A 144179-nucleotide genomic window follows, 5' to 3' on the forward strand; every position below is an offset into this window, starting at 1 on the left:
TTAAATTGAAATTTAATCTTACACTTCAATCTATAATTTATCTTGATAAATTTGTTTGTTCTGTTGTTGGAGTCACAGCTCCAACATTGTTTTTTATGTGTTGGAGATGGAACTGAGGGTTTTTCTTTTTGTATTTATTTTTGTGGGTTTGTTTTTTTCCATATTGACCTTTAACTGCAATCCTCTCAATTTTACACACCTGAGTAGATAGGAATACAGGTGTGAATTGCTGCATCCAACCCTAGTAAGTGTTTTGCTGTGTGTGTGTGTGTGTGTGTGTGTGTGTGTGTGTGTGTGTGTGTTTGCGCACGCATGCCAGTCTCAGGACTTGAACTCAGGTCCTGGGTGTTTTTTCTGCTTAAGGCTAATGCTCTGCTACTTGAGCCATGACTCCATTTCTCGCTTTTTTTGGTGGTTATTGGAGATAAGAGTCTCAAAGACGTTCCTGCTCAAGCTGGCTTTGAACTATGATCCTAAGATCTCAGCCTTCTGAGTGGCTAGGATTACACACATGAGCAACTAGTGCCCAGTTCCTAAAAAGTTTTAAATACATCTTCCTTGTAGCCAAACTTAAGGAGTACAATATCTGTCCACATTAGCACTCATTGGCTCTTCTGTATTTGTTGTATCAGCCAAGTCAATTACAACTCTGATTATCATGGTGGTTATGATCTATTTTTAATCTGTATTTTTACACTGGGTATAATTCTCATTTACTGATTATTGCTCTTGACCTGAAGATTCTGTCAAGTTAGAAGCCAGAGGAAGCTACTTCCTTTCTCGACAATTTTTTGTAATCCCAAAGCATGCACTTTGATTTTATGACAGTCTTTCATTTTTAACATATCCCCTCTTCTCAACAGAATGGACCACAAACATTACAAATCATTCTAGGGAACTACCCAGAGACTTCTACAATGTCAGCAGCTATGAGCTACCTAACTAATCCCTTGTGCCAAGAAATGGGGACTCCAGTGTTAAAATAAATGCCAAGAAATGGGGACTCCAGAGTTAAAATAAACATTCACTATTTTTTATTCTAAACAGCTGCCAGTTGTTTAATGAGAGTCTTCAAAGTTGGAAAGTTAAATATACATTAGGAAATTGTTTTAGTAAACTGTTAAGAAATTCACCTTATTTTTCTTTTACTAGCTACATACACAGAGTCAAATTCATTTAGGGAGAAAATCCTTTCAAATCCAGTGAGCTACCCTCATCTCAATTGACTGTCAATATCCCAGACTAAATGGAAATGCTTTAAAGATTGCAGAAGAAACAAATCTAACACCAAATCAAATATAATAATAAAGGACAGTAAGTTTTCATTTGAATCAACCTGATTTTGAGCTAGTAAGCATTTCTACCTTTAATCCTGTATTGTTTGGTCAGTGACATGGTTGGGAGAAATGCCGGTGGCACAAATATAAAGTAATTGACATTTTGTTTGTCTCATATGTTTTCATTAAAACAGCAGCTGTTGTTATGACAATTTATCAAATACATAATGGTTTAACATTTTAGAATATAGTCTAAGCAATAACTCAAATAAAGTAGTCAATTAAAAGTGGTTCTGAATTGAGGCTATAGCCTAATCCATGATACAAGTAAACTATGCAATTAAAAGCTAGAGTGGAAACTTTTCAGGAAAAATTGCAGATACAGATAGAAATAAGAAATTTTATTGTTAACAAGATTCTGAGAATCAAAGAAAATAGCAGAAGTTTTTTTTATTTTTAACAATATATTTTGAGATAATTGTCCAGGAGGTACTAAAAATATTTTTAATAAAGGAACTTTCTAAAATCAGTTTAAAAAGGTAGAATCAAAAACTAGTTTGTTCTTTTTTATCTCTTTAATGATTCAACATAAAATTTTTATCTCTTTAATGATTCAACATAAAATTCATTTGAAATATAGTCATGTTTTATGTTTCTAACAACTTACAAAGTATAAAATATGATTACTACTCTTATTTATATCATCCTTTCCAAACATTCAAAAACTTGCATTATTTCCCTTATATAAATATTGAACATAAAGTAATTGAAAAGAAGCCAGAATACAAAGAGGAAAATAGTTGAGGTAGCAGGATGTCCTAATATCAAATCGTTAAACATGGTACTACATTTTTCAATTTTTTAATGCTTACTAATTTATTTTCTCATTGTGGAATTATCTAAATGCTGCTCCCAATAACCCCTATAATTTGACTTACATACATATAATTTTCATCTTAACTTTCTGAAAACGTGTATCTGAGTACATTTGGAGGACTAAGGTAAATTGGAAGCAGCATGATCCCACAAAGGAGCAGGTTTACCAAATGAACATGTTATGCTCTAAGTTCCAGTTATGCCAACATCCAGTTGCGAAAATGTACTGACTCTGCAGCCTTCACAGAGCTAAAGAAAATACATGATAGGTCAGATTTGCGGAAAATATTGTCAGTCATTAGTTACTTATTTGCCTCAATTTTCCCTAAAATAGAACAGAAACTCAATAGCATTATTAGATCCTTAAAGCATACAAGATGATATAATATAAATTGCATTTATTTTGTGCTTCCTTATAATTCAGACAGTAGTGTGTCTTCTGACTGAATATCTACAGACACAGTGAGAAATGATAAGGCTACAGTACACAAACAACTATGGTTAACCCTGTGAGCATTAACTAGTAATTTGTAGGAAGAGAGAAATATTTCTTCAGAGAAGCTTTTTGAAGTTGTTTCCTTGCCAAAATCCTCTCATTGCACCAAAAACAAATCATATTCTTAAAGCATGCTATAGATCACACGATATATAGATAGACACAAAATAAATATATATAATATGTATAATATAAATTCCTTTTCCTCATTTTCCAAGTCTTCCATTCTACATCCTCTAGTTAATGTCTAGTAGTCAAAGGACTTTAGGAAAATCCATATACAGCATTTGAATTAGTATTGTTTATCTGCAGCCCTCTGTAAGACACTTGGTGCCTCTCCCACATTCTCTATAATAAAGCAGGTGGCCTCATTCCTCAGTTGCTTGGAGAATCGTCCTCAATTTTCCTCAGTGGATGGTAGTCACTTCCCTAAGAAATAATGTTCCCTACTTCTGGAAGGGCCCATAGGAGTACAAACTAATAAGCAGAATTTAAAGACAAATTCCCTTATATAACAAGAAGACAAATTCAGAGATCCAGTTTATGTTCCAGAGCCCTGTCCCTGTGGGTTGGGTTAAATCCATATTTTTGCTGGGACTATACACTTGCTCTCTTATTATTCTTAATTCCAATTTATTCTCCCCTTTCTCTGTTTTTTCTGGTCTATAGTCCACAGAATTTCTTGCACAAAATTCTTCTCTCAAATATTGCTTCTGTAGGATTCTGCGAGAAACAGACTGTTAATTGGCCTTTGAGATTACTATGCAACTAGTATATTTAGAGATGCTTTTCTGCAGTAAGCATATTCTTTTGCAATAAGAACTGGACATTTTGTCTACTCAGACCTAATGGCTCTCAGCTATTAAGAGTATTCCAATATGATCAAGAAACAAGATGAGAAAAAAACTAAGTGCATTTCTCTAAATGGCTACCTGATGATAACAAAGAAATTCCTTGAGAATAGAGAATGTCCCTGTTGCTAAATTTTGTGTTCCTGATGCCTATCCAAAGGTTTAGCACAAAGTAGATGACTGACTCATTTGTATTTAGTTGCTGACCATAGTTTAAAAACCTTGATTTTTGGTGATGAAACTGTTTTTAGAGACAAATCTTAGAGATAATTAATATACACTACATACTGTCCAAAATGTGGTCTGTATTAAGCCAAACAAAAATTAATAACTGACTTTATTAAAGATAATTGTAATACCAATATTTTTCATAGTTGCATATAAAGTGGACCTTTATTTATAACCTATGAGAAACATTTACTATTCTGTTAAAAGTTTCTGAAGATCTCATCTTTATTTTGATCAGTCCTAGGATGATAGCCTTCAGAGATTTTTGGGAGAAAAATATGTGCATGCATGCATGCATGCACAGACAGACAGATAGACAGACAGACAGACACACACACACACACACACACACACATACTTCCAAACATATATAACATGTGCCAAAAGATGATATATCACTTTAATTAATATTTTAAGTTTATGTCATGTAACATTTAAGTTGTTAGGTTTTTAAAAAGAGGTGGCCGAGTAAGAACAGCACCATGCACGTGGTATTCAGGTAAGGGGTAGGTTTTTCGGTAGACCTGCTGGGACCAGGCAAGGTTGGCACTCCACATGGCTGGGAAAGGCCTGGGAAAGAGAGAGAGCTGGGAAAGAGAGGAAAGAGAGAGGGAAGAGCTAAAAAAGAGCAGAGAGAGCTAGAAAAGAGCTAGAAAAAAGCAGAGAGAGAGCATCTGGGCCTGGGCTAGGCCTTAGGGTATGGGCGGAGAAAGGTGTGGCCACATCAAATTCAGATGTGACCTCAGCGGATGCAGATGTGACCTCTTCCAGGTGTCCCAGTTGCCTAGGTAATGGAGGTACTGGGTGGAGACTTTGCTGCGAGGAGGGTGGAGTCTGCTCGCCATCCAGGTGCGGACCTTACATAAGTATTTTTTGTACTTATTATGAAGCATATATTCATTTCACTACATAAAAATTATAATTTAATGGTGAAATCTATAATAAGTATACCTATTATAACTCTATTAAGTGCTTCAGTATTCTTTCCCAGAGATATTCCTCAGTTGTTGAAGGAATTTAACTACTTTTTTTTTTTTTTTGCAGTTTGAAAATAGCTAACACTAGATGGCAGAATGAGACTACAGATACCAAACAACACTTATGAAAATGTCTTGAGTCCTGAATCAACTTCATTGAATTATTCTTTAATATATGTGATACATGATTTTTCACATTCATTTGTATTTGAAAAATCACATCGTATATACAGAGGGGTGGTAAATAATAAGTATGTGTTTCTTTTAAGAAAATGAGGAAAATACAAACTGCTAAATTTTTCGGTTATATGAATAATATAATAGTTGAATACAATCTGTATTGAAATAACCATTAAGGCTATTTGTCATCTTTTGATTAGATTATTTTAATAGATAAGTCTTGGTCATTTAATCAAATACTACTTATGTCAAAATGCTAAGCAAAACTTATTTTGCAAACAATGTTGGTATTCAGCAAAAAAGAAGCATCTGAGAACAAAATAACAAATTTAACCTGACAGATGAAAAAAGCATCTTTTCAATGTGAAATAAAACCTTTCTAAAAATAGGAAAGATTATTATAAGCTCTCCTAGGAAAAGAAATTAAGGTTTCCCAAATAACATATTCACTTGCTGTTAGCCTTTGTTTACCCTTTGCCAGTATGGTTTCCTATGGCAAGGGTCACCTTTCATAAGCTTTCCTCCAAACCAGATTGCTTCGAGTAGCCACAGAATAAACCAGGGCTGCCCCAGAAACTGAGAAACATGTTGATCTTAACAAAGAATGCTGCTTCATTTTATACCTCATTTAAACAGAATTTATAAGGTTACTGCATTTTAAATGCACTGTTGTTAACTTATACATTTCATTTGGCAGTAATAGCACTTTCCAACTAACAGTTAATCCTGAGTTCTCTGGAAGACCCAATTCCATAAGAACTGACCAAGAGCCAGGCTTTAAAAATAGGTAAATATTTAACAAGTGTTTTTCAATGCAATTTGACTCTTCCTGAGGAAACACATTTTAAAAATACTAAAAGATATTCTATTTATAGACTTGCAAAATAGGTTTCATTTATCTATATGTGGACCACATACAAACTATTTTATGTTTAGTCATCTGCACTTTTTATATTTTTCGTTTATAGTAAATCTTTTAAAACAATATTGTTTCCCCGAAATAAAAATTGTGCACATAACAATAGTGAAGATTAGCCCTTTAGTTGGTGTAATAGACATCAGTGTATTCACTCTCAGGACCCAGACATTTGTATACAGATTCTTCTTACCAACTGCAAACTCATTTTGCTGTGCTTTAAATAAATAATTAAATAAATATCAATTGCCAGGTAAAATTATAATATACCAGGTCAATTTATATCCTTGCTAGAATGTTTTTGATGTAAACATTGTAAGAATTATGTGTTTCTTCTCAAATTATTCATGAATTTTAATAAGGTAAGATGTACATAATTTTGGTAAGTACAAGTCACCCCAATATAAGAAATGAGTTTCAGATTATTACGAATATAGAAGACTTATTCATTCAGTACATAATAACTGAAAACATTAATTTTGTTTTTCTGGTTGAACTTGGGAATTAAACTCAGGTCATTGTGCTTAAGTGCTCTATCATTTGAGATATATTCTCAAGCCTCATGGTTTTACTTTTTTTTTCAGATAGGGTCTCATGCTTTTGCCCAGGGCCAGATAGGAACTGTGAGCCGTCTACTTCCACCCCCAGAATAGCTGAGATTACAAAGATAAACCATCATGCAATGCCCTTAAAAGTATTTTTAAAGTGCTTTCCTTAATTCCTTGTTTTTCCACTCTTTACCAGGGATGATCTATCAACATGCTTCATATGAGACATTGTTGTTTTAATTTTATTTTGTTAGGTTTTTGTAGTAGAATTTTGCTTCAAGGCATTCCCCACACAAATTCTTAATTAAATAAATGGTGAGCTTATTCAGCAGAAAAACTGTCAATCACCTTATTTTATTTGACTAATTAATACATTAAAACAAAGAAAGAAACAAACAAAACCCCCAAAACTAGAGTCTTTGAGTTGCCATCCTTCTCAAGGAAAAATTCACATAGTAACCTGAACTTGTGAGCCCAGGACCATACTACAAAGGTAGGAGTAGATGATGCCAGTAGGTAGATGTATTCTCAGTGGACAAACAAGGACAGATACTTATAAATGCCCCTCTTCACATGTCCTCCCTGCTTCACTTCCTCAGAAAATCCATTGACAGTGGCCATCCAGACCCTGTGCTGGCGGCTCCAGCTGCTAATTACAAAGAATTTGCCACTTGATTCCTCTTGCTCTGTGCTATAATTGACTAAAGAACAGGACACATCTTAGTTTTCCCTTGAAATACAGTCTGTGCATTGTTGAGCTCAAAATATGCTTTATTACTTCTTATTGAGTTACTGCAATTAGCTCTAGTATGAAGATTATAATAGATATAAATATTATATTTATGATAGCTTGTATTTTAAACACAATAATACAAAGAACATTGTATCTCCAGCTGATTTTATGTGGTTAAATAAAGTTAACATTGTGGCTCAAAATCAGTGAATTGATATGCAAACTAATTTATGTCTGTGACAGTTTTTCTAGTATTTGTGGTTATGTTTAAGGGGTATTGGAGAAGTTTCCTTCATCTATCTTTTTACTTGCCCTAAGTTCAGATTAGTCCTCCAGAAGGATAACTCTGCAATGATCCGGTTATTAGGATTCAGGTTTCCTGTTACTTTTAAGGAAGGCATAGAGATAGTATTCATCAAAATGACCTCAGAGTCTTCATAGATTACAACCATAGTCCTATGTGTTTAACCAATAATTTAAGAATAAATGTTCAATATTAGACTCAGCATGGTAGGTGTGAAGATGGGGACTTTGGCTCTTTTGATGGTAAAATCTAATATCTCATTTTGCTGTGAATTTTGAGATAGAACACCAAAATTCTGGTGTGAGAAGATCACACCAGAAATTCTGGGTCAAGAACTTCATATCCCTTTGCTAGGCCCAGTCTATTTCTTCCTTAGTAGGTTCTTGAAACAGTACTAAGTCCAGATCAGAATCCAACAATGCTTGCAACTAGGAATATCACCATGGCTTCCAGACTGAGAAGTCATCATTTGTCAATAATTGTAAATAATAATGTATAATGTTGTTTTTTCTTTCATAGATGGAATTTAAAAAAAAAGGTTATAAAGAAGCACAGCTCAACAATTCTTTTTCTCTACCTTGACAATTTAACTCGTAATTTCCCATCTCCCCAATATCACATTATTTCAGAAACATGAGGTTCTTTAACTTATGTGGCCTTTTGTTAGTCTACCAGAAACATAGGCTTTTCAACCTCAGGAATTCTGTCTCTGATCTGAATTCAGTAATCTTTGAATGACCACTATACCATCTTCACGATCTCTAAATGCTATGGAATGCATTTTGGATTTTAGATACAATTTTACATGTTTTCTAGTTTATACATGAAAGAAGCTATTGCCCACATGAAATGAGTTTCGGTGTTGCTCTGGTTTCAAGAGTTGTAATTGTCAATGTACGTTGCACTGTACCACATATAAAAACTGTTACATGTATTTCAACTTTAGAACTTTTTCACATTAAATGATTCATAAAATATATTCAAGATACAATTATATTTTGAGATAAAATAAAAAATAATATCACATACCTTATTTTATAACATGTTATAAAATATCCACATTTTAAAGTTTTTCTAAAACAAATATTGTTCATATTACAGTGACATAATTTCATAAAATATGAGATAAATGTAATAACTTAAAATAAGTTCTTCTGGGCTGGTCATTTTTAAATAAATATTAAATGCTTAGCAATGGAAATAATATGCTCTATGCATGCTTGCACTGTCTTTATGATACATAGACATATACTTAATTGTGAGCATGGATTAAAAAAACATTTAAAGGCTAGGAGATAGAGTTTCCTGATGCAATTGTGTAAAATTGATTGGAGTAAGAATGCTTATCACAGTTTCAAATTAATGAGTCAGATCACAGGAATAAATTGACTGATGTTTTTTCCATGCTCATTTATGAAGAAAAAAATGTTAGCTATTTTTTTGTTTGTTTTGTTTGTCTTCTGGATGCTTTGTAAACTCTAATTCAACGCCCACTCCCCCCACACCCACACACAACTCATTTGATTGTTTTATATTCAGATTTCCTTTAAATCACAAGCAGCTCTGGCAAGTTCCAACAGAACTAAGTTAAGGTGAAAGCCAGCCAGCTTTTGCTGCTAACAATGTATTCATACAGCAAATGATCTCTGTCTGTTCAGGCTGCTTCTTGCTCTTGTTTCAGAAGAAGAAAGGAGTGCTGCTGCTTTCCTGGGGTATGCTATTTGAGAAAGAAAGTAACCTAACACTAACTGCAGGCGGGGTCAGTGATGTAACAGGAAGCCCTGATGTTTCCCTTCTGCTGCTGATCACTTACAATCTGACAACACTTCCAATCTACCCAGAACAACCCTTGTCTCCAGCAGAGAGTGTCACCTCCTGCCTTGGGACCTTCAAGCTCTGCTTGACTGGAGTTCGCTCTGCTGGCAGGATCACATTGCAAGGCTTTGCCTCTTCTCCACCTTGCCTGGGGATAAATCTGTCTGCGGAATCTCAGAAAGTCAAATTCCATCCTGTCTCTTTCATCAGGAATTTTCTTAGGAGCTGTGCTGGGTAAGTGCATTATTCAAAAGAAAGAGATTTATTCGAGAAGTGTCTTTCATGTTGTTTGACAGTATTTCTAACAAGAGTTTAGTAAAGTGGCATTGAACAAATGATAAACAGCATTCCACATGTTAGGGAAACTACTACATGTTATCCGAAAGTGCAAATAAAATCTATTACTACTATGTAGCATACTTGATCATTTTTTTAAAAAAACAACTAAATGAATTAAAAGGTAAATTTCAGAACAAATGCCCTAATCACGGAACATGCTTTTAAAATTAGCTCTACTATTAACTAAGCTTGAGCTTGACAATTGGAAAACGTTCCTCGGTTCTCCTTCCCTCCCCTGTCCCCAGGAAGGGTCTTTAAACTATATTCTTAGTATTTTAAGAAAGTGATAAAATGTACTTCTGGGGGTATCATAGCTTCACTCTCTGGTTAAACACAATACAGAGTTAAAAAAGCAGTAATCAATTTGGATTTATTTCATTTGCCTTCTATCTACTTTCCACATCTAGTTACAAATATATATATATATATATAAAATTATTGAACTAATGGAATTTTTATTGTTTGTTGTTGCTAGCTGTATTTATATACCTTTCCCCCCTAAACCTGAAATGTTTGCATTGCATTTGAATCATAGAGTGTGTTACAAAGAAAACATAAAAACAGAGTTAAGAAAATGTACAGATTTCTATATTATTTCTTAAGATTCATAACTCTTTCAAGTCAAGAGAATTTGTTACTTCAACTTGACCAATATCCCTTTGCAAACTTCTTTTTGAGGGAACTAGGGAGTGGAGATATAATTAAGAGCTATCTATGGATAAAGAAGTGCAGCTGAGCTTTCCTGCAAGTGTGGACTAGGTTGTGAAACAGAAGTAAAATTATGTATTAAATGTAAGAGTTTCCAGGATAAAACATACAGAAGAGTTGTGATGAAGCATCTATTCGTGCTCCTTTCAACAGCTCAGATTGTTCTGGGCAATTTAAAAACTAATGTCTAATAATAGTTGTTGGTATAGATATATCAGAAATAGGTGCTAAAAATAGCATGTCCAATTTGCATTTAAATTTGTTGATTATTAATACGTTTTCTTGCACATATGAAATTATGCTCTGCAATGTCTCCTTTAATGGTTAATCCTGAGCTTAATCAACCATTGTCTGCCAACTGTAGACTTCAAACTCATCCTGAGTAACTAATTCCTGAGTAGTTTATGGCTCAGTGTTCTCACACATTTCTCAACCTAGTGGAAACCTTACTTAAAATTTACATTTATGATTCTTTAAAAGTATCATAGCTGATTTCTCTCTTTGATCCTACATTCTACTACTGAGTTGCTTCTTATGTGTAGAACTGGCAAATGTGCTTTTAAAATATGGCTTTGTAGTCACAGGTAATTAGAGAAGGAAGTGAAAACAACACAGAAAATTATCCAATGCCATGAGTTAGTTTACAGAAGTTAAAACAGCATTATTTTTAATCAGGTTATTTCCTTAAAATGAAGTATCATATATCAATATATTTTATATTGAATTAGGCCCCCATATTTTCTAATCTTTATTTAATTACTAACTCTCAACACATGATTCTCTTGTATCATTTAAATATTCGTGTCTATTAATAGCATGGTTTATAAACTTTCCACTTCCAGTATAAACTGGAGGTTTGAAATAAGAGATTTGTATTATAACTATTTTAATAGTTAAAAATTTAAATATCAGAATATCAAAGCATGCTTACTGAATTAAAGTTAATTTTTATGGGTGCTCATTATAATATTAAGAGCTCATTGCATAGACTCTTAAAACCATTTCTAAAAGTATAGAATAAAACATAGAATGAATAAATTGCATGAATAGTGAATGTAAGCTGAGATGTGTTTTACCTGGACATTCTATTTTTAAAGAGATATATTTTGGGCCATTATTTTGTTTTTCCTTCTACAACTTAGCTCACAGCAAATATTTTTCTGTTAATTAAAATATTAAGATTTTATAATATACAAAATTTTACTCATTTTGGAAAAAGTTGGAAAAACAGAAAAATGAAATAAATTGTAACTGAGTCTATGCTTTCACAACTTGTTTTGTTTCACAAAACAGTGACTTGGGTTTATATGATTTATTCATTGATAATTCTTAAACTATATTAAAATGGTATGAACAGTGACCATATTAAAGACCTTTATATATGCTATATTATTACTTTCGTGCATAATATAAATTCAGTAAAACTTTTAACAATACTAATAGAGCTATATTATTTTATATGCTTCATTTTTATGTAGAAAAATAATAAACATAAAGCTAACTGAATGTAATATTACTATACATTTCTAACAGGCAATATTTGGCACCATTAAAACTATTTTTTATTAATTTCTAACTCTAGGTTTAAATTTTGATGGTAACCATCTTTGGGGATTGTTTTTAGACTGTAGGAAAATTCACTCAATAAATTTTAAAGGATCAAAATTGGTATTTTCTAAACAAACATATTTCACCTTTTACATATGAGTGAATGGATCTTGGATAAATAATTGTTTTTACAGATATAGTCACTATGATGTCAACTTTTTAGAATAAAAATGAATTCAAATAGGTTTTTAGCTTTATTCCTTATCATTGTTTGGGATTCAGAAAAGCTTTTGACCGATGAACTACATTGTATCTCTCTAATTGTGTGGTACATCTTAGTTCTTAATCAGAATTCTAGAACACACACTGAAGGTGTGTCTGGTTTTGAAGTCCTTGGGTGAACCATAAAGGTTCATGATTTTTCAGAAGCATAAATTTATATGAAATACGGGGCAGGTCCTTCATTCCAACCAGGCCTCCCGGCCCTAACCTTCTTACTCACACCAAAACCATTCCTACCCAAATTCTTTCATTATTAGCCATTAATTTCATTATTAGCCATTAATATCGATTATGCAACTCAAAGTATCTGGATAATTTTTACACCTTAACTTCATCTAGCTTTAATTAGTATACAATTTTGAAGATATATAGCAAAAAAAACTGAAGAAATAACAGGTAGATTATAACTAATAGAAAAATTTGGAATATTAACATGAAATCAAAACCGTTAAGGATGAAAGCTCATGTAGATATGGAAAGCATATCACATATCTATCTGAGAGTTACATCAACAAGTAGGAAATGCACTTTTTTATATTCTACTGTAATTTTAATTTAAATGAAAAGTCCTCAGTATGGATGGTATTTTTTTCATATTTAACTGGGACTATAACAATTTTTGTTCTGCTATTTAAGTCAACTAAACATATTTGTATATTTGAGCAATGTTAAAATCAAATCCATTTACATTTTAGTTTAATAAGTAGTAAGATCTTTTTACCAAAAAAAGGAGAAAAGTAATGTATCTAATTATTAAGGATACAAAGTCATAGTCTTAATAACTGGGGACTAAGTCAAAGGTCTATGTTTCCTATAATTATTATCAGACACAAAATTATGAATATTTTTATAACATATTTCTTTAATTTTTTTCAGTTTTCTTGCATTATCAGAAAGAATAAAGCAAAAACAAAACACTAATATATTATTTGCAAAAATGGTCAAAACAATACATCTGAGTTCATAAAATGTGAAAAAAATTATCTTTTATCCTTCCATAAATTTCATCAAAGGTGAAAGTATTACATACTCCTCTTAAAAAACAAAAATACCAACCCAGTTCAACCAAATATAATCCAAAGTAAGTAAATAAATCAATAACCCCTATGCTAATGAAGTCATCACTCCCTACTTACTAAGATTGTTGGATGGAACCAAAAGTTTAGAGGTATCTTATTCCACTTCATATTGACATCATGTTTTTATTCTTTTTAATCACTACAGACCTTAAAATGATCATCCTTTACTATCCTATCACACATTCTGAAAAACAATATTTAGTCACTATTTTAATAGAATGCAAACACTACCTTCACATTATCTCTTTCAAAGATACAATGAACAGAAATTATTTTGTTTCTCTTTATTTTATTACACGTGAAACCTGATGGAAATACATGTCTGAAGTTAAACCATCACTGGCAAAACTCTGTGTTAACTACATCTACTAATACTGTGTCCTAATTATTTTGTCACAATTGTGTCTATTGTATCTTATTATATACTCAGTACAGATGCTACACAAAGTCACATGGGATGGATAATGATCTATCCAACCTAAACTGAATCTCTTCTAACACAAAATAGTAATAGTAAGCTCATTTATGGACATATGAATTTTGCATAGTTATAAAATATGGAAGTACATTTAATTTACTATCAAAAATGTGTTCTAATAGCCGTGGATGCTCAACATTAAAAGAATAGTAAGAATGATCCAATAAAATCAATTTTTAGGGTTTCAAATTTTTCTTGGATGTTTTGTTTTTGTAGAGATACCAATTGTGATAGGCAATTCTTCCCATCACATTCTACATATAATACATATTTTCTTAAGTTTTACACACACACACGCACAGTACAATTATAAACAAAGAGTACCTGTGCAAAAACACATTTAGGTTTTGGATATAATTTATTGTTTGTCTTTGAATATTTTCAAATACCTACATTGAGAATGCAATGAAAAGAAAAAGGAAACTATAAATTCTTTCTCCACAAACAGTCTCAAAGAGATTCATGCTTTTCGCAATTGCGAAAGTTACCTGGTATCTCTCTTTTTGATGGATCTCTCCGTGTATTGCATCCACATTCCATACAGCCTTTCACAATTGCTCTTCCTCTAACCACATTGAAATCTGCTCTCATTGTGTATGATAAGGAGGAAAACATTCTGATTTTGGTTCACCTCACAGTTTAACTGTACAGGAAACAACCATATGTTAATTCATATGTTCATTTGATTATTTCTGTTAAGGGGTGCTGAGATTCTACAGCATGAATTAAGTAAAAGGAAATCATTTCAAAGAGGTTAATGTCATATGAGATACAATAGAGAAGACATTTCAGATTATCTTAACCAAGGCACATGAAAGTGTAAGCGATTTAGAATTTGTTAGATTGTTCTTTCCTTTGGGGTACTTCTATAACGTAAATTTGCCAGACTAATAATATATGCAGATATAGAGTCAAAGACAATAACATGAGTTAAAAGTTCATATTTCCATTTCCACTCTCTTACTGTGGAATGGTTTAGGAAATGTTGAACGTAAGGGCCCTTCATGCTTACCTATAACAATAGGAATTAGGCTAAATAACATCATAAGGACTTGGTAAAGAGAATCATGTTATTAAATAGGCATATACATTAATTTTGTGACCAAAAAGACAATTTCTTCATTCATTTTCAAACTGAAAACATGGAGTACAGTAAATAGTATGTGCTCTTATAAAATATATAATTAAGGTAGATAATTTATTTAAATTAATTAAAATAAATATTTATAAGAAATATTTTATAGATTCCAATACTATCTGAGTGTACTACACCAAAATATTTGATTATGTATTCTCTTTAGGCCTCCTTGTACAAATAATAAAGTCAGACATTTTTCAAAACTTCATTCTTAATAAATATTGTCTTAAGAATTAACAATATTGTTCATGAAATTCTTATGGCCCTGTTTGATGAGCTAGATTTCACTTAGCCCATTTTCTTCAAGATGATTATGCTGAAATTAGCAGAGTTTATGTTTGAATGTTGACATAAACTAACATTCTATAAAAATATTCAATGTGTAATAATTTACATGAAATATAATAAACATGAAATATAATAAACATGAAATATAATAAACATGAAGCCAAGTTTTTCATCAAGGAACTCAATTGCCTCAGCCCCAATACGTTGAAAGAATCCTTATTCAAAATTTTTGATATTGCTTCTGAAGCTATAGACCTAATAAATCATTGTAAAATGTCTTTAATATACTCCTAAATATTAGACTCCAGCTCACTGTGTCCTTGAAGGTCTTCTTTAACACTAATTATGATAAAAGTCTTGAAATGGCCTGTGCTTTCATTTGGACCACACTTTGCTCCTAATTATCCAAACATGGTCCCATACATTCTGATCTACATTTCTCTATCCAGAAATAATGTTTTAATTTCAGAAAGGAAATACACTTTTAAATATAATAATAGAACTTTATTATGACACATATCACCATTCGTCTATTCCCATTTGGATAATTAGGTGAAAATTCATTCTTAATCATGGACAAAGGTCATCATGCATCATAGTACTTTACTGATATGGGATTCTAACAGAAATCAGCAGGAACTACTTATTTGAGTGAAGCAGTTGTTTAACATTATCCTGTTTGCTTTTTTTCCTGTTCATCACATAAACATGAATACAGCTTCTTAGTATAAACACAAAGTAATCTTGTTTATTTGTAGGCCTGTCATTCCTGGATTACAGACTCCCATAGGTCTTCTTCCTTTTGTCAAGTCTTTTAACTTTAAATAGTCAGTCCCTCATCTTGACAGTCTTAGTAATGACTTTTTAAAAATCAACCTGTCCGTGTATGACCACAAATCTTTTGCCTTTCCAATCTGCTATAGTTTATCTTAAAATTTTCTCCTGTTAACTATGAAGCAACAAACTACTATGATTTACATATTTGCCATATTATTATTAATTGTCTATTCCATTAATACAGAAGTCCCATAAATACAAGGAATTTTACCTGAAATATTCACAAATATATTCTAGATATGTATATAATAGACACTTAGAAGTCACTTAATAACTAAATGAAAGAATGAATATTTTTAATGCCTTCTCTTCAGTGAAAACTGGATATGAACTTCCTGCGGTTTTGTTTATATCATATAATAGATGTGAGAGCAGTACTCTACAACCCGACATGTTTCATACAATAAAATATTCAAAGATTAGCTATCACTATATCATTCTTACACCAACCTAGCATTTATTCCTGCACTATGTTTGTGACCAAAAATAAATTAGTAAAGATGCCTTCTTCATAGATTTAGTATTCAGGTTTTCACTAAGCCCTAAGGAGTAACTCACCACTTTTTAGAGTAAGATAAATTAGATTTTTGCTCAGTATTTTAACACAGAATGTATAAGCCTTTCCACAAATGGTCAAACAGTGGCTGAAATTGGCAGAATTTTTTGTTGAAACTGGTGAACTTGCCAGCTGCCACTAACAAAAGCCTTACTCCATTACTTACTGCCTTTTCTGGACAATAGCCCCGAAGAGTCTGTAGAAGGAAACAAACTACAATGGAGTGGAAAGAAAATAGACTGAACATTTTAGAAAGCATATACTTGTAGAAGAGAAATTCTATTTCAGGTCCAAAAATTATGTATCTGTTTGATAGGCATTGGATTACATGTTATATCTATAATTTATCAGGCTTGAAAATATTGAACAGTAAATATTTAAAGATAATTCAACATGTCAATGGCAGTTTTGGAAGTTTATACATGCTATTCTGTTGACATATGATTGTTATATAAATCTTTCTATAGCTATATATTTACATATACAATATATAAATACCTACAGGTAAGTTATCTCTCTGGAGATAGATCTGTGACTAAATTAAGTTATGACTTGACAGCCTCACAAATAACTTTCACAAAATACATTGTTTGAACTTATAAGGTGTAACAGCATAACTTTTAGATTCCAGTTTTTTTTAACAATCAGAGCTAACTTTACCATTTTTACACATAACAGAATATTACCCATTCACTCACATGGAAATAACCCCATTTCTTTAGTCCAGAGAGCTTAAAACAGTAAACAAAATGAAGAAAGAAATCTGGGGTCAATTTTTTTTCTTTTAAAGACCAAACTGACAATATTGAATTTTAATAAATTTGATTAGGACACTTAAAATAATTAAATGTAATTTTCAGTTCAAGTACTTTTCACTTAAAATTTGAGTGCATCTTCATGCTTTCTCAAGGTGGTACCAGTCCCTAGGATGACGAATGAGTACTTCCAGTAACCTCCGTCAGAGAAAAGTAATGCCAACACACTTACTTCCTCTCATCTAAATTCAGCAGAGGCAACAAATAGCCTTTGGAACCTTCTCTAAGAATACTATTTGTACATTCAAGAAAGTCTATTGTAACAGTCTAATACCAAATATGCTCTGAATTTCAAATAAATATACTAGTTGTTGCAATTTAGTTTTCATGGTATAAGGCATGTCTACTCCAGGAGATTGGCAATGCCACCAGAGACATGACCAGAAGACATAAAATAGTGCCTTAAATCAATTTTGCAATTCATGATATCACCTACAGACATGTTAGCGAAACTCTGATAAAACTTATTTTACTTCATTCCTATGGCTAATTACTTCCTCATCTCAGATGTTTCTAAAAATATCTTTGTCAAATATCATGTTTAGTCATATCTTTTAGTCAGATCTTTTCAAACAATTTAAACAGTTTATACATCCTAAAATCTGTTCCCTTTAAGGAAACTCAGTTCAGATTCTTTGTTTCATGTCTGTGGAGGTTAGTAGACTCATCTCCACATCAAAGGCATTAGAAAGGAAAGCAAGATTAGAAGTGAACTAGAGGGATAGGAAAGACTCAGGAGAAAAATTTCATTTAACAAATAGAAAGATATAATAAGAATAAGAACAGAGTTAACAGAAATTATTGCTGAGTGAAGTTACTGGTATGAAAGAAAGTTAGATGAAATTTGAAAGTAAAAGAAAGGAGGGAAAGGAAAAGGGATTGAGTAGGGGCCAAAAGTATAAAGAAGACTGTAAGAGAAACGAGGATGTATAAGACAAACCAGTTCAATAAAATGTATTTTATTTGCTGGAGTAGTTAGAAGATAAAACCCCAGTGCTCAATCACCAATCACATTATTTGGGATAGGGAGATTCTTTGGACTCATGGCCATAGATACAAGGGTTCTCCAATGAATACCACTTTTATCTCTTACAAAATGTATTTCAGATGCTTAGTCTAAACATGAGATGAAAATACTTTATCTGTTCATTTCTTTGAGGACTAGCCAAGGGTAAACCTAAGGATTACTCTCTGTGATGAGATCTGCAAAGTGTTTATTAGAAGCGAGGGTCATGTCTGACTTATTGACAAATTGCAGTCCCTTAGGACAGTTTCTCCATAACTGCACAGAAATAGGGAAAAATAAATCATAGCGCATTCAAAACACCAGGGCTGTTTGATAAAATGAAATACTTCATTGCAAACCTACCCAATCAGTCTGAAGTGGTTCAGCACACGCACAGCGTTCCACTGAAGCAATCAATATTTGCTTTAAAGTGATTTTCTCTTTATTAAACTTCAGATATGGTAAGAGTCAGGATAAATCATAATAACACATAGTTCAAATTTATTTACAATTGAAGGATGAACAGGCATATCAAGAGATTGTCTTAAAATAACTAAACATTAAGTATTTTTTTTACAATGTACTTACCTGTAACTAATAACACATGTAACCATACTTGCTCTTTTAATTCTCAGCTGAGAATTATTCCTTCTGTGATACAGGGGCACATAATTCATTCTAATCTCAAAGTCTTGAGAACATTGTACTAACCCATAATACAACTTCACAGACCCTTTCCACTTTGGCTAGAGTCAGAAGTAACACCCCCGCACCCCCCACAGACATATGGAAATGCACACAAGTACATATATGCATACACTGATTACAGGATGTGTCAAGATTGGTATATAAAAGTTCTTTTTTTTTTTTCTTGCCAGTCGTGGGGCCTGAACTCTGGGCCTGGGCGCTGTCCCTCAGCTCTTCAGCTCAAGGCTAGCACTCTACCACTGGAGCTGCAGCACCACTTCTGGCTTTTTCTGCTTATGTGGGGCTGAGGAATCAAACCCAGGGCCTCATGCATGCGAGGCAAGCACTCTACCACTGAGCCACCTTCCCAGCTCCCGGTATATAAAAGTTCTATGCTTATCACTAAAAAAGTAATCTGAGACTGTGGAATTCATGCACATAAATTATTTTTGTAGCATTCCAAGTGTATCATTTGTTCATATTGCAAAAACTGTGAAATCTCATAAGATTTCTAAGTTTAATATTCTGAAAAAGAAAGTAAAATTTCAAATTGGACCCGTGCTGTGTTGAAGCAGGTCCATGTCCCACCCACATCCCTCTACTTATCCATCCCCACTACATGTTATTTTCAGTGTGTAAGTGTGTGTGGGGGCGGGGTGGGGTGGTTACTGGGGCTTCAAATGAATGCACAAGGGCTAAAGACTGGCTCTCTACCACTTGAGCTATAGCTTCACTCTTCACTTCTGGCTTTTTGCTGGTTAATTAGAGATTACCATCTATGGACTTTTCCTGCCTGGTCTGGATTTGGCTGCAATCTTCGTATTTCACCCTCCTGAGGAGCTACTATTATAAGTACAAACCATAGTTGCTCATTTTTTGTATGTTTTGATTTACAGATTTAAAATATATAACTCTAGAATACACAACTATATTCACCCTTTTGTTCCATAAAACTCCAAAATTTAACTTTTTTTTTTTTATTTGTCGGTCATGGGGTTTGAACTCTGGGCCTAGGCGCTGTCCCTCAGCTCTTCAGCTCATGGCTAGTGTTCTACCACTTGAGCTACAGCACCACTTCTGGTTCTCTGGTGGTTTTTATTGGGGATAAGAGTTTCACGGACTTTCTTGCCCGGGCTGGCTTTGAACCACGATCCTCAGATCTCAGCCTCCTGAGTAGCTAGGGTTACAGTCGTGAGCCACCGGACAGATAGGTAGATTGATTAATTATGTATGGCATAAATGTACATATATGTATGTATATATTATATATACATATATACATAGTTTAATCAGTATCTGTTTGTCTGGAACCCAGTTTGTCACTTACATTCTTCCCTGAAAGATTCACATAGAAGCACAGAATTACTTCCACTACCTTAAACTTGTACAAATCATTCCCTTGTCTTACCTTCTGACTTTGCCATATGTACATGTGTTTCTAAGCAACACATCATGGAAGTTCTACTGGTTTTAATATTACTCTTATGAATGTGCAATTGGCTGAAACATTTTTTTTTTGGAGACTGGCTTCTTTTATGCAGCATTATTGTTTTTGTGATACATCATTTTTAAGTTTGTACTTGTGGTGCTTTTTATTTTACTGGTCCATTTTCCATTGTATGTATATATTAGATTTTATTATTTCTCTTGCTGAGGGACATTTGGATTTTTTTTTACCATTTGGTTATTAGATACATAGAATCCATAAATGGCTTTTTTTGTACATCTCCTGCCACATGTGTCTCTGAGTTTCTTCAGGGAATGTATTTACTACAAGGATTTCAGAACCCAGCAATCTGTGGTGCTTGTACCAATTTATGTTCTCACCAATACTACATGAGGTTTCCATTGTACCATATTCTTTCCAGTATTGTGTATTACTGTCAGACTTTCTAATTTTTGCCATTTAGGTGGGTGTAACATAGTATCTCATTGTGGTTTTAATTTGCATTTTCCTGATTATGAATCACAGTAAATTTACATGTAAAATGAATTAAAACATTTCTGCTAAAACATTTGTTTCTAATTGGGTAGCAGTGACTTGATGTTTCGGAATTATGGGTAAAGCCATTTAGTTCATAATTATTTAAAAGAACAACTGTCTCTCTTTTACTAAATCATCCATGAAAAGGAAAGAATGTTTTATTGTCCTGAAAACTGAGAATATAAGTAACATTCCTCATCATGAACATAAATGTAGATAATTTGTGACATACTCTATTTCTCTTCATTAAATATCAATGCAAATTCCTTTGAAAAATAAAAATAACTTACTGAATAATTCCTGTCAAATGTATCATTTAAAAATCAGCTAAATAGATTTTAAATAGCTTATGAAGCTTAAATCTCTTGACTATGATTGAGTTTCTTTTAGTATTGTAAGAAAAAGTATTTCTTACATATTAAAATACTATGAAGGTAATAGCATTTTATATTTCATCTAATCCTACTTTGTGTTCAGTGTTCTCAGGATTTAGTTGGTTTTGATTTTTTTTTCCTGTCCCATCACTTTAGGAACAACAATTAGTTCTTTTGTTTTTAGTTTATCTAAGTATCTTTATGACTTCTAATATGATTTTATATTTCTTTTGTTCCTCCTATTGAATATTAATATATTTTTACTTTATAATTTGATTTTATACATACTGATATTTTCATGAAAAGATAGTGGCTAGTATATATTGATGTATAGTACAACAAATATATATATATATATATATATATAAAACACATTGATAATCCAAATTAATACCCTGATAAGTTTGCTGATAGCAGAAGATGACCCTTTTCACATACCAACCACCCAAATGGTCGAAAGACTTTTCCATAACATTTTTGGCTGGGTTGAAAATGGAATTTCCAAAGTCATGAAGAAAACACCAAGAATGTGCATCCGTCAGTTCTATAAATGGGGAATTTTCTTGCAAGATGGAAAAAATCCACAAAATAAACTTCAACTTTGAAGTTACTGAATGCCATATATAAATATGCAAATTACACAGAATAAATGACAACTATGACCTTACTGAATGCCTGAGAATAAAAGGGTTGCTCCTCACATAGAGCTTGCAGAAAAATCCTGATTCTAAATATATACAGTTTCTACCAATTAAAAAACATGTTTCTCTTTAGTATGACCAGTTTGTAATCCTAATTATAACATATAATAGTTTATAAAGATAATAACATAATTATTAAAATATAACAAAGCATAAAATTTTACAATCTAATTTCAAAAAGTAATTCAATTTTTGTTTTACAAAGATTTTATTACAGAGCTTGGTTTTAATAATCTTTCTTAGTGCTTTTGAGTATGTACCTAAACATTTCTATTGACTTATAGAAAACCTTGACAACAACTCAGGTTCTTGTTAGGCATAGTGATAAATTGATGTTTTATGAGGTAAGACCAACAAAATATTCCAAATTATATTATAAAGTAATTGGAATAAGCTATTACTCAAACACAAATTTGACACTATTGAAGAGTTGTAAGTCCAAATGTTGTGCCCATGCAAAGCAATGTGATGTATGTAATAGCTTTATCTTGTGCTAAGTACTTTGATATTTTTTAATGGGGCCTAGAAAGATAAGTGCATTTGTATACAGCCAGTCTTTGTTTAGCAATTGGTTAATTGTTACTATCATCTTCTGTGTAAGGAGTATTAAAGATCATATCTAGCCTCTGTTTTCCTCTTTGATCATGTCTGGATCACCTTTACTCTGACCATGTCAACTCTCTAGCCATACTGGGAGTGAGTCAAGTTATCCCTGCCTCAGAATGATTCAAGTCCTTCTGGAACAAACTTTCTCCTGAACAATGTTAGCATACTTCCTCATCTGGGTCAATGCTCAACTCCACTTATTCAGAGAGATTTCCCATGATCATCATACCCTTCTCCCTAGACTATCTTAGCCTGCTTTATTTTCTTTCATAGCCTTTTTTTTTTTAACCATTGGACTTTTATATATTTATTTGTGTGTTGTTTTTTCCTTATAATACAATCTCAAAGAGGTCTCCCAGCCCTCAGGATAGAGGCTCAAGCCCTGCATATATCAATTCTATCTCTTCCCAGTACTAAAATCTTGAAAAGGAGAGACCAGCAGACCTCTTCTCTCCATGTTTGTGTCCCTCAGTGTGCCAATTACGAAGACATCTTTTATTACTTCCAGGATAACTTGTTGGTACCTAAATGTGTCTGGTTTAACTCCTCCTGTCTTCCTATTCAATGTACTATTTAAAGTATGTTTATGATTTGGGTTAAGAAAACCTAGATTTATAAATGTCATGGAAAGGAAGGAACTAACAATTTACGTGACAACCTCAGTATCTTTTATTTTGATTTCAGGATCCTCTACTTAGATTTATCGGCTTCTTAGAGGAGCCTAATAGTCTCTGTCAATGAAGCCTAATTATACTCAGCTCTTTTGTCCTCATTCAACTGTTCTGATACATAGTTGTAGGTGACTGGAGAGGGGAACTGAAAAATCTTTACCTTAAATGGCAATGTATTTCAGTTTCTGCCTTGTATAACTTGTGAATCCCAGTAGGACTCCATTTTTGTTTTTCTTTTCCTAGATGGGCAACAATCTAGAAGCAGAATCTCTTCGGGGCCTTTAAAAATGTATCATGTGGTTAGCTTTCGTCAACAGCTCCTAGCTGATTTTGGAAAATACAATTTATTCATACATATAACCAGATCTAAAGTTAAAAAATAAAATACAATGTCTATGGTTTTTAACAGAGAGATACTACGTGTAAATCCAATTCTGTTCAATCCTCTCAACTACTAAGAATATTACTGAGTTCACAAGAATCTTCTCTTATCATCCAGGAACCTACGATGATATACCAAGCCCTTGTGCTGCCACCTATCAACACTCTGGACGGGCATTCCTTCAGGTATTGCAGACACTACAAAAGCATATTCATGACCAGATAGATGTAACATGTTGGATTTCCAATCACATATTTCCAATAACACATTTCATTCAGGGATGTTCAGAGCACATTACCAATAGTGAGAAAGACTGCGAAGTATGTTTTATAATTAACTTTTAATTAGACAGAAATCTTGAAAGGCAATGGACAAATACTGTCAGATTTCAAGATCATGTCCTTGAGAATTATTACTGTATTCTTGTTGCTTTATCTAGATGATTGGATTTATTAAATTTATTTGAATGTGCTAGAACAAATTTAGTAACACTGGTAATTTAATAAGCCACAGATATCATATATATATATATATATATATTATTTATCAGGATCACAATTCCATATAGAAAAGACATCAGGTTAAATGTTGTAAGATAACAGGGATACATTATTCATTTGAATAGAATATCTTCTGTCTGTAGAGTTATTTAATTTTCAGATTCATAGTCATTATTAGACATCTGTCAATGGAGATAAAACTTTCTCATAACAGGAATATAAAAGGATAAGGGAAAAGGAAAATGGAAGGTGAATTGTTTTAAAATTTTAAACTGCTCTAAACACTATTTAAGGTTGCTTGGCAAAGCCATTTCAGTTTCAGTGCTGGTAGTCTTAGGGTATTGGTACTTCCAAAAAGACTGCTGTTACAGACAAATATGTCTTCTTGTGTGTATTTAGCATCATAGCAGCATGACAAATAATACATAAATTATGCAGTTGTTTTCACATCCTACAACCATCTTCCTTACAAAGTATCAAACTTCCTACCATAGCTGATTTTTAGACGAGAAGTATAGCCTTCTAATAAACTATAATACCATTAATGAAAATAATGGCTACTAAATTATCCCTAAGTTCAGAAGTATGTGATGTAGTTCTTTCTTATGTTATGACATTTAAGTTCCCAAGTCATACTGTAGACCCCAAAATAGTCACTCTGTAATTGTCCTTTGTCCTGCACCCTATCTCCAGGAACTCATCATTGTTCTGGCCTTTTATGTGTCAGCTTCCTTTGTACATTTCATTTCACATGACTCATAATTTCTAATAGCAAGATTTGGAGGCTCAAAATATCTCCTTATATCTGACAGCTGGACTTTTCTTCTTGAGCTCTTTTATATGATGTCGTGCCAGATCAAGTTTTATAAAGTCCCAATTTTAGTTAATGAAGAGACTTAGGGAAGTACACATAATGGGGGTGGGGGTAACATATACTAAGGAAGACCCAGTGTGAGTCAGCTACTGTATGTGCTAGCCATGTCTTCATGTGGACAAGAAGAGGGAGATAGCTACATATTTTAGAGTATCTTTCCAATTACAACTTGTAAAACATAATGGCAGTTCAAAAGAGATGAGGGGAAGTGGATTAAAAAGTGAATGGCCCAATTTTAAACTTTTTTTTCTCTCTATTGGCTATAATTCAAAGGCTTTCTGGAACATAGGTACTATTTTTCTTTTGTTCAAATTTAGTTTTGTTTTGTATGCTTTAACTTTCAATTCTAAGAAGTACAATTTAAAGTGTAAATTAATTTAAATTCTGGTCAGATAGAAGTTAAGAAAAATCATCTTTCAAGAAATGGAAAATAAAACAGAGACGCAGAACCAGTTTGACAGCATGTTAGTTTGAATCCTGCAAGGATTAACTCTAACCTAATAAAAGGAACACTGAACTGAGGTTGAGAAGAGAAGTTCCTATTCTTAGCTCATTGACCACTGCTGTAGAATTTAAGACCAAGACAGTTCACTAACTCCTCCCCAGCTTCTAGTTTCTAAGTCTGAAATTAGCAGATTCTGCTATCATTCTCCTATCAGGTCCATTCTAGATCAAAGTCTGGGTGATATGACTGAAGCTGCTCTAATCTAAAGACAGGACCTAGAAACCCAGTCACAAAGGATGTGATTTGGAATGGTTTAATTCTTCTAACTTCAAGTATTTTATATTGTTTTATTGACATAGTCATTTCTCAAGTTGTAAAACTGGAAAGATGAATTAGAGCTAGGAAAGAGAAAAAAATCAGAGAAATATCATTGGTAGATTGAATTTTTTTTAATGACAGAAGAATCTATTTCTAATTATCATTGAAGTTCAGTAACCTTATTGAAACTTTAACTCCAAGATAAGAAATTAACTTCCTCAGAAAGTATGTAACAATCATTGCAGGCTCCATTTTGTTGTTTGTTCACTTGAACTTTAGAACTATGTTTGTTTGGCTGTATTTCTGTATGATTTTGAAGGAAATAGCATCTTTACAAATTTTTGGTTTTTGTGTATGTCTAGAAATTCTGTATTTACTGAGAACTAAGTTCTGACTATAGAAGAATTATACTTGTCCTTCAAAGTATCTTGGTATGGTGTGAACAGTGCCTGTTCCTTGAAGATTCCGTAAGATTTTCACAGCAGGGCACAATGAAAGTTTTCCCACCAAACAACATGGATACATTAGAGAAGCAGGAGTGAATCTATTTGGGTTAGCTCAGTGGGAAGTACATTAAGGTAATAAAAAAAAGAAGGCAAAAGACTTTGACTTAATTGCAAACTCCCCTCAAGTCTGTACTTAATTTTGGCTTGTGGTTTTGTTCTGTATTTTTTTTAAGAGTACTCCTATGAGTGGGTTAGTTTTGGTCCAGTACTAGGCAGCAAAATACATCTCTCCATGATGTCAGTGACTTCCAACTGTCTACCCACTACAAGAGCCAGAGAAAACAAGAAACTGGGGGTATGAAATATAATGACCAACATAGGACTGGTTTGTATCACTTCTTTCGTTCTACCATGACACATAAATGGCCTGAAGTTTGCCTTGCCACATCTGTAAAATTAGAGATTGATCTAAATCTAGAAACATAAATAGAAGGCTGTCTTAAATAAACTATAAGGTCACTCATTCTACTGCTTTCTGCTCATTTTTTGACTCAAGGTTTTATTTCCATCATGTGAAAGTAAACATACCACACTCTATCTTCTGTTCTTGTAGCCATATGTTTTTGTCTTCTGTCTAAATAAAAAAAAGCATCTATAAAGAATTCCTTAATTTATTGTAAAGTTTTAGTAGTATAGTTTTTTTTTTTTAAATCTCATTAGAGGACATGTTTCATTAGGTGTGGTAGATTATTTTAGCCATCCCAGCTATCCCAGAAGTAAATACTGGGAAAATCACAGTTGCTACCCCGTCTGAGCAAAAAAGTTCATGAGCATTCACTTTCAACATAAAATGCTGGGCATGGTAGTGAGTGCTTATCATCCCGATATAACAGAAAGCCCAAATAGGATGGTTATGGTCCAGGAAAGCCCAGCAATAAATAGGACCCTACCTATCTGAAAAATAATCAGAGTAAACATGGCTTCAGGTCTGGTATGGCTGCAGTAGTAATCTCTATCTAGTGAGTAAAAACCCTGAGTTAAGATTTCACTACAACAAAAGCAGAATTGCATTGCTAATGATATTTTATTTGTGTTTTGGACAAACTTTGTCTAAAAATGAATAAAACATTTGTAACAATCTTATATTTTGCTATGGAATATAGACTCCCCAAACAAGTTGCCCAGTTTGCTTTCAAACTATTAACTTTTTAATAACTATTAACCTTTGAAACTTTCAATAACTATTAAATTTTTAAAGCAGTCCCTTGATTTCTTCACAGGTAAACTTTGGTAATCATAGTGCCCAACATACATTTTATAATTTGGTCATAATTCTTGAAAGTTAATATTGTAATATCAGTAACTTACTCTGTAATTTGTATTTCTAGGTTTGGTAGCAGCTGTATGAATAGGTTGATAGAGGTAGAAATATAATTAGTGCTTAGATTTAGTGTATCTTTCAAAAGTGCTGCTAAGGTTATTATCAATATCATCCTCATTTCTAACAAAAATTCTAATTAATTGACAGTCATTTTGACAGGAAATTTGAAGGTAAAATTTGATGAATGTACATGTTCCATGGAAGGTTTTAATCAGGTTGAAGATTTTTCTGAGAGCTAAGTTGGTGTGATAGCAATAGAAGCAATTGCAACAATCAGGGATTTAAAAACGTCTTCCTGCTTATTGGGTGATGTACTTTTCTCTATTTTTCTGGCTCCTTAATCCTTGCTTCTTATGCATCATGTAGTTTCCTCATTCTTTGAAGGATCATTTAAAATATCTTGTAATATTGTCTGGTATAGTGACATCTACCTGTAATCCCAGAACTTGAAAGGCAGAAGCAGAAGAGTTATAGCTTTGAAACCAGATGGGGCTACATAGTGAGACATTGTTGAAAAACAAAAAAATAAATAAATGAAGAGCAAAGGGAGGGAAAGGAAGGAAGGAAGGAAAGGAGAGAGGGAGGGAGGGAGGGAAGGAAAGCAAGCAAGCAAAGATACTTGATAAGAAATGTACTCATTACCTTGCTCATGTAACTGTAACCCCTCTGTACAGTATTTTTTTTTTTTTGGGTCCGGTCGTGGGGCCTGAACTCTGGGCCTGGGCGCTGTCCCTCAGCTCTTCAGCTCAAGGCTAGCACTCTACCACTTGAGCCACAGCACCACTTCTGGCTTTTTTTCTTATGTGGTGCTGAGGAATCGAACCCAGGGCCTCGAGCATGCAAGGCAAGTGCTCTATCACTGAGCCACCTTCCCAGCCCATGTACAGTATTTTCACAATAAAAAAACTTATTAAACTAAAAAGAAAGAGAGAGAGGAAGAGAGAGGGAGGGAGGGAGGGAAAGCTACAAGAAAAGAAAGAAGAAAAACCTTGTAATAAAAAAATCTGTTTTGACAGCATAAATTTCTAGGGCAAGAGTGGGAAGTAAAACAGAATATACTTTTGAGGATGGGGAGTATAATTTCCCACTGCTAGGAAGAGCACATTCATTTATTTGTTAATGGAAGTGTCAGGCATTAAACTGTTCATGTATTTGTATTTCTCCAGGAACACTTAAAAGAATGATATAACAGTTAGAACTGTAAATGTTTAAAATGTATATTGTACAATTGTATATTGCATAATTGAGCTGTGAGTTGACATGAGATCTTTCAAAATTAGTTTTCAAAGGTTATCTAGGAAGAAAATGGAAAAATCCTGCTTTATACTAGTATTCCATCCATCTTTGCACTTTTTCCTCAAGAACACAATGAAAATAAGTTCCTCAAGTAACTCTCTCTCTCTCTCTCTCTCTCTCTCTCTCTCTCTCACACACACACACACACACACACACAAAAGCACACACATGTAACAATACTCCCCCCCCTTTTTTGTCCCAGTACTGGGGCTTGAACTCAGGGTTTGTCTCTTAGTTTTATTACTCAAGGCTAATGTTCTGTCACTTGAGCCACAGCTCCACTTCTGGCTTTTTTGGGTAGTTTATTTGAGATAAGAGTCTCAAGACCTTTCCTGCCCAGGCTGGCTTTGAACCACTATCCTTCTATCTCATTCTCTGGAGCAGCTAGGATTAGAGGTGTGAGCCACTAGTGCCTAGCTACAGTACATTTTTTTTAACAGAAAAACTGAAGTTATCTTCCAAACTGGACTCAACTACAAAGAAACATTGGATCTACAATAATATGAATCAATAGTACATGTAGTAAATGGAAATATGTTCTCCATCTTCTTAATAAATGAATGTGGCTTTGTAGGCACATTTGATTGAAGATACCAAAGGACTTCTCATTTATTATTAAGGATAATAAATTGTAATGAAGTCTGTTATAATGAAAACTTCATTGCATTTAGTGTTATGCAATTCCACATGTCATAATTATATTTAGGCTATGACCATTAGCAAATAGTTAGTTCATTTATATTTTATAATGAAGATTATTACATATCTTCCAAAACATGTGACATGTCATTCTTTATGTTATCATAAAATATGACAAACTTCACAAACTTTTTCAAGATAGATTGTTATAAAGCAATGAAGAGAGATTTTATCTAAAAAGCAAGTCTTATCAGAGTCCAGAATTATAATTTATAGATCTGATTCAAACCTATTACAAGTCTTATTCTGAATGTGGTATAACATACCTATAATCCTGAATCAGGAGCTAAAGTGGGAACATCACAAATTCTACTTCAGTCTTGTCTATATAGCAAAAACCTGTCTTAGAGACATGATAGAGATAATACAATACTGGACTTTAAATTATACTACAGAGCTATAGTAACAAAAATACATCATGGTACTGGTGAAAGCAGAAACATAGACCAATGGAAAAGAGTAGAAGACACAGAAATAAAATCATACAGCTGCAGCCATATAATTTTTGAATGAGCGGTCAAAATACAAATAATAAGGGAGAACAATCTATTAATAACAGGACTTCCTTAGGCATATTTTTCAAAGAAAATTAGCTATCTTTTATGGAATGTACCAAATTTGGCAAAATATTTCCTTTTTTATATGGTAAAGTGTACATACAATGAAATAATAATCTCTCTTCTTTGTTTTTTGTTAGTATAGATTGAATTCAAGGTTTTACCTGTGCTAAGAACACCTTCTACTGGAAGTAGTCCCTTGCTTTTGACACAATTCATGACATCTATCAGGGTAACAAATCTGCCACTTCTTCTTAACTTCAAGCCAGCTCTGCCCACGTTGCCCTTCTATCTTGCCAAGAGTACTCAAGTGTTGATAATGTTCTGATCGGTATCAGCCATAGGATATTGATGGATGGCAAGATAACTTTAGCTTACTGTTTACTGTCTGAAAACTTATTAATATGCTTAGTGGTATGTCTACTGGTTATTAACACCAAGTGAAAATATATGATAGTTCTGAGTTTCTATTAAAAAAGGATAAATTTCTATCTAGAGTATCTGAGAAGTAACTAGAAACTGGAGAAACTAAGGCTGTGTCTTGCAAGGAAGATATAGTCATTTACTGTATTTTCACAGGAAGTTCCTGTGGTGGCAAAATGTTCTTTACTGTCAGATTGTTATAGATACTCAACAAAATAAAAATAAAAAACACCAGAAATATTTACAGATGTTAACATATTTTATCTAAAGCATTCCTCTTAATGAGAAATAGACCTACTTCAAGGAAAGCAAAAACATGATTTAATAAGCTTGACAAATCAATCTGCAAAACTATATACTATGGTTCATATTTTGTAGTGGTTGTTCAAAAAGACCTATTTTTTTTCAGCCAGAACATTTTGTATTACAGTCTATTATCTGATCTTCTGACTTTAAAGGTGAAATTACATTTGGAAAATTTTACTAAAGAAATAAGAAAAAGACATTTACTCTTTTATAATCTATCTAAACCTTATAATGTGAATTTTAATTTTATATCAATTTTATATAGAACTCCATTGCTTTGGTGTGGTTTAGGTGCATGAAGATTTCACAGGCTCTACACCACATCTTTTTATATAATAATTTTATGATTTCTTAATACTAGAAATCAGGAATTTGTGGGTTTTTGATTAGTACGATTTGATGATCACGTTATAATTATCAGTATAAATCCAGCCTCACTGGATTTAAATGGTAAGAATAATTATGGAAAAGTTAACATTTACAATTTTACAATTGAGATAAGTATTCAAGTTATTTGAATTGATGAAAATACTAAGTGTGTTATAGGATTCCATGTTTGATTCACAGTTACTTAGGCTTTCAAATGAGTTACCTGGCAATTAGAAAGTATACAATGTTACCTAACAAACTTATTTTTAGAGAGGAAAGTATGAACACAACTACTGCCATATGGGTGGTCTTGGTCCTGATTTACATATCCCCAAGGATTAATCTCTTCCTGGCATAGAACATTCTCCCTACAGAAGGCAACATGTACATTCTTGTAAATCATCCATGAAATAATAAACCAGCACTCAGAGATACATTTGTTTAGAGGAAATCTTAAAAGACTTGAAACTCTACTCTGTTTATTTTTGCTAATATTCATGCAGAACACTCCATATTCTGACATATTCAACTGACTAGATAATATGATATTAGAAATGTATTGTTGTTGTATTTATGCTCAGATAATCCAGGACAAGGAAAGAGAAACTGACTAGCTGTCTTCTATCCTAGATACTAGCATTCTCTTAGAACATAACTTTTATATCACTTTTATATCACATATATGATTTATAGTTACAAAATTCAAATATTCAAAATTCTAAATATTAATTTTAGACTCCCAATTAAGTTGTATGAGCATCTAATGTTTATTTTCCTTCTGGCAATAATTGAAAATAATTTATAACTGGTTTCAGTATGTTCTTTTAATAGACTTAATTTTTCCTTCACTGAAATTTATGTCAGCAGTAGACAAATACAGGAAATTTGCCAAAAGCCCTTTTTTGTGGTACTAGAGTTTAAACTTAGGGTCTTGTGTTTGTTACAAAAGGACTCTACCATTTCAGCACCATATTACCAACCCCTTAGGGGGTGATCTTTACCTCAGAATTTGTAGATCGTTTCTATCCTTGTACTTTTGAAAACAAGTTAGAGGAAGAATTATGATTATGACTATCAGCCTAATATGCCTTTCACTGGTTTCATTATCTTTAAACTTTGAAAGAAGTTAATAATTAGGGACCACATCAGCAATCTTTGCTACTGGAGAGGTTGAGAAATGGAGAGGTCAGCCTGGGCAGAAAAGTCTGTTGGACTCCCAGGCAGAAAAATCTATAAAACTCTGTCTCCATGAAAGCAAGCTGACCACAATCGTGTACACTTGTGATCCCAGCAAGGACAGACTAGAACAGGGGGATTGCAGTTCTAGCCAGAAGCTAGACCTGATTCTAAAAGTGACCAATGAAGATCAGAGATGGAGTCATGGCTCCATAGTGCTACTCTATAGTAAGTGTGTGGCCCTGAGTTCAAACCCTCATACTGCTCCTACACACATAATCAAAACAGAATCAATGGATAGTTTAAAAAAATGATAGGAATCCTTGACAGGAATTGTGAACATAATGATGTAACTTCATAAAAGAACTTTTATCTCTTCCAAAACTAGTTCCTTAAATAATTCTTTTAATCAAATTGATTCTTTTAATATTGAAGACTAAAATTTCTAATATTCACAGCCTGGAAGAGATAGGATTAAAATGCATGGAATACCCACAGATTTGATTGACTCTCTACATGAAAATGAGTTTTAATGTTTAATATTAATATTTATAATATTAACATTTAATATTAAGAAGGCTTGGTACTAATGATTAGTAGGACAAACAGACATTAAGTCAGTCTAGGAGCCAGTTCTACTTTCAGAAAGATTAGGATATGGCTCTAAAAACTAATCCTTACTAATGATAACTTCTGAAACTTGCCATATATAATAACTTAATCTTACAATGTTCATCTTCATTAGGATTCCAGGCTGATATCATGGTTTCGCTAGAAGTGGGTTTTTACCTCTAGAAAGTAACTTTCACACTTTCTAAGTTAGCTTTACATTACAGAAAAAAAAATTCTTTAGTGAATATAATTGCTCTTTTGAAAACTAAACTATATGCTTTTTTCTCATCTTAGAATAAATGAAATGGCCTATTCATTCATAAAGAAATGTTTTAGATGAGATAATTTTTTAAATACCATTTATAAAGTTCTCTTGAGATTTCATTTTTCTCCAGCTTTCATTCAATCCAATGGTGATCACTGGCTACAGCTGCAGTAACAAACTTCCTCAAAGCAGGAAGCTTGATCAGAGAAATATATTTTCTCATAATTCTGGAGATTAAAGTCCATAATCAATATGCTGGCAGGTCTGGATTTTCTTACACCTCCCTTTGCAGTTCATTGTGGCCTCCTAGCAGTGTTTACCTATCTGTGCTGTCTCTTCCTCTTCTTACAGCTCATGTTGGATTAAAGGCCCATGTTCCTGAATTTATGGAATCTGAATTATATCTTAAAAGTGCTATTTTCAAATATTGACACATTCGAGATTATATATTCAGTATATGAATGGTGGTACACAATCCAGTCCATAGAACCAACAATTTCTAAGATGTTTTCAAAATATGGAATTTTCTAGACTGTGAGCAAAGTTGTGTGAAAATAGAAAATAACACATCTATATCTTATTTAATACTGAGAGAACATACAACCTATAGCTCAACCTTATTTGAAAGATTACCTGATCATTTAAAATCAATAATAAATCATCCAGGTTTAGTAATGTTTTCTATCAACTGCCTTAATGCATGAGAGAATATTGGTCTATATCCTTGGGGTAGAGGTTCATTATGGTAATGAATGTCAGTTTCTGAGACATGGTTCAGCTTACTTCCTCTCATGAAGAACTTGTAAGCCAATGAGGACAAAAGCAAAGTCCCAGTCAGTATGATGCAATGTCTGTCATCACAAGAAGTAAGCAGAAATGTACAAGGAAAATAAAGATTTCATATCACCTTGTAGTTTGGGAAAAAATACATTTTATATAACTTTCAACTACTTTTAAAACTATTTTTTATGAAATTATGTTTACAACTGCACTGTTTTTGTAATCAATTGACTGTTTTAATATAGCTGTGGAGATTAATATTCAGAATTGATACAGAGAATAAAAGTCTAGACATTTTCCTGATCAGTCTTCCAAGATGAGTATGTATGCTTCCAAATTTCTATTGAATAGAAGTTCTGGAGAACAAAAAGTCAGAACAACAGACACCACAGGACTCTCAGGACCTGATGAGTCAAACCTAGTTCTGCAATATTTAACTTAGGGTCAACCAAGCTGAGTTATAACCCGAATGCACAGAAATATTCTGGGTCATAGTGGAGATAGGGAAGGTTATTGTTGCTTTTAGTGATTTTGAATTATTTTTTAAAGAGACAACATCATGTTACTCAGGCTGACCCTAAACCTCAGGGCTAAAAAAATCTTCCATCCTCAGCCTCAGCTGGAACCATAGGCACGCTATAGAATGTATCTGGCAAAGCTACTTAATAATGGAAATGCAGCAATACTGCTAAGGAAGTGAACATCAGACCTGTCAATGTGTAAAATTCAATGAGACAGATGAACACAAACCATTACCTTAACAAGTAACCATAGGCACATCTTGTGTAATCTTTTAGACTTCATAATTTTAAAATAAAATATTAGCATAAAAGTTAGATTTACATACATATGCTTTAAAATATTACCCTAACTTTAAAAAGGAGGAAAAGTAGAGTTTGAACAAATCATTGTGCTCATTACATTTTATGGCCTACTGACGTTGTCATCATTGGCTACAGTCCTTACTTAGGTCTTCTGAATTACTCTTCATATCTAACTAATTTTGAATCTTTAACCTCATCACCTGGTAAATCCCCTTTTAACTTACTCCCTACTGCTATAAAATGAAAAATTTTAGCAAGATCATGTCACATTTTTGTGTGTGTGGTTGGGTTATTTCACTCAATATAAAGTTCTCCAGGTTTATCTGTATTATCATAAATGATACAATTCCCTCTTTTATGACTTAAGAGTATTCTATTTTATATGGATGTAGTGAATATGGATTGGTGATGATTCGCATATGTAACACCTGGTAGAATTGCTAAATTTCACAGCAATTCTATTTGTAATTTTTTGAGGAAATACTGTTTTCTATAATGGCTCTATTGATTTACATTTCTCCCAATGATGTATGAGGGTTTTGTTTCCTCCACATCCTCACCAACTCATGTTATCTTCCATCTTTTTTCTTTTTATCATAGCAATCCTAACATCTGTGGTGTGATATCTCATTGTTGGGCAGGATGTGGGAGACGTTGATCAAATAATACAGTTAGTTAGGAAAAGAAAACTCATTGCATGATGATGCCTATAGTTGATGACAAGTATTAACATACCAGCCATTCCAAAAGAGTTTTCAGCTAAATATTTTAAAAAATAGTCATAATTAAAATCCTTTCTGGGTAAAGGTCAAATTGATGTAATAGTAGGTGCTGAAGCAGGTTATAAGAAGTTTTAATACATTAATATCCAGTGTAGCATTATCTCCTCTACTAGATTCAATAGCCTAACTGCTGAAGGATTGATTACATTTTGACCAATAGAATATCTATAACATATACATATATATTTTTCTCAATGTACGGTTACCAGGATTTTTGCCACTTCATTTTCTTTTTGTCTTCAGAGTTTATTTGTGAGATAAACATTAAACCAGAGATTACAATGATAGCAATATTGACCACCCCTAGCAAAATTAGTCATTCAGCCAACCAATAAAAAATAACTTATATTCATGTTTTCTGGGAAATTAAATTTCTAGGTGGATGGAGAAGTATGACAAGAATAGATTGTCTTACATGTTGCCATTCACGAGCTATTTATTGTCAGTTAATGTCACATATGTATTTTGACATGGGCATTATTTATTTTTTAATTTTATTTTATTGTATAGGTAATACAAAGAGGTTACAGTTACATACATAAGATAGTACCTTTCTTGTCCAACATTGCTACCCCCTCCCTTGTTTTTCTCCTACTTTCCCTCCCCACAACACGCCCCCAGGTTATAAACTTCATTTCCAACATATTGTCTTGTGAGTATCGCTGTGTTGCATTAGTTCACCCTTTGTCCTTTGTCTCACCATTTTGTTGCTCTCCTTCCCTTCCCTAATTCAGATAAATGTATATACAATGCATAGTGTACCAAAATCAAATACAGTGACAATGGGATAAACCATAGGGGAAAAAAAAGAACACAAGAAAAATGAAATAACTTCACATAGTACATTAAAAACAAGAACAACAACAGCAACAACAACGTTTCCATATCTTGGAGTTCATTTCACTTAGCATCATCTATATAGTCAGGGCATTATTTATTCTATAATGAAAAGATTGTTTCAATCAAAGCTTTGGATGCTAATAATTATAGCCTACATTAATGCAAAATAAGTTTAAAATGAGTTCATATTGATATGGTCTCTGCCTACATGAAGATTTGAGTAGTGAATTTAAAATATGACCATGTGTTCATAATTTCAGTACCTAAAGTTCCTTTTATATTTAAGAATGAAATATAGTTGGCTAATATTGAGAAACTCGGTAGGCTTCTTAGATAAAAATGTACTAAATGATTTTCTTAGGTAACTATAACTATATAATTTTCCCAAAAGTCATCTATAATTATTTAACTTATCTGAACCATAATTATATAACTTTTGGCCATTAAAATTTGGCAGGAAAAACATCTCTTTTATTAGTAAAATTTGCATGTATGTAAATGAAATAATTGTTAGGATGTTCTCCCAATTTATATATCCAGTAGACATTTGGTATCTGGGGGAATGTGGTTCCAAGGAGAACCATCAAGGAACAAATTCCAAGCATACAGAATGCAACCAGGGAGCTACAACCCTAAACTTTATAGTAATCTTTTATTTATAGCTATTCGTATAAATATCATCATGCTAAATTGTTGCAATTTTTATATAATTTGTTTACATAGTTTTAAGATTACCTGAATTGCCTTTTTACTTTACCAGTAATTCATATCCTAGGCAGATATGAATTTAAGAAGTGTACAGGGTACTATGTAAAATAGAAAAATTGGCTATAGCATTTAAACCATAGAAGAAATGATGGTCTCCAAGCCTTTACTGGTGCTTTATTTCATTCCATCCTGTCTTTCATCAGAAAAAAATATTATTAAGTATTTCATTTTATAACCTTTTATCTAAAAATCTATAGGCTCGGATATCAGGAAGAAATTATTTAAAAGCCAATAAATCGTGTATCTCTCTGTCTTACACACACACACACACACACACACACACACACACACACACACACACACACACACACACCACTCCTCATGTGTGTACACACCTGAAACCAAGCAACAACTTGTGCCACACTCTCTTCCCAAAGTGCAAAGACCCAGATGACCTGTGCCTGCATACTCCTCTGTCCCCAGTGTGTATTACTTTGACCTCCGGACCTAACCTTCCAATCTTCTTCACCAATAAAGTCTTCTCAGATCAGAAACTAACGTGCTTCCCACAAATTGGCAAATTTTAATCTTAGCTCAAACCAGATATTTGCTTGTGAAGAAATCCTACTTAGTTAATATTTTCTTCCAATATCAAAGAGTCTTCCCAATCTCCTATACTTCTATAAATCCACATGGTGACCTTCAATAACCAGTATTCCTGAAGAGACTGGGAATAAACAGAATACAAGTCTCTTGCCCTCTTATTAGCAAATCTACAAGTGTATCAGAATCAATATCTTGCACATATCCTCTTTACCAGCATTTAAAATAGGGCATGAAACCCGGGCCTTTTCTAAGGCAGGTTGCAATGCATCATTGCATTCCACTTCCTCTAGTCCTGAGGAGCCGCACTGCTATTAATACTTTATAATGCTAAAGACAGTGATAGCTAAAAATAAAATTCTGGCCTCCACAGCTTCTCTCACAATCACCACTAAACCTGTCTCTTCCCCTTTTCAAAAGCCAAATTTTCAAATAAGAATTCTGCTTTCATCTTCTGTCCTCCAAGCCAATTTGCCATGTGACTTGTGCTTCTCAGCACTAAAACAAGTGGCTGCTTGTTGGCCTGTTATTGGAAACAGATGTTTACAGGTGTTACAGTACAAAGGCCAGAGACTTTATGAAATGATCTAACTCCCAGCTTACTGCCATATCCACATCTCTTTTATTTCTCCAGCACCACTGTCTCCTCTGCCTCTGTCCTCTGCCTTCTGGTCTGTTCTGACTGGAGGTATTTGCATGAGTTTCTCATACTGCCCATGCTTCCAGCCTCCTCTCCCCACCCCCTCCCCCCACACCTCTCCAACACGTCAAAAAACAAAACAAAACAAAACAAAAACCAAAAAGCTCCTCAAGAGGACTCAAATCCCAGATCAAGTAAAATGCCACTTCCCCTGGGAAATTAGCCATGATCTTCTCCAGATTAGGCCACCTCCTTCCTTCCTAGGAAGTGTCTCTATTTGGGATTTTAATTCTGTGTAAATATTTGATTAATTTATGGTTCCCTCTTATAATTTTATAAAGGACTTTATTTAGTCTGTTTTAGTTTACCATTACTTCAGCCCATACAAGTGGCTCAAAATACTTTCTTTGAATGTGTGAATAGGAGAAACTATTCTAAAGCACTGAATGGCATCTAGTTAAGTGTAGATTATGCTTTGGAAACTGACTCCTTTCGGCTTGTATACAGTTGCCACATTATTTATGTTACTATCCAGTCAAATGCTTACTACCACATGTCTTCTTTAAAATTTATTTGTACCTCCTAGTATTTGAGGAAAAAAATAAGAAAAAGTTTATTTTCTGACTGATGCTTAGATCATAAAAACATCTCCTTTATTGGTCCAGAGAGAAATCCTTACACTCTAATATGGTTAGTCTCTGAGTCAAAACAAGTAAACTGGAAAAGCTGACCCAAAAGAGGGAGGGAAAATACTTGGTGGTGTAAACACTTTCCCAGGGAGATCAGGGCTATTATCTATCATTATTTGGTAAACAGAGTCAATTAAAGGCATTCACATGTAAAACATCCCTTTACAAACTGCTCCCAGGAACTGTAACACACTTGGGGAAAAGGAAAGGTTTCAGATCTGTAACTAAGTGTAGTTGTGAACATTGTATGTGCCCTGAGTTTATTTATTTGTGCTTCCATTAAAATGGGACTGCTTCCTTGCTTTTTGGAAGACATAAATTATATACTTCCAGGAAATGTTTTAATTACTATCTAGAACTTGGGGAAGGGAAAATAGGATGCAATCATCAAGGAAAATCAAGCAGTTTAGACTTTTGTTATGACATAAATATAATTATCTCATTCTACTATAGAAGACTAGATAAGTTATCATCTTAAACTGAAATTTCACTAGTAGCTTACTTGAGATATAAGAATGGACCATGAATTACAAAACATAATAACAATAATTCAAAGGCATGTGGGATCATTTCAAGGACAAACTCCAAACCAGCTGTGGAAACTAATGTTTGTTGTCATCCATATACAACATAGGCCTACAGTGAAAGATTACATTGTGTTAATTAACTTTTGCAATAAGTATTTGAACTTCTTTATTATCTTCTGTTTTTAAAAAGTAAGAAAGTGTGAAATTTAATTTGGGGTTGAAATTTAATTTAGTTCAGTGGTAGAGCACTTGCAAAAAATACACAAAACCCTAAGTTAATAAAATGATTAATAAATTGAGAGAATATCTTTAGATTTGACTTCTATTTCTTATAACATTTTAAGTAATCTTTGAAATATACTGACTTCCTTGTTAAGAGGATGTCTATGCTGATTTACTAAGGAATTAGGAAGAGGACAAAAGACAAAACTCACTCTAGCTACAAAGCAAAATTCAGACATAAGTTTTCTAAACATAATCTTGAAAACAGCACTGTGTGGCAAATTGTAATGTTTTCTTTCATGTGCAGTGTACACTTTAGTACATAGGAAGGAAAAATCCTATTTTTAAGTATTCATTTCAATACTTCATGTATTTGTATTCATTTATACTTTTCTTCTAAGCAGTACAATTGCGGAAGAAAAAGGACGTTGAGAATCTAGTGCAATATCTGTATTTTTGCAAACAAAAAAAAAAGGAAACTACAAAATCCAAGTTGCTTTGCTCAATTTACATAGATTGCTTGGTATAAAACCAAGACATCTAAGTTCCTCAAAAGACTCCACATAGAGCTCCCTTATGACCCAGCAATCCCACTTTGGGGCATTTACCCAAATGATCACAAACAAGACCACACTAAAGCTACCAGCACAACTATGTTTATCACAACATATTTACCTACCTAAGATATGGAACAAACCCAGATCCCTCTCAGTAGATGAATGGATCAAGAAAATGTGATATATATATATATATGTGATATACATATATATTCCATATATATATATATATATATATATATATATATATATGGAATTCTATGCCTCTATCAGAAAGACATTGCCCTATTTGCTAGGAAATGGAAAGACTTGGAAAAAATTACATTAAGTGAAGTAAGCCAGGCCCAAAGAAACATAGGTCCCGTGGTTTCCCTTATTTGCAGAAAAGGTCAAAAGCTATATACATATGACCATATAAGATGATGTTAAACAAGATGAACCCCAAGATAGGGACACAAGTAGTTTTTTTCTTTCTTGCTATACTTTTTAACATATTTATAATGTATTATGTGATTTTTTTTTTTCTTTTGTATGTTCTTCCCCCATGGTATGAACCCTGTTTAAACTGTATTTGATGTCGGTGCTCTGCATCTTGTATATACACTTCTCTAATTTGGGGAGGGGAAGGGAAATAGCAAAATGCTGAAATAAGGATACAGGATGACCCATTGTAGCAATGAGATGTACAAGACACTATGCTGAAAATGATCTTTACTACTTTGGGGGCGGAGGGAGGAGTTGGGGAGGTGGGGAGAGAAGGGATGATAGGGGAAAAACAAAGGAAGAGGTAACAATGCTCGATAGGAAATGTACTCATTACCTTATTCAAGTAACTGTAACCCCTCTGTGGGGAGAGGAGGAAGAGGAGAAGGCTGCAACACACAGAGAGACAGAGAGAAATGAATGGATGATTATTCTGAAACGTATCCATAATTTTTCCATCTTGATTGACATGATATTACTAGTGCCTCCTACTTTTTAAAATCTTCTTTAAAAATATGAAAAGATATTTCCCTTTGGGAAGTTTAAGTGCTTTTCTTCATTTTACAAATAGATAAAACAAAAGTATCATAAGTAATCTTTACTCACCCTAAGTACTTTAGGTGATTAACAAATGTAAAGCATTAAAATAATGTTAATGATTATTATCAATCCCACCTAAGTTATAATGGATAATCACTTCAATTATTTAAAAATTTAGAACTATTACATAGAAGGCACTGTAATGGGATCTAATGATTAGTAAGGAAATACCCAAAATGGACCTCAAAAGATCTTAAACAAACAAAAACAACACAAAACCCACTACAGATAACAGATCTGTCAAAGGATGCCGAAAGACCATTTACTCAGCCTCCTGTGGTATAGGCAGACTATGGTGGAGGGAAACTAAAAACCACTAAGTTCAGATAAACTTTTGGGTGTTGATAGAGCTAAAGTCCTGAAAATACAGCTACATGACTTTGTGAAGCATTTTGTTCTGTTTTACATACATCTAAAAGAGTTTTTAGTTAAGAGGTTAATTTTGTTTTTAAGGATGTTTACATTCTCCTCTGACAGGAAATATATTTGGAAACGTGTTCTACTTACTGTTTTCTAGTTTCAGTCTCTCTCTCTCTCTGTCTCTTTGTCTCTCTTGTCTCTCTGTCTCTCTCTCTGTCTCTTTGTCTCTGTCTCTCTGCCTGCTACTTTCAGCCTTCTTTCTCTCTGTTTCTGTTTCTCTCTTATAAACACATACAAATGCAGAGTACAAACAACAAAAATGAGCAAAATACATTTCCCCCATTTACTGGTCATTTTAATACCACATTATTAGAGTGATGATTAAGAGCCATAAAGATCAATAGTGTCTAACTGTGAAGACTGAACAAGGAAACCCAGGGCAAGCTGCTGAACAGAAAGGAGCAGAGATGACAGGTATAGGATAGAGCACTAGGAAGCATTGCTCAGAATCTTGTTCCATATGTGTGTGCCACTGCCACTGTGAAGCCTCTCTGTGCACAAAGAAAAGAACAAAGGAAGGGAGGGAGGAATGGAAAGGAGGTAGAAAGACAGAGACAGATGGAGTAAGAGAGAGAGAGAATGAAGGGAAATAGATAATAGACAGACAGACAGATAGATAGGGATCCTAATGTTTCTTTTATTTCTTTCTAAAGTATGAGTTAATTTTCTTTTTTCATGTCTCTTCACAAGCAATTTTTCATAAAAGTAACTGCTATATCAGAACATATAATGAGAAATTGAGTCATTGTTAAATGAAAAACAATATTTCAGATGATCAGTTGGTCTTTTCAAACCTGTCAAGCATTTACATGATGTTTTGTCTACAGTCCGGTTTGAACCAGTCACTCCACAAAAAGGATGATAACGCCCAGCTGCCTTCCAGCCTTGTATTGGTAGCATTTTACATTCACATGTACATCATCAGGATTTCCAAAATAATAAAATTACATGGGCACAAAATCCTTCAGCTCTCTGCTACAGGCAGGCTTTAAATAGGTAATGTAGACATATGATGAACAGAAGAGTGAAAGCTTTACGTTATGGTTCCATTTTCCATTGTTCAGAAACTGTCTTGCCACCTCTCCAGCTTCCTCCTAAAGCTTAACTGCTTCAGAGTTTGTTCCATGCTTGACCCACTGTGCTGTTTGACTTCACACCAGCTGATCTCCAGCTCTCAGCCGCCTTCCTTGGTTCAGTAGGGAATATAACTGATGCCTTGTTCACTGATTTTTTTCTTCATCCAGGAATGGATTAAGTAAATAAAAAAGCTGATAATTTTCCTTAGAGTTTGGGTGATAATAGTTCTGATAACAAAATGAAGATATGTACTTTGGTGTTTATAACTACTTGTACAGAAGAGGACTATATAGATGGGGGGGGGGGAGGTGCACCAAGAAATGGCAAAGATCAACTGTGTTAAATATACAGAACAAAAGCATTTTGATTAGAAAACATAAATTTTGAAAGCACTCATCTTCACTCATTCTTAAATATGTTAAATCCCAGCACCCAGAGTGGGCTGGGAAGTCTTTACAGAAAGCTAAGCATTAGTGTTGCTATATGTTCATGTGTAACATCATTCAAAATTCCAAGTCCTACAACTTGAGATAATGAAGGCAAAACAAGATGCACAGTTTTGCTGCTGCAGCTGCCACTCACTCTGCATTTGTCACTTGTCAACCTGGAGACAAGTGATTTTGTGGGTCATTACATTCAACCTTGGGCTCCTTTTTCTCTATCCCCAGCCATCAGCTGCAGGAGGCCAGGCAAAGGCTGCAGGTTAGGTTATTACCTACCTTCCCAGTTGGTAAACACCACAAGTGGTATCCAAAACCCAAACTTATTTGTGTGAGACCTGTGCTCTCTGCCCTGCATCCAGCTTTTTAGTTTTTAGGGTTTGTTGTTGTTGTTGTTCCCAGCCCCATTCAAGTACCCAACTGTCTTTGTTGTTGTCGTTTTCTGCTGTTAAAATTGGCAAACTGTCCAGATAACCACACTGACATCTGCTCCAGAAAGTCTCGTGCCAGATTTCTAGCCACAGCCTCTACCAAAGTAGTCATCAGATGATGTTTATCTTTTGCTTAATCTCATTCATTTCTTTTAGATTTTTTTTCCTTTTGATCTCACAGTTGTTTTTATAGCTACACACTGTATGCAAGGTGAGAAAAGTACTCTGTCAATGAATGAGGTTTCTTTTGAACTGGTCAAGGCAGACCTTAGGGTATTACAGTTATGAAAAAGAGAAAAGAGAGGGAGAAAGAAGGAAAGAGAGGAAAGAAAGATGAAAGAAACTAGGAGAAAAGAAAGGAAAGGGAAGGGGAAAGGGCAGTGAGGAGTGGAGAGCATAAGTAATTTACCTAGAAAATTATTTCAGATCATAGCATATGAAATATGTCTATAGATATAATTAACTCATTTTATTTTTTTAAAATTCTGCTGCCTGTGTTGCCCAGGCTAATTTCTAACTCCTGGCTCATGTGAGTCTTTTGCCTTATTTTCCCAAGTAGCTAGTACTATACGTACAGTATGATATAGTCTTTTTGTTTATTTTAGATTATTTTCTGTCATAACTTTTTCTTAGTTGAGAAAACTCGACTTTGGTAGGGTTTTGGTAGAGATTCTGTCAATCATACCTTGATTTAACATGGTGGCGTTGGGGAAAGGTATTGCTTCTGTGGTTTCATCAGGACGGTTCCAATTTTGATGAAATACTCTGGTGTGAGTTCAGTAACATAGAGGAAGCCAGGTAGCAAAACATCTTACTTGTTGCTCAGGCCTATTAAACCCTGTCAAGCATGACAGGGAATTATTTTTTTTTTCTTCTTTTACACATCCTGATCCAGTTAAGGCTGAGAATCAGAAAAAGTGCTTGGCATAACAATTTAGCAGGAAAGAAAGCTATTTTAAAAGTCTTTGGGGAACATGTTTGTGCAACAGGAAAAAACATACAATAGAGTTGATAATAGCACACCGTAAAGGTTAGACTGGCTGGAATGGATTTGCCTTCGTTGTCACAGGGAACGTGTTGTTCTTAAACAGCAGTTCGCACTTAAGCACAGCTTAATTCAGCAAGGAGCTCCTTCCTGTGCAACCTCTTTTGCACTGGAAAATCTATTTTTAAATTACAGCCCAGATTTGGTCACGGGAATAAGCAATTAAAAATAAAGCTGTGTTTGGTGCGTGCAAAGTTAGCCAGTTCATAGAGTCGTCCTGAGACTGTAAGGAGTAAATGTCTTCAGTCCTAGATCCTCATGCATTCATTCCTCCAAGAATCTGCAGGTCCTCTTAGCTTGATAATCTTTGCCTGCAACCACACAGCCTGGTTCATCACTGAATTCATATCTCATGTTTCTAGTTCCTAGACCTTGGAAACTCCATCCTCTTGGACCTCCATCCTCTGGTGTTGCATGTCCTTACTTAACTTTGAATTCCCTGAACACTATGTTTTGAAAGGTGCTCGGATTTAAATGCAGTCTTCTCTCTTTCTGCAAGGTTAATGATCCATCTAGGAAAATGCCATCTGTCATTAAGTAGCATGGTGGTTGTATTTGATGATGAGTATGAGCTTCCCATTTCAAGGCTCTCCTTTGTTAATGGCTAGGTCTAGGAAGAAAAACATTCCTGATGTCTGACCCGTGCTCAGGTCTTTCATGGCCACTTCCTTTTCTCCCCTGTATTCTTAAATTGGTCATGGGAACATACCCAGATACTCACGATAGGATTTTAAGAATCTAGTTAAATTTCATACAGTAGCTAAATTCTCCAGTCCTTATAAATAAAAATGTGCTTGACTTTTATCAACATTTTGTTTCCTTCTTTATAAAAATAGTGACAAAGTTAATTTTGAGTCAAGAGTACATTTACTCCAGACACACATATTGATTTTTCTTCTTTGATACTTTTTCCCTTCTCTCTCCTTCTCTAGATTCACTGATTGCCTCCCTCCCTTCTTTCTTGCCTTCCTTCTTTCCTCCTTCCTTCCCTCCTTCCCCCTTTGCCCCTTTCTTCTTGAATTCCTAAATTCCTTACTTCCCTCCCATCTAATTCGCAATTTGTTTCCTTCCTTGCTTGATTTCACATTTTTATTCTTCCTTCTCTTTTTTTTTCCACTTCAAAATAACTTCACAAAAAGTAAGTCCTTCTAAGGTAAAATAATTTTTTCGAATTTAAATCTGAATTGAGTTAATCTTCAAGAATAAAGTTCAACATTTGCTCCTTTCTTCTTTGATATTTCTTTGGTAGTGTTCTTATATCTTTAATATTATTGTTCATAAGAATGAAAATATTAAAAGACATAAAATAAAAATATCTTTTTTTTTTTTGGTCCGGTTGTGGGGTCTGAACTCTGGGCCTGGGCGCTTTCCCTCAGCTCTTCAGCTTAAGGCTAACGCTCTACCACTTGAGCCACAGCGCCACTTCCGGCTTTTTTCTTTTTGCTTATGTGGTGCTGAGGAATCAAACCCAGGGCCTCATGCATGCAAGGCAAGCACTCTATCTCTGAGCCACCATCCCAGCCCAAAATATCTATTTTTAATAATGGTCTATTTTCACTTTTATAAGAAAATCAAATTTTCTAAAAATGTAAAAAAAAATCTATTAATCTTATCTAAACCAAAGGAAAATTTCCTAAGTATATAAGTAAACCATTTGCCTCAAATAAATGTAATGAACAAGGATTACAAATTAAAATGTATTTCTTTATGAAAATATGGAAATATATTTTATGCATTAATGGAAATGCAGATTTTGTAAATTAGGATGTAGGTTAATATATTTTCTTTATAAACCAAAGCAGTTCTAGTTAAAATACAGTTGATTTTGCTATTGTTGAACATTAAAAGATGCATAAGATTGAAAAAATCTCATTCATTTTATCTAGACATTAACCTATGAGATGCTATATGTAGATCAACCAAGATTTTTGCCCAGTGTGTTTTAGTTTGAAACATGATTTTTATCTATCTCTAACAAAGATGAGAGAAAGAGAGAGAGAGAAGTAATTAGATGCTCTGAATAGTTTAAAGTTTTCCTTAAATATGAATGCCTTTTTTCCAGTTACTTTTAACAGCTTTATCAAGATATATAACACAATGCTCACTCATTTATAGTGTACAACTTGATGGTTTAAAATAAAAAAATCTGATTTTAGAACATTCTATTTCCTAAGGCATTCCTGTAGCTATTAACAGTCATTCCCCATGACCACCTAGCCTCAGTTCTAGACAATCATAAGAATATTCTAATTCTTCACAGATGTGCCTACTCTAGGGTATTTCATATAATTATAATAATAAAATATGTGTCTTTGGGATTTGTTTTTATTTAGTATCATGTCGATTCCTTCTTTACAAGTCATCGGCACTCATTTTTAGTTGTAAAATAGTAACTCTACAGAAAGTAAATTCATTTATGGATGTATCACATATTGTTTATCCATTCACTAATTGATAAGCATCTGAGTTGTTCCACTTACAAGAATAATAATGCTAAGCACATTAATGTACAATGATTGTTTGTCATTTCTCTTGAGTGTACTTAGAAGTTCTATTAAGAAGTCACAGATAAAGGTGTATATGTTTATCTGATTTGGGGAAGGGAAGGGGAATAATAAAAGGGTGAAAGAAGGACACAGGATGACCCAGTATAGCAATGATATTCACAAGATACTATGTTGGAAATGAACTTTACAACTTCAGGGATAGGTGGGAGGAACACGTAGGGGAAGGGATAGTGGGAGAAAAATGAAGGAGTGAATAACAATATTCAACAAGGAATGAGCTCCTTAACTTACTTATGTAACTGTAACCCCTCTGTACAGAACCTTTACAATTAAAAAAAAAGTCACAGAAAAACCTTAAAGACTTTAGCTTTCAGCAGAACTGTTAAAACTTTTTCTTTTTTCTTTTTTTTTTTTAATTGTGAAAATACTATACAGAGGGGTTACAATTACATGGGCAAGATAATGAGTACAGTTCTTTCTTTTCTTTTCTTTTTTTTTTTTTTTTTTGGGTCCGGTCATGGGCCTGAACTCTGGGCCTGGGCGCTGTCCCTCAGCTCTTCAGTTCAAGGCTAGCGCTCTACCGCTTGAGCCACAGCACCACTTCCGGCTTTTTCTGTTTATGTGGTGCTGAGGAATCGAATCCAGGGCCTCAGGCATGCAAGGCAAGCGCTCTACCACTGAGCCACCTTCCCAGCCCAATGAGTACATTTCTTATCAAGCATTGTAGCCTCCTCCTTTGTTTCCCCTTTCCATTCCTTCCCATCCTCTCCCCGCCCCCCCCCCCCCAACTTTTTCTATAGTGGCTGCACTCTTACATTTTAACCAGCAGAAGATCATGGTTTCTCTATTTCTTTTCCTGTACTTCTTATGGTTTCCCTTTTGTGTTGTTGCTTTTGTTTTACTCGTTTTGCTGTGGCAATACTGGGGTTTGAACTCAGGGCATTGTTCAGCTTGATTGCTCCACTAGAGCGTGTTCACCATTTGAGCAAAACATCCAAGCAAAATTCTATCTACCAGTTTCTTTCTTTCTTTTTTCAGTTATAACTATCTGGGAGCTACAGAATGCTGCTAAATGTGATTATGAATTCCATTTTCCTTTTGACTAGTAATACTTATGGATCATTGGTCAGATTCTTAGCCATTTTTAATTGAGTTGCTTGTTCTTCAATTATTACCCAAAAATAGTCACTACTCATTGAGAGTTCTTTCCATGTATTTCTCTCTATGTTACAAATAAAATCCTGTTAACAAATAGGTGGTTTTCTTCTTTATTGTTGTAAGTGTGTGTATGCATGGGAGATCCTGGGGGTTTAACCAGGGGCTCACTCATACCAGCTCTTACCACTGACTTCATTTCTTTTCATTTTCTTTTTGTCTTTTTACTATTTTGTTAGCATAGATCGGTTTTAGAAGGAAACATCATTGTGATATTTCCACATATGTAAAAAATTGTACACTGATGAAATTACCTCCTCTATCACTTTTCCTCATCCTTCCTCCCCCTAATGAATATAATTTCAACAAGTTTCATTGTTCTATTTTCATATATGCATATGAAGTTATTTGACCATATTTACCCTCCTTTACCCTGACCATTTGCCCTTCTCTTCCACCTGGTACCCCACCCCCCAACAAAAACCATTATACATTTTTGTTGTTCATTTTCTTTTGTATATTTTAATGTACAAAGTGGTTTTACCATGGCATTTCATGGATACACATAGAATTTGCACTGAGAAAGAAAAGCAATATTAAAGTTCATAGGAAGTACGAAAGATATCATTAGACAAAGTAATCCTGAACAAAACAGTATCACTGTGGTAGGGCACGTAGTGTAATACCTGATTACCAACTATATAACAGAGCCATATTAAAAAAGAAAAAAAAAGCAGGCTCAGAGAGACAAAAGATACATGTATTCTTTTATATGTGGAAAGTAGATTTAGCTTATAAACTTACACCATTATTATTCAACAGCTTTCAATGGATTTTTCTATTCTATTTTCAAATAGATACAATGAGTTTCAATATTATTTACATTTCAACAGTATCTTACCTTATTGCCACCATGTTCTCCAAAAGTTCCACACTTACAATCATGTTCTACACACACACACACACACACACACACACACATATGCATATATCTATGTTTATGTGTATCTTTTAGGACTGGATTCTACATACAGTGAAAGAAAACCGATAGCCTTTTGTCCTCCTAAATCTAGTTTACTTCACTTAACATAATGATTTTCAAATCTAATATTTTTCCTACACACGTCATAATTTCATTATTTTTGATGGATGAGTCATATTCTATTGCTTATATATGTAACATTTTATTGATCATGTATCAATTATAGAGTATCTACACTGTTTCTGTAGCTTAGTCATTATGTTGAAAAAAACCTAGATGTGTAAATGCCTCTATTATGTCCTGATTTAGTTTGGATATATGCTTTTTAGTGGATCATATTGTAGTTCTCTTTAGTTTTTCTGAGAAACCTATATACTAGTGGTCACACTAATTTACATTTCCTCAAACAGCATAAAAGGATCGATTTTTTCCCCCCACATTCTTGCCAGCATTTTTTGTTGATGATTGCTGAAATGAGTTGGAAACTGAATCAATCCAATTTGTGTTTTCTTTCTGGCCAGGGTAAATGAACATTTATTTATTTTTGCACAAGTCTGTTCCATTCATTTGATTACTTATTAATTGGGTTGTTAATTCTTTGTGGATTTAGTTTTGTGAATTCTCTGTGTCTGGTTAAATCTGTTGTCAGATGTACAGCTGGCAATGATTTTTTTTTTGTCTTTGGTCATTGTCTCCTCATTGTATCCTTTGCTGTGCAACAAAATCTACTCTTCCTAATATTATTTAATATATGATTGGAATTCCTAGAGAGAGATTAAGGCAAGAGAAAGAAATAAAAGTCATTCCAATTAGGAATGAGGAAGTAAAATTATTCATACTCCAGATGATATGACTTCATATTTAAAGACCCCAAATATTCTACTAAAATATTTCTAGATATGATAAATACTTTTGGTGATATAGCAGGATATAAAAGCTAATGAAAATTTTAGTAATTTTCTATATACCAAAATGAATAGTTTAAGGGAGAATTAAGCAAAGCAATCACATTTACAGTAGCCTCATCTGGAAGCATGATATATGTGGTAGGGCACCAGCTGTGAGTACAAAAGCCAAGTGACAGCTTATGACCCTGAGTTCAAGCTGCAGTGCTAGCATAAAATAAAAAGAAATTCCTTCACAATAGCTTCAAAATATACCTAGGAAGTAGGAAGTACTTTAAGGAAGTGAGAGACTTCTATATAAAAAATGATAAAGCATTGAAGAAAGAATTCAGACTTCAGAAGATTGAAAGACCTCCTATGCTCATGGGGTGGCAAAACAACCTTGTAAAAAATGGCTATATTACCAAATTCAATCCATATATTCAATGCAACCCCCACTAATATTCTCAAGACAATCTTCACTGAGAAAGAAAATCAATAGTAAAGTTCATAGGAAGTACAAAAGATCTCAAATAGTCAAAGTAATCTTGAGCAAAACAAAACCAATTCAGTAGGGCAGGCAGCATAATACCTGGTTTCAAGCTATACTACAGAGCAATATTTAAAAGATAATGGAGTCAGGCCCAGAAACACAAAGGATGTACAAAAGATCTCAAATAGTCAAAGTAATCTTGAGCAAAACAAAACCAATTCAGTAGGGCAGGCAGCATAATACCTGATTTCAAACTATACTACAGAGCAATATTTAAAAAATAATGGAGTCAGGCCCAGAGACACAAAGGATGTATGTTTTCTCTTATATGTGGAAACTGGATGTTGTTTATAAACTTATAAGTAAATATGTTGTGTTGTATACAAGTGTGTACAAATGTATTAACTGAAAAATGGTAGGTTTAAGGGAGAACTGAAATAGTGTAATTCTTTTTTTTAAGTGTTTTTGTTTTACTTATTTATTTATTGTGGGTCATGGGGCCTGAATTCTGGGCCTGGGTGCTGTCCCTCAGCTCTTCAGCTCAAGGCTATCTCTCTACCATTTGAGTCACAGCACCACTTCCAGCTTTTTCTGCTTATGTGGTGCTGTGGAATCAAATCCAGGGCCTGATGCATACAATATTAATTAATATTAATTAAAACTTCAGAAAAATTAGGTGTTTTCACCAGAAGTCATATACTAAGAATATGGCAAGCAGAGAAAGAGAAAGACGACATGTTCTTATTCATACACAGAACCTAAAACAGTTGATATCATAGAATGGTAGTTATCAGAAATGAGGGAGAGTCTGAAGAAGGAAGAACAGAATAACAGTGATTAATGGTTACAAAGTTGTCATTAGATAAGAGCAAAATGTTCTTCTATACTAACAAAAATAGGGAAGTATAAATCATCATGATGTGCATGATGTACTGAACACAACTATAAAAGTAGAAGGAATGTTTCCACAGTTAAGAAATGACCAATAATCCAGGTTTAGTTATGTGCTCTTGTAATCCTAGCATAATGGAGGTAGAAGTGGGAAGATCATGGGCTACACAGCAATATAATGACAAAAAAACAAAAAAAACAAAAAAAACAAAAAAAACAGACAAACAGAAATAATAAATGTTTAAGGAGACAGATTTATCTTATTTGAGAATTATATAAGTTTGCATGTATGAGCATAACACATTGATGTTTATAGATTTTATGTATCAGTTAAAAACTTCTAATTTTTATATATTTTTCTAGTTTCATAGTTGGTCAAAGAAAATATTTCTTTTTCTCATATAATTTCAATCCTGATTTGGTGGAAAAGAAATGTGTATGAAGTTTAGCCCAAAGACCTGGAAAGATGTGTTCAGTTTCTATGCTCTTTGAGCAATTCATTCTTTCCATTTTGAATCCCCTGGAGAGAGAGTGTTCCATCAAGTACAAAGCATTTTTTTCAGGTTCCCTCCCACCTTATAATAATTGGCCTGATATTGGCCACTTGCCTTTCTCAAATAAAAAGAGAGTAACCAAAATCACCGGAAAATGGCTAATTATGCCCACAATGGGAAAATTACTCCCATGGGTAAGTACTTCAGAGTGTAAAATGAAATCCCAACCTTAATCACAAAATTATCTCTCCTTAATAGTGATTCAATCATTCAACATGGAATACTCATTAGATAAGCAAGTCAATGTAGAGCCAACAGGATTGTTTCTGTTATTGTCCCTGCACAGTGTCGGTAAAGAGCATCACAGCCCAGGCTGGGAAGTTTTCTATCCTGTTTTAAATTGGCTTAGCAAGTTGAATTCTTGAAGATATCACTACTTGATTATCATGTATACAAAAAGCTTGCTAGAACTTCAGTTTATATAGGCTTAGTATGAGAAAATGTGTAGTTATATTAATTACCTTGATATTATGTGTGGATATAGACTTAGTATTTGGTTTTGATAGTTTCATAACTACTTGAATGATATAAATAATCACACTCATTGTAGAAGATCACAAACTCAAGATGTAAATGACCACATTCTTCAATATAGTGTTATTTTTCCACTTGTAATTTTGTTGAAATTGTGACAAATAACATATTCATACATTTATTTGTATTTCTACACACTTTAATGTGATATAGCAATAATAGTGAATTTTTTCATCAGTGGCATGGTGTTTATTATTATTTTTTTTTTAAATTGTGAAAATACCATACAGAGGGGTTACAATTACATGGGCAAGGTAATGAGTACATTTCTTATCAAGCATTGTTGCCTCCTCCTTTGTTTTCCCTTCCCATCTTCCCCCCAACCCCACTTCCCATTCCCCCCCACCCAAGTTGTAAAGTTCGTTTTTCTACACAACACCTTGTACATCTCACTTTTGCCATGGGTCCACCTGTATCCCTATTTAAACAATTCGTTTTTTTCCTTCCCCTCCACAAATTATACCAACATCCATGACAGTGAAAATAGGAGTTTTACCATGGGGGAGGGACATAAAAAGCAACAAAGAAATCATCTTGTAAATATGTTAGAAACAATAGTAAGAAAAAACATTTGAGTCCTTATCTTGAGATTCATTTTGCCTAACAACTTATCTGACCATTTCTGCTTGTCTCAGACATATACTAGTTATTGCAAATAAGGGAAACTACGGGACCTATGTTTCTTTGGGCTTGGCTTACTTCACTTAATATAATTTTTTCCACATCTTTCCATTTCCTAACAAATGGGGCAATGTCATTCTTTCTGATGGAGGCATTGAATTCCATTGTGTATATATACCACATTTTCTTGATCCATTCATCTACTGAGGGGCATCTGGGTTGGTTCCATATCTTAGCTATGGTAAATAATACTGCAATAAACATAGTTGTGCTGGTAGCTTTAGTGTGGTCTTGTTTGTGGTGATTCGGGTAAATGCCCAAAAGTGGGATTGCTGGGTCATAGGGGAGCTCTATGTATAGTCTTTTGAGGAACCTCCATACTACTTTCCAAAGTGGTTGAACAAGTTTATACTCCCACCAACAATGCAGTAGGGTTCCCTTCTAGCCACATCTCCTCCAGCATCTGTTGTTATTAGAGTTCTTGATTATAGCCATTCTAACTGGGGTGAGGTGGAATCTCAATGTTGTTTTGATTTGCATTTCTTTTATGGCTAGGGAGGTTGAGCATTTCTTCATGTGTCTATTGGCCATCCTTCTTTCCTCTTCAGAGAAGTTTCTCTGTAAATCTTTAGCCCACTTATTTATCAGGCAGTTGTTTCTTTGAGGATTTGTTGTTGAGGGATTTAATTTTTTGAGTTCCAAGTATATTTTAGATATGCAACCCTTGTCTGTTGTATGGCTAGTGAAGATCTTTTCCCAATCTGTGGGCTTTCTATTGATCTTGCTACCTATGTCCTTTGCCATGCAGAAGCTCTGCAATTTCATGCAATCCCATTTGTCCAACCTTTCTTTGATTTGTTGTGTTTCTGGGTCTCTATGAAGAACATTTCGTTCTGTGCCAAGGAGCCCTAGGGTTTCTCCTACTCCATCCTGTATCAATATTTATTTAAGGCAGCTAGGAAATTGCAGAAGTGTCTGAGTTACTATAATGTGCTGAATTGGATTATTTTTCCATACTAGGGATTGGACTCAGGCTTGTGCTTTACCACCTGAACCATGGTTCTTTTTGTTTTGAGTCTTTTTGTTTTGAGTTTGATTTTTGGGTAGGGTTTCATGCTGGGTCTCATACTAACTTTGTCTAGTTGAGCTGTCAACACAGAACCTCATTATTTCTTCCCATGTAGCTGGTGTTACAGGTGTATACCACTATACCTGGCCCTACGTTAGATTTTTAAAATAGAAAGTCTAATTAGTATGTGTGACAGTTCAACTAGAGCTTCACCTTGTATGGTGCATTATTTTGCATGCTTATGAAAGTATGCTAATTTCAATATCTTTATGAAAAAGCCATCATCAATTAATGAGATGATATGAATAAAATGTTTTTCATCTGTAGTCTTTACTATTTGTAACTAAATTCAATTATCTCTTCAAAAATAAAATAATTTAAAGGGCATTTATGATGGTTTATATTGACTTTATAGAAATGGCTTTTAGATGGGCTTTTATACACATTGTTCACAGGATTTTGATGAGTTAAATGTAGCTTTTTTGTTATTTCATTGACTATACTGTTACATTTAGGCAGTGTTCAATTATTCCTTCATTGACTGCTAATTTCCATCATTCTATAATTTAAAAAAATAGTGATTATTTCTTTAAATACAAACATGAAACAATCCATTGTAGTTAACAGAAACTGTGAGACTCCAAAGCCAAGAGCATTAGGGTTATTCTAAGATGATGCTAATGGGTTTAGCTTGGGCTCCATGAGATGATCAGTTTCTACCCAGAGACATTTGGCAAGCTGGCTCATGGAAAAAGAGTGTTTACCTTTCTGATTTGGACTTCTATAATGGAGAAGAGAAAACTAGACTTTCTCCAAATGGCCTCAAAAGTAAGAATAGTTCTAAAAATAGGTGACTTATGAAGCAGAGTGGGTAGGGAGGGAGTATATGATATCAAGATAGTTATCTTTCCTCTAAATTCCGCTATAACAAATGAGAAATTACCCAAGTGGCTCATTCTGCAATCTTAGATTTAAGTTCAGACTCCTTTAGGCTATTACCAATAGGAGATCTAGGGAAAGTCTTCCTGTGCCAGCATTGTCAGGGGACACTTTGTTTCTGCCTACAGTTCAGGGTTAAGTGACTTTTGAACAAAACTGTTCCTCTACAGAAGCCCTTTTTTTCTGTAATTATTCAAAATTGAACTTCTACTCAAGGCTTTAATTAATGTTAATCTTGTTTTCTAATTTTATAAGGAGATACCTGATAAGATATGTAGCTTGCTTGGGTTCATTAACCACAGAGGCTCAGGACTAAGTAGTGCTTTCAGATGTTGGTGAAATAATTCCTCAATAGCATGTATTGAAAGAATGAAGGTATGTGGCATAATACTGCAATCCCTGCACTTGAGAGGCAGATGTAGGAAGATTTTGAATTTAAGACCAGCTTGGAATATATTGTAAAGCTCTTTCTCAAAATACAAAAATCTGAAACAACAGTATGTCAGGAATAATTCCACAGACATTGCTTAAAAGGGATGAACTAAGATTCTAAAGTTAGCATAAGGCAGTCTTATACCTTTAATTACAATTTCTTAGGAATGGGCTAGAGAAATATTTTGGCATTTACTATTCTGCCTAACATAGGACTCTTATCTAAATTGTTTCCTAATTTAAGTTATATAGTAAAAGCTCTGGGAAATTCATAAAAGCTATTGTTATCCTTGGATCTCGATCAAGAAAAACTGAATTTCCCTTGGAGGGAAATTGAGGCAATGTTTTTATTTATTTTTTTGGTTTGGGGGCTGTGTGTGTGTGTGTGTGTGTGTGTGTGTGAGAGAGAGAGAGAGAGAGAGAGAGAGAGAGAGACCTGAATTCAGGGCCTGGGCACTGTTCCTGGGCTTTTTTACTGAAGGATAGCACCCATATGCAAAGATATGCAAGCCATACCTTTACTTCTAGTTGGACAGAAGAGTCTCATAGACTTTCCTGCTTCTGTTTGAACTTCAGTCCTCAGATATTAGCCACCCCAGTAGCTAGGATTATGGTTCTGAGCCATGGCACCCAGCTTGTGATTTAAATAAATTAAGTGTAGATTCTACAATTTGATAAATTCATTTTGTAAGTATTCCACATTCAAATACTTTCCTTATGTTTTTACTCTGCTAGGGTTTGGAGCAACAGAGATCAATACTTATGTCTGCCCTATTTTCACCATATATGTCAAAAACAGTTGACCAAAGAAACCATTCTAAAATTATATGATATTTTAATAACTTCCTGAGGAATATGGAACAATATTCATCCCTAAGAACAACAAAGTATATTGTGTTTGGTCTACACTTGATAATCACTTTTAAAATGGCATATCTCATATGTATTGGCAAAGTATTATGTGTTCATTTTCAGCACGCACCACTGAAGATGATATATTCATGTTGTATTTCTACAAACTTGACATGCTAAGAACTTCCTTTTCTCCTAAAGATTCTAACTCATTGGATCTTTGGTGGAGTTTGGACAAACTAACAGTTTTCAAAAGATCTGGTTGCCGGGGGCAGGTGGCTCATGCCTGTAATCCTAGCTACTCATGAGGTTGAGATCTGAGGATCACAGTTCAAAGCTAGCCCGGGCAGGAAAGTCCATGAGATTCTTATCTCCAATAAAAACCGCTAGAAAAATGGAAGTGCAACTGTGGCTCAAGCGGTAGAGCACTGGCCTTGAGCTGAAGAACACAGGGACAGTGCCCAAGCCTAGAGTTCAAACCCCATGACCGACCAAAAAAAAAAAAAAAAAAAAAAAGATCTGGTTGTAATAATGATGCATGTGAACCATAAAACCCTGTTTCGAGGGACTCTGGCTTATCCTGAATAATAATGCAATCCTCACATCAGGTCATAAAGAAGACCATACAGCTTGAGGGTTTTTTGTTGTTGTTTTTTTAATAAGTAACAGTTACTAAGAAAGGGAAGTTTCTGCATATTTTGTTTTCCTTAAAAGTGTGAGGTACATTCCAGGACAAGTTTGGCCAGAACATTAAAAACTTAGACTGTTATTTATTTCTCCGAGACTTAATAACTTGTATAAATAGTTCTATCACAAAGACATGTTCTACAAAAAACGTATGATGAAGACAAAATAAAACATGGCCAGGCTCTTGGACATTGGCTTTGTTTTTGTTTTGTTTTGTTTTGAAGCAAATAATCTATAAAACATTCTGAAGAATGAAGAAAGAAGTTTTCCTTTGTCACATGTGTGGATTATTGTCTAGTATTATTAAGAGAAAACTGGCCTGTTTAGTATGCTATAAGAGAGGGAAAATATGAGGCTGGGAATGTAAGTTAGTGGTACAGTGCTTGCCTAGCATGCACGAAGCCCTGGGTTTGACACCTCAGCATCACATAAACAGAAAAGGCCGGATGTGGCACTGTAGTTCAAGTGGTAGAGTGCTAGCCTTGAACAAAAGAATCTCAGGAACAGTTCCCAGGCCCTGAGTTCAAGGACTGGAAAAAAAGACAAGTTTTTGAAATTAAACAAATGATTAATTTAAAAAAAGAAGAAAGGGAAAGTATGCATGAGATAGGACAAAACTAATCTTTGCTCATATAAAGGGTCAGGAGATTTCTGCAAAGTAGGTATGTGTGGGAAATGCTTACATTGGCCAAATTTATAGAGAAAAATATATAAACTTATCAATGGAAAAAGAATATGGCTTATGGCCTATAAAAATTCAAAATATTCAGAAATGAAGAAGATGGAAGTTATTTATTGTCATAATATTGGAGTGAACATACTTTTTTAATATTGGTAAATAAGAATTGTTTATCTAAAGAAACATAAATTAATGGGAAGTATGTATAGGAGTAGTAAAAACATGCTAAACTAAGAGGCAGATTTTTTGTTGTTGTTGTTGGTTGTGGAGCCTGAACTCTGGGCCTGGGTGTTGTCCTTCAGTGATTCAGCTCAAGGCTAGTGCTTTACCACTTGAGCCACTTGAGCCACAGTGCCACTCCCAGCTTTTTCTGCTTATGTGGTGCTGAGGAATCGAACCCAGGGCCACATGCATGCAAGGCAAGCACCCTACTACTGAGCCACCTTCCCAACCCAAGAGGCAGATTTTTAAAGCACTAGTGTCCATCTTTAGAACTTGTGTTTTTTTGTCAGACAAATGAGTACTGATGACATAACTATGACTTGTAATTGCTATATAGAAAAAGAAATCATGCTGCTATACTGCAGTGAACCAATCAGATTGTCCTCTTAACCATTCTTAAATTTGCCAGGCTCTGGTCTCTCACACCTGTAATCCTAGCTATTCTAGAGGCTGAAATCTGAGGATTACTGCTCAAACCCAGACTGGTAGGAAATCCTGTGAGACTCTTAACTAATTAACAACCAGAAAAACGGAAGTGAAGCTGTGGCTAATAATAACAGAGCAGTAGCCTTGATCAAAAGAACTCAGGGATAGTACCCAGGCCCTGAGTTCAAACCACATGACTAACAACAAGAAAAAAAAGCATGAATGTAAAATATATGTTTATGAAAGATTACCTTGTAAGGTGATTCTATAGTGATTTACAGTAATAAGGACAGAATGATAAATGATATAAAATCCTGAGTAATTTGTCAGCTATAATCAAACAAGTTCTATTCCTTTTTTTTACTTTCTTCATTTCCATTTTTTATCTGTGTATAAATGTGTGGGTATGTGTCTATGTGTATGTATGTGTGTATATGTACATGTGCTGTTTGGATTTGAACCCAAAACCAAGGTATTCTACCTATGAGGCAAGTATTTTACAGGGAGCTCTATCATTAACCTAAAGCAATTGTATTTTAAAAGTTATGTGCATTTTAAGACATTCCTCATTTGTCAAAGTTTTCCTGTGTTGAAAGACATCATTTAAAATAGTTTGAGCTGGGCAGGTGGCTCAGTGGTAGAGGGCTTGCCTTGCATGCATGAGGCCCTGAGTTCAATTCCTCAGCACCACAAAAGCAGAAAAAGCCGGAAGTGGTGCTGTAGCTCAAGTGGTAGAGTGCTAGCCTTGAGCTGAAGAGCTGAGGGACAGCGCCCAGGCCCAGAGTTCAGGCCCCATGACTGACAAAAAAAATCAATATATAGATCTATATATCTATAGATATATAGATCTATATATTTCATATATATGATATATATGAGGAGTAAGGTAAATGTTTGGAAATAAGAAAATATTTTTATTCTATTTACACAGTAGAGAAAATGATACCATTTCTACCCATAAACTCAATCTTCTTTTTTAGTCTTGAGGAAGGAATATAAAATAATACTTACAGGATCTAGGATGTAGCACCTAGAAAATGTTACTAAGTACTAATATTGCTATTACAATAAATAAGTCCAGTTAAGAATATAAACTGAGATGTCTCAAAGTGACAGAAGTTCTTTTTCCTATTAAACAAATCTTAGCTATGCTAGGAAAATGCTACTGAAAAATTCCCATTTATTATTTACTTGATATCTTCCCTATGTAAGAACTATCCTGTTTTAGAAGGTAACATGGATTTGTCAGTAAAGAAAAAAAAGACGTTAAAAATGATTTACTTAACAGTTTTAGTGAGTTAAATTTAAATGTGTTTTATCAATAATAAAGGTGGAAGAAGTGATATGTAGAAGAGAGAACGATTTGCAGAATGAGTCAAGCAGAAGTATGCCAAAAACTGATGATTAAAAATAAGAAATCCAACACATAGTTCACACTTCTACTCTGTATGAGATTCAGCAATGTCTAAGTGCATGATACAATTCATTCATGTTGTCTACCCTACAAAATACCTATCAAAGTTTCTCCTTGAGAAAATATATAGGGTGAGTGGGTGTTAGGGAGAAATAACCCTGTTCATCAAAGTTTCTCTAGTTGGTCATTGGTTGGTCTTGCTGGGCTATTGTATAATGCCTTTGCAAATATAGGTGAAGGTTGACGTAGCATTTAATACTCATGCATGAAATGGCAAAGAAGTATTTTAACTGTTCTCACCCTATATGTTTTCTCAAGGAGAAACTTTGGTAGGTCCTTTGTAGGGTAGACAACATGAATGAATTGTATCATGCACTTCGACATTGCTGAATCTCATACAGAGTAGAAGTGTGAACTATGTGTTGGATTATCAGCCAATCTTCGTTTGTTCTTGTTAAACCCAGGAGCCATGACTTTTCCATGTGCTGCAGAAACGGGCTGCACAATACAAAATACAACCTTGTTCCTACAAGTACATTTTCTAGACAACTATGGAAAGCAAAACAAAAGCTAGAAAAGAGGGATCATTTGCACTGACAAATATTTTTAGCTGAATAAAGTCCTCTTCAATTATTGTGCCCAGGATGTCTTAGTAACCACCAGGACATATTTCACAAAATACTTTTGGAGCTTTGATTTTGAGCTCTAATAGATAAGTAATAAAAATAACAGCAGAGTTGGGTAAAAGGTCTCTTAAATATGCTGGTTTTGGGAAACATCCAAATGTGATTTTTAAAAAAGCATTTTCCTCCTCAATGTTTTTAGTCCATGTATATATTAAAGGTAAATTAGCCCTGACTCATGTAATTAATCAAACATGGTTTTGTGAAACCTTTCTGCTTTCCAAATAAAATATTTTTATATTTTTATTTGGATATTTAAATATACTTAAGAAATAATAATTTATCAGTGTTTTAAATACAAACTGCTAATGTTTTAAATTTTGCTTTATCTTTGAGTCCTAAATGTAACATAGTAAACTAATGTTTACTCAACATCCGAATAACCAAGCTTAAACTCTAAATAGGTTTTATCAGTGTACTTTGTAAAAAGTATCTATGCTGATAATAAGGACTTTTCTAGGCAAATTTCATTGCTACTACAGATTCAAACACTATCTAAAACGTTTTTGTTTTTGTTTTTTGTTGGTCATGGGGCTTGAACTCTGGGCCTGGGTACTGTCTATAAACTCTTTAGCTCACAGAGAGCACTGTACCAGTTGAACCACAGCACCATTTCTGGTTTTTCAGTGATTAAATGGAGGTAAGAGTCTCATGGACTTTCCTGGCTGGGCTAGTTTTAAACTGTGATCCTCAGATCTCAGCCTCCTGAGTAACTAGGATTACAGGCATGAACCACCAGCACCTGGCTTTAAATCTCTCTCTTTTTTTTTTTTTTTAAATTCAGTTATACCCTGCTTTCACTGTATTTGATGTGGGTATAATTTGTGGAGGGGAAGGGGAAAAACAAATCGTTTAAATAGGGATACAGGTGGACCCATTGCAACAATGAGATGTACAAGTTGTTATGTCGAAAGCGAACTTTTTACAACTTTGGTGCAGGGGGGGGTGCCGGGAGGATTGGAGGGGGGGCGGTGGGGGGGGAGGGGGGGCGGCGGGGGGGGGGGGGCGGGAGGAGGATGGGAAGGGATGGGAAGGGGAAACAAAGGAGGAGGCTCCAATGCTTGATAGGAAATGTACTCATTATCTTGCCCATGTAATTGTAACCTCTCTGTACAGTATATTCATAATAAAAAAATTCAGTTATGATCAAAGTTTTTGATCATGGCTTTAGTATCCTGAAACACTTCATTGGCTCATTCCATTAAGTTATTCATAAATAATAATACTCATTAACTGTCAAACAACAAAGATTGAAAAGGGTAAATCAAATATAATTTTGGCTTTGAAAAGGCATTATCAACAAGGAAAGGGAGAAAACTGTGATTATACATGTTGATAAATAATTAAAATGACTCAAAGGTTAAACAATGTTTAACTCCAAAGGCTTTTTATATTTCAATTTTATTTCAAATTTATATAGATTAAAAAAGCAGCCATATCCCAACCAACACAGACAAATGAAATGTAACATTTGTTACACAATTATATCTAAATGTCAAAACAAATAGGTATCTGAAAATAAAGTACTGGATGTTCAACCAGGTCAGAAAATTTTACAACTTTTTGGCTATTTCTACTATCAAATTAAATTCTCAGTATAAAATATTATAACTGTAGAAATGTAAAAACCACTACATTTGAATGTATATTAAGGATCAAACTTTTAAGCCCTCCAAACCAACTTATTATTATCTGGCTCTATGAATACCGATAGATAAACTAGAGATTACACTAAAGAAATAATAGAAAAATATTTTAATCAGAAGTATTCAATCAGAAAGCAATTAGTTCTGTAGAAAGAATTAATTAAAGTTCTAGTCAGAAGATTAGAGAACAAAATTTCTTTCTAAAGACAATATAATCTGATGGTATAATTATGCTGATATAGATATAAATATAGATACATTTACTAAAAGTACAAATTCTTTAGGAAAATATTTTAGCACCTCTATGAGCAAAGGAAAATGTAAACAGGAAAACTCAAATGCTAAAATCCAATAATTTTTGGTATGAAAACAGCATTTTCACTCTTTTAAATAATTTATTCATAATAGAAATGCACATCTCTAGGTCAGATGTTATTACATATCTGTAGTTTATTTTTATTGTGAAAATACCATACAGAGGGGTTACAATTACATGGGCAAGATAACGAGTGCATTTCTTATCAAGCATTGTTGCCTCCTCCTTTGTTTCTCCTACCATCCTCTCCCATCTCCCCCTACCTCCACTCCCCCTCCGCACCAAAGTTGTAAAGTTCATTTTCAACATAACATCTGGTATATCTCATTGGTGCAATGGGTCCACCTGTGTCCCTATTTAAACAATTTGTTTTTTCCTTCCCCTCCACAAATTGCCTCCATCAGAAAGAATGGCACTGCCCCATTTGTTAGGAAATGGAAAGACTTGGAAAAAGTTTTATTAAGTGAAGTAAGCCAGGCCCAAAGAAACATAGGTCCCACAGTTTCCCTTATTTGCAATAACTAGTATATGTCTGAGACAAGCAGAAACGGTCAGATAAGTTGTTGTTAGGCGAAATGAACTCAAATGTTTTTTCTTTCTTGCTATTGTTTCTAACATATTTATAAGATATTTCTTCATTGCTTTGTATGTCCCTCCCCCATGGTGTAACCCCTGTTTTCACTGTATTTGATGTTGGTACATATCTATAGTTTATAATGGAACATTACGCACAATGAATATGCTATTATCTAGTAGTATATATATCATCAGCAAGAGATTTAAAAATTGGAATAGCTTCATATAAAATTAATTTCAAGGATAAAAACTTCAAGGTTTCAATTTATGGAAATGTTAACCATTATTTTAATGCTAAATTATTTTAATTCAATTAATATCTTAGGTCATGACCCCTGGAATTAAGAAATTCTTCAAGACAATGTTGAGTATGATCCAAGAAAAAATGTGATTTGAGTCTGGAGACAACTGTGCATGTAAGTATTAGGAAATTAGATTTTCTTGTGGTGAAATGTAATTAAAAACTAAAACATGAACTCATTAATTACTCAATCGCAGAAATTTTGATTCATATTTTTTTATCTACTAAAGCATAGTTTTAGATATTTAAGCTTCATAATGCTTTCTGACTTTAGGGGTTATATTTTTCTTCAGATCACTCTAGTATTAAAAATCCAGGATAGCTGATAAAAGAGAACACAGTATTTGGAAGACTGCTACAATTAACAAGAGAAATTGCTCCCAGGTGAGTCTGGCAAGAGTGATGAGTGGCATAGATCCTAAGAAATAATTCATAGTGTGCTCTTCTTGTATGTGATAAAAATAATAAAACATAGGAAAGGATTTTAAGCTGGTTATTATTGATTTTTAGCTATATAATAAAAACCATGGCTAGTTTCCAAACAGAATTAAATCTATATTTCAATGGTAAATATTTCCTGAGGAATTTTTTTCTCAGATGAAAAATAATGTTTAGATATAGTAAAAATGAGTATTATATTTAGTGGCTTGCCATGACCATTCACATTTCTTACATATCTCACAGCATAAGGAGGAACCATTAGGAACTATATTCCAGAAAGTCTGTCTTAGAATTAAGCTGTTGGGTGGTGCCTGCAAATCAATTGAATTACCATTAGAAATACTTGTATTTGTTCATTGCTTGTAACCTGCTCCAATCTGGTAGATGGCTTTGGGACTTTTTTTTGGTGACTAGAAAAGAATTCATGTCCTTCCCCACGGTATAACTCCTGTTTTTCACTGTGTTTGATGTTGGTATAATTTGGGAAGGGGAAGGGAAAAAACAAATTGTTTAAATAGGGATACAGGTGGACCCATTGAAACAATGAGATGTACAAGACATTATGTTGAAAAACGAACTTTACAGCTTTGGCGCAGGGCAGGGCCGGGGTGGGGGGTGGGGGAGGGAGGCTGAGAGGATGGGAACAGATGGTAAGGGGAAACAAAGGAGGAAGCAACAATGCTTGATAAGAAATGTACTCATTACCTTGCCCATGTAATTGTAACCCCTCTGTACGGTATTTTCACAACTAAAAAAAAAAAAAAAAAGAACTCATTTCCTGGGGCTGGGAAGTTGGCTCAGTGGTAGAGTGCTTGCCTCGCATTCAGCACCACATAAGCAGAAAAACGCTGGAAGTGGCAATGTGGTTCAAGTAGTAGGGCATTAACCTTGAGCTGAAGAGCTGAGGGACAGCGCCCTGGCCCAGAGTTCAGGCCCCACGACCAACAAAAGGAAAGAAAAGAAAAGAATTCATTTCCTGTAATGAAGAATTATGAATCCACTCCCTAAAATAAAATCATTGTGTAGTTATAACACGAATTTTGTTTTAGAAAGCTATCTACATTTGTGTCAGGATTACTGATGCATTCCATTTCTTTCATTTTCTGTTGCAGTGTGATTCACAGCATATTTCATTTGGCCTCCAATGATGGAGAGAAAATACCTACTATATTTTCTATTTCTCTTGCCGTTTCTAATGGTAAGCCTTCATTCCTCCGGTTTATCTTCTGCCCTATAATTATTTCTGCCTTCCAAAATACTTATAATTAATAAAGGTTAATAACCATGAAATCAAAGTTGTTAGTAGAAGCATAAATTAATTACAATTTATATGCTATCAGTGCAGCAACTATATACTTTTTTCAATTCAGAAGCTGCTTTTAGTTTTATAATTGACATCAGATAATCAGGTCTGGAAATCAAAGGGGAGAATTCACTGGATATAAACATAGAAATCACCAAGGAAAGTGATAGAGTTTGGAAAAAATGTGGGATGGCAGAAGTATGCATTGTTTGAAATCAATTTCTTCATCCATTCATTTATTGGAGCTAAGTTTAATGTGTGTGTGTGTGTGTGTGTGTGTGTGTGTGTATATAAATACTCATGTGACCCTCAATCATGTACATGCTGGATGTATGGACCAACAATGGAGGGCAAACAGAAGATAACCAACTCAATTCTTTTCCTAAAGCAGTCTTATGTCTCATACATTTTAAATTTTTATTTGTAGAAATTCTACTTTTTAATATTTTTCTCTGCTTCAAGTGAAAATACTGATTATACTCTGATTTCATTATATATAAATTAAACTGAGAGACATAATGTCATGTAATTCTGTGCCAGCAAAAAATTTTTCTGTGCTATTTCCAAAGAAACCTCATAAAGATACAAAGTAATTCAGGAAACTCATGCACAAACACACACACACACACACACAAACACACCCAGAAAACAGATGGAAAAGAAAGAAAGGAAAGAAAAAGCAAGATTATATTCTGTGGCCTTTGTTTTTTGAAAGTAAAAATTCTTAAGTCTATGTACAGTCTAAATGCTGTGCCTTTTAGATGTTATGTGTAGAATTTAAGTCCTGTTTCCTCATTTCTACCCATCAAGCATGCTAGTGAGCTTCACAGGCCAGCCTATTTCCCCAAAGGCAATTTTGTAACAGACTACCAATCTGATTATTCTAATTTGAGGATCCTTTTCTTTTAATTCATCCAGAACATTTTGTGAGCCTTAATCTTTCTTCCAAGAAAAAGTAAAAAATGATAGTGTTTATACAGTGTCTACATACTTCTTAAAAAGAATGAGTCATGTGTTTTTCAAAAATCTTGTCTTGAGATGAAGGTATAGATCACTTAAAAGATGTGAGGCCCAGAGTTGAATCCCCAGGACTGTAAAAGAAAGAGAGAGAAAAAGCAAATCTTCTAAAAATTACTACCTTGCTGTTCTTAATCTCCATTCATTACTTGTGCATTACAAGGGATTCATTAACCTTTATTAGGAAGTCAAAACCAATCAACAAATGAGTTAATGCTAATGACCAGGATGATGCTAAAGCATGAATGACATTGTTATTTTGACTTTGCCAAATTTAGTTTACTGTTAGAGAACAGAAAATCATGAAGGCAAGGGAAAGGAACATCAAAAGAGAAAGGTTGATATGAGAGAGTTAATAGAATAATATGAAGTTAGCTGAATAACATATTTATAAATGCCTCATATTACAAATCAGGAAGGAAATAGTATAAAAATTAAAGAAGTAATAGAGCTGAAAATAGTGCTTGTCAAAAATCTTTATGTGAGCATTTAATTAAAACTTGAAATTTCTATTGTTATTATCAAAGTATAATGATCACTGACAATAAATTTTGAATGTTTGCCACATGCCAGGTATATTCTGTTATTATGCTATTTTATGGTTTTTAATAATAAGAAAGCAGAAGCTTGGAGGTGGGTGGTGGTGGTGAATAATTTACTTATGCCTGAAGAGCACATAAAATAGAAGAGGAGATTATAAACACAGCTTTGCTTGGATTTCAAAACGTATGTTTAGGTTGTCCTATAACCAGTTACCACAGCCTTCTAAACTCTAACGCTACCTCTCAACTCAGCCATTAGTGACCTTTTGATAACTGTTGAAAACTGGGCCCAGTAGGTGTATTTCTACCATGGAAACTGTCATACTTTACCATTAGGGGATTTTCCTCCCCAGACTCAGTTTGCCATTCATCATTTCACTGCACTTCTTATTTCACTGTGACAGACTATGTTTTAATGAACATTTATATAATACTAAAGCTGATGCTATTGGTTTCCTCCTTAGACTCCTGCCACAGCAGAGCCAGAAGAAGAAGAAGAAGACCCCGATGACTTAATTCAGTTGGGGGTTACTAGAAATAAAATAATGACTGCACAATATGAATGTTACCAAAAAATTATGCAGGACCCTGTTCAACAAGTAGAAGGTAACCACAGTTATTTAACCTCAGATGCATGTAATACATTCGTAAAAATCATTATGTATTTTATCAGTATGGGTTTCTTATAGCCCTTACAAAAATGAGTTAGTTGCTGTTTTTCTGCTTTATTCATTTCTGAAGAACATTTTATGATAATTCATCTTGCTGTCTTTAAATAAAAAGTCTGCTTGTTGTGCTGATAGCTTTGGTGTGGCCTTATCTGTGGTTATTTGGGTCATTTGTAATAAGTAGAATATGTCTAGGATATTCTTCGCGGAGGATCACAATGGCCTAATAGTGATATGGATATGACCATATGAAATGATGCTTATGGAAATGAACTCCAAGAAATGGAAGCAAGATGTGTTTTTAAAAAAATTTTATTGTTTATAATTTTTTTTCTTTTTTTCCCCTTTGGTTTATTCCCTGTTGTCACTAATTTTGATTTGTGTAGCTTTGTCTTATATATGAGTTTATCTGATTTAGGGAAGGGAAGGGGAAGCACAGAGAAGATGGGACAAAGAGTGAACCAATGCAACAGTGACACTCATTAGACACTATGTTGGAAATGAACTATATAACTTGGGGGAAGGAGAGTGGTGGACAGGAAAGTGGGAAGAACTGAGGGAGGAGGTAACACTGTTCACAAGGAAATGCATTCATTATCTTACTTGTGTAACTGTAACCCCTCTGTGTATCACCTAAATAAAATTTTAAAAATTAAATAAAATAAATAAAATATCTGCTGGGCACTGTTAGCACATACCTATAATCCAAGCTAATCAGGAGGCTGAAATCTGAGGATCGTGGTTTGAAGCCAGCCTGGGCAGGAAAGTCTGTGAGACTCATCTCTAGAAAAGCTAGAAGTAGATCTGTGGCTTAAGTGGTAGAGAGCTATCCTTGGATGAAAGAAGCCCTGAAGTTAAACCTCAGGACTGAACAACAACAGCAACAGATTCTAATAAAAGCATGTGATTCAGTAATCTTTCTATGATACAACTATACTCAAATTATCAAATAGGAGTTTGATGTTAGTATAAAGATATATCTTAAGTTGAGTCAATGAGAATTGAACTTTAGTAGTTGTTTGAAATTCTGTTGATAGGAACTCAAATATACTTAATATCTCTTTAATTACTCTCATTTGCAAAAATTATGGCCAGAGAAGTGTATTTTCATAATATATACTATGTCATACAATTATCTCTTGGCAAGGCTAGTGAGTCTCTGAATTATTCATTTATTAACATTTGTAGAGTGTCTCCCAACCACAAAACATCCTTATAGGTTTTGGAGATATAAAGATAAGTACCAAAAATAGTTGCCATTATTATAAAAATAGAAGGAGGCTGTATATTTTATTTAGGAGACTTACAGAATAGGTTTATGAATATAAAGACATTGTAGTTTATTCTGAAAAACTCACAATGAAACACACTGTAAACTCTAGATAATTTCATTTTTTAGAGCTATTAAAGGAAACAAAGATCTTAGAATTTAAAAAATCTCATAACATCGGCATATAAATTAAATGTGAAAAGTAGAATATTAATATTTTTCAAAATGAATTTGCTTATGAAAATAAGCCTTTTTATACTGAAAATCTTTTAGGTTTAATTTGACTGAATGTCATACATACATACATATAAGTAAAATATTCTTTGGTTAGTCACAAGCTAATTTTATGTTGTGAAATTTATTTAAAAACTATTTAATTATTTATCACAGGAGAGAAAACTATGATTATCCAAGATTTAAAAAGAATAAATATTAACATTTAGTATTTTATACCAATATCAGACAAAAGATAAAATTACTTCCTGATTATAGACTAACATTAGAATTTTAATTAATTTCTTTATGACTAACATATTACACACATAAAGGGTGAAAGGTTCTTTTTCTTTGTGTTGAAGAACACATGTGATTATTAAACTTTGAAAAGAAAGGAAGAGTTAGAATTGGAAGTAGAGGCCTACATAAAAAGAAAGGAAGAGTTAGAATTGGAAGTAGAGGCCTAGATAAATACTGTTCATAGTTCAAATGGTAAGATAGCAATATTGAACTATTATTTATTGGTTTGCTTCTAAAGAACTAAGAATTTTCCCTATGAAAACAGTTTCTAAAATAAAACATAATCTAGACACTACTTCATGGTCAGGGAAAACCAGCAAAGGCAACTTGATTTATTAAATAAATATCTATCTGTGAGTAATAACATTAAATTTAAACCTTCAGAGTTATTTGTAAACTTGATTGAAGAACTAGTTTTTGCAATAATTGCTTGAAGAAAACATCAAGTAATTACTGTGGTTTTACTTCATATTTTAGTCAGAGGCCTTACTTCACAGCAGTAAGAAACTTTCCTTGAGACTTTATGTCTTCCTGTGTAACTTGTGTTGGTCCTCCCTCATTTTTATTTCCTCTTTAAGGGCTTTACTGCAACAGGACCTGGGATGGATGGCTGTGCTGGAATGATGTTGCAGCAGGAACAGAATCAATGCAGCACTGCCCTGATTACTTCCAGGACTTTGATCCTTCAGGTAAAAGAAGAAATTTACATGAGTCTACTTAACATCTATTTCATAATCACTGGCCAGTTAAATTATTGTTTCCTTTTGTCTATTAAATTTCAAAGAAAAAGTTACAAAGATCTGTGATCAAGATGGAAACTGGTTTAGACATCCCGCAAGCAACAGAACATGGACAAATTACACTCAGTGTAATATTAACACACATGAGAAAGTGAAGGTAGGTAATAGCCATGAATTGAAACTTACTTCACACTATCTATTTAAACAGTTAGTTGTCTGATAGAGCATTGGAAAGTATTCAGTCATGTTCCATTCCATTATAAAACCATCTCCTAATGTAATTGGAAAAGATCAATGAAAAAATTTGTGGGAAGAATAATGATTGATTCATTATGTCATTATGAGAACAGGCAATCCTATTAGGCAATACTTATTTACAAGTCAATTTTTCAGTAATGGAGTTTCCAATTTTCCAAAGGAAACATAATATTTTAAAAAAAGAGAGAAAACTTTCACTTGCGGTGGAATTCTAGACTACTTCAGAAATTGTGCTAAGTAAACAGGACAAGCCCAGCAGGGTTTAGACCTCCCCATCTGCCCCTCTGCAGAAGACTTGCATTCCAACTGGCTGTTAGGCCACACTCATATTTCCACTTTGCACATGAGCCTCAAAGTTAAGGCTAATTATCTTTGTCACAATAATAAAGCTTGATAGAAAACGCCTGCATGCATTTGCACTGGTGTGTGTACAGGCAATCTATCGACAGTGAGTTGAACTGTGAGCCTTGTTATCTGATTTCCTTTCTCTGCTCCTTATATCCTCTCAAATCTGAAAAAGGGTAACAATGAATTTCTTCTACTGATTTTTAGAGGAATTTCTGAGGGAAAAAAGAGGACTAACTTATAGTAGTGTTCCATAACTGTCATATTTCACCTGTGCATTCAGAGGAGTGTTTGTAAAGAGAAATACAAAAATATTTTATGACATGATGGGTTTAAAATGTAAAGAAAAAGTCTAAGACCAGAAGAAAGTAAAAACAAATCTTTATAGATCACAGGACCTTATAAATTGCCCCATTAAAATTTGTGTATTAGCCTTATATGAAATGAAAAGATGTACCCAATTGGGAAAAAAAAATCCTAATACAGAATAAAAACAAAATCAGCAACTAGCAAATTGATGTAAAATAAAAAATATTAAAGAGTATAATCTATATAACATAGATCACTAAAAGCATCACTTTGTAGATTTAATGAGACCTCTTAAGTTCTTAAATGAAACGGCATGTAGTTATTAATTTTGAGCAGAATTTGACCAATTTAAATAGATATTATTCACTTTAGCTATATGCAAATATTTCTTGGTTTGGAAGCAAATCATTGTAAAGTTATCAGAATGCATGTTTTCTAAAAATAGAATTTATGCTACATACATAGAAGGCTGTCAATATTTAGATTACTGATATGACTCAAATTTTTTATAGACTGCCCTGAATTTGTTTTACCTGACAATAATTGGACATGGCTTATCTATTGCATCACTGCTCATCTCCCTGGGCATATTCTTCTATTTCAAGTAAGTGAATGGACATATTTTTAAATTTCCCTACTGTCTTTGATGACTATAAATGGGCCACGTGCATGTATTATGTCATGTGCTGACAAAATGTACTAAATGTAGATGACTTAAGCCACTTAAAAGAAGCTGCAAGTTTAAAATAAATTGAATTTTTTTTTCCTGGTCCTGGGGCTTGAACTCAGGGCCCTAGGCACTGTCTCTGAGCTGTTTCTGCTCAAGGCTAGTGCTCTTCAATTTAAGCTATAGTTCTACTTCTGGCCTTTTTTTGAGTAATTTATTGGAGATGAGAGTCTTACAGAATTTCCTGTCCAGGATTGGCTTCAAAACACTATCCTCTATCTCAACTTCCTGTGTAGCTAGGATGACAGGTGTGAGCCACTGGTACCCTGCTAAATTGAAATGTTTTTAATTTAGCTTTGTAAAATATTTAGAGAAGAAACTGATAGAATACCTTATCCTTAATTTTACAAAACTAGTAGTCATAGGAATGAAGTAAGGTCATAAGATAGGAGCTACAGACATATATACTTAATTATATTTTGCCCTAGGAACTGTTACGTATTATAGACCTTCTTACACAGTGTTCAAATTCCTGGTCAATTTAAATATCAGTATTAACCTACAGCATCTAGAATTTCATTAGACTAAGAGTATTTAATAAATTATTGAAAATGTAATCTCTATCTATCTATCTATCTATCTGGTTATCTGTTCTCTGTAGGATCATCACTATATACTTTCAAATTTACTTAAAATCTAATTATTTTTGGTGGGGGAGGCTGATTCAGCTCCAGTTTCTTGATTGATTCCATCAAAAAGTGACTTTCATACTTGAAGGAAGACTCTTATGGTGAGGGCTGAGTAAAAAGTAAATTATCCTTTAAAAATAGCATAAAATGTAAACCTTAAGTTTTGGAAAACTCATATAAATCTACTTAGAGAAAAAGTTGCAAATTCAGGAAAAAATGCAATTCTTAAACACTTAATATTAGAACTGCTAAATATACAGCAATGCCACTACTATGTTGCAGATATAGCCAGAGGAAATGAAATGAGTATGTCAAAGAGCTGTTCTACAACACTCATTGTGCGTTACAGCCACTACTCACAATAGCCAAGAGATACAAACAAGTGTCTATCCCTGGATGAATGGATGAAGAAAATGTGGTACATGTACACCATGAAATACCATTCAGCCATAACGAAAGAATTAAATCTTGTCATTCATAAAAAATAGATGTTACTGGAGATCATTATAGTAATTTAAATAAGCCAGGAACAGAAAGACAAGAACAACATTAGAACTGAAATACATACTGATCTCACAGAAGCTAAGAGGGGAATGGGGGCTACCACAGCTTAGGAGAGGAAGAGTACAGACATGGAGAAAAGATAATAAAGGAGTATCAGATGATACTGGGGCCTGTGCTTTCATGCTGGTACTCTACCATTTGATTCATGCCTCTAGTTGAGTTTGTTTGGTACCTAATTGGAGATAAAGGCTTAAGAATTTTTCTGCCTTGATGGGCTTTGAACCTCAATACTTAGATATTAGCATTCTCAGTAGCTAGGATTACAGATATGAGCCAATGGTGCCAGAGTTGCATCTTATAGTTGCAACTATATTCTTTTACTTTAGTTTTAATTTTAGTAAATAAATTGTTTTATAAGAGAATTATATAATCAGGGTATTATATGGCATATATCACTAACTATCAGTGTCTTATATGTCAAGACAACTATCTAAGTGGCTAAGTCATATGACATTAGTAGGTTTACAAAGATTAAATAAGCCTCTATTTTTGAACACTAATATTTCTTTCAATTTTACAGCTTGTAAAAAATAATGCAATGGGCATTTTCAGCCATAACTTTTCCCATATTTTGCAATAGTTTTTTAGGCTGCACTCCAGAGTTTTGGAATTTCTTGGTCAAAGGACATATATCTTTTTATGGTTCTTGAAATACATCATTTCAAAAGTATCTTAAAAGCAACTTGTTCAAAACAAATTCTTAGTAACCATTTCCTCCAATTCTAAGACAGTATGGTAGATCTTAATGACAACCTCCCAGAAATGTATTGTATTTATAAGAACTTTATAATCTGTGATTCTCTTTTCTCCTCTCTCCTTTTTTCTTTTGTAATCCTTTTTCTATAGTTCTTTAAATCCCTCCCATCTATCTAGTTTTCATCAATTCTAATGCCATCATTACTAAATTTGTCCTGTCACCTATCTATCCTTAATAAATCTACTTTACTCAGTTCTAAATACTGATACTAAAATATCATTTGCAAAGATTTGGATCAAATATAAATTTCATTTTGTCATTCTTTAAAATTTGAAATTTCCTACTTCAATTCATACAAAATCAAAAATTATTAACATGCTCTCTTTCCTTTACCTCTTTCCTACCCAACCTAAATCTTTTAAGGCACATTTTACATTTTCTCAGTGAAATCTTCCTGAATGCCATAGTGCAGTATTTTATAAACTGCAATTAATTACAGTGGACATGTGGTTAAATTTTAATTCCATTTGGGAACTTACTATCTCTGCAAATTAAAAAAACAATTACAGCTGAGAATCTTCAGATTAATTATATCATTTTAGTTTGAATGTTATAAAAATGTCCAAGCGTATTAATTTTCTAAGCAGTCGAAGTTAAGAAGTGTGCAATTATATTGCATGCTGAAACAAGTAGTCAGAAAGAGAACAATGGTCTGCTAGAATTCTGGGTGTTATGTCTCAAAATGAGTTTGAATTGAAAGGAAAGTTGCAAGTGAAGTCCTAGCTATTGGTGTAAAGGGAAATGCAGAATTAACCAGGCTTCATCACGTGAAAGAACCTAAGATTTACTGTGAGGAAATGAAGAAAGCCATGTAATGGCAAACCATGTAAACAAATGTTCAGCATTCAAGTCTAAATCTCTAATCAAACCACTCACTCAGTTCACAATGGAACAGGACTCACTCTGTCAGAAAGAATCAACTTTTCAGGGTGGGGAAGTTTTATGTAGAATTAGTCTGTTATTTAGAAGGACAGCTTTGTTAAAAAAATAAAGACATTATATGTAATGAATATATGTATTTGTTTGTTTCTAAAATTTCATTTCTTGAGGAGAGCATGCTACATAAGCAAAAGCCTTGATAATGCAAAATTATATCTTGACAACATAAGAACTTTGGCCTTGTCCTCTACATAAACTTTTTTAGAAGAATGTAAGTAATTACTTTTTATACTTAGAGTTTCAACTGAAAGTACATTTGACTGTTCATTCTGTACAGTGAAATAAAAAGATGAGCTAGTACAACAGTCATGTTCTGGAATTCTAGCCTGACTTAATTCCAGTGGAGAGCCTAACCGTGATCAAAAGCTTGGAATATATATTTAATCTTGTTATCATCACTTACACATTGTATGCACTTAGCCTAATGCATCTCTTAAATAAACTTAGCTTTAAAAAGTGAAGGCCATGATGTTTGAAAGCTACTTGGGCAAAGTATATTTACACAGTACCTGACATTTACAGACTAGTCAATAAATAATATGGGTTGCTTACTTTCTAATTAAGTGCATCATCATTTGGGCACATAAACTATTTAAGAACTCATCTAAAATAATCTTTAATATTCATCCAAAATTATCACTACAAAATAGCAATGTGAGAAATTTTTAAGCATTATTTCAGAAATATGAAGAGAAATAGAAACACAGAGGAAGGAAAACCTCGTTCTGTTTCATGAATCAGAAATGCCCAAGGCAAAATAATCATTGAACCAAACCCTTCAATGAAAAGTAAAATTACATTAGGTAGAAATTGTAATATTATCTGCAGCACAGATTTATCACAAGGGTTGAAATAGTAACAATATTATTGGTGAGATTCAGTGTTAATTCAGTGTTATCTCTTATTGGTGTTGTAACTGGAACCCACTGAAAGGCTTAAATGTATATATTGAGCTCTGGTAGGTATCTTTAACTAGAATCCTTAAATCAAAATTAAATAACAAAAATTTCATTTCTGATATACCATATTTGCAAAGAAATTATTGTAATGTTCATAGAGAGAAAAATAAATGTTGAATAAACATTCTTGTGAATCAAATTGCTAAATATATAGCTATATTGGATTAAGCCAAAGATTATGTAAATGATAAAAGACTAATACAACTATGCTTGACCCCAAGATACTGGGCATGTTACCACATACTTTAATTCACACTAAAGAAATTTATAATTTTTGAGTAGATTACATATTTAGCTCCACGAGAACAGAAATAACCTGTCCTTTAACTCTTTTCATATCATAGAGTTTACCCTAGTAAACCCTCGATACATTTTTGAGAAATAAAGACATGAACTAGTTTTGAACTTACCTTTAGGGCTCACTTTCTCATGTCTTATCTGTAATCTTCAACAAATCCCTAGAGATTGTCTGGATTGTGCTACATTCATCAATGGCAAAAGGAATTAAGACTCTAAGATTTGGATAAGTAGAAGTTTATAAAATAGTGTTATAAAATAATACAGATAGAGACCGAAGCAAGCTGGAAAGAACAGGGATATCTCAGAACATGCTGAAATGCAGTGCCTCATACAGTGTGTCCATGCAGAATCAGTGACAGAAATTACTAGCTGTAAACAATTCCTAGTGAAACTAATGTTGATACAAAATTGCTGTGTATATAAAAAAAATCTATCAGCATACTCCTTCTGCTGCTTAATCTATTCCCTCATACTGTAGTCACCTTGTGTTAGTCCTTACTAAAGGAAACTTTATCCCCCCAATTTGATTATGAGGGTCACTGATCCAGCCAGAAAAAACAAGAACTATACAAAATGTTGACTTAGAGTACTGTTTGTTATTTTTTATTTAGAACAGGAAGAGAAAAATCTACTACTCATCCATGCTTTAAATTGAAAACAGAGGACATGAAATGCTATTCACTAGATATACTTGTTTTATACTAGAGCCAATTAAAAGACAGTCAGAGAGGAGATAAAAAGAAAGAGAACCGAAAGGGAGGGAAAGAAAGAGGGATGTAATTTTGGTGTTTCCCAAGCCAGGAGAAGCAAGGACTCTTTCTCATAATCTTCTTCAGAAAAATAAAGCAGAACCCTTTAGATAAAAAGTAAATAAACTTTACTGCAATTAGTTACGAATTATATCTTAATTACTGTTTAAAATCTGAAAGCAGAAATCTGAAAGCAGATCCAACCTTGCTTTTTTGTTTTTAATGCAGACAAAAGTCTTCAGCTTTTTGGACAGAAAAGAGCATGTAACATCTAACTTGTATAGAGGGGAAAAAAGAGTTGATCATCTTTATTTCTTTTGTTTTTCTTTTTCAAAGAACATCATGTTGAAAGATCTAAAATAATCTAAACAGACTTAAAGCCAGGATATGTATTTAAAACTATCTAGAAAATACCACTTTTCCATATGTCCCCCCCCCAAAAAAAAAAACACAGCAAAAGAAACAACATCACCAAAAACTATCCAGTTTGTAGATCAAAGCTTAATGAAATAACTCGTCAATGCTTGTGTTGATGCTTTTCAAGATAATGGCCCAAATTTTGACCTCTTTTTCTCAGGTCATACCTGCATATATCACTTTATCTTTCCTCTTTTTCTCTTGACTTAAAGCAAATATAGTTTGTTCCTAAAACCTATCATTTTTCTCCTAAAAAATGTACATATTTCAACCTTGAATCTGAAATGCACTGAAGTATTAAAGAAATTCTTCACAAATCCTGCTCTACAAACGCCACTGATGTAACTGTTTTGACAAATCAGTACGTTTACTAGTGTAGTTTATTGGGGTGGGGAACATCCAGCCCGTGGGCTGTAAAAGGCCCATGAAATCATGTTGTACATGACAGGACAGACTTGCTCATGTGCTTCGCCTCGGCTGCCCGAGGCTAGTCTTCCTGTAATGATAATTTTATATGAACTGTGAACCTTTATTAATAAATATCCAAATGGACCTTGGCAAAAAACTCCCAGAACGTTCCCCCAGGGCTGAGTTCACACACAATAATGGAGTCTTCCCGGAATAAGATAGTTGCCTGTTCTGACCCTCAAGCATTCTTGCTTTCCTAACTCTTCTGGTTCATTTCTTCATGGTTGAGTGTGTGTGTGTGTGTGTGTGTGTGTGTGTGTGTGTGTGTGTGTGTGTGTGTGTGTGTGTGTGTGGTGTGTGTGTGTGTGTGTGTGTGTTCTTGGGCTCTGAAATACATTCTATTTGTTATATACATGCATTCTGCCTCCACTTAACTCTGGGTAGTATTTAGCTAAGTATAATTTTACTTGAAATATTTTCTCTAATTCTCAGATTTCAAAATATGCCCATGGGAATTATATTACCTAATAATTGCATGTCTACATTAGAGCATTATCATTGAATATGGACAGGATAGTGTTAGAAATAATGAATATGTTTTAACAAAATTCACTTCTGCTATCAAGTAATTGATATTACTTATTGAAAAGAGTCCCAAGTAGGGAAACATAAAGTAAATAACTACATTGGAGAATTTGTACTTATTTTGAATAATAAATGTATAAAACTATACATGGTTGCTAAAGATCACAAATTTTCATTTCTTTGGGATCTTTTTGTAGTTATAAATGTCATTATAGCTATATTTCATCTAGTCTTCTTGAGCATACTAAAGCATAAGTGGTATTTAATTATGATTTCATTTTTATGGGAATTGAATGACAAAAGGTCACTTTTACCAAAACTGGTAATCAATGGCTTTACATAAAAATGATACAATTATCTGAACACATCGAAAATTGACTTAAAAGCAGAAATAACAATAAGCCATATTTTATAGAGAAGACAATATATGTTACAATCTGTTTCCATCCTTGCAGACATAGTTTATTTTTTCAGATTGGACTCATAGATGTGTCTATGTATGAGAAGAGAATAAAGATAAGCCATTGAAACTGTAGCATCTTTTTAATGTTTAGGAAATATAAACAAAAAATTGCTGCCTAGGTTTTAAAATGTTAAAATCTGAGAACATCTTAAATTGAAAAGATGAGGATATAAGAAATGCAAGCTATTATCCATTACTATGGGAAAGTAGAAAGAGAGGCAACCTAAGGCTGTATGAATAAAGAAGCCAATTCTGTAAATTATGAAGTTTACAGAGTGGACTCCTCTTTCTGATTTCATTGTCAATTCTGGTCAAGATCATGACAGTGACGTAGGGTATTTTTTCTGCTTGAAATACTTTTCTCCCATATCTTCTCTTGTTTTAGGTCTACCTTGAATATTCTATCACTCTGGCCGTGGTCTACTTCTATCCCTTAACCATGTTTAAATTTCTAGAAGGCACATATCACTTGTGGCAATTACATGAATTTATGTTTCTATTTGCCTTCCACTGTAATAAAAATAACATTAGACCAAGCTTTGCTCTGTATGATTCACAACTCTTTCCCAAGAATCTAGAAACAGTGCCCAACAAATTTACTATGCAGCAGTAAATACTGACTAAATGAATAATTAAGTAGATAGAAGCCTTATTGCTTCCTTATGAACTTCAGCATTCTAATTCAACAGATCACCTAATAGGAGTATGACCTTAAGCAACTTACTTCAATTTTATTAAGGTATAACAATATTTTAAGAGATTGTTAAAGAAGATTATGACTTTAAAGTTGGGTCTGGGATGTATTAAGGGCTCAATAAATGGTGATTTGTATCATTATAAAATTTACTTCTAAAACCATTTTTGTTTGTTGCTTGCTTCTGGAGTGCCAGAAACATAAGAGTTCTTCATCAGATGGCTTCATGTCCATTTCTTTTTCTTTTTTCATTTTTTTACTAATAAGTTTTTTTATTGTAAAAATACCATACAGAGGGGTTACAATTACATGAGCAAGGTAATGAGTATATTTCTTATCAAGCATTGTTGCCTCCTCCTTTGTTTCCCCTTCCCATCCCTTCTCATCCCTGCCTTCCCATCCCACCCCACTCCATCTCCCTTCTCCTCCCCCTTCGCCCTCCCCCACCAAAGTTGTAAAGTTCGTTTTTCGACATAACGTCTTGTACATCTCATTGTTGCAATGGGTCCATCCGTATCCCTATTTAAACAATTGTTTTTTTTCTCCTTCACCTCCCCAAATTATACCAACATCAAATACAGTGAAAACAGGGGTTATACCATGCAGGAGGCACATACAAAGCAACAAAGAAATCATCTTGTAAATATAATAGAAACAATAGCAAGAAAGAAAAAACATTTGAGTCCTATCTTGGGGTTCATTTCGCCTAACATCAACTTAACTGACCGTTTCTGCCCATCTGAGACATATACTAGTTATTGCAAAGAAGGGAAACCATGGGACCTATGTTTCTTTGGGCCTAGCTTACTTCACTTAATATAATTTTTCCAAGTCTTTCCATTTCCTAACAAATGGGGCAATGTCATTCTTTCTGATGGAGGCATAGAAATCCATTGTGTAGAGATGCCACATTTTCTTGATCCATTCATGTCCATTTCTATTAGCAAACCAGGAAAGATATTGTATCAAGGCGATATACAAATTAGAGAACATCAGTTGTTCACAAGAAGAAAAATAAATAAATAAAAGCAGCCCTCCCTAACTGCTGTCCATGTTCCATTGAACAAATGGCCCTGAAAACCAGGGGCAGAGGAAAAGGAAGAAGAAAAAGGGAGAAAACTGTGAAGAAAGAACAACTATTTCTCTTCCAGGGGGATTTTCACGGATCATTTTGGCAGAAATTCTCATACACTTTTGGATCCATTCAACGGGATCCCACATAGTTCCAAAAGAGAGCCACTACTTATAGCCAGACTTTTTGTCACCACAAGGATCCACTCAGTAAACAAAAATTAGAAATAATAATTATTCCTTAGTACCTTTTGGCCCATTGTTTCTGGCAGCATTCAGATTAAAATGAACTGTCCTTTCAACTGTAAGATTACTGATCTACTGAGAAAATCATCTGAATATTTGGAAATTAAATCAGATAAATCATAGTAGGAAATCAGTACTTTGTAGCCTGGGCTATATTTATATTGTTTACATTCTTTCTGCTCTGATATATTTTGTTCATAGTATAAAGTTGTGTACAAATTTCTATATCATATGAAATTCGAATGGGAAAAATCTTCCCTTTAAAAGGCAAGATTTCTGTCCATGTCACTTGTCACCATGCTAGTAAACACAATGATTCTGACGTTCACCATGGATAGGTTAAAATCTTTTGGGAAAATAATTTACCTTGTTTGCTTTATTATTCTTCAGCATATGGAAATTGTCTTACTATGCTCAATTCTTACATTTTTTTCAAATAAGAACAGGATATGTTTAAAAAAATCCTTGAGCTCCTTAAAGTATAATTGTTTTAAGGTCAGTTTCATATCACTGAGGTAAGATTTGATCATAGTTAATATTGATGTTTCCTAGCTCTATAATTTTATGATATTATTTTATTACTCAAGGCAGAAAAATATTACAGTATTTAGTTAAATCAGACATATAATTATGATTTATGTATTACTTTTCTTTCTTTTTTAACTCAGAAACACTTTATTCTTTTTCAGTTTCTAAAACCTATGAACCATCATTTTATCTATAGTTTTCTCTATAAATCTTTTGAAATCTTTCACTATAGTCATCCACCTTTTATTCTTTTTTTTTTTCTTTTTTTCTTGAAAAGGTGATGAGTTAGGGGAGGGTTACATTTACATAGGTAAGGCAATAAGTACGTTTGTTTTTAATCATTGTTACTCCATTCCTTTTTATCTCCCACTTACTCCTCCCTCTCCCCTTGCCATGTTCATATGCAACATAGTGTCAAGTGAGTATCAATGTTGCTGTGGTTCATCCATTGCTCTACTGTTACTGTGATTCCCTTTCCTTTCGTATATTGCATTGTCTATTATGCAAAACACAAGGTAGAAAAAACTAAGAGAAATGAAGAAAGAATAAAAACAAAAATAGAGAAAAAGAATGAACTATATACAGGCTCTAATGAGAACCTCTTGTTTCTGTAAGTTGTAGTTCATGTTAATATGCTTCATTATATAAAGTACTTGCACTAAGCACCTGGGTTGTTTAGATCCCCTGTTAAGAGTATCATATTTATATTCTAGTTCTTTCAAATGAGGAAAATCATATGACATAAGGCAAGAGACAAGCATTAAGAAGATCCAAGTAGGAAAAGAAGTGAAACTCTCCCTCTTTGCACATGACATGATCCTATATCTACAGAATCCCATAGACTCCATTCCCAAGTTACTTGAGCTGATCCAAAACTTTGGCAAAGTAGCAGAGTATAAAATCAATCCACAAAAATCAGTAGCTTTGCTCTACACCAACAATGAGAAGAGAGAAGCTGAAATTAGGAAAGCAACTCCATTTGCAATTAAAAAAATAAAATACCTAGGAATCAACTTTTGCAATAAAAAAAAACCCTATGAATCAACTTAACCAAAGAAGTGAAGGACCTCTACAATGAAAACTTCAAAAATCTGAAAAAGAAAATCAAAGCGACCTCAGGAAGTGGAATAACCTTCCATGTTCCTGGACTAGGAGGATTAACATTGTGAAAATGGCAATACTGCCGAAGGGCATATACAAATTCAATGCAATACCCATCAATATCTCAACTTCTTTCCTTAATATAATAGAAGAAGCAATCCAAAAATTGTATGCAACAACAAAAGACCCCAAATAGCAAAAACAATCCTTAGCAGGAAGAACAATGCTGAAGGAATTTCAATATCAAACCTCAAACTATACAAAGCCATCATACTTAAAACAGCTTGGTACTGCACAAGAACAGGTTTGAGGACCGATAGAATAGATTCAAAGACCCAGAAATGAACCCACAGACCTACAGCCACCTAATCATTGACAAGGGAGCAAAAAAAAATAGGATGAAAGAAAGACAGCCCCTTCAATAATGGTGTTGGTAGAATTGGCTAAATACATGTAGAAACCTAAAGTTACATACCTATATATCACCCTGTACCAGAATCAACTCCAAATGGATCAAAGACCTTGAGGTAAAAGCAGATACCTTGAAAATATTATAAGAAGAAATAGGAGAAACACTAGGGCTCTTTGGCACAACATGAAATTTTCTTAATAAAGATCCAGAAACACAACAAATCAAAGAAAAGCTGGATAAGTGGGACTGCATTAAACTGCAGCACTTCTGCACAACAAAGGACATAGCTGGCAAAATATATCGAAATCCCACAGACTGGGAGAAGATCTTCACCACCCATATAGCAGACAAGGGTCTCATATCTTTTGTTGTTGTTGTGGGGATTGAACTCAGGACCTGGGCACAGTCGCTGAGCTCTTTCGCTCAAGTCTAGCACTCTACCACTTTGAGCCACAGACCCACTACTGTACTCATGTATTTAAAAAAAATAGATGACAATGAGTGCCCAGTATAGTTGAAATTTTATGCTAAGCACAGATATAATGTCAGCTAATAAAATTTAAGCCACTTGTATGAAGGTTCATATAGTATAAATAATACAGATCAATAATCAGAGGAAATCAGAGGAGAAATCTTTGTCATATTGAAAAGAAGTGGTAGCTTCCAGATTCACTCTCAGATTCAGCTTCAAAAATCCACTATAAGTCAGTCATATGTACTGAATTGGTGCTGTCTGTTTGCAATTGTTCCATACAAAGTATGACAGCTGTTAACACATAGTTTACCTCCATAGCTTTGATACCAAAATTACATATGAAAGTGCTGCTTTAAAATCATTACATGTCAAGATCATGAAATGGAAATGATCGGAACCTATAAACCATGCTTTCTATATTCTATTTTGTTCATATGAGAGAGACACTTTAAATTTAAAGACATATTTATTTTGTAAAATGCTTCTGAGCTAATACATGAGTTAGTTTCATATTTTGAATAAAATGAGAAAATTTCAGAATTTAGCAGGTAAAATTGGATGTAGGTTAACAGTGGAAAAAATGTGGAAATTTTAAAGTCTCTGTAAACATCCCATTTGTTTAGGAATTATATATCTTGGGTTTCATTTAAAAGTTTATGTCATTTGTATCAGTCCATTTACATGTCTTAATGAATATGGTTAGAAGAAAACAATATGCACCAATACTAAAAATCTGAGCCGTTTTTATTACTAGAGATTGATGGAAACCATATGTCAAGCAGCATGTGTGTGCATTTATTTCAGTTCTGACATGCCTACAAGAGGTAATGGATGAAACTAAAGTACTGGATTAATGTTTTGGAGAATAGAATCCATTTTCACAACACAAAGTGAAATGATTTGGCAATGGTCAAGTTTATTGCAATTTGAACAGGTAAACTTCATATCAGGTTTCCTAAATAGATATTTATGGTTTGGCCTAAAAAAGGATAGGTTCTTTAGGTGTCCCATTGTAATTCTCATATCATGGCACGTATTCTTTTTAAAATAAAGGATATAATGATAAAATTAGATGAAAATCCTCTTAAAGTTTACAAAGTAGAAGTTTTTTTTATTTTCTTTTGAGAACCAACCAAGGTTTGGACTCAGAGCTTTGTTAGGGCTTCATGCTTGTCTTTTTTGCTTATGGATAGCACTCTACCACTTAAGCCACAGTCCAAACCAGTAATTTACTGGTTGATTGGAGTTAAGAATCTTTCAAACGTTTCGGCCCCTGTTGGCCTCAAATCGCAATCTTGTAGACCATGAATTATCTAGGATAATCATTTTAGTTATATATATATATATATATATATATATATATATTAGTAAAATATACAAAGTGATATTTTTGTCAGTGTAAAGAAATGCCTCAATTTATTCCTACATGTAAGTTTAGACTTGACATTAAATGTTTGGCTTCAAACAGACTCTATTCTGTCTTAACATGTGACCCCCATAATAAATGTTCAATAAATGCTTCATGAAGTAATGTTTTGTCATGAGTAATATAGCCATATGCAGAAAATCTTAGAGTGAATGTGGGGTAAACCTGAAAAGCAACATCACTTATCATATCTGACCCCTTTTCCAAATCTAGTGTCCATCACCTCTTCATGGTCAATTCTTCATCTCAAGCACAAATAACTTCAATGAAAGTATGTACTAGTCCTACATGATATAACTGTGTATATATATCATAGATATGTGGGTGTGTATGTTTCTGTGTATACACAATAAGAAAAAAATCAACAGTGCTGAATAAATCTCACTATTTTTAGTCTATACTTTTGACACAGTTCATTACTTCTAATTACAATCATTCACCTTCTCATGATTGGTCAGTATTATCACTACAACAAAACACACAAATTTACAGTTGAGCAAATGCCTGTGGTTAAAAAAAATTATACATTTTCTCTGTGAGTATCTACATACATGTTAACAGAGAAAATTATGTAGAGTTATTATAGAGGTGAATTTCTAAACTCTTCAAGTGTTTACCTTATTAAACTCATTTGCTTCTGAATTTAAACCATAAGAAGCTTTCCCTAGTTAAAAATTTATTATGAATAAAGTTTAGGAAGAAAAAAGGCAATTCTTTCTGATGGAGGCATAGAATTCCTTTGTGTATATACCACATTTTCTTTACCCATTCATCTACTGAGGGGCATCTGGGTTGGTTCTATTTCTTAGCTATGGTAAATAATGCTGCAGTAAACATAGTTGTGCTGGTAGCTTCAGTATGGTCTTGTTTGTGGTCATTCGGGTAAATGCCCAAAAGTGGGATTGCTGGGAATGACATTGCCCATTTGTTAGGAAATGGAAAGACTTGGAAAAAATTATATTAAGTGAAGTAAGCCAGGCCCAAAGAAACATAGGTCCCATGGTTTCCCTTCTTTGCAATAGCTAGTATATGTCTGAGACAAGCAGAAAAGGTCAGATAAGTTGATGTTAGGCGAAATGAACCCCAAAATTAGGGCTCAAATGTTTTTTCTTGCTTGCTATTGTTTCTAACATATTTATAAGATATTTCTTTGTTGCTTTGTATGTCCCTCCCCCACGGCATAACTCCTGTTTTCACTGTATTTGATGTTGGTATAATTAGAGAAGGGGAAGGGAAAAAAAACCAATTGTTTAAATAGAGATACAAGTGGACCTATTGCAACAACGAGATGTATAAGACATTATGTCGAAAAACGAACTTTACAAGTTTGGTGGTGGGGGAGAGAGGAGCGGGGGGTGGGGGGAGAAGGGGGAGTAGATGGGAAGGGGAAACAAAGGAGGAGGCAACAATGCTTGATAAGATATGTAGTCATTACCATGCTTATGCAATTGTAACCCCTCTGTACAGTATTTTCAGAATAAAAAAAAGGCAACTCTTCTAAAATTAGAGCAGCTTCTAGAATTGATAATGTACCTTCTTTGAAAGATGATTTGTTTAAAAGCATGGAGACATTTTATGATATCAATACACTTTTTCTTGCCTTGTAGGAGTCTCGGTTGCCAGAGGATTACCTTGCACAAAAATCTGTTCTTCTCTTTTGTTTGTAACTCTATTGTAACAATCATCCACCTCACTGCTGTAGCCAACAACCAGGCCTTAGTAGCCACCAATCCAGTAAGTAATAAGGTTCTAGTTTCAAGTTCAAGAGGATTAGCAGGGAAGATGGGAGAGTCAAGGTAGGGTTTAGTGTGCTGATATATGTAATGTGTGAAAGTGTGTGTGTATGTGTGTGTGTATGTGTGTGTATGTGTGTGTGTGTAAAAGGAAGTAGATATACATGCTTATTTTCAGACCTGACCTATAATGAGCACACATAGTAACCATATTATAATTTTTAGAGGTGAATACTTCTCAGTATTGCCTAGGATGCCAAAATGAATTTCAAAAGAATGATCTTGTAACTTCAGCTCTTTTTATGGCTGTAGCATTTTGGTTTGTTGGGATACAGGGCTGTGACTATTCAATATTAATGCAATCTAATTTAAAAGCCAATCAAAGCAACTCACTGAGTGATTTGAAAGATATGAAAATGAGAATTTTAAATGAAATTATACTTTTGATATCAGGCTGACTTTTTTTTGGGGGGGGGGGTCCGGTCATGGGGCCTGAACTATGGGCCTGGGCGCTGTCCCTCAGCTCTTCAGCTCAAGGCTAGCACTCTACCACTTGAGCCACAGCACCACTTCCAGCTTTTTTCTTTTTGCTTATGTGGTGCTGAAGAATCAAACCCAGGGCCTCAGGCATGCAAGGCAAGCGCTCTACCACTGAGCCACCTTTCCAGCCCCCCAGGCTGACGTTAAACATCAATAAAACTTGAAAAATAATGTATTATATACTCCATATACAATACTAAACATAAGTAGGCTAAAATTTAGAAAATCTTTACCAATACCTCATTGTTTCTAAAAAACTGTTTCTCTAGGAGTCATGTTTAAAACACAAATTCAATTTTATTTAGTCATTTTTACATATTTTATGCAATCTATATTCACATGTAAGTTATATTTGATTTAAAATATCTGTACTAATAACAAAAGCATTCAAAATTTTAGGATCCTTTTTTTAAACAGTGTTTGTGAAAATAGTGGGATTTGAATGTAGATTGTGTGTCTATGGACAAGTATATATGAAATGTTATTTTTAAAGATTAAGGTATCTAGTACTGAAATCAGAGGAAAGAAATTTTTATCCAATGGGTCAATGAACAATACCCTAATATGTGTTTTAATATGTGTGTTTTAGGGTAATTTCCAAAGTCCTAAAATTCCCTACATTGTTTGCACATGTGCATCCGGATTGTTTAATCTTGTATAAGTTCCAGTCTAAAGTCACAGGTTTAGGAAACACACTGGGGTATAATTAGCAATAAAAAAAAAAAAAACTTGGCTTCCCTCCTGCTGTTTGAGAGTGAGTTTCTCTGAAGTAAGAAGATTCAATTCTGCTACAAAGCTGCAGAACAAGAGTTTCTAAGTCTTATGTTCAGTACAAGGATGTTAGGTTTAATACACAGAAAAATATGTGTTTATACTTAATATATATACATATATTATCTAATTGTATACTAACTTATTATCTGGTTATATAACCAATTCCATGCATGGAAATATTTTTCAAAAGCATGCTCTAAATTATTTTACCATAAGTCTGTAATTTTTCATGAAATCAAGACTTTAATAAATTTTACATAAAAGTACATTATTTAAAATTTAATGTCATAATTCTATGTAGAGAGAGACAAATTAAGAGAGAAAAGGATCAATATATACCATTCACAATGAAATATTATTAGTATCAAAATTTTCAGTAACATTATTGATGCTAATAACAAAATTATATAAAGTTTATAGTTTTGATAGATGTTATATATGAATATTAACAAATCATCTCACTTTTCCAGTATTCAATTTTTGTTCTATAATACCAGCCACAATTATTGTAAGGATTAAATAAATGTTGTATATACACACATTTTTAAGCTAACTACTATGCAAATGTGATTGTTACTCTTCCATGTTAATCTGATATTTGTTTCAGTGGTGTTGACTTATGGTATTCAACAAAAGAAATATTTCAATAATAATAATTTTCACCAAGTATTTATTGCATTTCAGGCTAGAAATGAGCTAATGGCACTAATTTGTATTTCTAGGAGAAATTTAAGTTAATTCTTCTTGGTAAAGAATAAAGCTATATTGTTTATTCTTTCCCACTTTTTTTAATTCAGTATGTGAAGCTCCTTCTTCCTGCCTCTAAAATAGAAGATAAAGTAGAAGACAAGAAATCATATTTTTTCCTCTTCAAGTCCACATGAAAAATCTGATTTCATATTTCTTTTTTGGAGGGTGGGGGGTCCAGTTGTGAGGCCTGAACTCTGGGCCTGGGTGCTGTCCCTCAGCTTTTCAGCTCAAGGCTAGTGCTCTACCACTTGAGCCATGGCGCCACTTCCGGCTTTTTTTCTTTTTGCTTATGTGGTGTTGAGGAATCGAACTCAGGGCCTCATGCATGCAAGGCAAGCGCTCTACAACTGAGCCATCTTCCCAGCCCTAATTTCATATTTCAATGGGAGAGTGGATAGGCTCATTATATTATTAATGTTTCTTTTTTCTTTTCTTTTTAAAATTTATTTATTTATTTATTTATCTTTGTCAGTTGTGGGGCTTGAACTCAGGGCCTGTATACTGCCCCTGAACTTTTTCACTCAAGGATAGTATTCTACCATTTTGCGCTTAGCAGCTCCACTTCCAGTTTTTCTGGTGAATCAGTGGAGATTAAGAGTCTTATGGACTTTCCTACTCATGCTGGCTTTGAATCATGATCCTCAAATCTCAGCTTCCTGAGTAGCTAGGATAACAGGAATGAGCCATCAGTTCCTGGCTAAATAATATTTCCAGTAGCATGTAGTATCTAAATGTTTCCAAGTATGTGACATTTTTAATTGTTTTAGACATGCTACATTTTTCTAATGGAATATGCAACAAGTAAGTTTGACTACTAAAAGAGATATCATATTTTACATGTGGAAAATGTTTATATATATAATTATATAACCAGAATACATTAGGAAAACAAACATTCTCATCTACAAATGAGGTAGTTTGGATATTTACAGATTGGGTGACAGACTTAGAGGCCTTTAGAATCTATAGCTTAAGTCTGCAGAGGCACCATTAGATGAACATGAAGACTGTCATTTTACATATCTGACAATCTGTCTATGTATGAAGTGTTTGCAGAACAGAAAGTCCATGTTTCCTGAAATAAACTAGACTGAAGCTTTAGATGAAGACTCATGAAGTTTCTTTTGCTTCACAGGTGAGTTGTAAAGTGTCTCAGTTTATTCACCTTTACCTGATGGGCTGCAATTACTTCTGGATGCTCTGTGAAGGGATTTACCTCCACACACTCATTGTCGTGGCTGTGTTTGCTGAGAAGCAACATTTGATGTGGTATTATTTTCTTGGCTGGGGTAAGTGCAATTATTCACATTTATGGAATTAACTGATAAAGAAAGCCTGTAGAAGAGGCCTTTTGTTATAGAGACATAGAAATTACATTAGTCATTCATAAAGGACATATAAATTTTTGCTTATTCTTATCAATCAAGTGATGCCGAACTTTGGGCTTAGGTAGCAAATTAGGACTTATTCAAAATAATTTATAGGTCGGGCACCAGTGGTTCATGCCTGTAATCGTACTCAGGAGGCTGAGATCTGAGAATCGTGGTTCAAAGCCAGCCCTGGCAGGAAAGTCCATGAAACATTTATCTTGAATAAACCACTAGAAAACCAGAAGTAGCACTGTGGCTCAACTGGTAGAGAGCTAGCCTTGAATTGTAGAGCTCAGGGACAGTGCCTAGGACCAGAGTTCAAGCCCCATGACTGACAAAATAATAATAATAATAATATTTTATATTAGCATATAATGCACACACATATATAAATATAGACAAATATATATAAAAACAAAAAATCTAAGTTATTGGCTTATAGCAATAATATTTTCTCGGTGGTTTCATGGTGGCCAGTCATTTTTTTGCTGGAAGAATATCTGAAGTTCATGTTTCATGATCTATTTTAGGAGTTCTATGTTATAAGGAAAATTGACTATTTTCTTTTGCTCTGATACTTATAGGATTTCCACTCATTCCTGCTTGTATCCATGCCATTGCTAGAAGTTTATATTACAATGACAAGTAAGATAATCTCTCTTTATAATTTCTTTTGAAACAAAGTAAAACAAAGTCTTTAACATAATGCTTTCTTTTCCCCCTAGTTGCTGGATCAGTTCTGATACCCATCTCCTCTACATTATCCATGGTCCTATTTGTGCTGCTTTACTGGTAGGTAATTAAAATCCTTGGTCTCACTTTGGCTCATATGTTTTGAGCTCGTGGATATTATATTGTTCAGGATCTCAGAAGTCAGAGATGGTGTACTTGCAGTGAAGGAGTTATATTGGAGGTGCAGGCAGGAAAAGCAAATGAACTAATTCAAGTAATGGTGAGGCATACCATCAGGAAGCTGCTATTGCAACCTGACCTGAACAGACCAGTGCTAATGGACAAGTACCAGGAAGAGGAAAAGGTACCGATAAGAACGTTGTCCTTGAGCAGAGCAAAACAGTCAGAGCTAAAACTACAACCAGGCAAGGACAAAGCAGAAGCAAACACTCAAGCTCAAGAGCTGTCTCTTCCCATGCTCTAATACCTTGGTTCCTCTCATTAGCAAAGTGCCATAAATATCAGAGGTCAAGAAAGCCTGAGTGACATTACAGTCCACAGCTGTGACCTCTTGGGCACAGAGCAGAATTGGAAAAATAAGTGGACAAGACAAACAATAGAAAAGAACACATACAGGTAAGAGTAATACCACCAATAACAGAAAAGAGTATAAGTGAACCTATTTCATTATTATAATGATCACTTAAAATAATTATACTAATTGGACATCTTTAAGTGTGTATAAGGGAAACAGGAATTTATACATTTGATGCTGCCATTACCACATTTGAGACTGGCAATAAATTTATACATACTAACATGTTTTCTTTCATAGGGAGTCAGAGATTCTAAGGCAATTCCATTTTCTAAGAGCAGTGCCTTATTTGCTACTGGTAGTTAGATATAAAAAGATAAGTTCTCAAGTTCAACTCTTATTTTTAGGCTCTTCATAGCACAAAGATTTTTGTATTATTTTATTGTGTTTTCTAACTTCGATTTAGTATGTGGTTATGCTAGAATACTAATCAAACAGATCTGGAAAAATGTACCTTTGCTATGGCATTTAAAAATATATCCTGATTAAAAAGGTAATTCTGTAGCAATAGTAACCTTAATGCTAACAAGGAATTGGCTGAAAAAGAAATAAATGCAAATAAATGCAACCCTATTCACAACACACTCACCCACTCACACACACACACACACACACACACACACACACACAAACACACACACTCCAGATAGTCCTAAAAAGAAATTGAACTAAGGAAGCCAACAGTGAACATTATCTAGAATTATATAAAGTACAAAAATCATATAAAATTATCATGACACGATTTTGGAAACCAATACTATGCTGTTGGATATGAAGCATCAATATAGTTGAAGTGTGTATACTGTCCAAATCAATCCCCAATTTCAATATAATGCCTATCATAGGTATCAATGGTATCTTTCAAAGAACTGAAAATGACACACAAAGTTCATAAGGGCCCTCACAATCCAGAAAATGCAAAGCAATGTAGAACCCAAAACAATATTAGAAGCACCAAAGTACCTGACTTTAAAACATAATATAAAACTATAATATTTAATATAGGGTATTACTATAACACACACACACAGAAATAAAAACCCAAATTAGAATTCAGCTCTTTACCCACATATGCAACTTAACAATCTCTGTCACCATCATCAAGCTAGTTTTAAAGAATAATGTCATTTCAAGAAACTGGGTTAAGAAAACTAGATAAGCACATGAAGAAGAAGGAAATTTGTATGCCACAAGGGTTACCACCCAAGAGAGAGTCAAATAACTCAACAGCAAAATACAAAACTATTCACCTAATACAATTCAACATACCAAAGGAACCTGTACCTTATGATTTATATAGCACTATTCACATAACCAACGTGAAGACTCAATCAAGATCTCCATTGGTCATTGAATAGATAGAAATGTAGTGTACATATATGTATATACTTATAAACTATGTATGATTTTTATGTACTTATACACTACCTATGTATGGTACATACACAATAGAATGTTTGTTGTTCAGACACAAAAAGGATGATATTCTGTCATCTGTAGCAATATGAATGGAATGAAGGACATTATGGTAATAATATGACCAAAGTAAAGATGGTATCTTCTCACTCACAGCAGAAAGCTAAGAAAGTTTTTTTTTTAAAGAATAAACAAGTAGAGGTCTCTAGAAGCTAGGGTGGGTTACAGTAGAAATACCAAGAATGGACAGTCAGTATCCAAATAGAGAAAAGGTAGGAATTCTAAGGTCTTATTAGTATAGTAGGGCAAAAAGAGTCTCTACAATGACTAATTATTTCAGGATTGCTATAATGGAGTTTGAAAGTTCTGACATGTATATAGAGATGGTGGTATTTGAGGAAATAGAAATGATTTGACCATGCATTTACTCATGTATCAAATTATAACATCATACCACAAATCAGTATAAGTATTATGCCAATTAGAAACAAAATAAGTAGTGATTTTATGTTTTTAATGAGGATTAAATATGTTAATGCATAAAATACTTAGCCTGGAATGCTGTTAGCACTAATTAAGGGTCCACTTTCTGGTTTGTTCCTGACCCCTCAGCCAGTCCAAACATCAACACATAGATACTTTGTGTTCTCTGTGACCATTTAACTTAATGTAGATTCTCCTAGAAAACTCAAAGGTAGAAACACATCGTTCTCTTACAGCCTTTTCACAATATGGGCATGTGCAACACACTGAGTTCAGTGTACCCCTAGACAGCCTGGCTTTGTATTCTTTGTCCTCAGAGCAAACACTGAGTCTTGGCTTTATTACAGCTGGGTGTAGGTTTTAGGGAACATTCTCTTTTGCTTTGTTTTAAACCTCTCTGTAAGGAAATTAAGATGCAGTGTTTAGCCACCCAGTAGATTCCAGAACAAATACGAGGCCGCATGTCATTACAAATGATCTGCCTTACAATGAGACAGGCAATTAAAACTTCTACTCCAGAGAGATTCAAGAAATACAAGCACAAATCCAGACTGCAATAGCAGTTTATCCAGTCCTCTGAAAAGCCTGTCTACATCAACTTTGGGAAGGAAGATAGATGATGTAGCCTGAGTGAATTGCCATAAAGAAACCCAACTCATCAAGCTGCTCAGAAAGGAAGGAAGTGAATATTCACTTTATTCATATAGAACTTTGCATCTTGTCAGCCTAAAGCAAGATTTTGAGAGACTGTATCTTGACCATTTGTTTTTCCCTTTTTCACTCCTCAGTAGTCCAGACAATTTTCAAGGTCTTGGGAGGGCCTTAGTCATTGTTCATGTCTTAAGTCTTTGCAGAATTTTTATAAATCATCTTAACCACAATCAGTCGCTTTCTGCTGACTTCCTCAATCAGACTTCCCTTTGAGCAGGGTGGCATTGAAGTGAAATAAAGCATTTAAAGATTCTGCTAAAGGGAAGCTGAGAGAGGACACACTTAAATAGAGTTCAGTGTGACATCCTTAGTTCACTTCAGGATATGTTTAAGGAATGACTGGTCACACTTACTGGAAAATGTCTTTCAAAAATCTTCATATAGACACTGTGCTGATCTACTCTGCTTCCTTTTGAGCCTCTGGGGTGATATAGTGGTCTGAAGATGTCTGCGTTAACCAGCTCTTGAAATTTATGAATGTCAGAGCAAAAATTGGTTTCCTCTTAACTAGGTGTGTTGTAAATTCAATGAAATTCACCTGAAATTGGAAATTATTAGTCTATTTTTGCTTGACACTTTACAGAAAATAAAGTAATATGTAAAGATCACAATTATGTGGATATGTCGTGGAGAATAATACACAGTAACCCTGTTGGCTGTTTAAGGTGTAACTAAGGCAAAGATAAGTTCCTTTGTTAATTCTAGTTTGTGATTTCACATTGTAGATAAGATGTACCACTTAGAGGACGTATTTTATAATTAAGAAATTTTCATGTAATATGTGTCTGAATTGTAATATTTCACTGTTTTAAAAGCTTTGATTTTATATATTAAGATTTTAATGTGTTTACTATTATAAATCATAATCAAGTAAATAGACACTATATCTTTTCATCTAGGGACAAGCTTTAATTTAAATGTAGTCAAAATGTTTATTTTTGATGCTGATCCTGGAGCTTGAATTCAATGTCAGTACATGGTCCCTAAGCTTTTTTGCTCAAGCTTAGGGCTCTACAAGTTGAACTATAGCTCAACTTCTGCCCTTTTTAGTGATTAATTGGAAATAAGGGTCTCATGGACTTTTCCTGCTTGGGCTAGCTTTGAACCAGGACCCTCAGGTCTCAGCCTCCTGAGTAGCTAGGACTACAGGCATGAGCCCCCAGCACCCAGTTAGTTGAAACATTTTAAAATAGCAATGAGTGCTTAGAGAGGGAGTACACTGGGATGAACAAGAACCACTGACTTGCTAGTTTATTTTGTTTTACATTATTCCTGTTCACATGACTTCTGCTTTTTCTTTATGTATCCTTGTGTGTATAAACATGTTTCTTTCCTTAGATGTGTGTCATTAGGGTTCTGGTGAACAGTATATTTTTAATATGTATATTATGTTGAATTCTCTAAGAATAGTAGTGGAATATTTTTATATCCAATTTTCATGACAAATCCTTTCAATTACCAAATGTGCTACTTGTTTATTTTCCATGCTAAAATGAGATGTTACAGTTACTTTTCAAATTTATTGAAATATATGTATATAAATTATATGTGGGCTTGTGTTTTGAATTTTTAAGATTGTTAAACAAAGACAGCAGAGGCTAGAGGTAAGAGTAAGGAAAAAAAATGAGGAAACTAATAATGTGACTTTTTGTGTTAGTGTCCATTATGACAGGATAGGGAATGAGCACTGAACAAGAGGACAGACGTGAAAGAAATAAGGATTTATGTCATGGGGGGAAAAGAGAGTGAGAAAGAGAGAGAGACACACACACAGAGACAGAGAGACGACAGAGAGACAGAGAGGAGAAGAAAGAATAGAGAAACAGACACACACAAACACACACACACAGAGAAATATTTTTGGTCCAACAAGACTTTCACAAATCATATTGTATATTCGAAGTCATACTTTAAAAAGCATACTATCCCAATGCTTAGTAAATATATAATCTGTAGTAAATATATAATTGCAGAAAGTGAGTGCTTGCAGGTCTTACTGAATGTAAATAATTCTACTTAGATAATCTCCATTGACTAGCAGCTTGCTCAATGGCATGAGAGCCTCTTGATAAGGATAAAGAAAATTACAGTACTATTTGAGAGGGAAAATTGTTAGGAAAATATAAGGATTACTATTACAAACATAAAAAGCAAATGAAAAAGATGAAAATCGTTAACATAACTATATACTATATATGTTTTAAACCATAAAATATAGATTGTGACTGAGGTGCTACTTTAAAAACCAACATTAAAAATAATTATTTAAGCTAAAAATTTAGTTTGGGGACCATAGGAAAAAATGTTAAATGCATGAGAAAATTAGTTAAGAAAAACTCTCAACTATTTCACAACTGTGTTGCACCATCATTGTACAATAATTTTATTTTCATAAGTTAAATTCATTTATATCAACATACTTATAAGATGAATCTCATAATTCCAGAGATACAAATATACATGCTCTTGTACATTGCATATATCCTAAGATTTACAAAATTAGAGTTCTAGTAATGATTCTAAATACTAAAAACGAAATGATTGTAAACACCCTTCTATCTTCTCTTTAGGTGAACCTTTTCTTCCTACTAAATATCGTACGTGTTCTCATCACCAAGTTGAAAGTTACCCACCAAGCTGAGTCCAATCTCTACATGAAAGCTGTGAGAGCTACGCTCATTCTTGTGCCACTGCTTGGCATTGAGTTTGTGCTGATTCCATGGCGACCTGAAGGCCGGATTGCAGAGGAAGTGTATGACTACATCATGCACATTCTTATGCACTATCAGGTATGGCATTTTGAACATTACCAGGACAACTGAAGGCTCAGCATTTAATGTCCATAATGCTTTTTTAAGTGACTCTACCCAGCAAATTGACTATAAATACATTAATGTCCTTTATTTAGATTCAAATATTTTTATTTTTCTTTACAGGGTCTTTTGGTTTCTACAATTTTCTGCTTTTTCAATGGAGAGGTATGTTAATTGATTTTACTCTTCATTATTATAAATGTGTCCCCAATAGAAAAATAAGATGGAAGTTATGCACAGTGTCTCATTCCTATAATCTTAGCTATTTGGCAGCAGAGATCAGGAGGCTCATGGTTTGAGGCCAACTTAGGCTAAAATTTCATGCAACTATACCTCAACCAATAAATCCTGTGCATGCTGGTATGCCTGTCATCTTAGATACCTGGCGTGAACAGAAAAATATCTATCCAGGCTGGCCCTAGCATAAATGTGATATCCCATCTCAAAAATTAAAATGAGCCAGAGGCATTGTTCACATTTGCCTAGTATGACTATGAATTCTTAATTTCAAAACCTGAGAACAAGGATGGAGAGGAGGAGGAGGAGGAAGAGGAGGAGAAGGAAGAGAAGGAGGAGGAGGAAGAGAAGGACGAGGAGGGGAGGGGGGAGGAAGGGGGAGAGAGAGAGAGAGAGAGAGAGAGAGAGAGAGAGAATATAAATTATAAACTCCCAAAGAATCATTTCAAAGTCAGTTTTCAGCAGAGAAAAGAACACATCTGTCAAAAGTTCAGGTCATGTTGTAGTTTAAAGGTAGGGGAAAATCAGCCTTACTTTAAAATAACCAGTCAATGACTCTTATTCATTTAATCTTCTGACCTATCACTGGGATTCCACATCCAGAGATTGTCCTTAGAAGAGTGCTAGATATTCCTTAACTTCATAGAACATACAATCTAACAAGAAATAGAACCTGCTCATTGACCTCCTTTCTTTCTTTGTCTGCTTCACAATGTGTCCTTTGGAAATGTTTTAAAGTAGATATAAAAAAGACTGAAAGGAATTAAACTCTCCATTCTGCAGGGAGGAGATGCAGTGTGTCAGGACATTCAGAACTGAATGCTTTGATTCGCAACATGATACTGTGTTCTTGGATACTGGTGGATTTTTATCCAAACCATGGAGATCAGGAATTTTGAAAACTGTTTCTGTGTTTCTTGTGCATATGGATATTGTTATAGCTCAGTCGTTTGAGCTTTGTTGTTTTCGCTTTTTATGTTTCTAATCTACTTGATCAATTGTAGCCATGAAGATGTTGGCAAAATTAAGCAAAGTTTAGAAATCCAGAGACCAACTGAGTGAGACATAGATACTTGATAACTGGAAGCTTATCACAATGCTTCAGATGGGGAACACATGTAACTAATTGGCATAACATTATGAGAATCATTCCTAGAAAATAAATCCACACTGGAAATCCCATACATTTCATGAAAAAAACTATAAAATATGGTTTTCTCTGTTTAAGTAAATTTTTAACTATCTTGGTATATAATAATTTCCATTGCTTTGTCTTTCATTTAGAAATTTAAAAATATTTTAATTTCAAAGTATAGATTTGTATAGCATAAATTCATTTATTTATGATAGTGTACAGAAATGTCAGCATAAACTACATTTCATACATTTAGTTGCTAGTTTCCTGAACCTTCTCTAAAGACAGGATTAAAGTCATGAAAGGTGTAGACAGAAAACTTAATTGGGGATTATTGGTTTCAATCTGTAAAATTGAAATGGCCTTTGTTATGAATCTTTATAGAAGTATTATAGAATCTCTATAGAAGTATAGAAGTATCTCTATAGAAGCATTGCCTATATAGGATGTAACAGATATTGATGACTCTATTGATGACATGTGCCAGAGAACATGCATGACATATGAAGGTATACCTCAGTATCACACAACAAATGAGTGTATTTTTTAAATATTCAAAACAGAATCACTGTTTAGAAAAGATTAGATCATTATTAATAATGATAAATAAAAGGCTAATATTAGTTAAACAAAATATTATGAGTCAGGAGACATCAGCATAAGAATGCATTTAAACTCCAATGATGTTATTTTCTTTTTAACTTACTTTATGAAATGCTATGAATTAGGAACATGTGTCTACCTTTACTAAAGGTAAAAAAATAGTAAGTGCTTCAAGCAAACCTCCTGAGGATTTATGCAAAGTTTTTGTATAATGTTCTACTCACACACTATCCTTCTTGTATTATAACACCAATGTTAGATTTATCAAATAAGTGATTTTTGAAAATAAATTCTTAAGTAGAAACAGTAATCTTACTGGAATCAAAATTTTAAATTGGCCCTTCTGTTTATAAAAACACGCCCAAGAAATATTGAAATTAATGCCTTATACTCCAGTTGCATTTTTAGCTGGGTAAACAAAAGACACACAATACTCTCTTCTTAAGCCTGTCCTAAAATTGAGAACATTTTGGCACTCGAAAATTATAATAATGAAAAACTCTTTCAGCTAGATAGTGGCCAAATCCGTCAGTTTTTCACAACATCTTTAATATCCCCTGTTCTTCATCTCTGGAGCTGCAATCCCCATTTAAGTATGAGTCACCTCTTATCTTAAGAAATACTATAATCCCTCCCTTTTTGTCTCTTTGCCTTTTAGTTTTTCCCATTCTCCTAACAGAGTAACAGGAAGAAAGCTGCCAAATTCAGTTTGTGTGGTTCCAACTATGTCATGTTGGTCTGCAAATCCATTGCTCAGGCTTAGATTTCTTCTAGCTTTCCACATTAGGTCAAGAACTTGACTTTTGTTTAATATCTGTATTTATTTTTACTTTCACCTTTGTTTAATTTTAAGCCAACATTTTCCTCTTAACGTTTCTAAGCATTAGTTAAATAACTGGCTTTGCAAGCAATCTGGCCACTATATCACTTCCTAATCCACAGACAAAAATATTTACTCCTAACATATCCTGGGGACCCTGGTCATCAAAAAGACATATTTAACAATGGAGAGTAGGTATATTTGTAAAATGAATGAGAACATTTGTTGAACTGTACTTACATTCTGTAAAGGGAACAAAATAGATAACTTTACAAAGCTATGTTAAATTTTAAAAATCAATTTAGATTAAGTACTATAGACTATTTTCCCAATCACGTGATAATGAGCATATAAAGCCAGAATGTTACATTCTAAACATTTGATATTATTGTTCACATAATGCTTATATACAAATTTGTAACTAATAGAGTCATTTCACTTCATTTTTTTTTCATTGAAACTTACTGAATGGTCACTTTAATGTTCTCTTGAATAACTGTAATCTTTTATTAGAGGAAGCAAATGAAAAAAATAACATCCTTTTGGAGAATAATATAAACAGAAGTCTACAAGGCCTGTGGGTCTTTAATTGGGGTTTTTTTTAACTTCAGTAACTAAGAAACTAGAGTTCAGGACATTAGCTTTTTCATGGTTTTTCTGATGATATAATTGTAAAGAAGAAACAGGGTAATGACTTGAATCAAAAGATATTTCAAGAGCAAACATCCAAATATTTCAAAAGCCATTTGGGTTTTAGAATTGAGTTAGCTTTCCTTTTATGAACTACAAATACTGGTCTCACAGCAAATGTATTACTTCCTGTCAGGTTCTTCTCAACATTTATGTGGAATCTTTTATAGGAAGTAATGTTTTACTTCCATTCAACCTGTGGCTGTGTAGGTTCTGTATTCAATCACCACAGCATTAAGCTAAAAATTATGAAGTAGAAAAGTATCTGGATAAAATTTTATTTCTCAACCAAACACCAGTGGCTTATGACTATAATCCTAGTTACTCAGGAGGCTGAGATCTGATACTGTCCAAGATTGTAGCCAGCCCAGGTAGGAAAGTTTATGGTACTCTTTATCTTCAATTAACCAGCAAAAAGCTAGAGATGGAGGAGGTATGGTTCAAGTGGTAGAGTACTAGCCTTAGGGAATAAGCTGAGGGATATTGTCCAGAACCTGAGTTAAAGCCTCACTGCCAGCACACACACACACACACACACACACACACACACACACACACACACGCACAAACACACACACACACAATAAAAATAAAAGTTTATTTCCATCAAAAGTTTGTAGATAAGTATGGTTAAAAGTATCATTTTGTTGATAAATCTCTGAATGTTTATTTTAAATTCCCAATATAAAACCATTTGACTTATCATTTGCTTATGTACTAATATTATTCATGTGGATATTAAATTACTTTAATTTAAGTATCTTATTTGTGGTATTTAAAATTACTAAACCTACGGAAAGCAAATTATATTTTTATAAGTACACTTGTCCTACAAATACTTTTGTTTTCAAAGCACATTCACATAAATTGGATCTTTAGCTTTGATGACATACATTAAAAATGTGCTTGAAGATTTTGAAGTTGTTGAACTTCATACTGATCTACTTCTGTAACTAAATTTACCACTTTAATTCTGTAATTTTTGAACTACAGACATGTAATTTTAATACTCATTTTGAGTTAAAACTAAACTTTATATTAGATCTTCCTTTCCTTCTATGCAAAACATGAAATGACATAGTAAAATTTTGTGTTCATTTTAGGTGATAGAACCTAGGAGACCTTAGCTCACATTAAAGTATCCCATGAAACTTCCATCACCTGGAAATTCTTGTTACTTACTTTTTAAAATTTAGAACATAAAATTTAGAACATTAAAATAAATCATTAATACTTTTGCTTGTGTGGTGTGTGTGTGTGTGTGTGTGTGTGGTGTGTGTGTGTGTGTGTGTGTGTGTGTGTGTGTGTGTGTGTGTGTGCGTGTCTGTGCCTATCCTGGGCTTAAACTCATGGCCTTGGTGCTGTCCCTGAGCTTTTGTGCTCGGGCTAGCATTTTTACCACTCAAGCCACAGCTGCATTTCTGGCTTTTCTAGTGGTTAATAGGAGATATGAATCTCACAGACTCTCTTGTCTAGACTGGCTTCTAAAACCTTGAACTTCAGATTTTAGCTTCTTGAGTAGTTAGGATTTCAGGAGTAAGCTACCAGTGCCCGGCACTTAATACCTTTTGAAAATTCCATATTTATTTGTAGACATGAATGTCGTGACTAGAAAGTTGAGGAATTCCATATAAAGATTTGTAAATTGAACAATCATTGCACAAGTACCATGTTATTAGTGCATGAATCACTTGGAAATTACAGGTGTTCAAATTCCCTTTGGCGAGGTAAACTAAAGGTCAAAGTGCAGTAGAGAGCTTAGGAAAGACCATTCAAACAGTGTACACACTTTAATCAGACATCCATCAGCCACAAGGATAAGGATATAACCTGAAAAACAGAACTCCAAACCCATCTACACACCCATCCTGAAAACATCAAGATGACAGAGTTCAGGTTTATCTGAATATTCTCATTCAAGTTCAAGTTCCTTGACTCAATATGAAGAAGATCCTTTCACTGTCTTCAGTAAAACTAAAACCAAACTGTATGGAGCTCACTTAGTCTTGATGTCTAGCCTCAATCAGAAAAGACTGAAGAATCATTAAACTTAAATTCACTCATAGAGAGGAGGTTATGTTCATAATAAATATGAAGAAATGTCATTTTTAAACATTTCTACAATATTTCTCTCATGTAAAGCTATTTGTTCAATGTCCCATATTCCTTAAGGAAGCAAGCTTCATGAGGACAAATACCCTGCTCTTTTCCCTCTAGAATGTAGCACAATTTCTAGCACATGATACTTTCTTGATAAAAAGTTTCTGTTGCTGCTTATGTGGACCTTGATTTACACTCTCTGTATCCTTAACATCTTTGTAAAAATTTGGTACCTTTCCCATTGTCTAAACCCTCCCATGAATTGCCTACTAACTTAAATATAGATGTAAAATTAGATGTACATATAATTTATATAAAACTAAATGTATATGTAATCTTACATAATATTAATTATAGACTTAACAATACTCACATATGTATTCTTGAAACTTCAAAGTAAATATACCAAGTGAAAACTATTGATGAAATATTAAACATAGAGCCATTGAAGGGATTCATTAAAGATAGTTCATCAAACTTCATTTTTAGTTAGTTTTATAAGAAAAATGAAAGCTTTTCTACAATGCTTTATTTTATTGTGCTCCATATGTAATATTTTAATTAATGGATTGATGTTGTTTCTGTCTTTTTGGTTGTTAGGTTCAGGCAATTCTGAGAAGAAACTGGAATCAATACAAAATCCAGTTCGGAAACAGTTTTTCTCATCCTGATGCTCTCCGTAGTGCATCTTATACAGTGTCAACAATTAGTGAAGTCCCGGGCTATAGTCATGACTGTCCTACTGAACACTTAAATGGGAAAAGCTTCCAGGATATTGAAAACGTTGTCTTAAAACCAGAGAAGCTATATGACTTAGTTATGTGAACACAGAGAGATCATTGCCAGGTTTGTGCCACTCTTACTTAGCACAATGACTTAGATACATGACTTTCCAGCCAGAAGACTTCAATATTAAATGAATCCCTTGAGATACCATAAAGGAAGCACTCAGATTAAAGGATAAGTCTGTGGATATAATGGTAAGCAACAATCACTGTGTGGATGGAAAGGCCCTGACTGAACATTTGCCAGTAAATAACTACACTGTGGTTGATTCAAAGCTACCAACCTGAAATCACTGAATGTGAAACTGGGAGTGGTATGGGGGTGGGGGAGAGTTAAGCACAATTAATTTGTAAGCTGATATGGGTCAGTTCCAACTTATCACTGCTTGAAATCACCAGTGAATGACCGTGCAAGTTCATATATGCAATGGGTCTAACTCCACTCCTGTCCCCTTATATACACAGTCTTTCTCCCACTTAAGGTGCAGTTCTTTGGCTGAATACGTATATGTACACATAAAACCAAACATACACTATGTCACTGGACCTCTTCATGTAGTGTTTTCTCAAATGTACTAAAGCATTAATTCTACCATAGGCTAACCACTTGTTGATACAGCACAATTACATCCTGAGACAAATCATTGTTGAGATCTAATAAATAGGATGTACTATATGCAATCCTACTTCTGTATGATCAGGAGATATCCTTGTCCTCAGCTACTTCCCTAGCTTACTACACAAGTGGGAGGGAATTTCCCTGTATCTGTAAATAGAGACCTTGACCCTTCAATTTCTACTATGTAGACAACTTAGTTATCATTTTACATGAAGGAAATCAATGAAGGATTTCATATTACCTTGGACATTTGTACAAAAAGATTGTTGTGGGAAATGAGTTTGTGAATAATCCATGTTTTATTTTATAGTGTTAAATCAAATACAGACAACCAAGGTAATTGCTTTAAAGCAGATACATAATACAATGATAGAAGAATGTCATACCTGATATTGTGTCTGGGCAGATTTTACAACATAGAATCTGGAATTCTATATTTGGTAAATATTGTAAGGACAACCAGATACCAGCATCAGAAGTTAGTATAGAAACTTAAAAAGTCAGAGACATCTGTGGTGAGAAATAAAATATTTATTTTTAAATGTCAGGCTATTATTTTGACATGTCATCTTTGAAGAATTAAAATTTTCTCCTTCCATTTTGATAATGAGCTCAATCAAATCCAGAAAAAAAATTCACAACTACTGTAATAAATGCCAGTGTGTTACCCTTGCAAATTTTGCTCCATTAAATTAATTTGTTGACTTTTACTATGTGATGATACATGCATTGGCAGCATGTCACCTTACTAAAGGAAAAACAAAAGCAATAGAACATATATACTATAAAAATGTTCCAATATTTAATAGACTACTATATATGATAATACACATCACTAAGACTTGAATGATTCATTGAGGAAGAATCATCAGACACCTATGGGATAATTAAATTAAGGTGGAAGACAGCCTCTCTAATAAAAGAAAGTGACATTTAAGATGATTCAGTTATTCTATTCAGTTATTTTCCACTGGAATGTCTGAAGAACAAGAAGTTCAACTAGTTAAAGCAAATTTGGGAAGAAATCATGTGTATTTGTTTTGGAAGTATGTCAATCAGCTGAAAATGGATTAGAGATCTGTCATCATAAATTGCTTCCCAAATCTTCAGGAGATAAGTTCAACCTTTATTTAAAATTGTCAAATTAATGTGAATTGGGATAATAAATGGCCTAATAAATACACTTGTTATTTATCTATGCATGTAAAGGTATCATTACATTAGTATCAAACTTATGGGTTTCATAGCAAGTTATTATTAAAAGGAATGCAGGTTGTTCTCAATTTTAACTGTCTAAATTATAGTACAATTTCTCTTACTAAAATTAATTTTGTTATTTATTATTCAAAGATACAGATTCATATTCTTTACTGACAATGTTCATATGTAGTTCAGCCAATACTCTAGACCAGCTGTCAACTTTTAGCCATAAATGACAGTAGGAAATGTTGAATTATAAGAGAACGTGTTAAAATGATACTGTAATTATCAAGTATTTCTATTGTGTTTTAAACATGTTAAATGCAGTTATTTTTCTTATTGCCAAGGTTTGTCTGCTGTACCACCTTCAACCGTAACAGACTGTGATTAATCAGTATTAATTCTGTACCAATATATTTTTGAGGAATAATATTTTTGAATGTTAGACATCTTTAGATCTGAAGAGCTAAGTGTGATCTTTATGCATTACTTGTGAAGAAAATTAATCTGATACTTTCTAAAAGCAATCTTGTTTAGTATCTAAAATCTAAATGTTTGCAAATTTATAGCTTTTAAAATAATAGCTCGGCCATTTTCTGGAATTACTTGTGGAAGTCTCATTTTAATTGTCTAAAAAATTCTGTTCTGTCATTTTTTTTTTAAAGTTTACTTTCTAGTGGGCAAATTCATAAAAATACTCATTTTGGAATTTATTGTTTATTCAACTATAATCCAATGTATATAGAATTAGGAGCAGCTGTAGTGCTGTATTTATTGCTTATAAGTTTTAATGTGAGTTTATTTTAATTTTATCCTGACTTTAATCTGCTAATAGAAACAGCTGTTAAACATATTCAAGATATTCTAATTAATTAAAATAACTCATGTTATACATGCCTAAAATGTCTCTAGTTTGATTTTATATAAATAGTAGAACTATAAATTTAAGTTGTTTTATCTTCATATTTACTTGGATGTTAAATGATCCATTTATGTTTAAAATACAAAAATCAGTGGAATGGTTCTTGCAATCATTGACTTTGTGTCTATTTGTCTTATTAAAATGTCTGCTGGAGTTTTTCAATAAACCAGTAATAAACTAAGGAAAAGTTACACAATGCTTTCTCAGGTCAAAATATCTAAACAAACTATAATGTTAACAAATGACTTCTTATGCTGTAAGCTAGAGGGAATTAGCCCAGAGGTAATTATATCTCTAGTGAGCTATAATTATAGCTATTCAGGAGGATGAGTCCTGAAGGACCAGGGCAGAAAAAGCTGTGAAACTCCATTTCTATTTAACCAGTAAAATGGTAGGATGATAGTATGGCTCACATACCAACCATGAGCAAGCAAGCTGAGCATGAGTCCCTGTGTGCAAGCCCCAGTACTGACAATAAAAAAAGAGGAAAAAGCCTAAAAGTATGTAAATGTTATGTGATTTATCTCCTTCTACTGTATTCCAAGGAGTAGAAAGAAAAAGTATAAACAATTATTTAAAGATAATGTTGAAAAGAGGTACAAATACAACTTCAAGACAAAAACATGAAAACATGGCAAATGATTTTAGTTCATTAATGAGGAAAACGTAAATATGTCACAATTATTTGGAAGAGAATTCATATATTTAAGACTTTAAAACCTCTGAAAACAAATATAAATATAAAATTGATTTATTAGTTACAGTCTATTGAATAATTGCCTTTCTAGTAATCAAGACTAATATACATTATTGCTGCTAGTCAGGTGGCTCATGCTTGTAATCCGAGCTACTTGAGAAGCTGTGACAGGAGGATCATAGTTTGAGGCAGGACCAGATTTTTTAAAAAATCAGTAAGACTCTATCACAAAGATTATGTCAAGCATTGTTATATATATATATATTTTACATCCCATCTATGTAGGACAAATAGGTTGGAATATTGTAGTCTGAGTATAGATGAGGTGAAAGGAAACTAAAGAAATAATGCACAAAGAGCTAGGCATTGGCTCAAGTAGTAGAGTGCCTGCCTAGCAAGTAAGAGGCCCTGGAACCACTAAAATAGAAGATGATGAGTATATAGTATTCATAGTTGTTTTGCAGTAGCATACGAGTAAGCAGCTCAAAGTATTAAGTGGCAGAGATAAATTCATGTGAGCTCTAATATAGTATGCACAAATTGTACTTATATATAACTATACCATATATAATATATATCCTTCATATAAATACATATAATTATGCACAATACAATTTTTGTTGTTATGATATCTAAAAATCTTTTGCCAAAACCAAACACATGCAGATTTACTGCTATAATTCCATCTAAGGGGATTGTGCGTTTCTATTCAGGTCATTGATCTATTTCCAGTTACTCACATCTGCCATTATTACAGTCTTTTACTTAAGATAGTTGCTAAAATAGCCTATCACACAATTATTTTCCAAAGAAAATTATTTAGAATCATAATTTCTTAAGATCAATGAGTATATCTGAAAACATACCAGATTAAATATTAGCAGGACAGATATAATAGAAAATGCTGTATCCTTTTGATCCATAAAGATAAGTTTAGACATTTACTTTAAAATTTACTAATTAATGAGATAGTGATTTCTAAACATCCAAGAAAAAATAAAAATTAATTTGTACTGACATGAAGAATGGTAATGCAGCTGGGAGTGGAGGCTCAGTCCTATATTCATGGCTTCTTGGGAGATTGAGATCAGGAAGCCTGAAGTTAATGGCCATTCAAGCAAATATTTTATATAGTTGTCTTAATCAATTAAAAAAAACCTGGGTGCTTACCTGTCACCCTAGCTACATAAGAAGCCTAAATAGAAGGATTCTAGTCTAGGTTAGCTGGGGCAGAAAGAAAGCGTCTAATAAAAAATATAAGAAGAAAAGAGTGAGTTTCAAGTGGTAAAGCTCTTCCCTTGTGAACTCAAGGCCCTGAGTTCATACTTCAGTTCTGCCTTATCAAAAAAAAAAAAAGGCAGACAAGTGCATTTATCTATAAATTTAAGCTACAAATTTAAGCTACTAAATTAAGCCACTATACACTCAGATAAAGAAAGCATTAAATAATAAATATTATAATAGTGATATGTGATAAAAAATAATAGAAATAATATAAGAACAAAATTCTTCCATTTATGAACAAAAATCCAAAAGCAAAATTAATTAAAATCCAACTGCACATTTCAAGCCATTCAGAAGTACTAGATAGTGATTTTTAGAATTACCAAATTACCAGCTCAGACAAACATATCTACCACTGAATTTTGATACCATCAGTCCTGAAGCTGTATCATTTGGTAAAAACATCACTTAATATGATATCTATTAACAAATGTTGAGGGCTTGGAAGGTGGCTCAGTGGTAGAGTGCTTGTCTTGCATGCATGAGGCCCTAGGTCTTCCTCAGCACCATATAAGCAGAAAAAGCTGGGAGTAGTGCTGTGGCTCAAGAGGTAGGGCACTAGCCTTGAGCTGAAATGCTGAGGGACAGCATGCAGGCCCTGAGTTCAGGCCCTGGACTGGTGAAAAACAAACAAACAAGCAAATGTTGATAAATCTACAAAATAGAGCTAATGCTATTTTGACATGGATTAGTAAATATATTCAAGTCAAAATTGACAAATATATACCATTCCAGAGCATAACACTAAGAACATTTTATTATATGCTAAATTCTTCCATACATATTTTACAATTTAAGGAGAATTTGACAATCTAATATGTTTCAGCATACTTTCAAAAAAAGATATTTCCAAGGTAAATCCTTTGCTTTGTGCAAATTTGTTTTGAATCTCTGAGAACAATTCAAAGCTAGCATTCCAAATGCAAGATAATTTACAACATATCTCACAGAACAGATTTCATTATTAAAAATTATTGGATTAACTTTGGTATTATTGCTTCTAATGACAAGATATCATTTTTTATGATCCAGTTGGAGATTCTATTAAACAAAAATCTCAGCTGGCCCAGAGACAACTCCTCCCTGGGATCAAATTTCCCATTGCATTTTCCAAAAGTGTTGTAAACACGCTTGAAACATTTACCTCAGCTTACAACATACAATGAACAGAGATTTGAAAACAAAACAAATAGCAAGGTAGAAGGTCAGCTCTGTCTCATCTTGTCCCCACACAGTTTATGTGCTCCAGTTACTTCTGCATGTGTAGTCAGAACTCTAAGATACTCACTGAAAAGGTGACTTTAGTTTTTCCAAATCAGTACTTCTGGCCACATATCCACACCCAGTGAACAAGTAACCCACTGCAAGTGAAACATCAAGGGGATATTTTTTTTTCTCTAATTTTTCTCTAATTCTTACTTTTTAAAAAATGATGAGGTAATAAATAATCCTGCCTAAACCTCAGTCAATACTGTAATGATCTTCACCTCAGATTATATAAAACCTCTCTCCTCTCCTCTCCTCTCCTCTCCTCTCTCTCTCTCTCTCTCTCTCTCTCTCTCTCTCTCTCTCTCTCTCTCTCTCTCTCTCTCTCTCTCTCTTTCTCTTTCTGTTACAAAAATCCTCTTTGATCCAGGTTTATATATCCCTTAACACTCTTTCTCAGTCTACAGTAGCATGTGTTCTGAAATTTCAAGATGACTATAGACTCCGGTTTGTTCAATTTTCAGTATTTTGCTTGCTTGCTGCTCTGAAATCGATTCTAGTTAGGATTTGCTGATCCAGATCCATGGTGATGTGGGGAGCAGGTTTGGGAAGGGCCTTTGCTTTGCTTTTCTCTCTGATCTTTAGAGATCCCAATCATCTCACTTGACCTTGATCTCACCCCTGTCATGAGAACTTATCCAAGCCAAAAATGAAAAAAAAAAAAAAAAAACCAACACACACACACACACACACACACACACACACACACAAATTGTACCTTTGGGTCTCTGGGACATTAGAGATCTACCTGGGTTTGCTTTCCTAGTGGATCACAAGTCATTTTTGCCACCCTTAGTTTTAAAGAGTAGCTATGGATGGCTGTTTATTCCTGCAGGTAGACAGTGAAGTTGTGTGTTTATATATACCTAAAGGTAGAGTGAGGGAAAGGAGAAGCTAACAGTGGACATGAGGGATTTCTGTAGACCAAAGGCCAACTTCCCCCATTCTAGCACTGTTCATGAACAAAGCTCCAATGGTGTGGAATTTCAAGAATTATAAATCTGAAACTAATTTTATCAAGTGAATACATATATGTAAAACAAGAAATGGAAACATTTGTTTTTTTGGCTTCCTTTTTATACTTTAATATATTTTATTGTAAAGATACTGTACAGAGGAGTTACAGTTACATGAGTAAGGTAATGAGTACATTTCCTATCAAGCATTGTTACCCCCTCCTTTGTTTTTTCCTACCATCCCTTCCCTCCCCAACTCCTCCCTTCCCACCCTGCCAGGTTGTAAAGTTCATTTTCAACATAGTGTCTTGTACATCTCATTGTTACAATGGGTCAACCTGTATCCTTGTTTCAGTATTTTGTTATTTTCCTTCCCCTTCCCAAATTAGAAAAATGTATATATAAGATGCAGGGCACCAGAAAAAAATACATGGTTATACATGGCTATAAAATAACAGCTTCTGAAAGATGGCATTGGAAAAAAATTGCTTTTGTACAAAGTCCCATTCAAAAAACATAGAAAGACCCCTCTGATAATTTGTCTCTTCTCTTGTAATAAAAAAAAATAGTTCAACCTTTTAGACTTATTGCCTCTTGTGGGGTAAATTTGTTTAGCGAGTGAAGTTGAAGGAATGCTTTTTTTTTTAATCTTTTAATTCAACTCAGCCATCAAAAAATGGTGACCAGGCCTCATTGCCTTCCTGGTTTATTGTCATAGTCAGCAAGGCCAGAATGTAAAACCAGAAGTTGGAACTGAGTTTGTGAATTGTGGTCCAAGTGACCTTGACTGATTTTTGTGATCGAATATCTATTTCCTCCAATGGGAGCAGGCAGCAACCATGTAAGGAAGGGACCTGAAAACCTGGCATTTCTAAGAGATTTCCTAAGAATTGAGTGGTCTCAAATATATAGAATTTGAAAAGTGATGCTTTGCAAAGCTTGCAGAGGATATTTTAAACTAAGGGACTATAAAGAATATGAAAATGATAAGACAAGAAAATATGTAGAACTGTAAGTAATTTCCAGTAAACATTTGGATCAGCTAGGGATTAACTGTCACAGGTGTTAAAACTATGAAGTACCCTGGAGGAGAACAATTTATCCTGTCTTCCAAGACACAATTGATTCATATCCTGTCTCCCATGTTGTTTTATAATTTTCCATATTTATCAGATTACAAGATAAGCATTTTTTGGATGGGCTGAAAACTATGTATCTTTCAATGGTTCCCCCTCCTCCCGCTGGAGAGCTGTAAATAGAATTCAGGATACCCATGAAATGGGATGTAAAGAAGATACTTTCATTTTTCTTAACAACTGGCTGAAATTCACTGCAACCTTCCCACTATGAAGTTAGGTCTAAACCACAATGGAGTTAGACATATCTGCAAACTTGCCACCAATATAGATCACAGAAACAGGCATATCATATTGTGATTACAGCAAGGATCTAGAAACAAATGCTTTGGTCATCAATGTTTCAAAACTATACAGTTACCAAATTAACCTATGCATCTTAATAATTCAATGTGTTCCAAAGATGCATGTGCATTAGTGTATCACAAATGTGCTTTTAAAAATATGTTTGTATAATTAATTAAATTTCAATAAAACGTGTCTCCTTAGCAACATTTGCGTTTATATTTAGAAACATTTTTCTGACAGGCTTCACCACATTTACAAAGAAGACCAAGATTCATGAAATAGTGAAGAACCACTAAAACTGGCGGATGGCAGAATCTTCTGGAAATTTTGTATTGAAAACAAACATATGCATGAGAGAAAACATGCACCCTTAGTCTCTCTGAGATTGACTTAATTCACTAAATTGACTTAATTCAGATCCATCTTTTTCCCTGAGAATGATTTAATATCATTCTTGATGGGTGAGTAAAACTCTACATGCATATATATAATATATATGTGTTAGATCTAAATTATGAATATATATGAATACATGTAATATATATAAACATATAACACACTTGTAAACCTATACAGGTCACATGTATATATACACAAACATTACGTAAATTATGACACATGCAGAGGGGATTCCTTATGTATATACACACACATGGGTGGGGAAGGCCAAGGGTAGAGGGGCAGACAACTGGAGAGAGGAAGGATGGGTGAGTGCAGTTGCAATATTCAATGTACATATGTGACAATGGAACCAGGTGAAGTGAAGGGATTGGGGGCTAGATGGGATTGTGAGAGATGGCGACAAATGATGAAGAGATGTCCTTGCATTCTCACCAAGTAAGGTGTTGGATTTAAACTCCTTTGTACAACTATATAAAGATAATAAAAAAATAAAAACAAACAAAATGATTACTGAGTCTACCTTTAGAGTTTCTACTTCAGGTAGTCTGTGGATTCAGATGCCCAGGATCAACACATTGAAGGTTATTTCAAGAGTGTTTGGAAGAAAGAATGAGCAGTTCTTACCATCAAGGTCTATTGTAAAACTGTTGGCAGGTATAAGATTAGCAAAAGATGAGACTATACAAAATAAAATATTTTCAAATGAACTTTGCTATCAGAAGGTACCATAGTTATTGTAGGGAGAGTTGTATCCTTGGCTTGTCTATTATTTATAATAATATTTGTTAATAAAGAACAACAGGAAGTAAATTCAGTCATTATATTCAATGTACGTTATATAACTATGTAGCTTGAAGATAGGGAGGAAGGGGGGAAATAGAGGAGACTGATGGATCAACATCAAGATCGATCAAGATGCATTGTACTTTAACCTGACATATGGAACTGACACCTCTATGTACAAGTACCGAGCAAAGAACACCAGCACCCTTATGAAGAATAATTACATTTTTTGCATTTACCATGGAGAATATTTCTAAGGTATCATTGACACACCATATTAAATAATAAAGCCAGTCAGGGGCTGATGGCTCATGCCTCTAGGCCTAGCTACTCAGGAGACTGAGATGTGAGGATCATGATTTGAAGTAGGCTTGGCTATGTATATGCTATTCTTATCAGAGGATCTCAATAACCCAACTGCTTATTGCAAAGGACTATATATAATGAAGCGTATTACCATTAACTCCAACTTACAGAAACATGAGGTTCTCATTAGACCCAACATATAGTTCATTCTTTTTCTCTATTGTTGTTTTTTCTTTCTTCATGTCTCTTAGTTTTTTTGTACCTCCTGTTTTGCATAATGGACAATGCAATATGTGAAAGGGAAAGGGAATCACAGAAGCAGCAGAACAATGGATGAAGCACAGCAACACTGAAACTCACTTGACACTATGTGGGGTATGAACATTGCAACTTGGTGGGGGGGTGAGCAGGGAGGGGTAAATGGGATCTAGAGAGTGTGAGATAATGATGATTAAAAACAAATGTTCTTATTGCCTTACCTTTGTAACTGTAACCTCCCCCCCCCCCCCCCAGCTCATCACCTTTTCAATTAAAAAATAAAAAAGAAAGTTCATGAGCTGTTGTTTAAGTAGTTCAGCACTAGCATCTGGAGCAAAAGAACTCATAGAGAAACTGACAGAGAAAGAAAGAGAGAGAAGGAAGGAAGGAAGGAAGGAAGGAAGGAAGGAAGGAAGGAAGGAAGGAAGGAAGGAAGGAAGGAAGGAAGGAAAGAAGGAAGGAAGGAAGGAAGGAAGGAAGGAAGGAAGGGAGGGATGGAGGGAGGGAGGGAGGGAGGGAGGGAGGGAGGGAAGATGAAGAAGAGAGGGAGGGAGGAGGAAGAAGAGAGGGAGGGAGGAGGAAGAAGGAGGGAGGGAGGAGGAAGAAGGAGGGAGGGAGAAAAAGAAAGAAAGACAGAAAGAAAGACAGACAGACAGAAAGAGAGAGAGAGAGAAAGAAAGAAAAAGAAAGAAAGAAAGGGAGAGAGAGAGAGTGAGAGAGAGAGAGAAAGGGGGCTGGGAACATGGTTCAGCGGTAGAGCGCTTGCCTTGCGTGCCTGGGGCCCTGGGTTCGATTCCTCAGCACCACATAAGCAAAAAAGAAAAAAGCCAGAAGTGGCACTGTGGCTCAAGTGGTAGAGCAATAGCCTTGAGCTGAAGAGCTGAGGGACAACGCCCAGGCCCAGAGTTCAAGCCCCATGACCGGACCCCCCCCCCAAAAAAAAAAGGAAGGAAGGAAGGAAGGAGAGAGAGAGAGAGAGAGAGAGAGAGAGAGAGAGAGAGAGAGAGAGAGAGAGAGGAGAGAGAAAAAGGAAGATAAGAAGGAAGAAAGAGAAAGCGAAAAAGGAAGATAAGGAGGAAGGAAGAAAGAGAGGAAGGGAGGGAGGAAGGGAGGGAGGAAGAAAACCAATGTAAATGTGCCTTTTGAAATTTTCAATTTATTCCAATGTACAGTACATGTGAAATCTCACTTCCAAATGATGAATGGTTCACTGAAATGTTAGAGGATTCATTGTATTTTTATTCTAATCCAGGACACTTTCCAGGAAACTGTCCAAAATAGACACTATTGAAGTCTACTTTTGTAGATCTTAATATGAACTGATGAAAAATGAAGTGATCTCTACATCTATTCTTTATTTAAGTTCTGAAGGTTGGTTTCACATTTATAATTCAGTTAGTTCTGTTCCAAACTAGATCAGTTGCCTCTAGGGTCTCTTGCTTCCTCTTGAGCATATCAAGTCCTTTTCAGGCATATGTGTGTTTTCTAAAAGTCATATGGTCATAAACTCTTGTTTTCAAGTATGTATTTCTTCTCCAGGGGTATGAATTTTTAATTAACACTAGCTTCTGAGTTATATCTGTAATTTGTAATTGATAAGATTAGATATGTAGCTCCCCTTCCAAGTTCAAGAAAGAGACAAAGCACAAAGATGAAAAGAAAATAGTGGGTTGTCTCTACATACTATGCTCTAGAAAATTATGACCACTTCAGAATTCTAACATCATTCCATTTTTTCAAAACCCTGTATACACTTTCACTCACACTCAGCTTAAATGTTAAAAGGAAATATTTCACTGAACATAAAGGGAACCAAAATAGAAAAATTGGAAAACTAGCATACATATGTGTTAGTTTAAAAGAAATATGATTACTAAAAGAGTATTTATAGGATTCCCATGTCTTATGCCTGTAATCTTAATTACTCAGGAGGCTGAGATCTAAAGATTGTGGTTTGAAGCTAGCCCAGGCAGGGAAGTGTGTGTGAGACTCTTCAGTTAGCTACTCTCCAAATAAAAGCTGGAAATGTAGCTGTGGCTTAAATAGTATAGTGCTAATCTTGAACAAAAAAATCTTAGGGAGGGCTGGGAAGGTGGCTCAGGGGTAGAGCGCTTGCCTTGCATGCATGAGGCCCTGGGTTCGATTCCTCAGCACCACATGAGCAAAAAGAAAAAAGCCAGAAGTGACACTGTGGCTCAAGTGGTAGAGTGCTAGCCTTGAGCTGAAGAGCTGAGGGATGGCGCCCAGGCCCATAGTTCAGGCCCCACGACCGGACCCAAAAAAAAAAATCTTAGGGATACTGCCCACACCCTGAGTTCAAGCCCAGGACACACACTTACACATACATACAGACACACACACACACACACACACACACACATACAACTTAATGTATCCTTGAGGATGAAAAATACTCATCTTGGTGAAACTATTGTAAATTGTTAGTTATATCAAATCCTAATAAATATAACAAATTTTATTGTGAGATACCATTGGGGAAATTTTAGAGTACAATATAGTACTGTTCTTGGGAATAAACACACAATAAAGGAATTTCACAAAACCAATTACTTTTTTGGATGTTTGGTTAAAACTTATGGAAAACACAATTGGAGATAAAAAAAAATTAATTAGAAGATAGAGGAAAGAGTGAAGATGAAGAGAAATACACAGGCTATGGCTTCAGTGTTCGGTGAACAGGATTTTGTGATAGAAAGCCCAGCCCATATGATCTCATTCACATGTGGGGAAGAAATGCTCTAAGTGAAAGAAACCAAGAAGCTGAGAGGACAGGCACACATTATTAGTGAGAAGAAATACTTTATTGATAGTGATTGCACATAGGTAGGAAAAGCCAGTACTATTGAAAGATTCCTAAAATGGGTGCCTCAGTAAAGACAAGTGGTAACACATTCACTAACATAGACTAAAAAAGGAAACTCAGGATCCTAGAAAGAGTAAAAGCTCACAATTTTAGGCCTAATGATATGAGATGATATAGGGATATTAGGTTGGTATTTCCCTCTGTCTCTCTTCCTCTGAACATTACTGTTCAGTCATTACTCACAACAGTCAGTAGAGATTAAAAAATAATTGCAAAAGTAAATGAGAATCAAAAATTCAGTTACGTCATAAAAGTAAAGAATTAAAGAAGTGGAAGTTGTTAAACTGCAAATTCTATAAGGACCAAAATCTGAAGACAATATTGTTAAGCAAAGCAATAAATGTGAAAGATTCAAATATTCTAAACTAGAATCTATTTAAATAATTAGTTATTTGAATTGTTTATTCAGTGAACATTATGGAAAGCTTTCTCTGTTTTTATACATGTGACACAAATAATAAACTATATAGTATTTAGACCAATGCTTGCTTTGGCATTATATTACAAAATAATCAGAACTACTGCTAGTCAAATAAAATACAACTGATGATTGCATACAAATACTTTGAAATAGTTTTTAATATAGCATCTGCACAACTACCACCTTCTTAGATTTGAGAGTTTATTTAACAAATGAGTTACAGCTTTTTTCTCTCTGAAGTCACTTCCTGATAAACAGCCAACATGAAGAAATAAATAAATATAAGAGACATTGTGAATTCCAAGCTTCTTGGCTAGTCACAATTTATATGCTATTATCTTGGCTTGGGGGCAATAAGTGTAATTACTTTTCTCTAAATACTGGAATTCAGTCCAACTTAGAATTCCCTATTTATAGGTAGTTTGGAGTAAAAATTACATTAATATTAGCAACAAAGATAAATGCAAGTGAAATAATGTTTTCAAACTCTTCCTTGCTTTCATCAACCCTCTTTCTTGTTTCATCAAATTGAATCCTTTCCAACTTTAAGGAAATCACAGAGTCAACTGTATTTTCCCAGCCACTGTTTGCCCAACAAGTTAAACAAATACATACAGAGCCAGAAAGTATCTTTTTCTTTGGTATTTGTACTATTTTATGTGTAATAAAGTAATGCGATTATTTTTTGCTTAACCAGTATGTTTATTACATCATTATAAATATAACTATATTTACACTAGCTATTAGTGTTTATCCGATGTTTAAACTATGTTATAATGACTATGTGTCTTGAATTTGAATTTTTAAAGTGAGTAGATAAAAAAAATGGTCAGTTTTATCTCACCTTATTTTAAAACATTATAATTTTAGTAATATAAATTTTAAAAAACATTTAGATAATATTACTGTTAATATAATGTCAGTTAATCTTGAAATTATTCAATGTATTCAAGAAAGCTGAAGATAAAGTAGAGAGGTCATGTACTGAAGTAGAAAGAAAAAAAATCACACAGAAAAGGGAAATTCTGAGGAACATGAGGTCCTGGCCAATAATTTCAATTTTCAAGTATAAGAGAATTCAGAGGCTAGGTGGAGGATGGTCTTATTATTATCAAAAGAGCATTGATGTGAAGCAAAAACTGCATAATGTGACTAAACCTTTCACCAGGGATTCATCTAATATGATAGATAAGAAAGGACAAATGAAGTCAATTTTCTTTCAAAGGAACATTTTGCAAGACTTTGATTGTGAGAAGCGTGAGAAGGGGAGGAGATGGAGAAGACTGAAATTTCATGCCCAGGGGCTTGGAAAGATGATGGCTGAACTCATTACAAGAAAAGGGATAGTGAGAGAACATTTAAAAGAAAACAGATGGGAAGGTCAAACATCGATAACAGCCTAGTCAGGAGTTACCAATGCTCATTATAAACTTGCTAACAAGTCCAGCAACTTTTCTGTCTCTCATGTTAGCATGCATGTGTTGCATTGAACTTGATGGAGAATCAAGTTGTGAGAGCGACTTTATTTTCTGGACATAATCCTAAATTCTCCAAAATTATCTTCTCAATAAAATTTTCTAATAGGTATTGTTTACATTTTGGAACTGAGAAAACTGAAACAGAGCTTCTGCAACTTACACAGTACTACACAAATAGGGAATGCAAAGCTAGCTAGCAATTATCTTCAAAATGTAACTAAACAAAACCTCTTAATATGTTACGGAAATTCTAGCTCAATGAAATGTGAGGAAGCTTACTAAAATAACAACATCACTCAAATTTCTTCACTGCTCATTCCCACTTTCAGGACTATGACTCAAAATAAGTCAAATGTACAAGACGTTATGTTGAAAAACAAACTTTACAACTTTGGGGGGGAGCATGGGAAGGGATGGGAAGGGGAAACAAAGGAGGAGACAACAATGCTTGATAAGAAATGTACTCATTACCTTGCCCGTGTAATTGTAACCCCTCTGTATGGTATTTTCACAATAATAATAATAATAATCATCATCATCATCCTTAAATTATCTAAGGAAAAGCTACAGTAGATGGAAGCAGTAAGCAATCATTTTTCAAAGATTCATTATAGTAATTTTGACCAAATACAGTTTAAAACAAACCTATTATTGTTTTCATTATAAATTTTGAAAATCAGAAGAAATTTCCAAAGCAAAAGTTTTAAATTAGTACCTGCACATTTTGCAGATCAGTTCTCCATTTCATCAGCTGTATTTAAATCACTGGTGATCTGCTAGATGTTCCTGTGCCTTTCATTTTTGCAAAAATCTGCCTCACATAAAAACAATAGTGTTCAACAATCTAGGTAACAGTGAATGTGCTTACTGGGCCCAGTGGCTCATGCTTGTAAGCCTAGCTACTTAGATGTCTGAGATCTGAAAATCACAGTTCAAACCCAGCCTGAGGAGAAAACAAAAAACAAAAAAAAACCCCATGATAGTCATATCTCTAATTAACCAGCAAGAAGCTGAAAGTGGAGAAGTTCAGTTATGTCATAGAGTGCTAGGCCTGAATAAAGAAGTCAGACTAGATTGTGAGATCCCAGTACTGGTACACACACACACACACACACACACACACACACACACACACACACACACACACACACACACACACACACACACACACACACACACACAGGCAAATGTGATTATGCTTAATTTAAGTGATAAAGTGAATATTTTAGATTTGCTTAAAGGTGGAAGTTTGGTATTGTGATGGCAAAATGAATCAACCATGCACAGGACAGAACTATACTCTATGTATCCCAAGAATTTGCTGTTTTATTCAAAAATAATCTTTGTGACTGATAGCTTCCATTATATTTATTTAATATGTTGTATATATCAGATACTCTCCTAAATACATTTACCACTTAATCTTCATGACTTCTTCGATATCACAAAGTTACTAAGGGCACTTGTCCTTGTTCTTCTGTTACCCAGGATCTCAAAAACAGAAGTTGTATATAACTGCATTTATTCTCCCTGCGTATAGGAACTAACAATAATATCCTCTATTTTGGGTGACTTACCTATCTACCAGGGCTATTGTAAGTTCTTCAAATTCATTAACTAATCTATCCCCCCACAATGTCACTATAAGGGGGCATAATATGATTTATATCTATCTCACTGATGATGTAATGATGAAAGTAGTGTCATTAGAGACTAAGAGAGAGGAGGAAAGATAAGAGTAGTAGGTAGTCTGCCTCTAGAAATGGTGGCTCTAGTCAGAACATTCTGGTGAATGAACAAGTTAATAAGCACACCCACTTTTGTGTCAGAAAGCCTACTCAGATCTGAACTGGAGAAAATGCATAGTATTTAAAGATATTAAATTTAAAAATAGGACATGAAGCCACATTTTTGGTCCTACCCCTCTCCCCTATCAATAAAATAAAAATACTTGCTTATATTTCTATCATCTGCATTTTTAATGAACATAGAGAAAACAAAAGGTTTAAAAAACATTTAAAAAAACAAAGAACAGTGTAATTAAAGACAAGGATAAAACGTGGGTGCCCATGTGTGTGCCACTTCATGGCTTCATGTTCACTGACTCGTAGCTGGTGCTCTACCATTCGAGCCATGTCTCCAGCCTTGGTTTTTGCTGTTTTCTTTAAAAATGGAGTTTCATGGACTTTTCTGTTATGTCTGGGTTTGCATTGTTATTATTGATCTCAGCCTCCTTAATTAGCTAAGATTATAGGTGTGAGGTACCAGAACCAGGCTCATGTGTATGTGTGTGTATATATATATATATATATATATATATATATATATATATGTATATACACATATATGTATATATGTATACACATATATGTGTGAACATATATACCTATGTATATAGTCAGTTGTGGCACTTGAACTCAGGGCATGGTCACTGTCCCTGGACCTCTTTGTGCTCAAGGCCAGTGATCTACCACGTGAGCCACAATGCCACTTGCAGTTTTCTAGTGGTTAATTGGAGATAAGGGTCTCACTGGGACTTTTCTTCCCGGGCTGGCTTCAGATCGTGATCCTCAGACCTCAGCTTCCTGTGAAGCTAGGATTACAAGCATGAGCCACCAGCACCTAGCTGATATTTACGTTTTTTAAGATTTTGTTTGTCAGTTTGTTTTGATTTGAGATGAGACTCTTGTGGTTTTCCAAGCTGTTGTGAAATTCAGGTGTCCAGTTCATCATCCCTTCTCAGCCTCCAAATTAAATGGGCTTAGAAAAAGGAGACAGATTGTCTGGATATTTTCATATGTAGATATTTTCATATCTAGCTTTGAAATGTCCAGGAAGACCAGCAAATTGTCTAATTTTATACAAAGTGAGTATAATTAAGGATAAGTATTCAGACAAATTGACAAGTAAGAGACGATAGATGGCTATTTATTTCTTCATGGACACAGTCTCAAAAGCTTTAATTCTTGAAAATACAATCACAGTGAATCATTCTTGATTTTCTAAAGCTTTTTTGAAGGCAGTGAGATCGAATTTTATACTAGGTGTGTTATACTAATGAAATAAAAAGTTTAAATCACAATTTTATAGAGGTATAACTAACAACATTAAAAAGTGGCAATTCTTATTAAACATTGCTTCTGATAACTAAAGACTGATAAAATTGGAATACTAAAGATAACATTTGGATTTTTGTCCATACGTAAGATCCAAATAATTATTAGATAAAACCCTGCCATACATATTATAACTTATTTCTTCTTTGAGCTGTAACTTATGACTCTTTTGTTAGGATTATGCTATTCGTTTTGTTTATGTTCTTAATTCTTTGGAAAAAAGAAATTACTTTTTATTTATTTTAACATATAAGTTAAAATATACTTTTTACCTACATAATTTATAACTTTAAGAGTTTCATTGGACAAAATTACTATGTGATCTAATTGTACTGATTATTTCAGGAAAAATGTAGGATTCTCAATGCATTGTCCTCCTCATAAACTAGGATAAATGTCATACTGCGGCTCCCTCTGATACAGCCTGTGTCTAGATCTCTACTGTATAGCAGAAGGGAATAAAAAAAAAAAATAGTATAACTTAGCCTGATACCAGTAGCTCACGCTTGTAATCCTAGCTACTCAGGAGGCTGAGATCTGAGGATCTTGGTTCAAAGCCAGCCTACGCACGAAAGTCCATGAGACTTTTATCTCCAATAAATCACCAGAAAACCAGAAGTGGTGCTGTGACTCAAGTGGTAGAATGCTAGCCTTGAGCTGAAGAGCTGAGGGACAGCATCAAGGCCCAGAGTTCAAGCCCATGACCAACAAAAAATAGAAAAAAAAGTATAACTGTGTAATATCTTTCCCTATATAATTTTGGAAAAATCTTTAAATCAGAGTTAATTACTTAAGTTGAAAATTTATGAGATAAGAGTATTCTTCCTCTTCAAAATATTTTTGCTGGTTTATCTTCATCCTTTATGATAGTTATAAATAGAGGCTTTATTTTACTTTCCTTTTGGCTTGGAGAACTAAGGCACCTTGCAGCAAAGATTTGCAGCTGGCTCATCTTTTTTCAAGCTTAATGAATATTCATCAACACTTGAAAAGATAGGCTGACAAGAAAAACTCTCAGTGCTTTTAATAAATGACAGGGTTTGTCCAAAGGCTACTGACTGCTTCCTGTTTCTAGCATCAAATTAGTTTGTTAAAGAATTAATGAAGAGAAAAACCTTCCCTGCAAAGGAGAGGAAGGAAAAATGATTAGAAAGGTATGAAATAGTTTGGCTGAAAAAGTCATTTGAATATTTAATTTAAAAAAACTTACACTTTCAATTATTCCATTTGTTCTAGAATTGCATGTGGCATATAAAAGCACAACTATTGCATTCACAATGGTCTTTTTTCATCTTAAAATCACGTGGATTATTCTGAAATAGACTAAAGAAATGTTCACTCTGGGACTTTAGCTGAAGCAACTTATATGGCAAAATTTTAATTATTGGAATTAAGATATGCTTCATTTTCAACACCCTCAAGTATTTGTGACTTTAATGTTCTTTCTAATTTTCTTTCCTGAGCAGAATCTCTATGTAATTTATGATTAGTGATATAAGGTGGGAACTATTTGAAGGCATTTATAGGATTATGTTATACTGAATACTTACTGGAGCTTGTGAACTCAGAAAAGAATGTTGTTGGAAAAAAAATTTAAAAATCATGATTACAATTTCAAATCAGATATAATATTGTTTAAAACAAAACAAATAAGTGTTCACAATGTCTTGTTTTATTTCTTTATTTCTCATTTTATTTTATTTCTCATTTTATTTTATTTCTTTATTACAAAGCTTTTGTTCTTTTTATTTAAAAACATCTCTCTAGTATGTCGGTTCACTAAAGAAATGTCAAATGTAAGATAGAGTAAAAGGGAAAATTATGAAATTTTAAAAGTGTACTAATATGTGAGCTCATTATTATTGTTGAAATAAATAACAAAATGCAGAAAAATACATTTAGCTTCTAACACAAAAATAATCATAACATCTATAATTAATATTTTAGGTTCTTAACATCTAGGATATTAACCAATTCTTCAAAGTATATCTCTCAAGTACACTGTAATTTTCTGAAAATGCTGTAAGTTTTCAAAATGTTAATTCAAATGCACATACACATGCGTGTGCACACACACACAGAGTTCTTTAGACTTTCCTGAATAGTTCAACAACAAACTATTTTTGTTCTGACACTTTATACTGGAGTAAGCTATTTTTAGAGTGAATCACATCCTGGTCTTCAAAAACAATGGGATAAAACTGGGCATTTAATACAAGGGCAATATTTCCACTGTGAACAGGAAATGTGTGTGTGTGTGTGTGTGTGTGTGTGTGTGTGTGTGTTCACATTTGTCTACAAAGCTGTCAGCTATTGATTGAATCCTCTTTATATTTTGTGGCCTATTGTATCACATGAATACTCTTTCAAAAGATTCCTAATTATTCATTTCTATATCCTCCTTTTTACTCCTTGATACACAATCCATTACATGTTAGTGTTTATATTTTGTTTTCAAATTTTAATCTTATTATTACTGTTACTATTGTACACTCATTTCTCATTCTGATCATCACTGAAATTACTTTTCAAACTTCAGATAACTGTGCTCTTTACCAAGGGGAAACGTAATCACTGCTGATACAGTGGTCCAGGACAGCTTGAAAACAGATGGGAGCATCCTGCTGGTTTTGAACTTTTGCCATGCAAAGTTGACACACAGAGAAACTCTCTTCTATGGTCACTTGTTTTTGCTTTTTCTCATTGGGGTGGTGTTGTCCAGATGTGTATTCTAAATGAGTTTGGCCTTAAAAAAATACAAACAAATATAGCCAAATCAAACCTCTAAAAATAAAACAAATTGTAGTGAGTAACTTTATTTTGTTGTTGTTGTTTTGTTTGTGTGCTGGTCCTGGGACTTGAACTCAGAGCTTAGGCACTGTTTTTGAGATTTTTGCTCAAGGCTAAAGCTCTAGTTAGGATTTACCGGTGTGAACCACCAGTGCCTACCTTTGTCTACTTGTATGTAATGTCATCTATATTATTTATCCATGTTTTACTTAATGAGACAAAAAATAAAAATGATTGTAAAAGATGTTAACGGAAAAAAAAATGAAGGGGAATAATTTTCTCAGAGTTAATTTCTTCTCAAAATCATTTTTCCAATGTTTAAAATGTATTTCTGAAATTATTTTTAAAAGCACAGATATCAAGTATAAAATGTTAGAGATATTCTTTCCAACATGTAAAAACTAGAAATGGAAAATGTAAATAGCCTTTACAGACTATACACATGTATATGCAATACTACCTATGTACATATACATACACTCTGAATTCATATACTGAATCACCTAATTCAATTTTAGAAACATTATGTGTGAACATTTTGCTTAGGCATACATTTTTAAATTTGTGACCAAATTGAAAATGCTTTTGTGAAATTAATTAATTTTCTCTGCTTAGAGACAGAGATGCCCTAAATAGTCCAAGCAAACCTGGAATTTATGATTTTCGTTCTTCAGCTTCCCAACCTCTGCGATTACAAGCATGTAAGCCCATACCAGGCTCAAATTTTGATTTTGACATTTGAAAGTCTTAGTTACATGGCCACTTTCCAGATAGTTACTAAAAGCATTACGGACTTGGTTAAAAATTATTAGAAACAAATTTTGTGGTATAGTAGTTATGTTTTAATAATCTCAGAACTTTGTAAGAACAGATCAAAACAAAAAGTTTCATTAGAGAAACTGATAACTCATACTTTTATGATATTTTTTTAAAATATAAATATGATAGTTTAGGTATTTAAGTAGTAGTTTAAACAATGTTCCTCAAGAAAATCTTTCAACCATGATATTGATATATGAACTCTGCTATTAGATCCACTAAAATTAACAAGGAATTTCATAAAGCATGTCATCAGTAATTAGTTGTACTAATTGGGAAATTTTAACATTCTAGTTTTGTACTAATAAATTTTGACATGTTTTTAAAGCATAACACACATTTAATTAAAATTTAAAACAGAAAAGTATAAACAAATAAATAACTCAGGAAGCAGTGACTATGACTCAGATAATTAAGAAAGTAAACATTGAATTTGTTTGTAGGCCAAGGGGCAAATATATTTGCAAGTAAAAAAGAAAGGAGAAGGGTCTCATGTACTTTATCCTGTCATCAAGAAAGTAAGAGGAGGGAGGAGGAGATGTGAATAGGGAAATGCTTGAAATGTTTGCTTCTAGCTTCTGATTGTGCCCTGCGTAATGTGGCTAAAATGGCATTGGCAGTTTTCGGATACATCAATAAGTACATGGAGCACATCAGTTTCTACTTCCTCTAGGAATAAGACCCCAGTTCAGAAAAATTTTGGTCATTTAATAAGAAAAGAATTGTGTTAATTTTGGCTGCACTATCAACCTTAGTTGCTAATAGACAGTGATTCACAATTTGATTGCAAAACTTTGTACTCTAAGACAGTGATAAAAACATGTTTCTTCTGCATTAGGTTAAGAACAGAGCATTCATGAGAGACCACTATGTTGTTCTGAGCCTACACTTGAGCAGGTCAAACATGATAAGAGAGGGGAGGAAAGAAATAGAAGATGTGTCAATCAAATACTTAACATAATACATAATATCTTAAAGTAACATATATATAGAGAGAGTTATATATGTATGTATAATACACACACACACACACACACACACACACACACACACACACACACACAAACACAGAGGAGTTTACCAAAGAGGGCTGGGACCAGAGTGCATTGAATACCAAGTAGATTATTCTTAATTTCAAATGTTGTATTAATAACTTTGGACCTTGAAGAAATGCCAGAAGATATGTTTTCCAAGAAAAAAAATCTCTTTTAGACATACAAGATCTCACATTGATCTGAACACAAGTTGTTTTTAACCAGGAAAAAAAAATAGCTATCCAAGCATTACAACCAATCCTTGCCATTCCTTTAAAAGTTACCTTGTGTCCGAATTCTCCATCTATCTAATTGTGGCCCTCTGCTCTTCTCCATTTGCCCATATACTTAGACATTGCTCCTGGCTTTCTTTTTCCAGGTTGAAGTCTTAATGGCTCTGCCTCTTCTCAATCTGATTTTCTTTTATTTTTATTTTTTCTATTTTTATTATCTTTAAGTAGCTATACAAAGGAACTGACATTCACCAAAGCAGTTCTTGAATACAGTGCATCTTAATCGTTGTAACCCCTTTCAACATTCTTAACACCCTTCCCAACCCACTCTTTCCCTTCCTTATCTTAATTTTAGGTTGTACATTGTCTTGCCACTTAACAAAGCAGTTTATGTAGCCAATGCCTCTTGATTTGTGTTATTACTTCAACACCTTCACACATCCCCACTGACCCTACCCATCCCTTATATTTCTCAACACTCTGGCATATACAATGAGTTCTTACCTGCATTCTGATATTCTCATGCTGGTTTTATCCAGGTTATCTAAGAGAAATCTTGGCTTTCTTGTTTCCAGGTAATTAGCTCTTTGAATATTGTGTCCCTCAGGTAGAATCCAGTTATAAGGTAATGAATATAAAAATAGTACCACTGTCTTTTGAAATTGTATCAACATATAAGTTACTGTGCTTAGTATAAAGATGATGGATTAGTACCTGGCCCCTCCTACATTTCTAGGATACTCAATTCTGTACACACTCTTCAGAGCTCTTTCCATCTTCACAGGTCATTTCAAGACCAGATTTCTGTTCCTGACTATACTTTGCTGCCCTCTTCTGACTCAGAGTTATGGTTGTGATCTTGGAGAAACCATATTTTTAATGATCCTATGAAATCAGAGCCTTTTAAAATTGGTTGTTTTCCAGGCAGAGTCCAATGGCCTACTGCAATTCCTCTATTGTGTTTTCCTGTATTTTTAGGAGTGACAGGCATATATCCATTTCCCCAGCCTTTGTGCTTCCCCATAGCTACATGATAGTCATGTACTGCTACAACCAACCATTGGTTGCAAGATAATCTTAAGAACATCTTTTTTGGCAGGCACCAGTGGCTGGCTCATGCCTGTAATATTAGTTACTGGAGGCTGTGATCTGAGAATCACAGTTTGAAGTCAGCCTAGACAGGAAGTCTGTGAGACTCTTATCTCCAATTAATCACAGAAAATGCTGGAAGTGATGCTTTGGCTCAAGTGGTAGAGTGCTAGCCTTAAGCAAAAGCTGTTCAGGGACAGCACCCAGGCTAAGTTCAAAGCCTGGACTGGCAAAAAGAAAAATAAAAAAGAAACCAAAAAAAGAACATTTCTTTTTGGCCCAGGTTGATCTTGAACTATAATCTCCTAATAATCCATCTTCTAAGTAGCTAGATTACATGTTTGAGTTACTGTACCCAACTTGAAAAAATAAAATATTAATAGAGTATAAGTTATATATTTATCAATTCAATAAATATTTGCTTATTATATAACCTCTAATGTTCTGTGGAATTGATAATGTATCATTATTTATATATCCAATAAGAATTTATGTTTGTTGATGCCTGCCACTAACTTGGAGTAGAGAAGGCACTGACTAAATGAATTTTGTCTAGTGAAATAGGTACATTCATCTTCAATATATGCTTGGCAAAAAATAAGTGAAAGAGTGGTATGTGAAAATATTTCAGCAGATCCTTAACTAAGTGTGCCTATGAAAGTCAAAAAATATTCTTCCTGCATATTGCCCTTCATTATAAGAACAGGGGACAAAAACAAAGAAGGGAAAGCATTCTAAGCAGAGCCAACACCAAATTCATGGAAATGAAAATGCAATGTTGGAATCATTTATTTCTTCTTAACTACCTAACTATTACATAGAGTTTTTCAGAGAGTGGGGAAAAAAGGCAAAAACATGAAGGAATTTGAAGGAATTTGAATTCTTAGTAAATTACTCTTGTACTCAGATCTGTTGGTCTTTAAGCAATGGACAATCTCTTAAATTGTTTTTAGCAAAGAAATAATGGGATGAAATTGTTATTTAGAGTAATGGCTCTGATGGCTGTAATTAGATGACTGGGAATTAGAATAGTGGTAAGTGGTATGATTGAGAGATAGGTAAGATAGATAGATAGATAGACAGACAGACAGACAAACAGACAGACAGACAGACAGACAAATAGATAGATAGATAGATAGATAGATAGATAGATAGATAGATAGATAGATAGATAGATAGATAGATAGATAGATAGATAGATAGATAGATAGATCGATAGATAGATAGATAGAATTTTAGTCATCCATCAGGAAGAATGATAATGATATTTGCAAGAACATAGATGGACCTGGAAAAATTGTGTTAAGTGAAGTTAGGCTCAGAGAAGCAAAGGACACATATTTTCTCTAATATGTGGAAGTTAGATATAAATTATAGATCTATCTATATATACATATACACACATGCATACACACAAATATTAAATAAAGTATGGCATACACTGGGCAACGTCTAATGGTTTGGCTCCTTTGAACAACTAGTTAATAAATACTAGGGAGATGAAGCATATGTTGTTGGTAGAGGGGACGTCAAGGGAACAGGGTGCAGAAAAATGGAGAGAAAAATGGGTGGGCAAACACAGCCTTAATATTCAATGCACATATGGGAAAATAGAACCAGATAGATAGGGAGCATCATAAGGGTTAGAAGAGGTACAAAGAATGATGAAAGAGGTGATCTGGATCAATATGAATTATACTCATCAACTGATTTGTTGGACTAAAACCTCTGCACAACTGCTTTTAAAAATAATGAAAAATAAGTAGAATAAAACAAAATAGAATGGAGGTGTCATCTAGGAATGGTGGCATATGCTTATAGTTCTAGCTACTTGGGAGGCTGAGATTAGGAGGATTATGATTTAGTCCAGCCCAGACGTATACACAAAGTTCCTTCTCCAACAATAGCTGAGAATTAATGGTGTGTGCCTGTCATCCTAAATATATCAAACATTGAGTTCAGGGCATTACGCTTCTAAGTCAGTCTGGCCAGAAAAATTCAAAAGACTACACCTCAAGCTGGACATGGTGCTAACACTCTTGTAATCCAAGTTATGACAGGAAGCAGAATATAAGTGGATCAATGTCCAGATGCACCCACAAGAAGGAAGGGAGACCCATTCTAAAAAATAAAAGGATAAAAAGGGGCCAGAGGTATGGCTCAGCAGTAAAGCAGCTGCCTAGTAAACAGTAGGCCCTAAATTCAAACTTGGTACCTCAGAAACAAGAAGTCTGTAGTGTTACAGAATAATTTTGATATGTTTAGAAAGTACAATGAGTCATAAATAAAACAAGGAAGGACATCAAAACAAGGCTAAGGACTTGGGGAAAAGATTACATTTTTTACCAAAGTACAATAAAACTCCTAAGCTATTAACTGAAGAAGCAAAGACTCAAATATTTTTTAAATATCCCATACTCAGTCATCTACTAAATCTGAAATATTTTTAATTTTCAAAGACATCAAAAACATTTATTTTCAAATCAGATTTTCTTAAACTTTATTCCATAAGGCAGCCAAGATCTGAGAGTTTTGTTTCCCATTCCAAGTTAGACTAGACATTCTCTGCCTTTTATCCCAATTCATTCTCACAATTCCTGACTAGACTGACATTAATGAAAGTAAAGTTTTCTCTGAAATCATTATGTAGTTTTCTTTTTCTCCCCTTCCATCTTCATTAAGTATCTATAAACGTTGATGAATTAATTTTATCTCCTTTCTTGTGTCGGCACATGTTCTAACCCTTCTTTATGTCACCACACTAGTTTAATTATATTCTAATAAGATTTTTTTTTTGGGGGGGGGGGGTGGTTCCGGTCGTGGTGCCTGAATTCTGGGCCTGGACGCTGTCCCTCAGCTATTCAGCTCAAGGCTAGCGCTCTATCACTTGAGCCATAGCACCACTTCCGGTTTTTTCTTCTTGTTTATGTGGTGCTGGGGAATCGAACCCAGGGCCTCAGGCATGTAAGGCAAGCACTCTACCACTGAGCCACCTTCCCAGCCCCTCTGATAAGATTCTTAAGCAGTATAAGATTAATTTTTTTTGGCTGTGTGAACCTTCATCTTAACTTAAAAAAAAACAAAACCTGAAAACAGTTCATGTGATCTACTATTTTTTGGGGGGGGGAGGGGGTCCGGTCATGGGGCCAGAACTCAGCCTGGGTACTGTCCCTCAGCTCTTGAGCTCAAGGCTAGTGCTCTACTACTTGAGCCACAGCGCCACTTCTCTCTTTTTTCTTATGTGGTGTTGAGGAATCGAACCCAGGGCCTTAGGCATGCAAGGCAAGCGCTCTACCACTGAGCCACCTTCCCAGCCCGATCTACTATTTTTTTAACCACTTGAATTTGCTAGTACCAGGTCTTTAGGCAAAATAATTTTTAGAAAATAATAAAGTGAGAAAAAGTAAGGAAAAAAGATGGAAGGAGGCAAAATTACTGTCTAATTCTGAACCATAATTTAGTACAATGGGTTATTTAGAAAAGAATTGTCTTTGTTGGCTGGAAGGCTTTGCTGTTTTGATTCTTTCGAGCTCATTAGGTAGCTATTTTCTGGCATGTATAATCCTGTACATTAGATGATTGTGGGTAAGTAGAGTAAAAGAAATTGAAGTGGGTTATATAAGATCACCTTGGAAGCAGAGAAATAAAATCAGAGATGTCAGTTGAAGAGATTACATACAACAGATTCCAAGCAAGTGTGATGTTTTGGTTATTATGGAATGCTATGACACCACCTTTGATGAATGAATAGAGCAGCACATTCTCATTCACAGACAAGAAAGCCCTGGGGGGGTCTCCTAACTCAAAATGATGTGCAGCCCAGGCCTTGTGGTTCTTATTGCCATGATAGCCATCTGCATTCCTGAACAGCATGAGGAACACAAGCTCATTTTGCTAAAACATGTCTCTGAACAATCCACCAAAGATCTCATAAGTCTCTCTCTCTTCTCTCTCATTACTCTTCCCTCTCTCCTTTTTGTTTCCCTCTTTCCTCTTCTCTATTATTTCTTCACCTTCTCTCTTATAATTGCTTTATTCCTATTTTCAGTCATACAGCAATACTCCCATTTCTTCTTCCCATGTCTTCTTACTGTATTGTATATATGTCTAACTCTGCTTTCAGCTTGTTAGAAATTGTATTAGTCTAAGAAGTATATATAAATGTTTCCTTTTTAAGATGTTTATGTTTGACAGCTTTAAATCACTAAAATTTTAGATACCCATAGGAAGAGAGTAGTAGTCATATGTATAATGGTGGGATATTTTTAACATACATCACACATTTTCTGTGATATAACATATTACTATACATTCTTATTTAAGGTGTGTATCTGTCTGTATTTATATTTGTGTTTGCACGTTTATGTGTTTTGTGTCCATGTGTGTCAGTATATACGGTCCTGAGAAGTAAATCAAAGGCTTTCTGCATGCTATAACTGTATGTACACCCTCAGCTACACATCCAGCCCTACCTGTTTGAGCATCCATCTGCTACACTAAATCATAAAAGACTAAGCATTTGCTCACTATGATTGCACAGTTCTTTTTATATTAATGGTGATTTAAGGAACACATAGTTTGAAAAATCCATATCTTCTAAGACTGCACAAAAAGCATAGAATTGCTAATTTATTACAATAATACACATTGGTCCTAGTTCCATAAATATATTTTTTAAAAAACACAATAAGAATGGGAATAATGAAAGCCTTAAAATCAATCGTCACCTGAGGAGCAAAACAAAAAGAACTGGACAAGTTAAACTGCATAAATTATATTTTAATTCTTAAACATGCGACAGATCTTAGAGCAAGTATGGTGAAATACTAAGATATACAAAACTGAAGATCATGTAGCAAAAGAACTCTTTATCTGTGGAAACTATACTTATATCATCCACATTATATTTAATCATCTAAATATTTTATCTCTATTAGCATATCAATCTATATGAGGAAAACCACAGTTTCCTATTTTAAGACTGGGAACTACATCCTGACTTGTAATCTTTCAGATAAATGCACAAGAGTGGTATCATGGAATCAAAATGTTTAGGTTCTATGTTTAGTTCTGGGTTTAGACTCATAAGGAATCTCCAAACTGCTTTCCATAGTGGGTGCACTAATTCACATGCCTGTCAGCCGGGTAATCGGGCTCCTTTTTCACCACATCCTCTCAGTGTTTGTTGTTTGTACTCCTGATGACTGTCATTCCTACTGGCAGGATGGAATCACAGTGTTGTTTAGATTTTCATAGTCACATGCAGATATACACAAACAAATGGACTAAAAATGTTATATATAGTAAAAGGTTTTCAGTAGTGCAATCCTTTGAACAACCAATTTAACGTTTAACGACATGACTAGCAGAAAACTGGAACATGTGTTCTCATGGGTATACAGGCAAGAAGAGGGGGCAGAAGAATGGAGAGATGAAGAGTAGGCAAAAGCTGTCATATTAAATGTACAGATGTGAAAGAGGAACTGGGAAACTTGAAGGGGATATGTGGGCTTAGGAGAGAGGGAGTAGAATGATGGAGGAAAGGGTCATACTGATCAAGATGAATTGTTCGAGAAGGTCGGTTTAAAATGAAACTTTTATGCAAATACATAAATAAATAAAAACTGTGACATAGAATATGGCTTCCTCAAATTGTATACCAACTAAAGGTTGAAACCTACGCAATTTAGCTCCCAAAACTGTTCTTTGTCACTATTTCTTTATTCTGGGCATTACTGAAGAGCGAATGCAGAGTCTCACACTGACTAGGCAGATAAGCTTTCTGCAACTTCAGCTACATCATCTTTTTTTTGCTTTTGCTTTTAATATTTCTCAGATCGAGTCTTGTATTTTTGCCCCAGGGACAATCTTGCAATCTTCCTACCAACGCCTTTCATCAGGTTAGAGGCGTGTTCTACTATACCCAGCTTATTTCTTGAAATAAGTGAACTATCTTACTAATATTTTGTCTTGTTTGGCCTTGAAATGAAATTCTTCTGGATCTCTACCTGCTGGATAATTAGGATTTCCAATATATTATTACATGCCTGTCCATATTATTTATTATGACATGACAATTCCTTTTCTTTTATTTTGCTTTTCATTTTTGGGTTATTGAAGTATTTTTAATATATATAATGGAAAATCAGAATGAACCAATTATTCTCTTATTTCTGGAATTAGAAGTTGACACTAAATTTGAAATAGTCATACTTTCTATACACTCACTATGTATCTATGTCTATACAACATGTATTAAATTGAAATTTACAAAGTTATTAGTAGATTACAGTGATAAGTAATAAATATTTCTATTGGTTTTGCTTTTCCTATTTTTATATGGATTCAGATGTTAAATTGTTTTGCCAACACCACAAAGAATTGAATAGAAGCTAAGTACTTTACTGCTAATTTCTGTGTTCTTGCAAAATTGTTTGATGTCTCCTTAGATGAAGGATGAAAAGAAAAGGCTGAGGAGTTAAGGAAATATCTTCCTGCTCACTCAAAATCTTTTGCAAGCTGAGTTCTCCATGCACAAACTCATATTCCATCATCAGGCTTTAATTCTGACAGCCTAAGCTACAGAAGCCATCTGGAGAGAAGGAAAGAAATCTCCCCACCCAGAACTTCCCACTGACTTTAATATGACCCATGAATCTTATTAACAAACACCAGCTGTCTGAACTCCATACAATATTGCACTTCCAGTTTTTTGCCTTCACTCTTTGCAAGTGGTACTTAAAGGAAAGGGGTCTGAATTAATCATCAGCACCCTGATATACTGAGCTACAATAATTACTTATATTTACTTTCATCTCTTCAGTGTCACTTGTGTTTGTCTACTTGCAAAACTTAGAAATAATTACTAGTAAAATTGGTAAAGTGTTGGAAAAATGTATGAAATATTAGTAAAAAAAAGTGCAAGTTATATATTCATGTCATATAGCAAAAAATGCAAAATTTGTCTTTCCTTGCAGTTTTATTGAGTAGCTTAAGAAAACAGTTTTTTGTCCCTCTGTGTAAAGTTGCAATATTTTTTCAAACTGTTTATAATAGTCCCTTTGTCTGCAAAATGAGTAGGTTGAATCTTTGAAGACTCTGCTTCTCCAAGATTCATAATTCCATGGAGAGATACATTTTTGTTGAAGTGAGTGCACATTCATCAATGTATCCTTATCTTCCTCTTGACCTTGCTGCAGGGAGCAAACCCAGGATCTCAGGTTCACTCAGTGAAATTTGACCTGAAGTAGAATCTCTCTGATCTATTTCCCCATATGTAACAATCTTCCTTACCCAAATGTTGGGGAAGGTTATTACATATATATGGAAAAATAATTAAGACTACACACCTACACACATACACACACATACATGCATATATACACTTCCTCATTGTGGAAGAAAAATATCTTCATCATAATGTATTTTAAAGAAGAAAAGATTATGTGAGGAAATATTTTATAAATTTTAAAGTATTATATAATCATGAAGAAACTATTATTAACTAAGGAGAAAAACAGATTAGCTCCAGCTAGAGTACAGAATGATATATTAACAAAACGAGTTCTGTTCCTAGTGTTGTTCAAGTAAGCCAGACCCAGGAAAACAAAGTTTGCATGGTTTTCCTGATCTGTGGTAGACCAAATGTACCTACAAATCTGTAGGTAAACATATTGGGTGGTATGCAAGTAGTTACAAATGAATTAACTGAAGTATAATAGACTCTAAGGAGAGCTCAAATAGTATAATTGTTTTAGAAAGACTAGGTCAAACCCCACCAAAACCAGTCAAAGGGAGAGGAGTGGAGGATTGAAGTGGGAAGGGGAGAGAATGCAGTCGAGAATTCATCATATATAGCACAAAGTTAAGAAAAGTAAGGGATGAGGTGGGTTAAAGGAGGGAAAAATGTTGAAGAGGTGGCACTGATCAAGAGGTATTGTATTCATAAACTGCTTTTGTTATATGGTACCTCCTTTGTACAATGACAAAGATTATATACAATTTTTAATACAGGAGAAGCTGGGTGCTGGTGGCTCATGCCTGTAATTCTAGCTACTCAAAAGTTAAAACCCAAAGGATTGCATTTTGAAGCCAGCCAGGAGAGAAAGGTTTGTGAGACTCCACATCCAGATTAAACAGCAATCAAGCTGATTAGACATGGGCCTGAAGTGGTAGAGCACCAACCATGAGCAAAATAAATGAAGAATACTTCAGATAAAGATCAGTGACAACGATGGAAAGGGTGAAGGTGATCAAGGTGCATTGTACTCACAAAGTTGACTTCTGGAATTGAAACACCCTTTGCCTAACTACTTAATAAAAACAAGCAAATACACACACACACACACACACACACACACACACACACACACACACACACACACACACACACACACACACACACACACACACACACACACCAAAAAAGAAATGAAAAGATCTTAAAAAAAAAAAAACAAGCCAAATAAGAGGTTTAAGCCTGAGTTCACATCTGGTGTCAGCCCAAAAATGAAAGATTAAAAAAAATGCAGAAGACAGATCCATAGGGAGAAGTAAACTGTGCGCCTTGATAGCACTATGGGTTTGATCTCGTAAAGAGGTACTTAGTACCTACAAGTTATCTTGGCATAAATATGATTTTTAAGACTTTCCTACCTTTTCTTGTCAGATAATCAAAACTGAAATGTTTTTGAACCATCTATGCATCTTTCTCATTTCCAAGGATACACTAATTTCTGGAATTCCATGAGGATAAAGGCATTGGTTTTGCTTTATTATTCAGCTAAAAGTCATTATCTCTTTGGCCACTGATTACTCATGCCTGTAAGAGGCTAAGATCTGAAGGTCATGGTTTGAAGCCAGCCCAGGCAGGAAAGTCCTGAGACCCTTATTTCCAATTAACCTCTTGTCTAAGTGCGAAATTACTGGAGAGGTAAGAGCTGTTATTATCTACTTTTCTTGGAGGAGCACAAGAATTTTCTGTCTTATGAGTGAATTAGTGTTCTTAGCAAGCCATCAGGGTCTGTACACTCAATGATGCTATGAAAACTTTACCAACATCCTTAAGCCTAAAGTTACTGAAAATTGCTCACTTTTCTTCTTTCTGTAACTCCTCTAGATACCATAGTAAATGCTGAGGCGAAATACTTCCCTTCAGCATGGCCTAATAAGGAGCCGAGGAGTATTGCATTAGATTTTATTCTTCTGGTCTCAATGATAAAGAATATAAATTGATAACGTGTACATGAGAGACAAAAAACTGTTAAATACAGAAGGAATGCTACTTAGCCTAAATGCATTAAAACTCACCATTATTTCTAATATGTCCAAATAATCTCACTACTGTTACAGTCAAAGACTCCTATCCATGTACTAAAATACCCAATAGTACCACTATATTTTAACATCCTTAGTAGTTCTGAGTTACTGTCAGTATTACCATGTGTGATTACAGCTGTTCATCTTCTGTATTTTCAACATTGGCTGATGATTACAAAGAATTAAGAAATAAATTTTTTGCGGAAGCCTAGTCAATAAGATTCACAAAAACATCTTTATACTGATAAAAAAGACTTTCCTACCTTTTCTTGTCAGGCAATTAATTAAAACTGAAACATTATTGAATTATATATGCATCTTTCTCCTTTCCAAGGATACACTAATTTCTGGAATTGCTCAAAAACTGATTTTCTTTAGATGGTTTTTCAGTGGTTTTGTTTATGTTTTTGTTTTTGCTGCTGCTTTTAATATGACCAAAAATGGTATTATCTTCTATTAGGTAACCTTAGGAAAGAATAATCGCTGATGGAAAATAAATGGAATGTGCTTTCAAGTTTCAAACAACAAAAACTCCTAGAAATAGAGATTTGGAGAAGTGAATATTTCTTCCCATTGAAATTTCCTCAAGATCTTACATTTGGGGTATCTGTAGAAAAGTTGTATGAACTAGAGAACCTGGAGCTTCTATAATAAGATAATTGGCTGTTTGAAAAGAGACCTCACTCAATACAATTCAATCTATAAATTATGGCTTTTGGGTAGCTAACCTGGACTGACCAAGATACCAAAATGGTAGAAGGGTAAGAAGCAATATTTATTTACTTGTTTATTTTGGTCTTTATCTGTTTATCCTGTCATTCCAAATCACTCTGAGTCTTAGCTCTGTTCTATGACTGATAAAGCAAGAAGGAATAAGATTATAATTTCTGTCCATTATATTTTATTAACATAGAAAGTGAAGTTTAGATAATATATTTCTAATTATTTGTCAAGTTTTCTAAATTTATAAGGTGTGGAGGTATTTTTGCAAACTCAGTTACTCTTAAAATTTTGGAAATGAGGAAGACTGAACAAATCAGATTTGGATGAACTGAGATGGCTACACCCATCAAAGGAAAGTAGGCCATGTTGTAAATGTTGTACAAGAAATCAGACCACCCAGACATCTGGGTGAGATTTCACTGAGCTCAACAAAATAAGACCATAAGGGAGAGGAGAGCAATGGACTTCAGCTACTTTGGGATTTTATTTTGTCCAGAAAAGATAAATTTCATATCTCTGTGTAATATTTGGGACATTTTAATCTTTGCTGTTGAGTCTTGAATGGTTAAAAAAAACCACAGGTTTTCTAGGTGAGGCAACAAAAACTGTTTCTACAAATGCTTAGACATTGGGGTTAATGCCATTGGAACAGATCATTTTATATCAATTCTTTATAGGTCACTCATCATTATTTTTATGTTTTCCTCATTTAGAAAACAGTATCAGGAAAGAAGGGATTTGAAAGCAGGAATCAAGGGTCACACATCAATAACCTAGTCAAATATAGCCATATATATCAAACAATACACTTTGCCCAGTAGCTAATCCTAATGGATCTTGACAAGATTTCAGAGATTGAAAACTAAAGGAAAGAATGTTAAACAGTCAGAAGTAAGCAATAATAAAAGCCAAATTCCATTGTTATATAAATCATGAGAGTAGAAGTTACTATATAATATTAAGGAGCTTTATTAAGCATTAGTGTTAATTCTTTTGGGGGGGGGGAGTCTGGTCGTGGGGCCTGAACTCTGGGCCTGGACGCTGTCCCTCAGCTCTTCAGCTCAAGACTAGCGCTCTACCACTTGAGCCACTGCGCCACTTCCGGCTTTTTTCTTTTTGCTTATGTGGTGCTGAGGAATTGAACCCAGGGCCTCAGGCATGCAAGGCACGTACTTTACCACAGAGCCACCTTCCCAGCCCCTATTAGTGTTAATTTAAATGGTATTTTGAAGAATAGTGGAAAAGACTACTACTAGAGATTTCCTCAGCAATTCCACTCCTGAGCATTTATCCAATAGAACACAAACAAGGCCACACTAAAGCTACCAGCACAACCAACCATGTTTATTGCAGCATTGTTTGCCATAGCCAAGATAATCAACTCAGATGCCCCTCAGTGAGTAAATGGATCAAGAAAATGTAGTATTTATGCACAATGGAATTCTACTCATCCATCAGAAAGAATATTTGACCACTTGTAAATAAATAGAAAGACTTGGAAAAATATATTAAGAAAAGTTAGCCAGGCCCAAAGAAACATAGGTTGAATGGTTTCCCTCATCTGTGGTAAATAGTATGTAAATAGCCTATAAATATGCAAGGAAACACACTGGATGGTTTAAAAAAATATACTGGAATATGAAAAATTATATAGGTCTCTAGGCATTCACACAGAGTGTGACCAAAAGAGGATATTCTTAGGAGATGATCACAAAGGCATGATAGCTATGTACACCTGATCATATAAAATAACATTTTTCAAAATGAACTCCAGGAAATGGAAATGAGAGGTGTTTTTCCTTTGTTGCTGTTTTTGTCTTCTTTTCTTTTTGTCTTGTTTATTCATTTATCTGTCTTTGGGAGGGCGAGGGAGGACACAGAAGTGGTGAGCCAGAGGTTGAACAAATGCAGTTTAGTGATCATCACTAAACACTATGTTGAAAATGAACTATACGACTTGTAGGTGGAGACAGTAGGGAAAAATTGGGGAAGAGAAAAGGTGACATTGTTAAAAAAAAAAAAGGTCATCTTTATCTGACTAATGTAACTGTAACCCCTCTGTATATCACCTTTATAGTAACAATTAAAAATGAAGAAAAAAAACCCACCAGACACTATGCATCTTTTTTTTTTTTTTTTAATTCTGGCCCTGGGGCTTCAATTCAGGGCCTGGGTGCTGTCTCAGAGTTTTTTTGTTTTGTTTTGTTTTGTTTTTGCTTAAGGCTAATGCGCTATCTCTTGAGCCGTAGATCCACTTCTCATTTTCCTAGTAGTTGATTGGAGATAAAAGTCTCATAGACTTTCTTGCCTGAGCTGGCTTCAAACAGAAATCTCAGATCTCATCCTCTTGAGTAGGTTGGATTGCAGGCATGCGCCACCGGCCCCTGCTAATACCTCTCCTTTTTAATGATGAGAACCTGCAGAAAACATTTTGGTCTTACAAGGGAGAACTGGAGAATGAAAAGTTGAAGACACTGAAAAGAAGATAAATGGTTGAATGATTTCAGAAGAAAATAAGAGTGAAGAAACTACTCAAAATATTGACCCAAATTAAGTGACTAACACCTTCATTTGAGTCAGATTAATAGAAGGAAAAACAGAGAAAAATAGTTAAGAAGAAATCTGGCAACTCTTCCAACAGGAAAATAAATGCTTAGTGCAGGACAGTCGTAATACAGATGGGCAGACAAACTCACGTACTACAAATCTATTCTCTTTTATTCCTCCCTTATTAGGACAAACATTGGAATGGAAACAAGATTGGGTCATCTTTATTGAGCTAATAAGCTTTGAAAAGCAAAACATAACTTGTGCTTTTTTAGAGTGCCTCTTGGATACTATGCCTACCACATGCAAGGTTAACAAGGCAAAGACTATTCTGAGTCAGGATTTTCTCATTATTCTTCAGATTAAATAAATATCAGCATCTCTTGCCATAATGGAACCAAATTGATTAAAGATGAGAATAAAGTAGAGTTGTGCTTTCCATCTTATAAACAAATGACATTATTTTATTCTCATTCTCAACAGTCGTAGTTTTCAAATTCTTCATGCTTTGAAGTAGCTTTGGGCAATATTTGTTTCCTCCACACATCACATGAGTAAAGTGATTTTGTTTATGGTTTACAAAATGTTGAATTATTTAAATAAGAACCCATTTAAAACAACTGTCTTATATAATAGTAACATGCTTCTTTATTGTGTTATTAATTATAAAATATTCTTAGAATTAGAATCTAATTACATGACTGGGAGGCACAATTTTTATTAGGTTGTAGGTAAGGAAATTGGAACTCAAAGATGAAAAGTTCCTGGTGCCATCATTATAAAGTGAAAGTTTAGACTTTAATCGGATTTTGTTATCCTAAAGTCAATATTCATTCTAACAATATATGTTCATAACCATATGGCAAGAACAAATAGGTGACCTTCTTCTCTAACTTTAGCCCCTGATTTAATTTCCAAGTGATGATTACAAAAGTAATTAGAATATCTCTCCTTCCAACTGGGATCATTAAAAAATGTGTTTATTTTTTCAGAAGTCAGAATAAACTGTCCAATATTTGAAGAATAGTTCCAACTATTTGCCTCATTTGATTAAAATTTTCTAATGGTCTAATTCTCATTATGGTGAATTTTAACTGTTGTGATTTAAAAATTAAGTCACAAATTAGAATGCTACCAAGGCAAAATACTAATTTTACAAAATTACAATAGAAAACTTGCTTTTAGGATATGTTTTAATGTTTATTTTTGTAAATTTCATGCATAATTGCTGTGATTACTGTGGTTTTATCAAAGGAAAGAGAAAATTAGTTTATTCAATATTCATCTCCATATGGAGTTTGCTGTTAATATTTTTTCCAAATCCACAAGCAGCAACATTCCTATCAAATCACAGTTTTTCTCCTACTCACATCAAAGTTAGCAGCAATCATGGATTTAAGCATTTCAAATGTCCTATTCATTTGCAACATTTCTAAACTTTTTACATTTTATTCCTATATTAATGTAATATAGAAATATTATTTTAATATAGGAATAAAAATCACAATTTAGTAATGCAAACATAGAAAGCTATTATTACCTGAAAATGTCTTCCATTTTCAAGGACAGTTAATACCAGGTCCTATTCATTACATTTGCTTAAGAGGTGTGATGCACTGTTTCACAAAGTTTTCTCAAGGAACAGCAGTGGATTCTCATCTAGCCAGCTAGAAGTCTGGCTTTCCTGGAAATGCACTATGATTGTGGGTGGCAAAGTTACTACTATTTGAGTAGTAACTGTTTAATTTACAGGAAAAGGAGACAGATTAGATTTCTGTGACTCCCTCTGATGATTTGTAAAGAACTTCTACTTTGTATTAGAAATGTTATTACCATATATAGAGGGGCTATCAGTACATTAACTATTTTTAAAACAAAGAAAATAACAAAATAAATTTAAAAGGTCCAAAATTAGTTAACTTTATTACATATAATGACATTGTAGACAAGTTATTCAGATTTCATACTATGGGACTACTTGATTATTATTCAGCTTGAGTTTTTAGTAGTCTTAGAAAACTAATAAGCACAAAATTGATACCAATGGAAATGACACTGTAGCATGCAAGAGGATGTGATTACCTAAACAATATTACTACATGATGTTGTTTAGTAAGTAAAATATGTATGTTTAGGAATTCTGGGAAAGTATAATTTAAAAATCTACCAGACATTTTTAGAATATAAATAATCATGTTTGATTTCACTTTGTAGTCTAATTTGTTTTATGACCAATCTTTTCCAAATGTCATTGCTTAATTACAGTATAAAAATCTAATATTTAGCTTTGTTTAAGATACATTTTATTCGAGAACATTGCTGGGGACAGGGTGTACTTCATGAAGATCAGTACACATAATGTGAAAACTAACTTAGAAATGGTTCTACTTTTAATTGCTTTGTACTGTTGAGCTGCTAACTCTTGACAAGTTGTGAAAGACACTGCATAGACTAAATAAATAAATACTAAATAAATACTCCATCTGGAAGAACAATAAAAAGCTATACAGTTGAATCACTCCAAATCCTGTGAATATGCTCTGTCCAGAGAAAAGGTAAGCACCAACAGAAATTGCAAAGCCTGAAAGGAAAATAGAATGTTCTGGATAAACAGCTCCATTTTTCTATAACACAGTAATTGGTGCAATTTGGTATCCATTCTCACACTTTCCCAATTTTATCAGGCTATTTCCACTACTCAAACAATTTTATTGCTGATAAAGTGACTAAAGTTTTCCTGACAGAGATCTATAATATAGCAGATACAAATATAGAGATGTAGTAAAATTTCGATATAGATAATTTAATAACTCAATAAGAGTGAAAATGAGAGATCACAGTAGTTCAAATTTGCCATCTCTTCCTATATATTCAAACCATTTCACAACAAACAAACAAAAGCAAAGAGAAATTTCTGTGGGGAAAAATGTTTCCTGTAGAGTTTAGCAGGACTACAAAGCAAACTTCACAGACACCATCCTCAGATGGGAATAATTTTTGCTCTTTTTAATCCTCCATTAATACTGGTTGAAAGCAAAGAACAAAGTGAGCTTGCAGAAAACGTAAGTAAGTGGAGAAAAGACATTAATTGGTGTATAATTTTCCTGGAAATTCTATTTCTACAAAAGTACCATTTGGAAGTATAGATATATACATAATATACAGAGATACATACATTTTATTGTCAAAATGAAGGAAAGTTTTAACAGCTCAGTAAAAGTTTTCCCCTAGAAAGAGCTGGCATATCTTTTCTTCAATAAACAATCATTGTTTAATAAAACAGACATTTTCCTGGCTTGATCTTGACCTAATTATGTAATTCACATTTTCAAATGAAACTTGAAAACTGAGATTGTTTTGGTTAAATTTTTCCAAATATCATTCATTTCTAAGAGTTCTAAAACTTAGCAAAATTTAATTAAAATAATTTATTCCAATTTTCTTCACTTGTTCAACAAACATTTGTTGAGAATTTATTACCTTATGGGCACTATGTTAAATATTGAAGACAGAAATCAGAGAGACAACAAACTTGCACATGATTTCAAAATAACTGATAGGTATTACTATTTTTATTCTTTAATGTTCTCTGTATACAAGTTATTCAATTATGGAATATAGTAGTTACTGTTTGATTTTAGGTACTTTCAAACAGATGCACAATGCAGGAAGTGCCTTAATTTTTATATGTTGAAAAACATATATATGTATATATATTCTGATAAAGTACAAGATAACATTTCTGCCTATTCTCAAAATTCCAAACCTCTTTATCTACTGTCATATTTTTATACTATTTTACCTTTCATACTACAAAGTAACTCTTGTCTACTTCTTACAAAGAATATTCCTATCTGGCTTATAAATTAAGCTCTCAATATTCTAAAACTTCTATAGTGAACTGTTACTCTCTATTTAGTCTCTTAAAACTCAACGAATAACTTAAACCACTATTTTATTAAAGTAGATATTGAAAATGAAGAAAAAGCAAGCCTCTAAATTCTAAGGTTATCAGTATCATCATTCATGCTTTAGGAAAAAATATAGGATGAGACAATGGTATAATATGACTGGTACGTAATTTTTCCACTCATATCCTTTTTCTACTCCTACCCAACAATTTATTTCCTCATCCTATGTTAAAAAAAATTGGTGAAAGAAATATAATGTGGCTAGACTCTGAATGGAACAGGAGGACTCAGCTCTGCTTAATCACAAGGAAACAAATGAGAAGGAAGATAAGAAAACCTCTTGGGGGCTGGGAAGGTGGCTCAGGGGTAGAGCACTTGCCTTGCATGCATGAGGCCCTGGGTTCAATTCCTCAGCACCACATAAGCAGAAAAAAAAAGCCAGAAGTGGCGCTGTGGCTCAAGTGGTAGAGTGCTAGCCTTGAGCTGAAGAGCTGAGGGACAGTGCCCAGGCCCAGAGTTCAGGCCCCAAGACTGGACCGCCCATCCCCCCCCCCCAAAAAAAGAAAGAAAATCTCTGGGAAGCAATAGGAAAATACTCTAAGAATATAAGAAAATATTTGGATAAGGGGAAGCAGGCACAGCTCTTGAGAGATGATCAGAAAAATTAGAGGATATTTAGGTTTTGGAATTTGGAAATAAACCTTTGTAAAGCAAAACCTAAATACCATCTTCCTT

At 34.0% G+C, this 144179-nt stretch overlaps 1 protein-coding gene across 1 annotated transcript; it reads left to right on the forward strand.

Annotated features, from left to right (window-relative positions):
* The first annotated feature begins 9135 nt into the window (after positions 1–9135).
* On the forward strand, positions 9136–105679 carry Calcrl (calcitonin receptor like receptor). Its single transcript, XM_042688313.1, has 16 exons — positions 9136–9435; positions 23798–23865; positions 63903–63993; positions 64172–64262; positions 65432–65517; positions 67646–67787; positions 70214–70324; positions 70420–70532; positions 71800–71891; positions 86345–86471; positions 89670–89823; positions 90489–90549; positions 90630–90696; positions 96352–96570; positions 96718–96759; positions 102780–105679. The coding sequence occupies exons 5-16, from the start codon at positions 65464–65466 to the stop codon at positions 103002–103004; spliced, it is 1407 nt and encodes a 468-aa protein (XP_042544247.1). The 5' UTR covers positions 9136–9435; positions 23798–23865; positions 63903–63993; positions 64172–64262; positions 65432–65463; the 3' UTR covers positions 103005–105679.
* The last annotated feature ends 38500 nt before the right edge of the window (positions 105680–144179 follow it).

This window comes from Dipodomys spectabilis, unplaced genomic scaffold (assembly GCF_019054845.1).
Source record: "Dipodomys spectabilis isolate Male_0828 unplaced genomic scaffold, ASM1905484v1 ptg000115l, whole genome shotgun sequence".
Lineage (NCBI taxonomy): Eukaryota > Metazoa > Chordata > Mammalia > Rodentia > Heteromyidae > Dipodomys > Dipodomys spectabilis.

Bases quoted from the DNA above. Each gene is read 5' to 3' on its own strand.
- Calcrl (XM_042688313.1), top strand. From the start codon at position 65,464: ATGATGGAGAGAAAATACCTACTATATTTTCTATTTCTCTTGCCGTTT. The intron at 86,472-89,669 runs GTAAGTAATAAG...TTTGCTTCACAG, and splicing joins CCTTAGTAGCCACCAATCCA to GTGAGTTGTAAAGTGTCTCA. The intron at 90,550-90,629 runs GTAAGATAATCT...TTTTCCCCCTAG, and splicing joins AGTTTATATTACAATGACAA to TTGCTGGATCAGTTCTGATA.